The sequence below is a fragment of the Carex rostrata genome, chromosome 4 (assembly GCF_964058835.1).
Source record: "Carex rostrata chromosome 4, lpCarRost1.2, whole genome shotgun sequence".
Lineage (NCBI taxonomy): Eukaryota > Viridiplantae > Streptophyta > Magnoliopsida > Poales > Cyperaceae > Carex > Carex rostrata.
In genome coordinates this window covers 7,662,703-7,787,260 of record NC_135921.1, presented here as the reverse complement: position 1 = coordinate 7,787,260, position 124,558 = coordinate 7,662,703, and the positions used below count along the sequence as shown (strand labels likewise).

The following is a 124,558-nucleotide window of genomic DNA, read 5'->3' as shown; positions in this document are numbered from 1 at the left end:
TAACTGCGGCAATAATGAGGCTACCTCAAGTAGCACTGTAGCACCTTTAGTTCTTCAACTGAGTTCAATAGCAATGCTAGCACAATTTTGGTTCAAGAGGCATTGAAGAATGTAATGGCATGACTGATTTGTCTAAGGAGCTCGAAGCTTTGCACGACTATTCATAACGGAGCTTGTGAAGAGTAGCATGGTGGGTGGTGAAGATACAAATACAGACAATTTGGATTTTGTGTTGTATTCAAATGGATTAGATTGGTAACCAGATCTACTTTGAGCGAAATCATGCAAGGCAGCCCCTAACTTCAATAGTCCTCCATCGTTTATTCCCATGACAGAATTCGGCCAACCTCAAATCATACTAAGCAATTTGTCAATCTTTGCAAATGGTAGAGCAGGTTCGAGACAATTAACAATTGATCAAAAAGTTGAGCAGTACTTTTTGAAGCTCGTGCCTTCAATTTGCCTTTCTGTTACATATTTATGCTGTAGCTTTCAGCCGTATGCACTATTATTTAATTTTGAATTTGAAAGATTAAGAAATGAATTATTGATCCTTTATTGTTAAAAATTAAAATAGACACGATCGGCAGAGTAGCTAAAGAGTCTGTGGCACAGGAAAGAAGGAAGACAAGCATTTCCTGTTTTAGTTCTTATTTAATCATGGTGAGAAATTTAATGGACGACTCCATTATAATAAAAGGATATATTGGTCAATACAATTTTTAAATTAATTAAATAAAAGATAAAATGGTTGAAAGGGGATAGAAGAAAGAAAGTCAATTTTGTATGGTAGTATTGGATATTACGATGTATTCATATTTTCAAATTTTGAATGGACACACAGGAAATTTTCCCTAAAAAAAAAGGGAGAATATTACTAGATTTGCTTAGCCGCGTACGCGTTGACGACACTGTATCAGTAATTCAATATCCGTAAGTTTTCGTTTTTCTTCGTTTTTGGTCACGGTGACGAAACGGAACAAAGTTATTATAAAGTAAAATTTTAACGGAGGTCAATTCGCCATTCAATTTGTTAATGGGAAAAAAACACGATTATTGTTTAATCGATGATGTTTGGATCGAATAAAGTGTTCACCAACCGTTTAAAAGCTAAATTCGGATGAAAGGATGATGCTTAAAATATTATCAGACCAAAAAACAGGTTGGAATTTACAATGCATTAACTTGATAATATTTTTTAGATATTTTTTAAATAATTAGTTACTAGATTAAAGATTGTTTCCCAACTTCAAAACTTTGATTATGATAAAATATAAGTTGTACTAAATTTTTTTAACATTTTGAATATGATCAATACTATATTTATAGTATGTATTTGAAAATAATAATAATGAAATTTGATGCAAGTATTATCGTTTATTAAATGACTTTTGAAATGGTCTATGTTGAACACTTTGATGGAGTATCAAATAACACTTAAATTATATAAAAATTGATACACTACTGATTCATAAGGCCAACAACATGGCTATGAAATTTATTATTTTTTAGAAACAAATATATATTGGCAAAAGAATCAATGAATTAAAATATTCATTATATAAACAAATCCCAACCCAGAAATGTCCCCTCTTCCCTTGTGTTGTTACTTGTTAATCCACATGTTTAAACCACAAATTAATTGACGTTCGCTTGCTTACTTTTCTATTTAGTTTGGTGGCGATTTTATATGGAAACACAATGGTCAGAACTTGTCAAGAGAGAGAAGAAGTGCTGTTTGTGTTTACAATTGCTACTGTTTCATTTCTTGCCTGGACAAATACTGAAATAATATTGATCTGGCTACTGGCTTGACAACAATCACAGTATAAGTTTAAAAACGTGAATCAATGTGTACCACCTATCATACTAAATGCTTTTAAAAGCAAGAAAGTAACAAAACAGTTTTAATTTTGGAGGCGGTCCTGAACTAAATAAAAGTATAGCAAGACAGAAAAATAAATAGATATGCAATTGGGTTAAAGTATAGCAGGTCTACTTGATCCCTCCCGAAAAAAATTGTTGATGAGACATGGCAATCATACGGCCCGTCCCTTTCGAATATTTTTTGCACATCTCACTGAAATCTTTGGGACGGTTTCAAAAATCACATTTTTGTAACAGCAGGCATGCAAAACTAATAAATGATAACTCCAACGCCATCATATATTTAAACACTTCTTCAAATAATTTTTTCGATTCTTTGTTTGTCTAGTTTGCAATTTTCTCAATGCAGCTTCAGAATAATTGGGACCACACCAAGCAAAACCAAATCTTATAATTTTTCTTTTTTGTTTGTAGATGTAACAACAGAGCTCGGGGTACTTTCGCACAGGGTAGAATGCACTGCTCCAGCCTCCAGTGTTTCCGATAAGGCGATATTGAAGAAAACAAAACAAAACAAAACACTTGCAACCCTCATTATATCAACTATTACATATTTTCTAGTTCCAAAACAAAACAAAACAAAATAAAATATTGAAGAAAAAGAGACTGCCAGCCACCAGTTGACTTACCTCCCCAAATTACATCTATCAAATCCTGAACAGTATCTCCTAGTTACAACAATCAGATGTTAGATTTACTGCCTCAGTCTCACACCTTCAACTGCAATGATGTCACGCCAACGCTCAAGAAGTTGAACAGCACATTCTATTCTTATCAGGAATCACTTGTGCTGGTCCTGGCACAAGAATTTTCTTCCCTGCCAAGGTGGGCCCTGCTGTACCATTTCCATTCCCATTCGCCTGACCCTCAGATGCCAGGCTCCTCTTGCTAACAATGCTGAAGATCTCCGTCAGAACCGTTTGAAATGCACTCTCCACATTGGTTGCCTGAAGGGCGGAAGTTTCTAGAAAGAAGAGACCCTCCTTTTGTGCAAATTCCTTCGCTTCCTCGGTGGTGACGCTCCTCTGATCCTGCAGATCAATCTTATTGCCAACTAGCATGATGACGATGTTGCGATCTGCGTGGGCTCGAAGTTCATCCAGCCATCGTGGGATGTGCTCAAATGTCGGGCGTTTTGTCACGTCGTACACAAGCAGTGCACCAACAGCTCCCCTGTAGTATGCACTAGTGACAGCTCGGTACCTGCATTTGTGGGCCACATTGTCAGACAAGTTGCTAGTGTGCAGCTGGAGATATTAACCTAGACACTGCTATATTTCAACTCAACCTGACCTAGTTCATACCATGCATAGGTACATGATCAGGTCCAGACTCTAATGTCATAAATACTTTAACATGATTGCAATTGGGTTCAGCTTAGCTTTCCTTATTATAACCTGACCCAGCCATGTAAAAGACCCAAACAACAGGTTAGAAACATCAAATATTTTATTTCATCAGTAAGTTGGAGGTTGACAAAAATTTTTTTAGTAAAATAATACTAGCACCAGACAAGTAAGATCCATTGCCATGCATATCTAATTGTCATCAAGTGTGCCAGTACTAATTTCTTTTGGCACTTTTATCACATTCCAATTGATCTGGGGTCCCCCCCCCCCCCCCACTCCAAACTTGACACGCCCTCAAGCAGCTGTTCTTTACATAACTGAGGTTACTTGAGTTCCAATTGATACTTCTTTAGATCAAAGTCCCAATAATAGATTCTTATAGGCAAGGAACATGGGGAATTAACCTAAAAGGTACCCAAATGTAACCACATTCTTGTGATAATTATATTTTAAACATGAAATGTTCTGGCCAAAACTACCCTTTCAAAACAAAAATAGTTGACACATTCACAGAAAACATAGAAGATCAACAAGATTGCTAGACGAGTGAAATGGAAGCACACTTTATTTAGAACAATTTGAATGTCGAAAACTAGAAATTACTAGAATCAAAAGTTTGATATAGCACCAAGAGATTAGCACAATCATGGAAGTTCACTGACTTGTTATCTGCATATCAGACTAGTTAATGGGATCAAATTCTTAATGGACCAAATTTTATAATTACCAAGGAGAGGTTCATGTAGTTTGGTTTAAGAAATGGTTGCTGTATATTGCAACTAAAAAAAAACAAAGCCATCTTCAAGTAAAATTAAAAGCTGCTGACTTCTACTTTCCTTGCAATCCAAACACACTTTTGAATTGGAATTTCCAAGTTGCCCTTACAGAGATTATCATTTTCACAGTTAAATTGCTCCACATTTTGTATGAACCAAGTATAGACTTTCAATAAACAGCAGTTCAACAAATGATGATAGAAATGGTATTACAGGAATAACTTTTTTAACCAGAATTTAAGTGACAGCTAAAGTTATTGGCTCTATCAAGAAAGAATGAACCTATACTGACCATCACAGGATCTAACAAGTAACAACACACCCCTTCCCTCGCTATCAACTTTATTGAATTACAAGTGTGAGCTCCAACCTCTAATTCAGAATGCAAAGTGTCACTACTCATCACTAGAGAGAGCAACCCCAGCAACAGATTCCGAGTAAAAAATAAATAAAGTAAAAACAGAATAAATAAAACCTCTCCTGGCCGGCGGTGTCCCAGATCTGAGCCTTGACGCTCTTGTGCTGGATCACGAGCGTTCGCGTCTGAAACTCGACTCCAATCGTCGCTTTCGAGTCGAGCAAGAACTCGTTTCGCGCAAATCGGTTCAAAATCTGCGACTTACCCACCGCAGAGTCGCCGATCAGCACCACCTTGAACACGTAGTCTATCTTCTCTCCTGTCGTCGGTGCCATTTGATTTTTCTCTCACTAATGCATACACAGTTACACACACTGTGTCTCTCTCAGTCGCTCTCTCTTCTCTTCTTGCCTTTTCAATTGGCGGGTCATCCGGCTCCTCTACAATGCTACTGAATCATTGGATCGTCCTGCATGTTTTAGATTATTGACAGGTAGCAATAATCTCTTTCAGTGGTTCGTATAAAAACGAAAAATACAAGGCACAGTAAATTTTGTTTCCATATATATTATTAATGAAAATGCATTATAAAAGATAAATATTTACCTCTCAATGTCTCATTAATTGTAGACTGGTGTTTTTTTTTCTTAATGACAAATAAATTTTGATTAAAGTCATTAATTTACTTAATTTGTAAGGAGTTTCTATGAACAAAAGGTTTTATTTTGTAGAAAATTAGATAGAATCCACTGAGAAATTTAATACCTTTATAATCAAACTATTATGTATAATTTTTTCAATTCTTTTTTAACTGCACATGAGTGGATGAAGATTTGAAGATTTGAAGATTTGAAGATTTGAAGATGGGAAGGATGGATTGTCCAAAGATTGAGTGCGATTGGAGAGGAGCCGGATCATATTATAGGTGGTATGTACTGTAGAGTAGAGTAGAGAGTTGTGGGTGGGTGAGTAGGGACTGGGCGGTAGGCGGGCGGGTGGATGGCAGCAACTATTAACTTTTTAACGTCTTTTTCTGAATAAGGTATCATTATCAAATTTTTTTTTTTATTTTTTATCATCATCATATCCCGCTAGTATAATATTAGTATCATTTAAATTTATATAACATTAATTCTAAAATTTATCGAATCGACTTCAAACGGTAAATTTAAATCACTCAAACCGATCTACTTCATTAGTTATGTGTTTACATGCACATTTATAAAATTTTGAATTTATTTAGTATAAGTCAAGCGGTCAAATGAGTGACCTTTTAAGTTAATTTTTATACATTCATTTTTCAACATTTTTACCACTTAATTTGATACTAAAATAACTCAAAAATATAAAAAATTTGCATGTAAACGCATCACTCATAAAGTAAATCGGTTTGAACGGTTTAGATTAATTGTTTGAAGTCTATTCAATCAATTTTGAAGTTAGTGTCATATGACACCAATGTCATACTAGCCGGACTCTTCAAAAGGTTGTATCATTGCATGACTGTAAGCCTACGGGCCTTTTGAAACAAAAAAAAAATCATAACACTATATAGTATACCAATAATATCGACCGTCTGATGTTCAATGAAAGACGGAGCGAGACTTTCAAAATATGAAAATCAAATATAAATAAAATCAGTTATATAAAATTTTCATATTGAAAATTGAATCAATTTTACGATACCATAACATTTTACTATAAATTATATAAAAAATTATACATAAATACAAAATAAATAAAGATCAATTGACTTCATTCAGTGACGAAGCCACTATTGTTTAGAATTGGACATCTACCCTATCCTGGATTTTGAATTCTTTTATAAACTCATATTGTATTGGGTTGTAGCTCTACTTTGAATTTTCTTTTGCTCTTCTATGTGATGTTCAAATTTCCCAACGCATGGTGCAAATTGTACTTTTTGAATTTGTAGTTTAATATTTTGATAAATTTGAATCGTTAATATTTTTGTCATTCCTGACTCAAATTTTGACTACACATTGATCTCATTCTACCTCCGCATTTGTGTCCAATGCAGATCATAAGGAGACAAATTAGTATTTATGGTAATTAATAAGTATCAAATTAAACTCTTACATGCTATAAATATTTTCATATAACAACTGAATTTGTTTAAAAAAGGAAAAGGGAATCAGATTTGCTAATGTGTATTGGAGATATGGCTCAAGTCACATGAGATTAACGCGTAATTATTCGGATATTGTTTGTAAGGAGAAAATATTGGTTTTTTAGCTATTGATTAGTTGGTCGTTGTCCATAGGATTTGTATAAATCTTTAGAAAAAAATATAGTTCAGATTGTAAATCAAACGAGCATTAATGAAATTGAAAATAATCTTTTGAGCAATGTTCAATATGTCAAACTTTATGACAAATAAATTTGGTAATTAATTTTGATCATTACATCCAACAAGGATGAGCGGAGAAGTTTGCTATATTTTAAGTTATTTCCAAATTTTGTGAGAAAATATTCAGTAACATTTTTATAATCTAGAAAAATAAAACTTTAAACTTGACATTAAAAATTTGACTTATCAAAATAATTTTCACATTTTTTACATTCCTTTTGTAAACTTGACAATTATATTAAGTGTGCATAGTGTTCTGAGACCTCTCACTTTGTAAAAATATTGTTTGTTATAATAACTATCGCTGTCAAATATTTGCTTGTAGTGGAAAACATGACTTCCACCAAGACTCTCTCCGGTGACCAGAAATTCAGAACAGATGATGCATAATTAATGTCGTGAATGTTTCTTTGATTATGATATGCATGTTATAATGTTATATTAGGTTACTTTCTATCGAAAGAGGAATAAACAGGTGAATGATTTAGCTTAGTGGGATTCGGTAGCAGAAGAAGACAATAGAGCGACCCCAACGCACAACGCATTCAACACGTTGTGGGAAGTTGTGTAACTAATTAAAACAAGCGGGGAAAAAGAGGAGCAACTGATGAAATGAACCCCAATTCCGTTGTCCGAGTTGCAAGGACGAAGGGTGGAGGTTTTCGGGAAATTTGATTGGTCGGTCGGTCACTGTTTTTTTGTTTTTGTTTTTAGTTGCAACTTGCAAGGAGAATCCGCATCCAGAAACTTTTTGAGTTTAGATGTGGTCTGTCCGATCAGAATCCATATCAATCTGATCCGAGGTAAAATATATGTGTCTCTTCAATATTCGTGTCAAAGCAGATCGGACGGTGCGGATCTAAACTCAAAATTTCTGTTACCTCAGGTGATATTAATGCAGGGACGATGAGTCGGTGAGACGGTGACTGTTTGTTGTCTGCACAAAGATTCCAATTCTCATCCTCCGAGATATTTCATATTTTGCGTGACTTTTTGAAAAATCTCAACCGTTCAAATACGTTCTGCACGATCTCAAAACTCAGTCCCCGAATAGCCACCGGACACGTCGTTCACGCAAAATATGAGATATTTCAGAGGACACGCACTCCAAAGATTCATAGCCACACCTTTGATTTTCTATGGCCAATCTTCTCTATCCATGTATGTTACTGTCCTGCATTTGGATTGCTTGAAACAGGAGAGATTTGGCCCCATGTTCTCTTTTGTTTGTTGGTAAGGCTTCAGTGCTATGAGTTGCATAGAGACAATGCTATGACTCAATATTTGAGTTTTTAAAATTCTAACGGTTGATCCGAATCGTTTATCTTGTTCTCCATATTAATATGTGTTTGGAGATCAAATTTTATATTTTTTGGAAATTTTTTATTATTTTTTTAGATAGGTAGAAAATTAAATATCTGAATGGTGCAGAATTTTTTAGATCAAATGATTTTCTACCTATCTAAAAAAATAGTGAAAAATTTCCAAAAAATGTAAAATTTGGTCTACAGACACATTAATACGGAGAACAAGATGAACGGTTTGAATCGACCGTTAGGATTTTGAAAACTCAAATATTGAGTCGTAGCACTGTAGTCCTCTATGCAACCCATAGCACCGTAGCCTTACCCTTGTTTGTTTACTTTTTACTGGGATTCAGAGATGATATAGGTTGTTATCAGTTGCTTGCTAGACCGATTATGGGATATTGGTTGATGTTTTTGGCGGTTTAATTTGATGACGTTTTGTTGTTATTTGAGGAATGGAACATAGATGTAGCTACGGGCAAGAGCCAAGAGTTATTGTTTGAGAAATATTATTTTTATTATTTATAAACTAAGAAATCACTGCCAAAATAATAAAAGATATATTTATTATTGATATCTGGGAAGTGCACATATTTGGTGGTGGGCCTTAACTCAGAATTAGTTTGAATGGACTTTTATCTTTCTTGTTAGATTGGGCCTGGCTTGCTATCTTTTAAACATAACAATTTAATGAAGGTAACGATTGATAAAAATCACCACCGCATTAAAATCAATTCAAACTAGTTTGATTGTTCATTGGTGGTAAGTGGTAACTAAATAGATAATTAAAAAAAACGAAGTTCTATAAATTTTCAAATAACTAATAAATTTGTAAAATTCTCGTACTACGTTTGGACGTCACTTTATTTAGGTGTGTTTGGATCGTTAGCACTGTTTTTCTCCACTATTACGTTTGAATCATTCTAAGAATAAAGTTATTTCTAGGGTTAGCGTTGTTCTTGCTAATCCATCCAAACAGTAGAATAGCGCTAACCCTAAATTAGTACTATTCTTGCTATTTCTGAGATTGCATCCAAATGCACCCAGATTAGTGCTAACCCAAGATTACGTGTCCAATTTTGATTAGGTAGGCGATATGCAAAAAAAAGAAGAAAAACAGTGAAATTAATCTTTTATAACATAATCAGCACAATCAGTCTAATTTGAGAAGTTATGTATCAGTTGAACTATTGAAGTCTGATATTTGTGTTATCTACAACACAGTGACATGTTATGTTATTTCTTTAAAAAAAAATATTGAATAGACTTTGAATGATGAATTTAAAATGTTGAAACCAATTTACTTCACCAATGATGTATTTACATATAAAATTTATAAATTTTTATATTTATTTAGTATAAAGTTAAGCAGTAAAAAAATAATGAAAAATGAATATATTAAAATTAACTTATAAATTTTTATTTTTTGACAGCTCAACTTTATATCAAATAAATTCATAAATCTATAATCTTTGTATATAAATACATCACTCATAAAGTAGATCGGTTTTATCAGTTATAATTTGTCCTTAAAACATATTTTGAAGAGGTATACATCGTGATCTTTAATCTTACGGAACGCATGATCAGGGGCGGAACTTGACTTTGAGTATAGGGGTAGCTGACTGACGAAACATTATATATTTAGAAAACATCATAATAAAAACCAAAATTTATATAACATGAGATAATATGATTTTTCACTATTTGATTATATAAAAGTTACAGTACTGGCATTATCAGATTGAACCAAACATATTCATACAAAAAAATGACATGTCTATAAAAAAAAACGGTGACATATTCATATACCTTATTTTAAATTTTTCTATATTTCTCTATTTCCGCTTTTTAATTCGTGGCTTCTCTTTTCTTTTCTCTGTTTCTAAATTTCTAAATTTAAAAAGTTAGTAGAAAAAAAGTTTTTTCAAATTTAGAATGCACGGTTATTAGAAAGCAAAGAAAATAAGTTTTCTTTTATATGTATAATTTAGAATGCAAGGTTAGAGAATTTGTAACTTCCTTATTAAATTTCTAAATTTTCAATAGCGAAAGAAAAAAGAGTTTTTCTGCTTTTTTATTTATTTTAAATTTAGAAGTTTCCTCTTTAAAAAAGTAGGCCTAAGGGTATGAAAAAAAACTTATTTTCTCTAACCGTGCATTCTAAATTTCAATAACTTTTACTTCTATTCGGTAAGCGCACTGTCATTATTTTCCTAATTTATTTTGTACATTTATATATTTAACATATTTTTAAGTCAGTTGTTCACGTGATTTGATAAGTTGGTAAACCAAAGCAAAAGAAGAGATATGTTACTTTTATACATATGTTCTTTAAAATTTTTTGTATTATTATAGGGGTAGCTACTATATATAAAATAACAATATTAGTCAAATCTCTTTATACATGTTAGCAAAAATTAAAAACTTTAGAGTTTACTTAGCTACCTTTATCTTATACTATGTTCCGCCCCTGCGCATGATGTCATACCCTATCAAGTATCAACATGATGATATGAAATGATTACTGTCGTGCAAAATTAACTCCCTACTATGATTTCAAACTTTATTCAGGGTCTTTTATTTTTTCACTTGCATTTTTATTCATACTCAATCTAAAATACGAACGATGATCATTTGTACAAATAAAGAAGCCTACCAAGCTGAAAACATGTGTAATGAGGTGGCGAGTATGGAGAGTGGAGACAGAGAAAAAAAATGATCATTTTCCTTGACCTTAATTAAAATGAATCATTAAATGTACGCGTAGGCTTAATCATTATTGAAATGATAATGCAAAATGAATTGTGCCAACCCCGAGTGTCCGCCGGGGCAGAACATAGTAGTGGGAAAGAGTGCTAAGCACCCTATAGTTTGAAATTTGTAGCTTAGTCTATTAAATTTTGTAAATTTCATATGCATTAATATATTTTAGCTCTCTTTATAAAATGGAATTACACTATATTTGATTTTTCAGCACTCTCAATCTCTATTTTCTAGTTCCGCTCCTGAGTCCTGAGTGTCCGGATCTCCTAAAGTGAATCTCTTATTAATATTCCTGTAGAATCCGATTAGACGGTCTGGATTCAAATTCAAAATTTGAGTTATATTTGGAGATTCGAACCACCCTCCTCGATGATGTGCATGTTTTTACCATTGTTGTAAATAACGGTATGCGGTCGTCGGATGGACAAGATATCGCCAAGCGATTAATCGGTATGCGGTCAATTAATCGGAATTATGCGGACAATTTAATATTTTTATCAAATTTATGTATATAACTATATATCATAATTTATTTAACTCATTAAACTTATCAAATAAACTTAATTTAACTTAGTTCTATTACAATAACACGACACTACGCTTATTTTTTTCTTAATGCGTAAGCACTTTATATGTATAAGTAACACATTTATTTAATGAAAAAATAAATTGAAGAATAAGCTTTTTCAAAAATAACATATTATTTGAAAGAAATGAAACTTTTCAACATAAAACCACTAAATTTAATTTATGATAACAACTTAGTTTCATAAATGAACATGTCATACTAATTGAAAAAAATTACATCAGTAAGTAAGAAAAATATATGGTATATAAATAATAGAAGAATTAATCAATTTCAAAGTAAATAACAAGAAAAAACTTATACTAAAAATATTGGATATATGTTCAAACGCAAAAAAAAAAAAACTAAATTACATGATTTATATAACTTATTATCACACAAAAAAATCAATGTGAAAATAAATATTCACTAGAATAAATTGGAATAAACAAAAATAAACTGAAATAAACGGATATTAAAACGGCCAATTAATCGGAAAAACAACTAATTAATTATTTTCATCCGTAAACAGGCATCCGTTAAGTGTATTCGTAACAGTTTGACCGTCATTAATAATTAAACAGCCATTTAATTGTCCGTTAATACCGTTTTTTACAACACAATTTTTTACTAATGAAAAAAAAAAGCATTTTATTTGGAGAATAAACAGACTTGAGCACAACATCCGCAGTAGGCCGATAGCTTGTTATTTGTTAAGCCAGGAAAGCCGAAATGAAATGATGTATGGGCTTAAATTAGAGCCTCGTATGAAAACGATCGGTTTCTCCTTAGACACTGTCGATTTGGTGTTGTTGAATTTTTTTTTAGTTAGTGACTTTAAATACTTATTAATAATTTTATTAAATTTTTTTAAACAAATATAATATTTTAAAATTTTCGTAATAACTCTAATAATTTAATTATCATCTCACTCTACAACCAGATTTGTTTTTTTTATCGTTACTGCGCTTTGATCACTCTAGTACTTTAATCATCATTTTTCTCTATGACTTCTTCAATCACCACTGTGCTCTAACAATAATCAAATCTAATACCATCGTGCTCTAATCGAAGGGAGAGGGGGGCGTCCAACACCCATCGGGTCACTTTTGTGTTCGATGGGTTTTCTTCACCGTTGGATCTGCTTTAAAATTCGCGTTCACAATTTTACGTCTGCTTTAAAATTCGTACACACGAATCCTAAAGCAAATATAACGGTGAGAGATCACAAAAAAAAGTTGTCCGATGGCTATCGGACAGCCCCTCTTCCCTAATCGAAATAGAAACTTTACGCTCCGAATTAGACACCGCACTCTCAGTCCGATTCCTCCTCTCGGTTGTTGAAAACCCTAGGTTTTCATGAATCGACCAAGACAGCTTTCTTTCGCTCTCAAAATCCTCCGTTTAGTCCCACGAATTGAATTGAATTTAATTATAATTGGGACAATTATATGTGTATTCTTGGAGCGACTAAACGTCTCTCCGGAGACCTCCGATAAAATTTGAACGACAGAGAGAAAATTAGCATGGCCTTTTGTACAAGGATAACACGCACAAATCAAGAAATGATTTTTTTCTTGTTTTATTATTAGTTTTTCTTTCAGTTCGATTCTGTTCTCTTTGTTTCGTGCGCGTGATCAATTGTCCAAGATTTTTTTTATTAAACCTCTGATTCTTCAGTTACGGTACGTGCCATTACTTCTCCGTTCTTTCTAAATGGAAATATATGCAATTCATGAAATGCATTTCCGGTTATGCATTTATTGTGGTAATTAATACCTACTGCAATTGTGTAAACCAGTCCTTACTGTGAAGCACAAATTAGCAATCAAAATTAGAAGTACTAGCAGAGATTTACATAAAATAAAATAAGGGATCCTGTTGTAAAAATAGAATTCGGTATTGCACAACTAATGCAACAATTATTTCCTTGTTTGGATCTTTCAAGCAACTTAATGCTTTTTAGTTTTTATATATGAAGCTTGTCATAATTCAGAAGGCATGAGTGATTTATCTTATTTGAAAAACCTAATGTTTTTAGCTTCAAAACCAGTCATTTACAAATACTTGGCATGGTAATTAATTTAGAATTTCTCAGAATGTACTAATGCTTGCACCCAAACGTTCAAGCTACCTCTACCACTTTGATTTGAGGAGTGAACTATCTTCTCAGGCGTCTTGGGCGTGTAGACAGCAAAAAGCTAATGCCATCAGTTTTGAATGAATCCAAAAGTCTTTATACAACGCTCGTAAAGCGAAGTAGCTATCAACGGCTTTAGCATGACAACCAGAACATAAAGCCATGGTAAACTGCTCATAGAAATTTCTTCATTCATAAATGAAGGTTCATGCGAACAATTAATAGAACTTCCGGGACTAACATGTGGTCCCAAAGTACACACTTTTTGTGAGCCTCTACTCTGGTTGTGAAAAATGAGGATTCTAGACGTGAATTAGTAACCTCTTCATAGTGATTTCTTGCAGTTGGTTTCGTGACTTTCGTCTCATCTTGGGTTTAGTATTTCTTGCATCAATGGTAACACCGGATGCTGTACCAGTATCAAGCAGCAAGAGAAGTTCAAGTCATCTAGACTAGGGGTGTTCATCGGATCCAGTTTATTTGGTTTTCAACCATTGAATTAAATGGTTCGGTTGTTCTGTTTAAACGGTTCAGTTGAATTTTTTAATTAATTCAGGTTTTTTATATTTATTTCAGATTAATCTCTCTTATTTTGATTCAACCAAACAAATCGAAATTTACTTGATATTTACCTGAATTATTTCGGTCCTTTTATATTTAGTTCGGTTTAATCTCTCTTATTTCAATACAACTGATATATATCTTGATAATTATTTCTACGATTATTAAATGTTTTGTGTATCTATTGAGGTTTGTCCTTTTGACATTTAATCTCTCTTATTTTTGTTCAACCAAACAATCACAAATTTACTTTGGTTTTTTTGGTTAAGTTGTTATTCGGTTGACAAGTTTAATTCAGTTTGTTCAGTTAGATTTTTAAAAATCAAATAAATTTTGATTTGACTATTTTAATTCGGTTTTGACAATTTGAACACCCCTAGTCTAGACAAAGATATCCCATATTGTTTTCTCCCAACTTTAGGAAAAAAAAATTGCAGCCTCATGAGAAAATTGCGCTTGTAAGTTGTAACTTACAACATGCCAACTCACTGGGCAGTAATTAATGTGTATACCAACATGAAGCAGAGGCCAGGGTTTGAAGACAAATACATGTGCAGGTTTGGATTGCAAGGTGAAGGTAATGGTGGGTCCACAAGAGATGCCGTGGACCCCACTGTAACTTTATGAAGAAAAAATCTAGAGCGGCAACTCAGGGGAGAGTAGAGAGGCTCTTATACTAAGCCTCCTGCTCCCACATCCCAATTAAGTATTTTTTTTTTTCTGATCTATTTTACATAACTATATCATATCACGGATACATTAATTTTAGTACTAATTCATTTTACCAACTGCAATTGACCATTGAAAAAGGAATCTTATGTTAGCAAGTATTGTTGCCAAGAAATTGCAATGTTATAGTAAAACAAGCTTGGTTTTTTTTGTTCCTTTCTTTTTTATGCCTAGTTATTTTCACTTCTTATCTTGAATATCTATTTATTTATCTACTACAAATTTATTAGCCAAGCACCTGAATGAAACAGTAAAGAAAAAGAAAAATAGAACACAATGACAGTAAAAAATACGTTAACCAGCATCCATAACAATTGCTACAAGCACCACAATGAAATGTTTTTTCTTGAAGTTATATTAATTCACTATTCTCTACCTATTTCTCTCATGTTACATTTTGAGGTGGCCTCCAAGGTGCATTCAGATACTGGTAAATGTCATACCCCCTTCTCAAGACAACTCTGAAGACATTCTAATTTTCAATCAAAAAAAAAAATGACGCCTTTTCTGTCAGCAAAACCTATAAAATCCCTTCTGACAAATGATGCACTGATAGAACAGAACCCAGTGGGCCAGTAAGGATTCCAAAAGAGGTGTGGAGGCTAATTTGGAGAAAAGGGAATGTAGTATCACGTGTCAGAATTTTTATCTGGAAACTGGTAAACAGAGCTTTACCTTTGGGGAGTATCTTACTGTCAAGAACTTCTAAAGGGGATCCATCCTGTGCACCGCAGGAGGACACAATACACATGGCATTCCTATGCCCGTTTGCTAGAAGCTGCTGGTTCTTCGGGCCAATTTCTCTTATATCAGATGAACTGTCAGGGGAGTAGCATACTATTCTGTAAGTAATAGCTTCTAGGATGACAGATCAGCAGTGGGAGGTGGTGGCAAATTTGCTACGGGCAATTGGCGGTGCAGAAATGACAAGGCCTACAATGGTAAGATCCCTATGTCTAAACATTTTAACAGATATCTATCATGCATCAGCAAAGAAACAGGACTGCCTACTGGTAGGGGTAAAAGCATCCTATTGTTGACACCAGTTAGGGAGATGGTGATCAACCGCATGAAATTACATGTATGTCAGAAAGTTCCTGGAAGGAAAGGTGGCAAGGCGGTATGGATTTTCTGACAGCATTCAGCATATAAGGCAGCAGGGGTGGTGGCATGCAATCCCTTCCATGCAGAAGCAAGGGCAATGAGAGAGGCAAGCCGGTATGTTGCAGAAATGAACTATTATCCATGCACCATTTACACTGACAGTCAGAAGAGAACACTGGGTATGCAACATCAACCACCGCTAATGGCAGATTGGAAAGTTTTTAAAGAGACGAAAATTTGGGATATCATGAAGAGAAATACATGCTTTCACTGTGTATACCTGCCTCGAGAACAAAATGAACTAGCGGATAAGCGGATAATTGATAAACTGGCTAAGAAGGGAAGGATGGAAGGTCCAACTTGGAGTAACACTGGTTCTACTTTCCCCGTGTTTTCAGGTTAATTGGTACTCTGTTTTACATTAGCATTACATTAGCACAACTGGTATTCTGGTAAAACTTGATGATGTTAATTTCCCTTGTATGTAATAGCCTATGGGTGTGATGTAATGCAAAAAAAAAAAAAAATGTGTTTCATACAAACAATTATGAATGCATCACCAATATTTATACTGTCATGAAATTTATAAACATACCACAGTCTAAAGAGGGTGAAAGAAAATGCAGTACTTGCTCATTTGTAAAGGCGCTGTGCTGTCGAGAAACAGCATCTTTTGTGAACTTCAACTTTTTCTGACGAGGGCCTGAAGGCCTGGTACTCAGACCAGTCCGACAGGTTTTAAACTGCCGACTTTTTTTTATGGTATTCATAAATAAATAATTAATAATTAAATGCATAATAATATAATATAATAGACTGTAAATTTATAAAAGCAAAATATGGAAGCTAGTGTCAGTGCCACTATTTCTAGTATAGCAGTTCAGTTGTGATTCTAAGTGGTCAATACTCGCTGGCACTACGAGCGTTTCATACAAAGTTACCATTTTGAGTTTATTTCATTTATTATCTTTTAATGTTATAGTAAAAAATCGGTTTAAACAGGGTATGCCAAAGCACGGGAAAAGTGTGGTGCGCTCGATTCATACAAAAATCCAAGTCAAATTTGGTACACACGGTGGAAATATCTCTGATATGTGAAATGTATTGGTGTGTGTGTCACAAATAAGACATGTTCTGGCCATCCTGACAGTGATGCTTGCTGTATTTTATTTTTGTTTTCCCATGGATCCAATACTGGAGATCTCTATCTATATACCATCCTCAATTAAACACATTGCAATATAAATAACTTCAAACCAACCTTATTCTTTCTATTATTCATTCAATCTTCCATAACCAAAACCCAAATTCTAAGATAGGTGTTCATACATACATTCATAAATATACCCATTAAAGCAAACACAAGCACCCTAGCAAAGGAGCTCATATTATCTCTTCTTGTACAAAAGACCCACCCATCATCCCACCAATGAAAAGAAACAATAAATATACTCGCATCTCTCTACTTCTCTTCCCATTTAGCGCACCCCTCCCTCTCTATCCTACCATCAACTCCTTAGAAAGCAAGAGGTGGTAAAGGCAAGGAGGTGGCAGCAGCAAGGCCAGAGGACTTGATCCTTCTCTTTCTCAGCCTCTCAGCAATGATGAATGCCAGTTCAAGGGATTGGGAGGCGTTGAGTCTTGGGTCACAGTGGGTATGGTAGCGATCACTCAGGTCATCAAAGGTCACTGTGCGTGACCCACCAATGCACTCTGTCACATTCTGCCCAGTCATCTCCAGGTGGACCCCACCAGGTTGGCTTCCTTCTTGCTCATGCACATCAAAGAAGGCCCGCACCTCAGCCTATTTAAAAAAGGAAAAAGAAAGGCATCAAATACTGTGAACTAACAGCCTCAAATTGGCCTGATGTGGAGGAAGACTAATGACATTAAAAGGCAAGAAAAACAAAACAAAAAATCATTGTAACACTAAAATGAACTGATAAGGATGGCTGGAATATTTTTAGCAAAGGACAGGAAAGCTGTCGTATCACTACTACCTAATAAGTGATAACCTATCAAATAAGTTTTCTAACACCACTACAGTTATCATAATTTGAGAGCCACATCCAACAGAAATCAGAAATGGCTCTTCACAACCCACAGAGACAAATGAGCCACCCGGTCTATTCTCACCATTCATTGCCCACTCTTTTATTTCCATCTGTTATTCTCTGTGGCCTCATATTTTAAAGTTTGATGGGGCTGCCAATGAACATCCTAGTTCATTGCTAAGTGGTCCAAAAAAACCCACCAGGGAATCCTGATTGAAATCTTACAACCACCTGGTAGGGCTGACACACATTGTGGGAGAGCAAGTACTGTCTAGCACAGTATACCACGTGGCATTGCATTCAACTATCATAAAAAAGCTCGATTTAAAGAGCAACATTAATGTACTGACATGTTTCTTTTCCTGGCAGTATTTTTTTGTTGCACAATGGGAAGTATATGAACTAAAATGGCAAGATAATTTGAGCAAACACATAGATAGATATATAGTAAGGAAGTGAGAAGAGAAGGAAAACAAAATACCAGGATGGAGTCGAAGGGGCGGGTCTTGAGGCCGCATGGAGCCTTGATGGTGTTGCCATGCATGGGGTCGCTAACCCAGGTAACAATCTGGCCAGCCCCACGGACTGCACGGATGAGGTGTGGCAACTTGACCCTCATGTTCTCTGCTCCCATTCTTGTTATGATGGTGATCCTCCCGGGTTTGTTCTGGGGGTTCAGTATTTCTATCAGCTTCACCAGCTCCTTCGGATCCATCTTGTCACTCACCTGTATTGTATTTCACACATCCATCAAATACACAATATATATTAATTAACAAGCTGGACTATCATTAACTTATTTAATTATGACCAATAAATACCACAAGGCCACTATTTTACCTTGATGCCCAGGGGGTTGGCAACACCACGAAGGAACTCTATATGGGCGCCATCGAGCTGGCGAGTGCGCTCACCAACCCAAAGGAAGTGAGCAGAGCAGTCGTAGAAGAGTCCAGAGGTGGAGTCCTCACGAGTCAGAGACTGCTCATAGGGGAGGAGAAGGCACTCGTGTGAGGTCCAGAATTCAGTTGTTGTCATTATTGGGTGGTCGACTGTAAGGCCAGCAGCAGCCATGAAACCGAGTGCCTCATCAACCCGATGGGCAAGCTCACGGTACCTGTGTTACACATGCGCAAGAAACACGGGTTATTCTATGTCAATTAATTGTGATATAAACATGCAAGCAAGAACATTGTGATGCTTTGCTTGGAAGGCATGTGCTATTCCATTTACTTTTAAGTAACAAGTTACAGAGGGATAAATGTCTTTTAAGGTTCTTTTCATTTATGTAAATAGCATGCTAATTCAAATTTACATTATCTTTCACAAACATCTGTAATATCTCTGTTAAATTACAGAGCCACCAAGCAATGCATTGAATAATCATAGACTTTATTCATGTTGTTCCACTAATTTATAGAGTTCAAGAAAACTGTTTCATTAATATAATATTAATGAAGTATTTCTATAATATTTCTCCTGAAATTAGCTTTCATTTCTACTTTGTTGAAAGAAAGATTAGTGAAATAATTTCCAATAATAAACAAAGATATGCTCTCATTGAATCCACTATATCAAAGATAAATTTGCCAAATAGAAATATAAAAATGATGACTATAGAGTGCAGACCTGTCACCCTGCTCAGAGTGGTCAGTGAAGTCGAGGTTCCACTGAGTAATGCGCTGCATGGCAGCATAACCACCAGTAGCAAAGGCACGGAGCAAGTTAAGAGTTGCTGCTGATTGGCAGTAGGCACGGATCATGCGCTGGGGATCTGGGGTCCTCGACTTCTCATCGAAGGCATCACCATTTACATTGTCACCCCTGTAGCTTGGCAGTTTCACTCCATTCTTTTCCTCAAATTGCTCCGACCGCGGTTTGGCGAACTGCCCTGCCATCCTACCGACCTGGGGAACATAGAAATTTTTATTTCAATAGCCCTTTAAAAGGTAACAGTTGATAAAACGATCGCATTCTTAATTTGCAGGGCATGCCAGTAATCCTGAGATGCATTTATTCAGCATCTTCCTAGGCAGACTGCTATATTGCATATGCCATGAGAAATTGTATTTCTGTTGGAAAGTAGATGGTAAATTAAAAATTGCATCTTGACTTGATTCTCGACATTGATAGGTCTCACTTTTTTAGTGCCAAGACGCCGAGCTGGTTCATATGTAACAAAATAAACAGCAGCAATATCCTCACGTGCTTTTCTAGTCAAATCTCATGGATAACCAAAGATAGTGTGGTTATATAGGATTTTATAACATTACAAGATTTGAATTCCGCAGATAATAAAAAGATACAAGCATGATTTATATAATAATAATGGGGACAATTAATTCAGACTTAGATAAATGCATGTTGAACAAAGCATCCAGATTTATATTTGCTCCATGATCTACTTATCACTAACAACTTTTTTTAGGAGTTTATTTTATTATTTTTCAGCCAGCGGCACTAGGCCCACGCCCATCATTGTCGTCTTTCAATCAGGGTCAAAATATTGTCTAAGCTGACACCACATTTCCACAGTTTATAAAATTTGGAAAGAAAATATAACTTGCAATATATAAAATGTTCGTTCTTGGAAATTTCTCTCCCTCCCATGTTTTTTAGGTGGTCCCGGATACCAGTCAACTTGGGCTTCTTCTTTTCATTTTTCTTTTCTTTTTTTAAGAAAAAAATATTAAAACATCATGGAAATTCCTGTGCCTGAACAATATCTTCACCTTACTACAAGCGGTCCCACTTTTCAGAGACCGCCAAACTTTCTTAACGATATGAAAAAAAAAATCCTTAGCTGGCGCCACCAACCCTTATTTTTGTGTGTGTTTTTGAGTTAAACCCTCGTAAGAATGAATACCACTAAAAGCACAAGTCAAAGGAACGACCTGGATTATAGATCTAAAAGGAACGACCTGAGATCATGCGCTCTCCAGCTAATTAAGCCAAAATAAGAAATAAAATTGAGAAAGAAGTGAGATTAGATACCTTGACGATGGGCATCTGTCCACCGAACATAAGGACGGCGCTCATCTGGAGCAATACTCTGAATGTGTCTCTGATATTATTCGCATTGAACTCCTTGAAGCTCTCTGCGCAGTCTCCTCCTTGCAACAGGAAAGCTCTCCCCATCGCCGCATCCGCCAGTTTCTCCTCTAGGTGTCTCGCCTCTCCTGCAAAAACTATCGGAGGGAAGCTCTCGATCGTCTTCAGCACCGCTTCCAGGTCCTTCTTGTCGGGGTATTCTGGCAATTGCAGTGCCTTCTTTGACCTCCAGCTGTCGATGCTCCATTTCGAGCTTTGAGCTGGGAGGGGAGGGGAGGCGGCCTTGGGCTTATCAGCAACGGTCGGGTTTCTGGAGGGATCGGCTGCGTGCACAGCTGATATGGAGGCGGCGCGGCGGCGGCGTGAGACTGGGAGTACGGAAGGGGAGGAGGTATTGCGAGAGGAAGAGAGGGAGTGAGCTGTGTGGGGTTGGGCCTGGAGAGAGGTGGCGGCGTGACTCGCAAGCGCCATTGTTATTTGCTGGTGAGGTGAGTGTTTCTCCCCTTGCTGCCTTGCTTCTCTTCTTTTGTTTCTGAGTGCTCTTGTACGAGAAGAGAAGGGTGTTTGGTAGGAGAGATGTAGGTCCTGAGAGAATGGGAGAGGGAAGGAGATCGACATTTATAGCGGAAGGCGCGGTTGGTGTGGTTGTGGGTGTGGTAGTTGGCTCGGAAGAAAAAATAAACGGTGTTTTATGTATTACTCCCTCAACTATATATATATTTAAATAAAGAGGAGGGTTCAAATACACCCAAATTTTTGTGCACTCAAATGCACCTTATTTTTCAAATTCTTTTTCTCCGTTTTCAAAGTCTGAATAGTCAATCCGAACCGTTAGATGCGATCTATATATTAAGATGTGCTTGGAGACCAAATTTTACATTTTTTGAAATTTTTTTACTATTTATTAAGTCACTTTGAAAATCGCTGTTTTTATATTTTCTGGACCATTGGATCAGCGATTTTTCAAAGTTGGCTTAATAAATAGTAAAAAAATTCCAAAAAATGTAAATTTTTGGTCTCCAAGCACATCTTAATATATAGATCGCATCTAACGGTTCGGATTGACTATTCGACCTTTGAAAACGGAGAAAAAGGATATGATGTATTTGGATGCACAAAAATTTGAGTGCATTTGAACCCTCCTCTTAAATAAAAGGTATGGTCGCCCGGATTTATGACTTTCAATATCCAACGACGGGGATCAGTTTTCAAAAAAAAAAAAAAAAAAATAGTTTCGAAATTATTCGAACGATACGCGAACGATAAAAAATTTCGAAATTATTTTTTTTTTTTTTTTTTTTTTTTAAGGATGTGTCTTATAAAAATAAAAAATAAATAAGGATGTGTCCTTTCATCAATAGATCCAGCAATTTATTAATCTGATATAGTAAAAATTATATAAGAGGGGGACCAATGACCAAATCAAAGCGGTCCAATCAAAGTTTAGTTGTTAGATATAAGAACTTTTAAATTAAAATTTTACGTCTCTATCAAATCCATTAATCTATAATGTTACTGGTTAACCATAACTGGGGCATCCATCACACATTCACACCAATTTCTAGTTAAAATTTTAAATTAATTTTTGGTTCAATAGGCACCAACCTCCATACTTTTTATTTTTATTTTTATTAATATCTACTTGTCTGTGATTTTGGAGCACAATACAAATTAATTTTCAAACCTTCAATTTGATGTATAGCGAGAGCTTACTAATACAATTCAAAAATCTACTCTTTACAATAACATATCTAAAATGTGAAGACATCTATCCAGTTTCATAAAAATAAAAATAAACGACAGGAAGCACATTTTAGATTATTGTACAGAGATGCAAAAATTTCTCAAATTTACAAATTAGCTTGCTCTAGAATATGTTCACATCTCACTGTCAATAATGAATTTTTTTATGTGCTTATCTCAACAGCCCAAATACCAAATATATAAAAAAAATATATTTAATAGGGGAGTCTCCGAAGAACTTGGCGGTCAGAACAGAACATACAGCAAGTAATTGTGTTGTAAATGCCAGTGAATAAGCACTAATTACTTGCCTAACTAGGATGAAACGGCTCAAAATGAAGCCGGTCGGGACCTACCACTGGCTAAGAGCCGAGCCGAGCCGAAAAGGGAAGATGTGGGGTTGGTGGTGAAAGCACGTGGGAAGCATGTGAGTTTTAGAATACTTAGAACAGAAGTGAGTCGCTCTCCGTCTCCGTCTCCGGTGCCAATCTGCCATAGACCATATATATTTGGTGATTTGGTGTATCGTGTGCCACTGATCAGATGACACGTGTAGGTCGTAGGTCGCCTGTTGTGAATTTTTAAGAGAATTTTTTAGAGCCCATCCGTTCAGGAACAATTTCTAAAAATGATTTTCCTCTCGTACAATTGAGCATACATGACTTTCTTTTGAAATTATTTTGTTATTGGAGTTTAGATTTTTTTTGTTTTTAGGATTATAATTAGATACTGATATACTGTGGCTTTTGACCTAATTTTATATTATTAGTAACAGTGAATCTCACACAAAATTGAGTGCCAAATTAATACTAAATAACATATATTACATGAGTAGAGTTAAATTTATGCTCTAATCATGTTCTACATGTTTATATTTATTTTCAAAGTCCGAATATTCGATCCGAATCGCTTAACACGATCTTCACATTAAAATGTTCTTGGAGATCTAATTTTATATTTTTTTGATATTTTTTCCTATCTTTTTAGATAAGTACGAAGTTACTGTTTTGGATGATGCATAATCGTCTGAAAACAGTGATTTTGTATCTAGCTAGAGAATAGTAAAAATTATTCAAAAAATATATAAAAGTTGATCTCCAAATATATTTAATATGAAAACCATGATAAGCAATGCAGATCAATTATTCTAACTTTAAAAATAAAAATAAATACATGGATCATGATTAAATTACAAAACTAACAATAGAGTAGAACTAGGGTGGTCTTAAGTTCACCAAGTCTCTTGGTGAACTCAAATATAAAATCTATCGAACCGGCTTCAAATGATGAATTCGAACCATTCAAGCCCGTTTACCTTATGAGCAATGTATCTACATGTGAAAATTTTAAACACTCGAATTAATTTAGTATAAAGTAAAGCGCTCAAAATTAGAAGGTTAATAAATTAATTTTAATGCATTCATTTTTGTGAATCTTTTTTTACCACTTGGCTCAATGCAAAATTAATTTCAAAATTTTTTTTTTTAATGTAGATGCATAATGAAGGCTTAAAAAATAAAGGCATTCAAACTCTCCTCATGTTTATTATTGATCTAATTATATCAGTTTAATGAGAACATTTTTTTTTTCAAAAGAAATGGATCAGCCCCACCAACCATGAAATATGAAATGACAACCCTCAATCCATCGTTTCTTAATTAACTTAATTTACATAAACAAAATATCCGCCAGCTATGCTCAAATTCATACCAATTTTTCAGAAGACGGTCAATTATAAATAAATACTAGTTAGTTACCTTACATCAGCACAAGCTGTCAGTAAGCAAGCATATTTCGTTAGATACGATTTTCTTGTTCTTTATTAGACGTAATGTGGGAATTATTGTTAATCTGATGATAATGTACATGTGAGTTTCAATGGTTCATATTCGTTATTTGAAGCCGATTCAATAGATTTTAAATTTGAGTTCACTAAGAGACTTTATGAACTTTAAGAGCATCCTAGTTCTACTCTACATTTTAACCCTACTTGTTTGTTTAGAGAAACATTTAATTTTCTGTCATTGGAAGGGCCCGTATTAGAAAATTGCAACGCACGCACCGCCACGTGTTTCCTCAAATCTTCTTCGTCCGCACCATCAACTAAAGCATTCAGATTAATTTATCTTAAATGTCGATCCTTATCAAATCTTTTGGAATTTGGATTATAAAATATATCCTGGAACTGTAACGCTTACACGAGAAATTACTTTGACCGTTACAGCATTTTCGATGCAAGGTTGCTTGCACTCAAACCTGAACTACCTAACAATTAAGCACAGAGGAGACCGAATCCTCCGCCACTCCTGGACAGAAAATTTCTACTCTCAGAATTACTGTTGATAGGCCGGGCAGTTTAAAAATTAACAGTGATCGGTCTTCTTTAACAATAACTGGCCCACCCAACAGTGACTAAGAGGGTTAGTGATCTCCTTCCCATTTCTGGGCGTAGCCAGAAGGGTTTGATCGATACATAATCACGTGAGATGTAATTTTATGAATACGGAATTAAATTTATATATTAATTTACAAAACTCGTACTTTTATGATAAATACTGGGAGAATTATAAGAATGTCCTGTGATATTGGTCGTGAAAAAATATATTTTTTTTTCTAGAATAATTAATAATTATTAATATAATTAAATAAAATAGTTAAACAATAACCTGGAAATACTTATTAATTATTACTCCATTAAAGGTTTTTGCTTGCAATGTCGTTATTTAATCACCGAAAAAATTAACAAATTGATTGATACTCTGAATTATTATTGTTTATCAAATAATTCATAACTTGTTATCCAGCCATAACGAGTTTTTTTTAATTTTGTTATAATAAAGATTATTGTTATATATAAAATATTCTGAATTTATCTTTATATAACAACAAATATTATATATTAAACTGTAATTAAAAATAAATAAATTTAGATGTAACAAAATTAAATTGAGAGGAGTGTAGCTAGGAGAAAAGATTCTAAAACTGTATTTACTCAAAAATTGTAACGCCATGAAATTTACGTAATAAAATTATATAGACAAATTAAAATTTCAAAAGCACAATAGAATAAAACTCCGAAGACTTCTAAATTTCAGACAGACAGCTGTTAGTAATTTAATCATTTATTATTCATATTAATTCGGATTTAAATGAAATTTAATACTTGAAAATCTAACCTCGAGATCTACAATATTCATTTAGAAGTTTATCCCAAATTCTGAACATAAAATTGTCTATAGATTTCCAAAGTCAGTAAACAATGCTGTTATGAAACTGCAGACCCTTGTCGACTATTTTATTAATTTCTTATTCACTGAGAATTCCTATTAAGGTGAAACCAGTTGGGTTAGAACTGTAACAGAAAAACCTACGACTCTTATGTTTTAACTTTTTCCAAATTCCAAACTTATAATTCCAGTTATTTCAATATTTGAAAACAAACATTAAAACAAAATTCTGTCATGACCCCAAATCCGAATTTATAATATGTTGGCCCACTAAACTCAAGTCCAAAAATCACAAATCTTCTTCTAAACCTAACCCTACCATATATAAAGCCCCCCTCTTCACAGCCACCCCCCCTCCTCTCTTTTCCCTTGCCCTAGCCGCCACTCCCTCTTTCTCTCTTTCGGCCGCCGCAATTCCCCGCGCCTTCCTCAACCTCTAGGCCGCCACCCACTCGGCCGCCACCACAGCCCCCTTTCCCAAACCGAGACCCCTTCTTCTCTACTCCCAAGCCGTCACAGCAGCCTCCACCTCAGATCCGAGCCCCACCCTCTCCTAGACCTAAAAACTCAAAGGTCTGAATCCCCTGCTGAATCCAAACCGACCAGTCGGCTTCCGCATAAAACTGGCACCTGTACGTTTCGAATATGAATGAGACTTCCACATGAGAATTGTAGTGCTCGAATATACGGACGATTGAGCGCTGGATTCACCTCGATCCGAGTTTCCACCACCAAGATCTGGCCAAAACAGTGACTGCTGTCCGTACTCAAACCAGAAAACAGAGCTGAACCAGTCAGCCGAGTTCCACGGCGAACTGCACTCTGTACGTCCGGAATCTCAAGGAGCTTTCCAGATGAAAGTTGTAGTGCTCGCAGATACGGATCTGTGAGCACCAGATTCACCCCGATCGGAGTCTCCATCCCTGAGAACGGTCCAAAAAAGTGACTGTTGCGCATACCGCTAGCTGCTGATCCGAAAATCCTCATTTTTCTTTCGTTTCGCATTATAGAGAATCTGTAAACTCATTTAGAACAAATAAATTACATTCGGATTTATTACATTCTATTCAAATAAAATAAGTACTTTAGAAAATTAGAACACATGAACTTGAGCATTATTAAATAGAAGTATATTTAAAACTTAGATTCGACTTTTGAAAAATTAAGAGACGTGAGAAACAATCAAGGAATCGCTAAGCTAACAGGTGCGGGTTTCCCGGAACTTTTACAAAATTTTGAATTGCTTGTGTAACACCGTGAAAAAAAAAAATAATAATAACATAAAATTTTAAATGCAAATTGAATTAAAAGCCTAAGTGTTAAATTAAATTGTATATATATATGTATATTCTTCTTTTAGTAATATCAAACAAGTGGAGGGTCTATTTTGAAAAATGTCCAAAATGCATATAAACAATTCAACCCTCTCTTTCTCCCTTCGTTGCTCCCTTGTGTGTTTGCTGCCAAAAGAAAGAGAAGGAGAGATCATCTCTTCTCTCTTAAAAATCCACCAAGAAACCTTGAGAAATTGAAGAAAAGAATGGAAATTGTTGAGAATCTCTCTCTAGTGGCCATCTAGCTTCCCCATTGGTACTGTTTTTCTCTCCTCTCTCATCAAAAATCTGAATTTTATCTCCATTGCTAGGGTTTTGCTCAAATCTGAAATGTTTGTATAAATGATGAGTAATCTATCTCCATTATGCTTCTAGGTTGTTAATTTAGTGATTCTCTTCTCAATTCTATCTTAATCTTGATTTTCTATCTAGGGTTGGTTCAAATTCGAAAATTAGAGAAATATTTTGATTTGTCTAGTCTAATCCAACAAACAAATGTGTTGATTGGTAAGTTCTTCTCTCACTCTCTTAAAATCTGAAATCAATTTGGTGTTGATCTCTTTTCTTTGTTCCCTCTTTTGTGTATTGTGATAATTAAACAAAGTCATAATATTTTTGATGAAGTGCTAATATTGTCTCCGAAAGACCTAGTATTTATTGTGTATGGTGATAATTAAACAAAGTCATAATATTTTTGAGGAAGTGTTAATATTGTCTCCGAAAGGCCTAGTATTTATTGTGTATGGTGATAATTAAACAAAGTCATAATATTTTTGAGGAAGTGTTAATATTGTCTCCGAAAGGCTTAATATTTATTGAGAAAGGCTTGATTATTTATTCCAAAATAGATGATACTGATTGAGAAAGTCTCTATATTGATTAGAAAAGTCCTCATATTAAATCGAAAGGGATTTTAAATCGGAAGGCTATTAAATAGGTCTCTTTTATTTGTTCCCTCTTTGGTGTATGTTGTTGTTCAAGTGGAATCCTAAAAGGTGAACTTTGCATATTCTATGATGTCCAACGTATTGAATCAAAATAGCAAGTGTTGATGAACAAACTTGATTTACCATTAAATTTGTGACTGCACAGTGGGCAGATTTTAGGCTGATTAAGAAGCTAATTTGAATGGGCAATTCTAAATCATTCTGGACAAATGAAGAGTCTATTTGATGCGTCTCGGAGTCTAGTTTCTAGTGGTTCAAGTTTCAAGTTGTTTGGAGTTTCCTATAAAAAGTTATTGCAGTTTTAGTAACCAAGGGTCAGAATTTAGGGCTGCTGTCTATAATTCCGTTTTTCATTTATTTTGTGTTCTTGTTTACTCTTTCTCCAATAGCGCTCTCTATTTTTAACACCAAGAAGGTGGATACAAAGTTATATGGATTATGTTAAGGAAAGTATATAGAAAATAATATCACTCAAGTAAGCATATCAATCGTCGAACAAATATTGAATTAAGTATATATGTTAATATAGGTGTAGGCTTGGTTGAGCAAGATTTTGCGGAATCTTTCGAGACGTTCGAACCCTAAGTGCGAGATACGCTCTTCATAATCAGGTGCGGGGGTTCACGGGATCTGTTTTGGATTCTATTACTTAGAATTAAATAACGGTACATGTATATATATATATATATATATGTGCTTATATGTATATACCGATTGAATTGTTAATTGACTTATTGTGCATGACCTCATGTTGGATCTCTATTGTTAGCATTATTTGCAGCATTGCATGAAAATAAGTAATGATATAATTGAATTGATATGATATTGTTGATCTAGCATGTTGGTATTGTTATTCGATTGATTGTTCTATCGTTTTGATAATTGAATGGAACCACAGTACTGAAATGTGAAGAGGGCAGATGATAAGTTAATTGTGAATGAAATGAGTGAATTGTAGGGACAATGTCTAGCTAGCTACTAGACTTTGTCTCAGGGCCCATATGCGCATACGGTGAATAACCCTAATTGTGGAGGGTATCGGTAACCAAGGAGAAAGGCAGAGCTAGGTTAACTGATACCAAAAAGGTAGAGTATAGCAGGAGGATTGAAACTGTGGATAATTGATTGTTATTGGTATCTCTTTGGAAGAGTGACAACCCGTTGCATGATCGGGAGATATGCAATCCTAAATTGGAAATTGACGAATTGATATGGATGTTTGACCATAAACCAGACCAGAGAAATGTTAAGCCAAATGAGATGGATAGTCGGTATCTATCAATTGTAACCGGACTTAGCAATTGTATCTGTTATACCAAACCATTCTATGAATTCTTCGATTTCATTTTATTCTATTCTTGGTGCATGTGCATTCATTATTATTGCATAATTGAATTGATACTCAAATGCGGTGTGTGTTTAGTTCTGGTAATGGATTTCTTACAAATCCAGTAGCCCTGACTAAATTCCGCACTGAGAAAACGGTTGACAAGTTTTCTCACCCCCTATCCCCTCGGGGAACTTTATTCTTTTGTATGTGTTTGCAGGTAAACGCGAATAGAAGGGATTTGAGTGCTCGACCAGTGAGGTTTAAGCCGCATAGCGATAGGGTATGCCTCACATTGAGTCCATTTTGATGTCGATAGGGTTTTGGTATGGTATTTGTTGTATAGCCTCTTATCGGACCATGTCATGTTGATTGTAACCCTAAATACGACCTAAATATACATACTTTATGTTAATATAGATTATTATGTTTTAAATGTGCTTGAAATGGTATTGGAAATGAGTATTATATGATTGAGAGTATATGTCGAAAATATATAAATCATATTTGTATAAATATGATTTTTGACTACTTAAATGATAAGTGGTGATGTTGTAAACCGATATTATGTTAGGTTTACACCGTAATTGCCTTGTGAATGTATAGTCATCTATATATTCACAGCGTAACTGCACGACCCCTTGTTCCGGGGTGTGACAGCTTGGATCAAGGTTGGTATCATGTTATTTTTGTTAGTAGTTGACTTGTGCATGTTGAAATCAAACCGCCTTTTGAAATTGTTTAGTATTGCACTATAGGATTTTGATGCATAAAAGAATTGACAGGTTGTATGATTTTGAGATGTGCTTTGGAAAATGCATAAAAGAATTGACAGGTTGTATGATTTTGAGATGTGCTTTGGAAAATGCATAAAATAATTGACAGGTTGCATGAATCGAAAAATGATTTGAATTCGGGTCGTCCGTGTGTGGCGACTCACCGGATTGTCCTTGTGTGACAGATCCAGAGTGTGAATAATTCGGGTCGTCTTTGTGTGGCGACTCGCCGGATTGTCCTTGTGTGACAGATCCAGAGTGTGAATAATTCGGGTCGTCCTTGTGTGACGACTCGTCGGACTGTCATTGTGACAGATCCAGAGTGTGAAATTTCAAAAATTGATTTGAAGTTGTTTTGAATTCAGGTCGTCCTTGTGTGGTGACTCGCCGGACTGTCCTAGTGGCAGATCTAGAGCGTGGAATTTCTAAAAACTGAAATCAAATTTTGAATATGATTTACTGTTAAACTCTTATGTGTTGCAAACCAAGTTATGTATGTTTTTCATTAAAAGCAAAGGTTTTGTAAAACTCCGGACTGGAACTAAATCTCGCATTGAGAGAAAGTTCAATTTCTCACCCGTTCCACTTTTATGTGGGTTCTAAGTAATGAAGAAGAAAGGCTTGAGCAAGATCGCGAGTGAGGTCAAGCGGAAGAATACAAATAACCACTATTTATTTTTACTTTTGTATTTCAGAAATTGATACATTGAACAAGCATGACAGTAGTTGGTTTACTAGTTATGTCTGTTCTGATCATTTCTATGTTATAAACTTATTTTGATATTTAATTAAGTGGCCTGTTTGATTTTGTTATTGATAATGTATGTGATGCAAATACGTCTTAAGTAGAAGTTCAAACTCAATCCAATATCTTTTTAATATTTAAATGTAAGAGTTCTTATCAGGTTAAAATAACGGTTCGAATCCAGTAATTCTACATAACAGTTCCCGTCAGGTACCTGAGAGGATCCAAATTCAAATTTGGGTAGGTGTTTAAAACGCAGACCCCAATTGCTTCCTTCTTTCTGTCCCGCCTATTGACTTCCAATTTTCTTCAATTCTTCTGAGGTCACCGAGGTCAAACTGTCAAAGTGAAGATATTTTATGTATTTTTGTTTTTCTTATCAGATAACTTTGTCCCAAAAGTTGTTCAATCTAAAGTAAAAAATAAAAAATGTTCGGACCGGTATTTTAAATGCCTATTCAAACTTCGGGTCGGATAAAGAAACAATAGTTTTGTAATTTTTTTTTTTAATTTCAAAATAATGACTTGAGTCTAAAAAAGTGTACAAGGACCGGAACTTTAAATCTCAGCTGTTCTAAATTTAGAATTCCGTCTATTATATTTTTAGAGATTTAACTTTGTTTTTTTTCCTTTTGAAATTATAATATTCGGAGTAGACTGAATTTTTTTTTCTTTGTTACTTGGCAATTAATTCCTATATTTTGTTGGTTGCATGTCACATTCTATAGCCACCTTCCATCATCCGAGAAACCACGTTTTAATTTCCAATAAAAACAAAATTCTTGTGGTGAAAAGCGACTAGCTAATAACTTGACCATTACGTCGAGGAATTATTTCGGTACCATTTTTTAATTAATCCATACTTTTATCTAATTGATATTTTTTAGAGTAAGGCTGCGGTAATATGCATATTACAGGTCGACTCATGCTATGTATTAATGTAGATAGTTATTATGAACCGTTAAATATGATCTCCATATGAAAAAGATACTTATACATCAAATTTTATATTTTTTTAGAATTCTTTTACTGGCTTTTTAGATAGATTAAAAATCACTGATTTTGAATAATTTACAATTTTCAAATAAAGTGATTTTGCACTTATTTAAGAAAATACTAAAATTTTCAAAAAAATATAAAATTAAATCTGCAAGTACATTTTAATTTTAAAAAATAAGAACTTTAAAAATATAAAAAAATTCATATCAGTAGCATATGATGTACCATAGTCGCGTTCATCTTTTTATATTATAGTATGCCACACATAGTACATACGGTCAAATAATTGGCGTTGAATGGACCCAGTCCATGGACCACAGTAGGCTGTTGCTTTCTTTATATAGGATATTTTACGAATATTCTCAACCTAGCTAGCCCATAAGCCCAATCTTACAACTTAATTAATTAGCAGTATAATTTTGCACGTGACGGCCCCGAGTGAGTCAATTTTAGCGACAGAAACACGACCAAACAAAACAAGATGCAATCAACATGCTTTGATATGATATCAGATATTATGATATGATTCCTTTCGTTATTATATTCAGTAGCTAGCTTAGGTTAATCAATCACAGGATTTAATTTGTGCTAGCTAGGCCTAGTCATTTGTCGTTTGTCATATTTTTTTTAAACTTGGAAGCGTCTCCCTAGTTTGTCATATTATTTCCCAATTTTAACTATTGCCCTCTTTTCTATGTTGTAATGAATAATATTTTGATTATTTTAAAAATAATAACGCAGTAAGCATTCGGCAAATACTTTAGTAATAATTTAAAGTGCTTTAAAATGTTACATGAGTTTTTTTAAAATGTGTTAAGTTCAAACACTCAATATGTTAAAGCACATATTGAGTTGTTTTTAACTTAACACGTTTATGTTTAGAGATCTCTAACCTCTGATGTATTTTATTCATATTAATTTACTTAGAATATTTTTATATTATTTCTACTTATTTTTCAACTATCATAAATCAGAGGTGAATCTCCATGGAATGAATGAGCTAGTGTTAAGTGACTCTCATTTATTTTCAAAATTTATGTACTTATACATTATTTTTCTATATAGATTAGAGTAAAATACTATGGCTACTATAAATTAATCTCCATACTCAACTTGAAAATTTATATAATTAATTTCAGTGTGTGCTTGATCAGTTGACCAATATAACTTAAAAGTCTGACTTCGCTCCTGTAGTAAATAATTTAAGCTTTACTTTGATTTAATATTTATTCACTTGACAAACATAATGGTGATTTATCAAGCAACATGCATAATTGTGGGGTAATTTCGAGCTTGAAAACCGTTCCCGGTTTCTATATATTGCTTTTGTCAAATTTTTGCTGCTGTGTGCCAAATAAGCTGGGGAACATGTGATGGCCAATTAAGGTCCTCGGTTGAATTATTGATCCATCATTTAATTTTCTTAAGTTTTTCTCCTACTAACTATTCGTATTAATTACTTATCATTTAATCAGATACGTACCGACGTATATACTGTGCACATGAAAAACGTTCGTTTCATACGGAAGTGTTTTATTTATTTAAAAAAAAAAGAAGAAGAAGAAGATAAAACTATCACTATTCCCAATTATTCATGTATTTATGTCATGTAGTAGTACCATGTGCGCATTTTAATCAGATTGTGCACGAATTTATGTTGTAAAATCTGCTGTAATCTCGTGTGACAAGGGACTGTTCCTAGACCTTACTTTGTCTAGGAAAAATATTGACACTTGCCAGGTCTAGTTTACGGGAATAATTTGGATTTGATGTATGTCTGACTCAAATTTGAGTTCAATGAATGATGCGTCAGTTCGATCCTGATTATTAAATGGATGCATACTGATATTGAATCGATACATACATATTTTACCGATTTTTTTATTAATCGAAGATAAATAAATAAAATATTGAGAATGGGTAGCGTTTCGATTAAAAATTGAAATGTAGATAAAACGGGACTATTTATCCCGTTCCACAAAAATTCCCGTTTAGATTAATCACTGCTAATTTGAACTGTATCTCCGCTACGTACAAAAAAAGAAAAAAAAATTCTGACCGGGATAATCCGTCTCGTCCAGACACATAATTTTTTTCTTTTTTTCTGAAATCCATCCCTTCGTAGAGTGACAAATACCCATTATCTCCTCGCAAAAATGAGGCTATGGGTGCAACAAATTACAATTCTAGCCTTGCATTGAAATACGATATAAAGAACCTACTGGGTGAAGCGAGCCTCTTGCTTAGATATGGTCTTGCAGTTGCAAATCAAAGAGAAAAGGCTGAAACTTTTAGAACTTCAATTCTAGAACAGGACGGATTACAATGTTCGAAAAAAATTTTCCCTACATCTGGGACGGAATAGATAATCTCGGCCAGATTTTTTTCTGCTTAGATATTAGTGGTGATTAATCCGGACGAGACATTTTGTACAGTCTGTGAAACAGAATGTCCTGTCCGTAAAATGAGATAAACAGTCTCGTTTTACTTATATTTTGAATTTTCAACCGAAACGCCACTCTTTTTCGTTATTTTTTTTTATTATTTTCGATTAATAAAAAAAATCGGTATATTTTAAAGCGAATTAGATGGATGCGGAATTTAACAAATATAAAGCAGATGCGGACTGCTATTAATTAAATGTATCAGACAAATGCAGAGTCCAGTCGAGCGTTAGGACGCAAATTATTTGTCATTAATTTCCCTTCATTTATGATGAATTTGTCATTAATTTCCATTCATGTAGCAGCATTTTTATCGTAAAATGACCTAAACTCGGCACTCTCACCTCATATGGTTTTTGCCAACATTTTAAAAATACTCAATTAGTAAAATATTTTAATAATAACAACTACGTTTTAGATAAAATTTTAAAAGTACCTAAACTGTGAATTTTTTCTAATTCGGAACTGTGGAAAAAATTCACGGTTCCAACTTCTTCTTTTTTTGCAAAACAAAAAAATTAAATTTTTTTTTTTAGTTTTTGTATTGAAATATTAGAAATATTGAGATGAAATACAATATAATTTGATTTATTAGAAAGACTGTAACAAATAACCCGGATCAACATTTTTCAGGCCGGATTTTTCGCGGCTGTAAAAAAATTTAATATATTTCTTTATGTGTTATTGTAAAAAAATAAAAATGCTTGAATTCTGAGTTATTAATTCTGATTTAAAAGTCAATTCTAAGTAATATAGAAAATATTATCATCCTTCCAGTACATTTAATTTCTAAAAAAATGTATCTATTTTGAGAATTCTTTTTGAATAACAATCATTAAATAACTTAAAGTTTTTGTTTTTTTTTTTCAAAAATAGATACAACTTTTTAGAAATTAAATGTACTAGAAGGATGATAATATTTTCTGTATTACCTAGAATTGACTTTTAAATCAGAATTAATAACTCAGAATTCAAGCATTTTTATTTATTTTTACAATAACACATAAATAAATATATTAATTTTTCTTACAGCCATGAAAAATTCGGTCTGAAAAATGTTGATCCGGGTTATTTGTTGCAGTCTTTCTAATAAATCAAATTATATTTATTCCATCTATTTTCAAAGAAATATATTCAACATTTCTAATATTTCAATACAAAAATATAAAAATTTCTGTTTTGCCAAAAAAAAAAAGCCAAAACTAGTTTTGGTTACTAAATAACTGGTTTCGCTTTTTTGTTGGTTTTTTTATTTTTTTTATTGAAATATTAGAAATATTGAATATATTTATTTGAAAATAGATGGAATACAGTATAATTTGATTTATTAGAAAGACTGTAATAAATAACCCGGATCAACATTTTTCAGGCCGGATTTTTTGCGGCTGTAAGAAAAATTAATATATTTCTTTATGTGTTATTGAAAAAAAATAAAAATGGTTGGATTCTGAGTTATTGATCCCGGTTCAAAAGTCACTTCTAGCTAATACAGAAAATATTGTCATCCTTTTAGTACATTTAATTTCTAAAAAGTTGTATCTATTTTTGAAAAAAAATAAAAGATTTAAGTTATTTAATGATTGTTATTCAAAAAGAATTCTCAAAATAGATACAACTTATTAGAAATTAAATGTATTAGAATGATGTCAATATTTTCTGTATTACCTAGAAGTGACTTTTGAATCGGGATTAATAACTCAGAATCCAAGCATTTTTATTTTTTTACAATAACACATAAAGAAATATATTAATTTTTCTTACCGCTAGGAAAAATCCGACCTGAAAAATATTGATCCGGGTTATTTGTTGCAGTCTTTCTAATAAATCAAATAATATTATTTTCCATCTATTTTCAAAGAAATATATTTAACATTTCTAATATTTCAATACAAAAAAAAAAATTTTAATTTCTGATTTGCAAAAAAAAAAAAAAAGTTGGAACCATGAATTTTTTTAACAGTTTCGAATTAAACGGTTTGGGTACTTTTAAAATTCTAATTTTCTATATAAAACCTAGTTATTATTATTAAAATAGAAAATAACTATTAAAATATTTTGCTAATTGGATATTTTTTAAAATGTCGGTGGTTTTTGCAGCTAGAGATGTACGGCTTGAAGCTTATGAATTTATTGAGTTTACCGATTTTTTTTAAAATACACATTAAAAAAATTAATTTAATAAAAATAATCAGATCTAAAGTGAAATTTTAAAACTACCCAAATCGCGGATTTTTTGTGCGACCCAGAATTTTTATTCTGGGCCGCGGAAAAAATTCGCGCCCCGAAAAAAAAAAATATATATATTTTTTTAATTTTTTATTCCGAGCACGGATATTTTCCGCGGCCCGGATGTTAAAATAAATTTTTTTTTTTGGAGAAAAAAAATATTGTTTTTCTGGTCCAACTTTGCACCTCTGGTTAACATATCAAAACACCTTCCAAAATCATGAAAATTTACCGACATGCATTCTTGACTGCATAGAATAAGACTGTAAAGTTTCATACAAAATCTCACAACAGATCGTGAGATATCGGCTCTCAAAAATTGCCCGAACTGCTGAAGGAGTGCTTCTGAGCCCAACTTTCCACCTCTGATTAACATACCAAAACACCTTAAAAAATCATGAAAATTTACCTACATACATTATTAACTTTATAGAACAAGACTGTGAAGTTTCATACAAAATCTCAAAACAGATTGTGAGATATCGGCTCTCAAAAATTGCCCGAACTGCTGAAGGAGTGCTTCTGAGCCCAACTTTGCACCTCTGATTAACATACCAAAGCACCTTCAAAAATCATGAAAATTTACCTACATGCATTCTTGATTTCATAGAATAAGACTGTGAATTTTCATACAAAATCTCAAAACAGATCATGAGATATCGGCTCTCCAAAATTGCCCGAACTGCTGAAGGAGTGCCACTGAGCCCAAATTTGCACCTCTGGTTAACATATCAAAAAACCTTCAAAAATCATGACAATTTACCTACATGCATTCTTGACTTCATAGAATAATACTGTGAAGTTTCATACAAAATCTCAAAACAGATCGTGAGATATCGGCTCTCAAAAATTGTCCGAACTGCTGAAGGAGTTCTTCTAAGCCCAAATTTGCACTTCTGATTAACATACCAAAACACCTTCAAAAATCATAGAAATTTACCGACATGCATTCTTGACTTCATAAAATAAGACTGTGAAGTTTCATACAAAAGCTCAAAACAGATCGTGAGATATCGGCTCTCAAAAATTGCCGGAACTGCTGAACGAGTGCTTCTGAGCCCAACTTTGCACCTCTGGTTAACATATCAAAAAACCTTCAAAAATCATGACAATTTACCGACATGCATTCTTGACTTCATCAAATAAGACTGTGAAGTTTCATACAAAAGCTCAAAACAGATCGTGAGATATCGGCTCTCAAAAATTGCCAGAACTGCTGAACGAGTGCTTTTGAGCCCAACTTTGCACCTCTGGTTAACATATCAAAAAACCTTCAAAAATCATGAAAATTTACCGACATGCATTATTGACTGCATAGAATAAGACTGTAAAGTTTCATACAAAAGCTCAAAACAGATCGTGAGATATCTGCTCTCAAAAATTGCTCGAATTGCTAAAGGAGTGCTTCTGAGCCCAACTTTGCACCTCTGATTAACATACCAAAACACCTTCAAAAATCATGAATTAATTTAATATACAAGAAAAAAACTATTGATCTAAGAAATATTTCATAACAAACTTTTATAGTATCAGTAAAATATGTATGATAATCCATAAACTATGATGCCTAATGCAAGGCATGACTTTTCACATGAAATGAATGATCAATAAATTTTAATTTTTATAAATTTCATACATATATTTATAAAACATTTAAATTTCATTTTCCCTCTCTAAAACAAAAATATCTCACAGTAATCCTTCTAACTTTTAAAATTATAAATTCCATTTAATGTTACATATGATATATTTATCCTTCTAAAATTCAAAAAACTCTAATATTTATCCTTCTAAACCATTAATATTACATACTTCTCACCAAATTTGAAGTATCATATTTATCCTTCTAAAATATAGAAACTCTCCAATTTAGTTACATTTCTATCGTCATTCAGTCATTCAAACTCAAACTCAAACTAGGTACATGTAGTTTGTTCGAAATTGATTCGTGAACTTTTTAGATTCGAATCTCAAATAATGCAAGTAATGGCTTTAACCATTAATGAAGCACTCGTTCAGCAGTTCGGGCAATTTTTGAGAGCCGATATCTCACGATCTGTTTCGAGATTTTGTATGAAACTTCACAGTCTTATTCTATGAAGTCAAGAATGCATGTCGGTAAATTGTCATGATTTTTGAAGGTTTTTTGATATGTTAACCAGAGGTGCAAAGTTGGGCTCAGAAGCACTCGTTCAGCAGTTCGGGCAATTTTTGAGAGCCGATATCTCACGATCTGTTTTGAGCTTTTGTATGAAACTACACAGTATTATTTTATGAAGTCAAGAATGCATGTCAGTAAATTTTCATAATTTTTGAAGATGTTTTGGTATGTTAATCAGAGGTGCAAAGTTGGGCTCAGAAGCACTCCTTCAGCAGTTCGAGCAATTTTTGAGAGCCGATATCTCACGATCTGTTTTGAGATTTTGTATGAAACTTCACAGTATTGTTATATGAAGTCAAGAATGTATGTCGGTAAATTTTCATGATTTTTGAAGGTTTTTTTATATGTTAACCAGAGGTGCAAAGTTGGGCTCAGAAGCACTCGTTCAGCAGTTCGGACAATTTTTGAGAGCCGATATCTCACGATCTGTTTCGAGATTTTGTATGAAACTTCACAGTCTTGTTATATGAAGTCAAGAATGCATGTCGGTAAATTTTCATGATTTTTGAAGGTGTTTTGGTATGTTAATCAGAGGTGCAAAGTTGGGCTCAGAAGCACTCCTTCAGCAGTTCGGGCAATTTTTGAGAGCCGATATCTCACGATCTGTTGTGAGATTTTGTATGAAACTTTACAGTCTTATTCTATGAAGTCAAGAATGCATGTCGGTAAATTTTCATGATTTTTGAAAGTGTTTTGTTATGTTAACCAGAGGTGCAAAATTGGGCCAGAAAAACAATATTTTTTTTCTCCAAACTCTTAAAAAAAAAAATTTATTTTAAAATCCGGGCCGCGGAAAATATCCGCGCTCGGAATAAAAAATAAAAAAAATAAAAAATTTTGGGGCGCGAATTTTTTCCGCGGCCCGGAATAAAAATTCTGGGTCGCGAAAAAAATCTGCGATCTGGATAGTTTTAAAATTTCAGTTCATATCTGGTTATTTTTATTAAATTAATTTTTTTAATGGATATTTTTTAAAAAATCGGGAGTTTATGGGTTAAAAGTTAAAACAAAAAAATAATGCTGTTTGCTGTATAAATCTTGGATTCCAAATAGTACCCAGTAGGCCCGACGAAGAAGTGGTTAGTTCTTTTGTTTCGGGACCCATACAACCTTCCGTGCGTGCAGCTATACTTTACATTTATATATTTAATCTCTGCACCACGTACGAGAATTGTTTGATACTTTTTTTTTTTGGTTCTTATTTGATACATTCTAGGTAGACTTAGTGAACATATATATAGTTGTTTGACACATTCTTTTCCTTATTTTTCAAAAAAAGACACGTTCTTTTTGTAAAATATTCTGTTCTTTCTGAGATCTTTCATGATTAATTATGAACAATTCAATTAACAGCCCAAAGATCACCAATACCGAATATTTCACATTACAAAACTTAATATGATCTATTGTTTAAGATGACATACCTTGATTAACAGCGGAAGATGTAATGGCTGCCATCTTCTTTCTTCTGACTCCTAACGGTTACTCTTCTTCTCAGAATTCGGTTTCTCTCTCTAACCCTATTTCTTTATGCGTTTCTTGATGGAGAAGAATGCGACTCTTGGCAGGGAGAGGGGGGACCCAATCCTTTATATAACATTTAACTCTAAATCTGGTACGTCCATCATATACCAATTCAACGCTTAAGATTAATCACAGATCTAATGCTCTAATTATAGAACGATCTATTTATGGCTTAATTAATCGGGTCACATTAAGATTAGAAACTGCATAACGTTAAAAGTAAATGAGCCATTTGCAGTTTCTAATAGCAGATTTCTAACACTTTTTCTTAATTTGTTCCGAGCAACTCAGAAGCGGAGCCGGTGAATGACGGTCAATTGATCTCCATTAATTTTCATTTTTTTTTTTATATGATTTTCTATATAATTTAGAATAAAATGCTATCGATAATGTCAAATTGACACCCATTAATGTATGAAAAAATTTATATAATTGACCTCCAATCTGTATTTAATCCTCATAATTTGAAAGTCTGGATCCGCTCTTAAAACAACTAAAATAACAAGTCAAGAAGAATAATTTATTGTTTGTTTAGTATTGAAAACATGATATTAAAATTAAAATTCTCTCTTATAAGTGATATATAAGGTGCTTGGGAGAAAAGTCTGTACCTCAACATTAGTTAAAAGAAGAGAATTATATTGAACAATTAGCAGTAGGCATGACGTATCATAGCTAATTAAGAAGCTTTTAAACCAGGTCACATCTACGGAATATAATTATTTAACAAACAGTAAAATATGCAGCTAGTTTTTTTAATTTAAGACCTAATATAAATCGTATGGATCAAATATAATTTCTTCAGTTTTCATTTTAATTTTTATTACGAGAAGGGTTCGAATTTCTTTAATTTTTCTGCCTCCATCTTCTATCATGCTTTCATGTTTTAAACAAAATTTAATATCAAAATAAAATAGTTAGATTTGATCGATATCAAGAGCTTGTAAAAATACATTGATATGGATAAACTTTGGAGTTGTAATATTTTTTTTGTATATGTAAAAATTGATATAGATCACATCTAACGATTTTATTTTGACATATTAGTTTTAAAAAAATTATTATTAAAAAAATAAAAAATATAGGCATAATAAAAGCATATGAACCCTCCTCTCTTACTCTGGTTAAAATTTGTCGGTTGAAATATAATCAATAAATTCTTACTCTGAACAATAAAAACAAATAATAATAACAGATAAGCATGCACAAAGACGAATTCTTTCTATCATTATCGTAAAAAATAGATCTAAAAAACTGAAAGCAGTAATTACAAGAAACAGACATCGAAATTGAATGTATAATATGAATACGACTGTCCATTATTTTATTTACACGATATTAAGGTAAAATAACACGTGAATTTTGAAATGAAGAATCTATAGAGGATACGACAAAATGCACGCGGTTCGGTTTTAATTAGCTTCCAGATAACATAATTAAATCAGGTGACGAAAGCAGCACTCGTACATTTATTTGTTCTTTTGTCTGCAAAAATAAGTTGACAACAACTTTATATGTGCGCTGTACAGTGTTTTTATAGCACTGTCCAGTGTTCAATTATTTGGTGAAATTATTGTACTTAAATTTAGTCCCCACTTCCACCCATCAATTTAATAATTGGCGGTGGGGACAAATAAGCACCAAATGAGGGATCTGAATCTGCTGAAATTCGAGGTCGGTACTGTTTATCCTGAAATTCTTGCAATCCGAATTCAGCCATCAAATTGTTCTGAGATGCGTTAAAAAAAAACCAGCTGTTTCGAGATGCGTTCTCGAAAAAATTCGATAGCTGGATTTCGAATTGCAATAATTTCAGAGTGAATAGTACTCGATCTCGGAATTTCAGCTAATTTATTTCCCCAAAGGAGAGCATTGAACTCCGCTGCTCTCCAAATAGGAAAGCATCCATTGAAATAACAGGGTCCTGATATTCCGATCTCAACCATTCAAAGTTCCTCATGCGTGAATCTCAATGAAGAATTTTTTTTTATACACGAATCTCAAAGAAGTTGAATGATTGGGATCGGAATAACAGGATCCTGTTATTCCATTGGAATCACAACAGATTTATTTCCGTTGTTGGATATCAATATTCAAATTTAAGACAATAAAAGGGTGAACATGTTTAATGTCTCGTTTATATATATTGCCTACATCAGAAATATAATATTTCCCAAAAAATAAAAGGACGAACATGTTTAAGATCTAATTTATATATAGTCTATACCAGAAGAGCATCTATTTGAAATCAAGAAAGCTATGATCTAGTTTCAACTGGTATATATTAAAGAAAGCTGGGACAACAACCAGAGAAATAACAAGATTTTAAATGAATAATTTAACACAAGTTGTAGGCCTTGTGCTGATTGTGTGTTAAATTTAAATGAGAGTAAGTTTGCTTATTGAAGTTAATGGCTCAAGTTATTCTTGTTTGGATGTGGTTTCAAGTTAATTCATGACTTAAATTATTTTTATTTAGTTAAAGGGTATTTATGACCAGTAAAAATTTGTTGTTATATTATTTAGTCCTACTGAACTAGAGAAATTAAAATTGACTTCTGGGTCGGGAGCCATAAGTCTATGAAAAGCATTGAAAGTACCTCTATATTTCCCTCACATTTTTGTTTAATTACAAACTAATTTACAATTTTAAAAATTATAGACCTTACAATTTTGCCCTAACGTATTGTTGGAAGTTGGAACTGGTTGAATGGACAAAAACTAAGTTCATACTTATAGGTAAAAATTCAAATGTAAATAGCATATTAATGCATAGACAAAAAATTACAATTGAAGTTTTTAAAAATAATATTAAATTATTATAATAATTAAAATAACAATGCCATATCTAATTTCGAAATTGAAATTACTGAAGGGTTTTACAATTAAAAAAGTAAGTTGCATAGTTTAGAACATAACATATTAAACTAGAGATGAAAATATAAATCAAGCGGATTTTTTTATTTTTATCCAAAAATATAACTAAATTTCAAAAACTATCCGGCTTGTGTACGGTTCTCGAATTTTACCCAAACCGGTTAATGGTTAACCGGACCAAATTTCCGGTTAACCATTAATCGGACCCTAGGTTCGGTTAACCAATTAGCGAACCAATGGTTCGGTTAACCATTAACCGGACCAAGGGTGTTGGTTCGGTTAACAGTGTACCGGACCAATGGGTTCGGTTAGTGGTGCAGCGGAAAGTTTTGTTCGGTTAGTGGTGCAGCGGACATCTAATTTGGTTCGGTTTGTGGTATACCGGAAATATTTTATCACAGACTCTATAAGTATCAATCCGACGGAAAAATTTTTGCATCGGCCATTTTGAGAGACGAACGGAAGAAAAGAAGAGGAAAAAAGGTAAATTTTTTTTATAGTTAATTTGTAAATTATATAAGTTATTTTGTTAACTATCGATTTTTGAAATTTTTTTGTTGGAGAAGAAGAAATTAAAATATGATTTCTAACCAAAATACAACATATTATAACCGTAATATTTGTATATATTGCTGTTTTTCAATATGTACCATAATTTTTTTTTTACCAACTTGTTATAAATAAAATAAATTGACAAAGTGTTCATTATTGTTATAAAAAATATAAATCAAAAGTAATGGAGAAAGAATGTTACTTATTATTTAGTTTATTAGAAAAGAGTAGTTTAGAGTATTTTTTATTTTTATTTATTTTAATTGATAATATAATTAATTAGTTCATTTTAAACGGTTCAGAATATTGTCGAAATAATTTAGAATTTTTTAGAACATTCCAAAATGGTGTAGAATAATTTAGGAATATCCAAAATGGTCTAGAATAATTTAGAAAAATATAAAATGATATAGAATAATTTTTAGAGGTCCAGACAAGTTTTAATTACTTACATGTTGTTATTGTTTAAATTGCCAGACCAATCGAAACTAAAAATGACAACCATTTGTGCGAAAATTTTTATTGGAGGGGAAATCAAATACAATGATGACGGGGTCTTTTACAGTACCCGAGCTAAATACTCAATACTGCTAACCGTGAACCACAATTTTGATTATCTTCAGAATGAGATTTATAAATTTGTTGGGTACAATGCTAGTCAAGCAAATCTGGAAATTCAAGCCAGGTTTAATATGTCCACCGATGGACAACGTGACTATCAATTAGTTCCGGTAATGGACCAACCATCGTTCGAATTCATGTTAGGAGTTGTGTCGTCTTTTTCACAAAGGTTACCGATTCTTGAGTTATATGTAGAATTGGAACCGAACTGTACCAGTCAGATTCCTGAACCTCGATCCCGACCCAGTACAAGTCGAAATCCTGTGGATCCCGACCCAATACCAGTTAGATCCCGACCCAGTACCAGTCGGCACTCTGTGGATGTACCAATGAGACACCGACCCAGTATCGGTAGCAACTATGTGGATCAACCAGTTATACCCCGACTCAGTACCAGTCGAAACTCTGTGGATTTACCGGTTAGACCCCGACCCAGTACCAGTCGGGTCCGTAGACAGGTACGTGATTATTCGCATGTACCTGTGGATGCAATTGATTCTGACAGTTTGGAAAGTGGAGATGAGATGCTCTCAGATGAGTCATTGGGTTCCGACGATGATATTGAACCGCTTAGCCAGTCGCAATCAAAGTCTCGTCAAACACAATCCCGTCAATCACAGTACCCGATAACCGGTCGAGAAAATATGACACACCCGGTTGATAGTTTCAATGACATATCCGGTTTTCGGCCTGCGGATGTTGATTTTTTCGGCAGCTCAAAAAAAACATTCGATAATCCGTTGGCTAAGGGTGTTGTTTATGAGTCAAAAACGGCTCTAAGGATAGCAATCAATGAGTTCCATCTCGATAAGAACTGTGAGTGCAAGATTCTTAGAAGCGAACCCAAACGTTACGAGGTGGCGTGCAGAGATGTTTTTTGTAAATTTAAGTTATGCGCCAAGCAAAACGGTCTTTCAGAATCTTGGATTATTACCAAACAAGTGTATCCTCATACGTGCAGAGTATCAGCAACGCGTACTGATCATTGTCAGCTAACAGCAGAGATGGTTGCCCTTGCAATTGATAAGACTATTAGAAGGGATGTGTGCTCTCCTATAAATCATATCCGAGATATCGTCATGCAGAAATATAATAAGGTAACCCCCAAGTACAATAAATTATGGAGAGGCCGTGAGCTTGCTATTGCAAATCTGTTTGGGAGTTGGGAGAACTCGTACAACTTGCTTATTCCACTATTAGAAGCCATCAAAAGAAACAATCCCGGAACCAAGTATTGTGTGATCTCGACCCCGATTGATGAAAAAACTGACAGGCTTTTCCACAGAGCGGCATGGGCATTTGGAGCTTGTATTGCAGCGATACCGTTCCTCAGACCAGTGATTAGTATCGATGCATGTTTCATGTCGGGACGGTACCAAGGAAGGCTGCTGATGGCATGTATGTACGATGCCGAAAACCAATTACTTCCAATAGCTTTTGCAATTGTGGAGAAAGAAAGTGCTGACAACTGGGGTTTTTTTATGAGATGGTTGAGGCTGGAAGTAATTGGAGATAATCGATTCTTTTGTGTCATATCGGATAGACATTTGGGAATTAAAGCCGTGTTCCAGGATCCAAATCTCGGGTGGGACGAGACTACCGATCAATGTGTGCACCGGTATTGCTCTCAACATGTTGCCGAAAATCTCTACAAGCACGTGGGGCGTAAGAGAGAGGTTAGCGATAGGTTCATAGCTGGAGTGAACAAATGCAAACCTAGGAGGTTGCAGGAGATGTTACAAGACTTTGAAATTGGTTGTCCGAAGGCTATTGACTACCTTAACAAGGTGGGTAAGAGGAACCCTAATGATGAAGACGAGCTTCCATGTTCGGAGAAGTTGTATCAAGCAGAGGACGGAGGTCACCGATGGGGGATAATGACAACAAATGGGTCAGAGTCACTGAACGCCGTGTTCAAAATTAGTCGGCGATTACCGGTTGCAGCGGTCGTGGAGGACACGTTTTATAAGTTGAATAAATGGTTTTTTGACCGATGGAGCAAAGCTCAAATGAGATTTCAGCATGGTCAGGTGTGGTCCGATAGGGTAACCCAGTTATTGCAAAAGCGTATCGAAAAAGGAAGGGACATGACTGTGATTCCTTACCGCGGAAGACATGGTCTTTTTGAGGTCTTGGTTAAGGGTGAAAAAATACCAGCAAGGCGTAATCAACCGAGACTTGAGTATACTCGTAGGGATTTCGGTTATAGGGTTGTTGTTATGGACAACAACAAGGTTGAATGTGAATGTCAGAAGCCTCAACTGACCGGCATACCATGTTCTCATTTCATGGCAGTTGTCCGCGAAATGAGATATGATGAAAATTTATACGTCAACCCCTTGTACCGTATGTCAATAGTGTTACAAACATGGAGCGGACATTGGGAACCGAAAGGCAACCAATGTGAATGGCCTGCATATAATGGCCCAAAAATTATACCTGATTCGGATCTGATCAAGAAAGGACGGAGACGACACGACCGCATACCGATGGAAATGGACAGAATGCGTGGTCGGAGACTCGGACACCAGCCTCATCGTGAGACAATTGATCGGAATGCTGCAGGTATAGCTGATCAATCAACTATAAATACATGTTTTAACTAAATTCATAATTTAATACATGCTCTACACTACATGTAGAGGAGGCAACAAGACAGGCACAAGCAGCGGCAGAGCAACCGGCAAGAACAAGTACAACTGTTTGGCGCACCATCGGACAACATTTCAATCTACGCCGTAGAAATTAACTTGTGTGTGTTATTTTTATTTGTATATGTTGAGAGCTATTTTTTTATTTGTATATGTTGAGAAATTAACTATTTTATTATGTAATTTTTAGTTTGCGGCTCAGGCCGGAGAACTGGAAAGCGGGTCCATGACCAGTGCTGCAGAAGCATCACCGGACCATACATAGATCCTCTCCCGGGCTCGGTAGCGAGACATAGATGCCGATACAGATATGCAAGAACTGCTCCACCCCAATTGTACTGTACCGGCGTGTCCAAATCCACAATTAGATCGAGATACCACAATGGTATCCCATCCCCGCCACTGTCTGGGTACAAATTGGACGACATCAGGTCTAAGATATATGCACGGACATACCTAGCAAAATTCAAGACAAGGTGAGTACATTATTGATAGGCTAAAGAACGAATAAATTGATATATATATATATATATATATATACTTACCACTTCAGGATCTGCTCGTCGCGATCTTCCGGTAGCTTCCCAAATCGTTCACGAAACTTAGATTTCAGGAATGTCAACTCCATGCTTCTTTCATTTCTCTCAGACCCCCGTTTTTTGAAAAGTTCACTCTGCTCATGCTCTTTGATTCCTAACAATTCGAAGAGCCTGCCTTTTGCATTCCTCCCGTCTGTACTCCCCGTCACTGGGACTCCCGTAATGGGCAAACCCCATAAACAGCTCACATCCTCCAAAGTAACTGTAATTTATCAAATAAAAAAAATATAAATTTCTTCATTTGAATTGTCAGTAAATTAACACAAAGAACAGATTTATTTGAAATAGTTTCGAAGTTAATACCGGTCATCTCTCCGAAGGGAAGATGAAAGGTGTGTGTCTCAGGACGCCACCGCTCCACAAGTCCATGTATCAGCCCCGCATCGATTTTTCCTCCCGGCATGACTGCGATCTGGTATAAACCCAATCGAATCAAGAATGGCGCGTATGCAGCGTGGTACGCGGTCATGCAACGGTAGTTCTTCACGTTTATAACCTCCTTTTTCTACATTACCGAAAATAAAAATGAGAAATTAAAACAAGATGATATTTCTGAAAAAGTCAGAAAAAAAGAAATAAGTAATTGCTTACCTCCTCAGAAGCCTGACACACCCTGTGACTGCTATGCGGTATCCACAACAGATCACTAAAAGTATCCCGCGCCATAGGTACTTCATCATTGATTTCGTCTGCCATGCTACAAAATTAATTCAAAGTTAATCCATTGTTTTTGAAATTTATAAACTAATCTAAACCGTTTTGAATGTTTCAAATTATTTCCAAACCAATTTAGATTACCTAAATTTTGTAAACTATTTTATACTATTTTAAAATTTTCTGAATTATTCTAGATCATTTTTGAACTTTTCTAAATTATTATCGACTATTTTCGAACAAAAATAATTATTCGGGCACCATTTTAAAATTTTCTAAATTATTCTACACTATTTTAGAACTTCCTAATTTATTTTTCACTATTTTGGTATTTTACAAATTACTCTAAACTATTTTGGAACTTTTTTAAATTATTCTACACTATTTTGAAAGTTTCTAAATTATTTTTCACCATTTTGAAATTTTACAAATTACTCTAAACCATTTTGGAACTTTACTAAATTACACTATTTTGGAAGTTTCTAAATTATTTTTCACCATTTTGGAATTTTACAAATTACTCAAAACCATTTTGGAACTTTTCTAAATTATTCTAAACTATTTTGAACTTTCTAAATTATTTTTCACCATTTTGGAATTTTGCAAATTACTCTATTTTGGAACTTTCTCAAATATTTTTCACCATTTTGGTATTTTACATACTCTAAACTATTTTGGAACTTTTCTAAATTATTCTATACTATTTTCGAAGTTTCTAAATTATTTGGGCACCACTTTAAAATTTTCTAAATTAACCTCAACAATTTCAAAATAATCAAAACAATATTCCAAACAAATTGTAAACAATCTTTCAATATTCCAAATAATATTTCAAATAAATATTTGAAATATATTTCCAAATAATTTTCCAAACAATCTTAAACAATATCCGAAATAATTTTATGAATCTAAACAATCTAAACAATCCAAACAATATTCCATAATTCTAAACAATTTAATCAATATTCCATGATTCTAAACAATCTAATCAATATTCTAAACTATTCTAATTAATAGCAGAAACTATTTTAATATTTAAAAAAAAAAAAAACCTGATTAATCTCTGATGCAAATCTTCTTCCCTGATGCAAATTCTTCTTCCCGCACTGATGCAAGTGAGAATGGCACACTCAATTTCGGATTAAATGCAGCAGCTCCACGGGTGTACAGTAACCGGTTAGCCACGTGTTGTCACCTCAGTATGCATGACCCCCACGTTTAAAAAAAAAAAAAAAAAAAAAAGTGGGTTCGGTTAACCAATAACCGGACCAAGGCCACGTGTCAGAACCCCTGCATGACCCCCAGCCCCACGTGTCTAAAAAAAAAAAAAAAAAAAAAGGGCTGGGTTCGGTTAACCACTAACCGGACCATTCTTTCCGGTTGATAGCTCACCGAACCAAGCCGGTCCGCTTCACAGTTAACCGAACCTGTCTCCATCTTTCCGCTAAACAGATAACTGGGTTTTTTGCATTGATCCGGTTAACCGTTAACCGGAAATTTGGTCCGGTTAACGGTTAACCGGTTTGGGTAGAATTTGAAAATCACAGCCAAACCGGTTAATATTTGAAATTTAATTAAATTTTTGGATAAAAATAAAAAAATCGGTAAATCAAGCGATAACATAGATAACATTGCATATTTGCATGTAAATTTAATTTATCTCAACTCTGTTTTCACTTTTCACAATACATTCTTATTAATATTTCAAATAATATATCTTATACCAATATCAATAGGACTCAACAACTCTAAATAAAAATAATAAACAATAATGAAGTTAACAGCAATAATAATATAATTTCGGTTGACACTCACCTCTTTAATTAGATGGATAAATTGCTCCTTTTTAAGCTATCTCTTATTCCAGCTGCTGCCAAGTTTTCAAAAAAAAAAAAATCCATGTTTTAACTCCTTAGCTAAAGAATAAACTCCTTATTTCTCATTAGAGCCACGACCAAACGAGCACTAGTGGAAAAACAGGAATCAGGATCGGTTATATACACATATCAGTATCGGAATCCAACCGATCCTGATGAAGGCGATACTGATACTATCAGGATCGGTTTTATATTTTTCAAGAACCGATCCAAATAGAAACTATTAGGATCGGTTTTTAATAAAACCGATCTTAATAGTTGTTATCAAGATCGGTTTTTGACTAAGAACCGATCCCGATACGTACTATCAAGATCGGTTTTTATATAAGAACCGATCTTGATAGTATTTTCGAATTTTTTTTTTAAATTACATAACAACCGATCCTGATACGTACTATCAAGATCGGTTTTATATTAAAACCGATCTTGATTGTATTTCAGATCATAATTCCAAAAAAAAAAAAAAAAAACTTTTAGGATCGGTTTTTATTTAAAAACCGATCCTAAATTTTTTTTTTTATTTATTTATTTATTTTTAAATTATGATCTGATAAAAAAAAAACTTTTAGGATCGGTTTTTATTTAAAAACCGATCCTAAAAGTTTTTTTTTCTTTTTTTTAGAATTAGGATCGGTTATTTTAAACAACCGATCCTAATAGTAGTAATCTGGATCGGTTGTTTAAAATAACCGATCCTGATGTTTTATTGAAGCTAAAAAAATATTTTTATTTATTTGACCAGCTTCCATATATATTTTGCTGGCCAGCATCCTAAATTTTTTTTTTGTTGCACAGTAAGAAGCAATAATCAATTAAATATCATATACACATTCTAAATTAATTATCATACACATCTTAAACTAATACAAAAAATTCATGTACTTCATAAAAAGTTTTGTGAAGCATTACATGTTATAACAAGAAATCTAAATCCAAAAAAAAAATAATTAACAAACATACAATTGACTAATTGGGCTATTTCTTCAATTAACACACATTTATACAATATACACATTTATGCAATTAATGTAAAGCACAACAATAAAAAAAATCAATAATTACCTCTTTTGCAATCACATCACTTGAGATTAAAAAAGACCCTAAAAACAAAAACAAAGGTAACAATTAGATGGAAAAACATTTTCCAATAAAAAATACAAAAAAATGTGTTTTAAAAGTATAATAATAAGAAAATTAGATAAAGCTAATACCATGATAGTTGATCGGCCGGATGATTAAGTAACTTGAGAGAGATGTCCTCAAAACTGTAAAACAATATACAAACACCATTAATTAATTTTTGAAACAATAAAACAAATTAAAAACTGGCACAATTGAGTCGGAGGTGCGAGAGGCTCGGATTTGAGAGGAAGAGACGGAGAGAAAGAGAGAGAGAGACACGGAGGAGAGGGAGAGACGGAGACAGAGAGAGAGAGACAGAGTACTGAGGATAGGGGTGTTCAAACGGTCGGTTCGGTTTAAACCGAACTAAAATAATCAAACCAAACTTAAAACCGAAGTTTGAAAATCCAACAGAACCGACCGAACTAAAATAGCAAACCGAATTAAAACCGAACCATTTAAACCGATTTAAACTTCGGTTTGTTCGGTTGAACCGAACTTTCTCAAAAATCAAAACTCAATACATCTATAATACTCAATTTAAACTTTGGTTTTGATTAATGAACCAATTTAAACTTCGGTTTTGATTAATGAACCAAAATAATACTAGAAGTCTTGACCCTATCAATAAAATCGGTCGGTTCGGTTTAATCGGTTTTGAGAAATCAAAACCGAACCGAACCATTTAAACCGAACTAAGTCACAAAATCAACCGAACCGAACCAATTCAACCGAACAACCGAACCATTTAAACCGAATCTTACTGGTTCGGTTCAAAACCAAATAAACCGAACCATTTGAACACCCCTGACTGAGGATTTGAGAGGAAGATACGGAGACAGAGACAGAGATGCTAAATTGAAAATGAGAGGCGCGAAATGAAAATAAGAAGAACCCTAGCTAAGCTGGTTATATAGGAATTATCATTAGGATCGGTTGTTTATAAAGAACCGATCCTAATAGTATCAGGATCGGTTTTATAATAAAAAAATCGATCCTGATACTAATTTTTTTGTATAAAAATAGTATCAGGATCGGTTTTTTATTATAAAAAACCGATCCTGATACAATTTTTTTTTTCAAAATTGATTCTGTAAAAAAAAAAAAAAAAAAAAAAAAAAAAAAAATCAGGGTCGGTTTTTTATAAAAAACCGATCCTGATTTTTTTTTTTTTTTTTTTAAAGAATCAATTTTGAAAAAAAAAATTGTATCAGGATCGGTTTTATTGCTAAAAACCGATCCTGATAGTATCTGGATCGGTTTTTAGCAATAAAACCGATCCAGATAGTTTTTTTCTTTTATTTGGAAACTCTTTTCATATGGTTATGTTTAAATAAATATAAAAAATTACATATTAGAAATATAAGTTAATTATTTAATAGAAATTTTATTTAATTTTCAAATTCTACTTAAATAATATTAAACAGGAGATAGGTACTATTTGACATTGACATTTCATTAATGTAATTTTGATGAAAATTAATGTAATTTATATTATTAAAATTTATGTGATAATATAATTAATTATTTGACATTGATATTTCATTTTGAAGTCATTTTGACTATTGAATTTTTTTATTTTTTTTTTTTGAAAAAGAAATTTGAGAGTCATGCTCCCAGATTCCATTCATCGACACCAGAGGTGTCATAAAGTTACAACTACAGTTTAAATGGAAAATAAAGAAGTGGAAAATAAATTACAAAACGTGAATTTAAAATTGAGCATTGATTTGCACTATTAGCCAATATCCTAAAAACCTCAGCGAATCAATGCACCGCCTCCCTTTCCCTGTTTCTTCTTTATGTTGTGCTATGCCTGTTCACCCAGCTGGCTACTGTGAAACCAGTTTTGGAATTCATCCTTAACTGTTCTTGCCAATATCATTGGCGACTTTCTTTCTTCTGCAAAAATCTGTTTGCATCTCTCTCTCCAAATTACAAAGCACAATGTTACTTGAAATTCCCTTTGTTTGTTGTTTCCTTCCTTAATTATGACATTTTTGTAATCCCCTCTGATGAACTTATCATCCCATTGCACTTGTTGGACCAATTGCATTGCTTGTTGCCTCACTCTATGAGTATACTGACAGTTTGTGAAGAGATGCATCACTGTTTCCGCCTGACTTTTGCACAATATGCATCTATTGACCATGGTCCATCCTCTTTTCACTAAATTATCTACGGTAAGAATCTTGTTATTTAACATTAACCAGATAAATACCATTACCCTTGTAGGTCCTTTAATCTTCCAGATTCTTGATTGTTCTGTCAAAATCGTGGGTGTTGACTGTATGGCATAGTAGAACGACCTGACCGTGTATTGCCCCTCCCTTGTCCATTTCCATTCTGGCACATCTCGGTTCTCTTGCCATTGAAATTTCCGGCTCTCTAGTTGCACTATTAAATTCTGTTGCTCCTCTTGCACTATCTCTGACAGGCCGTGCACATTCAAATTCCATACTTGTTGCTGCATCGCCTGCCTCACCGATATATCCTTTTGTGTGATGCACTCGTATAAGTTGGGGTAGCTGTTTCTGAGTGCTGTATCCATCCAGATGTCATTCCAGAAATTTATCGAGTGCCCTTGGCCCAGATTATACATAACTGAGATTCTGAAAAAATCTCCCATTTTCTTGAGGCTTCTCCAAAATTGAGTTGACGCTGTGTTATCCCATGGCTTCATTGCCCTATTTGTCAGATTTATTATCTGCATCCATGCCGGCTGCTGAGTAGAGATCCATCCCCACATAACTTTAGCCAGGAGTGCCTGATTAAAAGTACATAAGTTTCTTACCCCTAAGCCTCCCATTTCTTTTGTGGTTATGACCTTTTCCCAAGAGACAGGGCTCATGTATTTTGCTTCTGGTTCTTTATGGCCATGCCATAGAAATTTCCTCCGTATCCTATCTATCTTTTGGATTACCCATTTTGGCAATAAGAAAGTTTGCATCATGTAAACTGGCATGGCTGTTAATGTGGCATTTAGCAGCGTGACTCTTCCTCCAACTGATAACATAGATGCCTTCCATATCGTCAGTTTGCTTGCAATTTTCTATATCAGTGGCGTGTACTGAGCTCTTGTCAGTTTCTTATTAGAGAGTGGCATCCCCAGATATTGCATGGGGAACTTTGCTTTGCCACATCCCATGATCAGGGCTAACTGCGCTATTCGCTCTTCATCCATACATGTGACCAAGAATTCCGACTTGTGCAAATTGACGTTTAATCCTGATAGCCCTGCAAAGATTTTGAGCACTATTTTGAGAAATTCCATTTGCTGCTGTGTTGGTTGTACCATGAATAGGGTATCATCCGCAAATAATAGGCATGATTGACAATTTGGGAATGGTTGCTCTAACAGTTCCATTTGAGCTAGTTTAGTAGTCCATCTTGCTAGGAAATCCATGGCCAATATGAACAGATGCGGTGAGATTGGGTCACCTTGTCTCAGCCCCCTTTTTAGTATTATCTTTTTCCCGGCTACTGAGTTTAGCAACACTTGGAATGCCCGTTTAGTATCGCCCCTTCCACCCAACCAATCCATCTTGCTGAAAATCCCCGCACTTGCATAATTTGCACTAGAAATTGCCATGAAAGGGTATCGAAAGCTTTGTAAATGTCTGCTTTGAATAACCCTATTTGCGTTTTTTGCCTTGTGGCCATTGTGACCACCTCCTGAGCATACAGGAAACCTTCATTAATGTGCCTTCCCTGCATGAATCCTGTCTGGTTTGGCAAAATCAGGTCCTGCATAATGCCTTTCAGTCTATTTGCCATTAACTTAGAGAAATTTTTTTGCACTGAGTTAATAAGGCTTATAGGCCTGAAGTCATTTGCTGTACAGGATCCTGTTTTCTTTGGAATGAGCGCTATGAATGAGTCGTTCAACGGATGCAAACTTGGCTCCTGCTGCAGCATGACTGCTTTATACGTTGCCAACAAATCTGGTAGTATGAGGTCTCCAAATTTTTTGAAAAATTTGCCTGTATATCCATCTGGGCCCGGGGATTTATTGCATGGTAGGTGTTGTATTACTGCTTCTATCTCTGCGGCTGTGATTTCTATCTCCAATTGGCCCATGAGCTGATGCTGATTCTCGTATAATGTCGGGTAATCGAAAGACATACTCTGCTCTTGGTGTGATCCTATGAGTTTTACAAAGTGTTGGAAAAGAACTTTTGCCTTTTGGTTGTGATCCAGTACCTGTATATCCCCTTGCATTATGACATCTATGCTATTCGATCTTTTCCTCATTGATGCCATTTGGTGAAAAAATCTAGTGTTCTTGTCCCCTGCCTTTATCCATGTTTGTTTGGATCTCTGTCGCCATTTTTCCTCTTGGTCTAACACTATCTCTGCAAATCTTTTTTTCATCTCTTCTTGCAACAGTTGTTCCACCTGTGTAATCTCTCTTCTCTCTGCCTGTTCTTGTAGCCAATTTATGCATTCCAAGCATAATTTTTTTTGATAATTTGTCATTTCTATGAACTGCTTTTTCCATACGATGATTTGCTTTGTCAGCTTTTTGAACTTCTCACTCAGCTGATATGGATCCTTTGCTGTCTCTTGTGCGTGCCAACTATTACGTACAACTTCTTGAAATTGTGCTTTCTTTATCCATGTGTTCTCCACTCTAAAAACATTTGGTGTTGGGAACTTGGTTTGACTAATACAGACAATTGGGCAATGATCTGATACGGTAGCTGCAACCGCTCTCTGTATGGTATTTGGGAATACTTGTATCCATTCAGGCGTGACAAGAAATCTGTCCAACCTGACATGTGTTTGGTGACTGTCTCGTGTACCTAACCATGTGTACTGCCTCCCTTGCAATTCCATGTCTATAAGCTGCAGCCTATTAACCAATTCTCGAAACTGATTCATCTGCTGCACTGGGTATTGTGCGTTGGATCTATCAGTACTGTTCAAAGTAACATTGAAGTCCCCAGCTACGATCCAGGGTATCGGCAGTGCATGCTTTGATTGAGAGAGCTCCCCAAAAAAAACCCTCTTTTGTGTGTATGTGGATGGTCCATATACCCCTGTAAATCTAAAGATCGAATTATCCAGATTAACTACCAGATCCACTGTTACACAGTATGTACCAATTACATGGTCAATTCTTGTGAAAGTTCGACTATCCCATGCCACTAAAATTCCTCCCGCCGTGTGGTTCGCTGGCAGAAGTAGATACTCATCCAATCTGCCTCCTGTTGTTTCTTTGATGTAAGCCCTGTTTTCTACATCCCATTTTGTTTCTTGTAAGCATACTACCTGCGGCAATTCTGCCTTTATTTGTTGTTTCACTAAGGATCTTTTATTTTTCTCATTTAACCCTCTAACATTCCAAGACAAAAACTTATAAGCTCTTAATGCATTCATTAATAACCTGGGATTACATCTTTCCAAAACAAGAGTTCCTTTTTCTGAAGGTAACTCTTTCCCAGTTGGCTAAGCAAGCCTGCTGTGCCATACCCACGTACACAAGCAGGCTGCTGAAAGTAAAAAACATCAAACACATCCAAAAGAAAGAAAAGGAAAAATATAGAGTGGTTCCCTATGTGCTTCCACGCACAGCGTACTACAAAAAAAACCCCCTTCCTTGCTATAAAATTCAACTTAGAAGACCTTACACAATCCCTACTTCTGCATACAACCATTGTTGAAGATACACCCTCCCTCCTTGGTACACCCGTACCTTGCCTCCTCTGCCTTTTAGACATCAGTAGTGTTGCCCGTCTGCGTGGAAGTGCTGGCCAGTATGACCACACCTCCTGCCTCCGCATTTAATTCAGTATTTTTGCCTGATGCCTGCTTGAGCGTGACTGATTCCTTCTCCTCAGCCTCTTTGAACATCCTTACCACCTCTTCAGTTAGCTTGACACCCGAGTTTTTGATAATCTCCATTGCCAGCTCTGCTCCTATCTTCTCTTTCCTGCCCTTGAATTCAATTTTCATCTTCTCTTCCCTTGGCTTCCTCTGCGCCGCATAAGTCTTTCGTGTTGTAAGCCTTGGACTTTTCCTAATGGGCCCTTGGCTTCTCTTTTGCCTTGCATGGTTGAACACTAGCGGTATGTTCTTCTTCTTATACTTTGGTATTGGAAAGCCCGGTGGATGATCTAACACTTTATCATTCTGATTATTTTCGCCCTGGCCCACTTCATTCAAGCTTTCTTCAGTGGCCTGATTTTCTTGGCTCAATAATTCATCTGACGAGCCCTTATTTGGGCCTTCCTGGCTCAATAATTCTTCTGTCGAGCACTTATTTGGGCTTTCCTCTGTTTCCATGTCCTTTGTGAGATCCATATGCACTTCCCTATTACGTGCCCTCATGTCCTTGTCATCCATGTCGCTGTCATCATAAATACCCATCTGCATCTGCACTTCCTTTTCGTTCTGACTTTCCTCTTTGGAAAACACACCTTGTAGTACAGCACATTTAAGAGCGCCGAACAACTGAGACGACATCTGAGCTTCTGTCAACTCTATTGTTACCGTTCCTACTGCACGCCCTGCAGAGAGAATTTGTAAATTCTTTTTGCACTCTTGAAATATGAATTGTGGCCTTTCCTGTGGCCCCTCCTGTGCACCCTGAATAGATCCCTGCGGCCTTTCCTGTGTAACCTTTCGTGCTCGTTCTTCCTTCCTCCTTTCCTTCCAAGACTGCCTGAGTTTTTGTTTGATATAGCACACCCTCTGCCTTCCCCCTCGTGGTGAGGCATGGACGTTATTTGAACCTCCAGTACTACTATTTCCTGGATGGGTATTGTTGGTTTGGGTTGTCTCAGATTCTGAACTTTGTTGCAATGGTTGTTGCTCAGGTTGAACTGGTGGTTGCTCAGGTTGCACTGGTGGTTGATCCTCTCCCCCTCCCGGCTGTGGGACCGGGTATGGTCCCTGCTGCCACTGCCTCCAACCCAACAATTGAACCCTAACCCTGGTTGCTCTGACTCCATCGTGATACTGCACATTCTTTGCCAACTGCTCTGGATCCTGACATGCTAATCTTACCGTAATGTGTTTGAAGTGCTGTGCTTGCCTACCATAAGGTGCAATGCCGGTTACCCTGCCCAGTGGTATGGCTACCTTCTTGATATCTGGATCATTCCACGCATGTTGTGGTAGGTTGTACAGTCTTACCCATGCCTGGAACGGCGGTGGATCATAGTGCGTGCCATAGTCTAAATCCCAGGCATCAATGCCTACCTGGACACCCGGTATAATGTCGTATGGACTGTTCCACACCGTGTTTCTGAGACAAGTCTCACCTGGGCATATGAGCTGAAAGTGAGCTCCATGTGTTGGGTCTATCTCTAGTACTTGGTAGTCTTCAGGTCGCCATCCCACTACCCTTGCCAGTTCCCTTGCCAACCTAGCCGGCGTATCTGCCGTTGGTTGTCCTTCCACCATATACACCATCCCTGTCCTGTAGAGATACTCATTTTGTGGTGGGATGCCTTGTCTATAAGGCATGTACACATGAACCTCTTCTGGCCTAACATCCATAAAAGGCTCCATTGGATTTCTATTATCAGACTGTGGTTGTCTGATCTCAACCTCTTTTTCTTCCCCTTTTGTGTGTATTTTCTGAGATGTTACAGCTCCAGCGTAAGTTCTTTCTTTCTCAACTGCTTTAGTCAATTCTTTGGGTTCCCCTTCTTTTATAACCCCCACATTTTCTTTGTTCCCTTCCTCTAGAAAGCACCTACCAGAGTTATGCCCCAATTTCTTGCATTTAAAGCACCTGATCGGCTCCCTGCACTGAGATCTTTTGTGATCTTTTGCCAAACATCTAAGGCACCTTCTTTCATTAAATGCTTTTGCATACGCCTGTTCAGTTTCCTTTGATGAGAACATTCTCTTAACCAGATTTTTGCCTTCCTCTCTGTAGTTATTGCTGCGAGTTTTGTAGTCTCGATGCTCCCTTTGGCCCCTTCTGGGTCCCACTGTCTGCCATTCCCCTTCTCCATTAGCACCCTCTTGAATGCTTCCCTTGATTTCGCCAAACTGTTGGTTTCTAGCTAATGAAGGATGCAAACGTGGTTGTTGCTTTCTGGGAATACGCCTTCTTTTCCACTTGTCGTTGAAAATCGCCTCTCTATTCACCTGCGTCGCCTCTCTATTCGCCTCTTTATTCGCCTGCGTCGCCTCTCTATTCGCCTGCGTCGCCATTTTTTTTTCTATTAATTATTGAATTTTTTTATACAATCATGCATGATGCATCAATGACTTGTGCCATATAATAATATACATAGGACTTGAACCCTTGTTGTGTGGGGTTGTGAAGGAACGAATACGAACATTAGCATTTGGTCGATCGGAACCGTTAAAATGAAAGAATGTCATATTAATTTCACCATTATAAAATTTGATACAATTCGGGATTCATTTACTAGTTCATCAAAGCAAAACAATATAGCAACATCGCACGGCCGTAAATAGTTTACGTTGGATCTTAATATTATTTAAGTAGAATTTGAAAATTAAATAAAATTTCTATTAAATAATTAACTTATATTTCTAATATGTAATTTTTTATATTTATTTAAACATAACCATATGAAAAGATTTTTCAAATAAAAGAAAAAAAACTATCAGGATCGGTTTTATTGCTAAAAGCCGATCCAGATACTATCAGGATCGGTTTTTAGCAATAAAACCGATCCTGATACAATTTTTTTTTTCAAAATTGGTTCTGTAAAAATAAATAAAAAATAAAAAAAAATAAAAAAAAATAAAAATCAGGGTCGGTTTTTTATAAAAAACCGATCCTAATAGTATCAGGATCGGTTCTTTATAAAAAACCGACCCTGATTTTTTTTTTTTTTTTTTTTTTTTTTTTTTTTTGCAGAACCAATTTTGAAAAAAAAAATTGTATCAGGATCAGTTGTTCTAAACAACCGATCCTAATAGTTTAACTATTAGGATCGGTTTTTTAGAACAACGGATCCTGATACTATCAGGATCGGTTTTTTAGAACAACCGATCCTAATAGTTAAACTATTAGGATCGGTTTTTTAGAACAACCGATCCTGATAGTATCAGGATTGATTTTATAAAAAATCGATCCGGATAGTTCACAAATTAGGATCGGTTGACTAAAAAACCCGATCTAACTAGTTTTTAGGATCGGTTTTGTTCAGAAAACCAATCCAGATAGGTATTAGTATCGGTTGTTTCATATAACCGATCCAGATAGGCCGATCCTGATTCATGTTTTTCCACTAGTGGAGGCCATAAACAACAACCACGAGTGTTGCTTGTATATAAATTACAATTAAAGTTGCTGCGCCGGGTAACATGCATGACTTCCGCCTGATGAGCCATGCATGCATGGGATTTGATCGTGTTTCACAATGATATATGTTAGTCCACATTAATTGGCTGCTTCTGACACGTGAATCATACATTCGTTCATTCTTTCTCATGCGTCCCATCTCCAAATTCATAAATATTCATAAAAACTACACTATGTATATTATTTGTATTTTACTTTTGTCATTGAGTTGGGCGTGCGTTACAATGTGTAGTTAATTTTGTATATTAGACTATAAAGTGTTGAATTTAAAGTTTAAATAGTTAATCTAAATAATTCAACATGTTCTCCGTATTAAAATGTGCTTGGAGACCAAATTTTTTGGAAATTTTTAATTTTTTTTAAAATTTTTTGAAAATCATTGTTTTTCAGAAATTTCTGGACCATAGAAAAACAGTGATTTTCAAAAATTCTAAAAAAATAGCAAATAATTTAAAAAAACATAAAATTTGGTCTCCGAACACATTTTAATATGGATATCAAACTTAACAGTTTGAATCGGTTGTTTGAAAATCAAAACCAACGATTTATAATCCAATGTACAAAAGAGACTATACATTGCAATGCACCATAACCCAACTCTTTGTCATTTCGAAGAGAGAATGCATTTTTTGGTGACTAATATTATATATAAAAAAAATAGAGTAGAACTAGTGTGTTTTTAAGTTCACTAGGTCTCTTTGTGAATTCAACTCTAAAATTTATCAGATTGATTTCAAACGACAAATAAAATCCATCTCCTTTACAAGTGGCATGTCTACAATCTACATACAAAAATTTAAAATTTTAGAATTAATTTTGTACAGTGTCAAGTGGTCAAAAGACGTTCAAAAATGAATTTATAAACCTTCTAATTTTGACAGTTTGACTTTATACTAAATTAATCCGAAAGTTTAATTTTGCATGTAGAATTTGTATGGTAGATGAGTTTCAATATTTCAAATTCGTCATTTGAAACCAATCCGATAAATATTAGAATTGAATTCACAAAGAGAAATTTTATGTACATATAAATAAAATAATATAATATCACATCTAACAATTTTATTTTAATATTTAAATTATTAACGTTTAAAAAAATAAAAACACGATGAAAATATAAAATATAAAGACATTTGCACACTCCTCGTTATTATATTTGTTTATCAAATTCGAGAGCTACGAAACTGACCTACGAATATACCGAATTTTATTTAAAAATAAACAAATTGAATAAACTAAATTAAAAATTATATGTCATTTTCTAATTAAGACATATCAATTTTTGATTTTTTTCTAAATACTTTCTTTAGATATTAAAAACCAGAGTTCATTATTCTCTTCGACATACATTTCTTAGTGCTAACTAAGCTTAATAGCCGTATGCGTTTGTTGGATAGACGAGGTAACGTCAAATAATTAATCGGTATTTAGTAGATTAATCGAAATTTTGCAGATAATTTTGTGTTTTCATAAAAAATATGTATTATATATTCATAATTTATTAAAATAATTAATTTAATAAATCAAACTTATCAAATTAACTTATTTTAACTTAATTTCCTTGTTAATTAATATTTTTAAGAAATTATCATTTAGAAAAGATCCAGACAAAAAAAAACAAAGTATAGTGCATATAACGAATAAATATATAAAAAATAATAAAAATAACTGACTAATCGCCATATAAACAAAAAATGAATTATTAATCAGACTGTTTAAATAGAAAACAGGTGATTAATTGGACAAATCAGTCAATTAGTCGGTCTTTATCTGCAAACAACCTTTCAACAAGTCTGTCAATGACGATTTAGTCACCGCCAATCGCCAATAACTAATCGGTTAATTTGTTGAGCTAAAGGACTGTTTTTACAACACTGGTTCGTAGATTGATACGTGTATTCTAACTTCTTCTTTTTTTTATTTCATTGGTAATTACATAGCAAGTTTTTTTAGCGATAAAGATTGTCAATTCTAGATTATGTAATAGATTAGAATATGACATCTTAAATAATTATTTGATTATTTATATTGAAAAAGAAATATCGGAAAAGATCAAGGTAGACGTAATAGTCTAATAGATGATTCTGTTAAGATGAAAAATATATAGATCTCATTTCTTCTCAATTAATAACAACTTTTCTAATATTAACTAATGTGAATTTAATTTTGGATCATTTAATATTAAGCTTTATATTTTATACAATATATCATAATTTTTTGTTATTTTTTTTAACCGGGACATGTCTTTATTTAAACAACTTTGATTTAAATTAAAATTATACAGAAATACTTGCATGTTCCCGTATCAATGTAAAATTGGAGCATGGCTTCTCGGCGCCGCGCCGCGCCGAGCCGCCGTAGGACCGTGTTCGAAAATATTACGTACGCTTGATCCTTAAATTAAGTAAATATAAAATGTTTTACGAGAGATTGTTTGGCTTTTGATTAGGTGCAACGAACGAAGAGGTCAGTGGCGATCGGTGTTCAATACCACGCCTAATCAAAAATTTCAATTTTTGTACGGCACCTACCCCAAGGCGTCAGGGAGAGGGAAATGCCAAAGAATGTACCGAGAATTGATCTGGCTTTTTGGATCAAATCTTTCAAACACATTGTCACATTGACCCCATTGATTTCTTAACATCATTTGAAAGTCTTAAGAGGAGCGATGAAAAATAAAAGCAACAAAAATTGGCATCTGTCCATCTATTTTAAATCAAACGATCAGAATTGAAAAATAGCATTCTTCTATATTTTTTTATTGGGAAGGAGGAAAACAACAAAATTGGCCCGAAATTTTTATTAATAGGAAAAATATTAATTAAATATCGAGATTAGAGGAAGCTTTTGAATTTTTTTCAGAAATAGAGAAAACAGGATGGGAAATCACGGCCACTGGCCGTTATGCTTTATCCCGGCCATAGTGAGCTGCTTAATTATCTAACTAAACCGTTAATTAATAACTGAACCGGACGGACAAAAAACTGAAAAAACCCTGTTCGTTATGGGGTAAAACGGCATATGTCCGTGATGCGCCATAGGCCGTGATGGGTCTTCGTAGTTGTAGTCCCTTGTCCGTGATGGCCCATCATGGCCCCCCCCCCCCCCTTTTTTTTTTCTCTCCGTCCGGTACTACGCATCACGGACAAGGTTTGGTTTTTATTTTTTTTCGCTGTTTATTTCCTGGCCGTAGCGTCCCATCACGGACACTGTCCGTTTCAAGCCATAACGGACTGTTTTTTTTTTTGTTTTTTTCCCGGTTCACCAGTTAGAGCTTAGTGGAGGATAATTAAGCACTAACTATGGTTGGAATAAAGCATAACGGCCAGTGGCTGTGATTTCCCATTTCGTTTTTCCTATTTCTGAAAAAAATTCAAAAGCTTCATCTAATATCGATATTTAATTAATATTTTTCCTATTAATAAAAATTTCGGCAAAATTGGCATCAGTCTTGATTGGCTGCTAGCTCAATTGGGGCACTGTATATAGCCGTTGATCTGAATGTCAAATGTGATTGATGGTTTATATTGACTGGATTATTTGTGTAACTGATCAGCTACAAAAAGTCCATCCTCATGACCTCATCCTCTCTTTTAAAGGCTCTTCATCCACCCCATTCTATTCTGAATAAAGAATGCCAAGACGGTATTATCTAATAATTTTCACAAAAACTGATATCATAAAACAATACAAGCAGTTATACGATTCATTCGATGTGGAAAAATTTTAGTTAACATGTGCAGATGCTGAAAACATTCAATTACTATTGGGCTTGGCCGCTTGGCCCATTTCTATATTTAGGTCTGTTTCAAAATCATAGGTTAACCTAACCATCTAAATTGTCCGTGTCGAAATATCCACTAAAAACCCAAATTTTTGTATGAATCTAAAATTACGGACTCATTATTCATTTTTTTTTTTCTGACATAGTTTGTATGCATGCGAGTGCCTACTAAAATTTTATTCAAAATTAAGAAATAATTTCAAAAAGTGTTATATATTAATTTACCACGGGTTGAGCAGGGAAGGAAAGGAGAGAACAAAACCAAGAGAATAGAGATGGATGCGAGTAATAGAGGAATTCCCCTAGGCACCACACAATTACAAAAAAGGAAGAAAGAAAGACTAGCAAAAGTTTTCCCAGTAAGTGTCATTAATTAGGGGTTTCAAAATGGGTTCCCTTTCCAAGAATATGTAAGCAGATGCATGGCTGTTAATGGCACTTAACATGCTTGCGATTGACTCACAAACCTAAATTTCTTAAGAATACAATAAAAATACTGAAATAAACAAGACTTGCTCGATCAAGGACAGAGAATTTAACAGGATAATTGAGGCATAATCATGTAATAATTTGGGTTTTCACATTAGTAAGTAAAACGAGGAAATGATCCAGCCTAATTAATAATGCAGCTACTGTAGCCTATTTTCTTGAACAATATTTATGTTATTACTATTTTTTTTTTTATAGGAGGGTATAGTACATCTCAACATCATCTAGATATTTTTTTTCGATGTTATTCTCAAGAATTAAATATGCCCACGGAGAGACAGGGCTCGCACCACTGCGCTAAACCCGCAATTCACCATTATGGCATTCTTGAATAAAGCACAAGCAGTAGTTTAAAAAAAATAGTAATATGAGGATCAACTAAAACAACCAAGAACAAAGATTTTCTGTGGCAGGATAGTAAAAAAAAGAATATGTATCAGACTACTGATGCTGGTCGCCAACCAGATATTGAATCAGTTTTTATATGGCAGGATCTTATCTATCCTCTGTATCATGTTCGTTCTGCAACATCTGAAAATAACAAGCACAGCTGCAATATGAGATCAGAGAGAGTGTTTCTCTCTTTCTCAATCTCAGGCTCTCTATAAATAATTAAGATAAGAGTGTTGAATAGATAGATGGGTTTCAATCAAGAAACGATATCAGAGAGCAGAGACGGGCCTGATAGTGATACACATATACTTGTGTTCTTATATAACAAGCACAGCCGCAAGACTAACATCATATAAGTGTAACATTGTTTCTAACAATCATTTTTCTTTTTTTTTTCAAAAGTAACTATTAATTAGCATAACAAAAAACAAATTTGGTAAATACCAGATGGCCTGAAAGAACTAAAAGGTCTCTAGTGCAGACACACGGACCATAATTATATTTCTTGCTTACATATGCTCCTTCCCCTCAAAGATCCCAAAAGACAAGATTGACACTGAAAATATATGTTTCTAAGGATGAAATCAGCACCTCCTCAGGTCAACAAGTCGTGTATGCCACATATGCACTGTTAGTGTAACTGTAACTGAGCCTTTGTACAGCTGCAGTATGCAATGAAGGTACCAAAACAGTATCCGGTATGCCAAATGTATTGTCTTTAGTCCCCGACGAGGCAGTTGTGTCTGAATTCAATTTGTCGGAAATCAACTTCAGAGCAGTATTCAATCCCATGGAGGAATGGTCAATTGTGAAACTACATGGAAACCCAACAATTGGAAATACATTTTGTATGCTTGAGTTAATAAAATACAAAAAAAATACTGAAAATAATAGATAATAGGCACAAGGGCCTCATTTGAGCTCTATTAACTTCAGTAACGATATAAATTAAAAATTATGTAAAGCAGAAACAGTTTGATCTTAGAACAGAATAAATATGATTGCCAACAGTATATGCTGGTACTGTATCAAAATAAAAAGGGTATACTCTGAATCAAGATTTCAACTTCACCCAACCAACCCAGAAGGTACGGTGTTCCTGCCAGTAGAGTGTTTAATTGTTTTTTTCTCCCCCCTTCATGGGTGCTTGTCTTTTCGGTGTGTATTGGGCCAAACATAGATTTTAATGCATAAAGTGAAAGAGAAAAAAGGAAATATAAACAGCATCACCAGAACTGGAAGAAAATTAAAGACAGAGTTGGGCATACATTGAGTCAAAGCTCGTCTCATCTGCATTCATTGCAGCACAAATGCCAGAAATAACCCAGGGAGGAATAATTGAATTACTTATTTCAATGCTGTAACAGCTTTTACTGTTAGAAAGCTCTTCAGTGGTGGTGGTATTTTCATTTGACCCAGACAATACCACCATGTCAGCCTTTCTCATCTCCTTGCAACATACCTAAACCAAAGAACATTCAAATTGGAGATCAAGCTGGTAAGATATCCACTAAAATAACAGTGGAAATCCATTGACAATGAATTAATTTGACATTCTTGACAATCATCACGAAATAACTCTAATTTTCAAATCCAACGTTTAGAATATGATGAAATTTGATGCATGTTTTAATGGAAGAATTTAGAAAAATATTGACCAGTTTATCAAGTGAACTCATTATCAATGGATCCGGTCCTTAAAATTAACCAAATGAGAGTAAAAGTAACTTATACAGGTGTTACCTCTAGAAAATTAAGGGAAGAATTTTGGAACGGCACTGGAGAATAAATTAAAGGAACATCACCACCATTAAGTGAAGTAAAAAAGTGTCTACAAACAAAAAGGTAAACAAACTTTGTTCAATATTAAATAAAAGATAGAGCAAATAAAAGAATAAACAAACATAGACATATAACTCGACTTCATACACCTTAGAAATGAAATTTTGCATTTTAAATACCATATACACACAGGAAGGACTAATGATTTCAGATTGACCAGAATTTCCAAGTTCCGAAAGGGCAGGTCATGGGCCTCACCATCAGAGTTTCCATATGATATGGTGGTATACCAATGTGTATATTTTGTTATGGTATTATTCACAGCTTGATACTTTTGCTTAATTATGCTTGGAATGTACAAAGACCTCAGCTGAACTACAGAAAGAAAAATAGAAAAATAAAACAGGTACATACAAGCAAAAGACTAACAGCAGACATCAACTTTTTACACATTACTTTATTTTGCAAGGAATGAAAGCAAAAAAGGTAGCCATGGATTGTGAGATTCAGAAGATAGTTTATTTACACATTACTTTATATATACCTAGAGTGAGAAAAATGGCACGGCAGAGCCGGCTCCGTCATGAAACGGCACGAAACACATGTCTCGTGCCGCAACTATCTTTTGAAATTTTGGCACGGCACACGAAAGATCTAGTCATAGCACGTGGTCACGTGTAATTAGGACCGTTAGATCTTGACCAAATGGTGAATCTTGAATAAACTAACCTAAATTAAGATCAAATGGTATGCGAGTTACATTTGGTCATAGCGTGACTCACATGGCGTGACCATTCGCGTGCCGTGGCCACCCCTTGACATTTTTGTCACGGCACAGCACGTTTTTTCCACTCTATATATACCTGTGGTTCAGTAGAAAATCATATAGACCATGAACACTCTCGTTCCCGTTAAATGACAAGAGAGATTCTGAGGTTCCATCCACATCTGCAAAATGGTCTGTATAAACTGCCTGCAAAAAAATTGAAGTTAGAAAATTATCTTCTTTTTAACAACAGAGAGTTCCAATTTCATAGCAGAAATAATGCAGAAAATCAGCTTCTTTTTAACTCATTTCATTTTGTAAGGCACTGATCTAAGATCATGAGCACAAATTGGCTTACTATAACTAGTATACTTCACTTAGCCCTAAGTGTTAAGTAGAGAAAGTCAAAGACCTGGCCAAGATTTCTTTTTTCTATCTCTGACAGCTCAGCCAAGTCATCTGCTGTAGCCTGCACCCCTTCAGCGTGATAAAGAGGCATGGTAAAGCGAACATCCTATGCAATAAGTCACAAACAACATCACATTACAGAAATATATCAGCAAAGAGAAACGAAGAACTACTAACAATAACAACAATTAAGAAATAAATAAAAATCCACATGTTTTCTAAGCACGGATCTCAAGCTGTTTGTAGATTTTGATAAATAAGCATTGCAGGACCGTTTCTGCCCAGAAAAGTTGCCTCCAACAAAAAGAGCCACAAATTCAGAAGTATATACTGCATTGAAAAAATGGGATTTAGATAGAGCACCAAAACAAATATGTGAAAGAAATGCACAACACCCATAGATTTACCATAAAAGATGCTACATAAGTTCTTTCGAAACTTGCAGTAGATACTGCAAAATGAATTCTCCCAATCCTGCCTTCTATTTTCTAAAAAATCCACATCTACATAAACAGAAGCACAAAGAAAGATGCTCAGAATTTTATGTATAGGAAGGATACATATTTCAAAAGTTGCACTGAACATCTCAGCATAAAACTAAAATGATGTAGCAGCTTAGGTCAATAAGCTGGAATTTCAAACTGATACTGACAAAACCATGGGGTTACCATACTGTGCATAATTAACTGTAATCTGGGGTTACCATATTATACCAAATTGACTATCCAAAAGAAACTGATGGATAATATCATACAGAAAAGGAGAAGGTAGCAGAGTACAACTAAAGCAAAAATCAGGGGTAGAAACTGTACTTAATAATAAAGAAAAAATAAAAACAGGGATAATTACCTCCTTTTACCTTAGATGAGGCCATGGCAGAAATGATGGAAGTTGACAAGGTATCTTGAGGATATCTCCATGAAGATAAAGCCTTCGAAAATAATTCCTCCTTTGTTTGAAACTCTTCCACATGGCAATCGTAGCTCTGAGAAGCAGCAGCATATGTTGCATCTATCCTATGACACCTATAAAATAAAATACAAAATAATGCAGGTTGATCACTTTTTAATGTTTGACAAAAGCATTGTAATATGTAGAGTTCAGACTTAAGGTCATGTTTGATTATGGAGTGAAGTTAATGAGGATTAAATTGCTTACTCCACCTTATTCTTCATATTTTACATTTCGTTTCTTAGTTTAAGTCATGAATTAAATTAATCCACATGAAGGAGTAAGATGTTGGGAAAGAAACCCGTGTCTATGATAGTGGGCCCTACAGGTGGAGAAGTGTGGAGTAAGTTAATCTACCTGGAGAGGTGGAGTAACTTACTCATGATTTACTCACCTCTTACTCCTATTTTACTCCTCATTTGGCTCCTTAAGCACGGAGTAAGGGGTTTACTCCACCTCTTACTCCACAACCAAACATGGCCTAATAGAATAATGTTGCCATACCAGTACCAGTACGCTCTTAAGAGAAAAGGCAAACAAAAAGTCACAAAATGCTCCAAATATAAAGCAAGACAAATAAAGGAAACAAAACAAAATGTCCATTTCTACAAAACAAAATGGCCATTTCTCAGTAACTTCTTACCAGTATGAGATGAAGTGTATTATGTATGGTATCATAATACTGAAAGAGTAAACAAAATGGAAACACAAAGTCACATTAGTGTTTTTCCCCAAGACATAAATCAAGAAAGAAAAGGAAACAAAAGACATGCTGTTGTTGGGATGGTAAAGACCAATATGTGCCAGGCATCTATCCTGGTACAGAGATCATTTATTTACTTACCACTTGACAGAAGACGAGGAAACCAGTCGTAGTGAAGTCTTTAGTGTTAAGTCCAAAGGGGTTTTTTTCCCTGGTATGGAAATCTCAGAAGGACAGATATCAGCAGAGATGGGGCCCACATCATCAAAGCTTCCAGGAGGAATCGAGGGGAAACTGGCAATCATGGGGTCACGTGGCACTCTGAACCCTTTAAGTGCCTTCTCCTGTCAGTGGTAGTAAAAGTCGGCAATATTTTATTTCAAATGGATACTCAGTGAGATGCTTGTTATGTTACCAAGTGGTATGTAATACCAGTTATACAATTAACGACTAGGTTTGTAAATGCATATATGGTATTTTTTATATTATATATGTATCTTTCTTAAGAAAATTTATATTTGAATCCCATGTATGTATAATAATTGTTCCATTATGATCCCCATAGTTGCAAGTTTGTTTATAATATGATTTTGTATCGATGTTAATATTTGACCCCCGCCCCTCCCCCCATTCAAAAAATTTCTGGCTCTGCCCTGGATCAAGTGCGTACATAGCAGAGACCAGACCAAATCTGGGTCAGCTATTGTTGTGTTTGCACAAGCTTTTTGATAGGGCCATGCTCTATCCCAGTGCTGGCGGTGCATCACAAATAAATAGAACAGTTCATAAAATGTGTGCACTAGAACCTTACCATATCAATATGAGCAGGTGACACCGTTTTTTCATCTCTTAGATGGAGTTGGACAACATCGAGCAAAGCACTTTCAATACATTTCTCCGTCGTTTTAAATGCTTTGTTCGCACTTCCCTTGGAAGTTTGTTCAAGGGACTCCAAATTGCTGCATACAAAATAATTTAATGATCCTTTAATACAGGTGAATATATACAAGTAAAAAAGGGATCTTAAAAGAAGAAAAAAAATAAGTTTTTACCTCAAGCTGCTGGCATTATCTACCTCCATTGTCATAGGGGAATCCTAATTTAGAAAGACAAAGGACAAATTTAAGATCAGCAGTGAATTAGACCCCTCTACAAAAAAAACAATCACCTTAATGATTTTGCTCCAAAACATCGTTCCTTCCCAAAGAATGAGCATTTTTGAAAAGTAAACATTAACTTCAGAAAACAGATTGAAAAGTTAACATAGCAGCACACGCATAAATAGAAAAGAGTGGAAGTTTACTATTCTTTCAAAGTGCTTACCAAAGACGCAAGAATTTTGGTATTGACTGATGACTGTAATTTGTATGTTCAAATTTGGATCTCACGAATTTGGTAAATAGAAATACAAGGGCAAAATGGTCATTCTTTGCTCTTTTGCTTAAACATTCTTTCTGGTGTTTTTTGCAATTACATAATTCATGTACCTTGTCTGGAAAAGAGGGAAAATATAATGTGTTTTGTACCAAAAAAAAAAACACAAAAAAACAAAATATGAAACTATAAACAATAGCCAAGAGAAGAAAAGAATAGTTAGTACCTTAACCCCTTCCTTCAAGTAGAATTGTTTACATCTGTCAACAGGCTTTATAATAGGATACGCCTGGGTGACACGGGTATTTACTAACACTGGAACCTTGAAGGGCTGAGTTCCCTTTTCAGCAGGCTTTTCATATGCCCTTCTCTTTGACCATTCTTCCTAAGAAACACAAATGGTGTACAAGAGCATTTAAAATTGCACCACAAGTGGATTCATAAACCAATTGGATTTTCCATGGAGTTCCTAGTTCTTACATAATGCACCATACCAGTTGTATTACAATATATCTATGACACATCTACTGTATCCATCTTATTTCCCCCAAATTAAAGAAATAAAATAAAACCAAAACTGATGAATTTAAATAGGGACTCCCAAGTTTGCATGTGAAACCCCTATTAGGCAATTTGGAAATGTCAAGATAGCTTGTTTTGTTTCTTAACTCAACTTCAGTTTGTACAGTTATATATGCAACATTGGAAACAAGCAAAAGATGTCAATTTTGAAGAAGACTAGAAACAAAGTACACTCAATTAACGAGAAAATGAGCAACCATAGCGCCGATTTCGGAGCGACAGCTTTCGCCCTCAGGGAGGGGACGGCTCTGGGAAGCGAGCAAGGGGCGCCGCTCCTTAGGCTTGCGCTTACTGTTGAGCATCGACTGCGCTTTCTCTTCGTTTCTCGACATATCTTTGTCGCTTGCTCCTTCCTCTTCTATCCCTTCTTTCTCTTTGCTATATATATAGGTTGGAGAGAACGGAAGGGAGCAAAAGGAAATAGGTGAGTAGCGATTGATTAGCCGGGTTTACGAGTTACAAACGAGAGTCGAAAAGAGCGCGACGGCGGAGGAGGGAGGAGGTGGAGATGCCCGGTGGGGGAATCTTGAGATTCCGGTCTTTTGAAGTTTGAACTGAAACTCAAGTGAAGTAAAGTGAAGTGAACTTTCACTTGAGATAACTCTGAATTTTGAAGAGAGCGGAAGAGAGAAGAATTCAAAGTTGATAATTGAAATGCCTTGATATATAAATATATGAATGACTAATCAATTTTTTTTTTAATTTTTTATTTCAAGAATGAGTAATCAAATTGAGGTCTTGAAGATATACGTCAAACTCAACTGAGAGTCTGAGATACTGGAAGCCTTGTTCTGTTGGAAGATGGAATTAATTGATTATGCTCAGCTCAGATACAGCATATATGCAGCATGCAGGATAATTATATGCATCAAGTCATTTTAGTTACTAACAAGGGCCACTGGAAGCCCGAATTAAAAGATGAAGCCCTTCTTCATTTCTTTGCAGTGGTCCTCGAGCCCAAATCAAAAGATGCCCTGTTATTAGAGTTGCTATTGGGTCAAGTCAGGTCCGGATACTATTATATTTGGATCCGTACTTTAAAAGTGTTTGGGTCCGGATCCGGATACCTATCTATCCAAAGATATTTCGAATCCAGTCTTTCGGTTCCGGGTAGATAGATACCCATAACTTGTTTGTAGATTATCGGGTCCGGTTCGGATACGGGGCGGTTCCGAATTCGAAGCGGGTATATGTCATAACTCCAAAGCATTTGAAAAATCATTTACATTTAAATATAATAATTTCTTAAACATCTCATATCATAAATCATTATATATAAATTAAAAACTACTTCAAAATAAAAATTATACTATTGATCTTGTTCATAAATAATAAAATATATCATGCTACATAACACAATAAAAATAATAACTCTATGGTTGAAGAAGAGATATAATTTTAAAAAAGTAAAATATTAGAAATGACGATTTCATTTTTTATGATTCAAAAAATATATAAATAAAATACTAATAATTTGTAGAAATGACATATCAAAATGGATATTAAGGCAAATATTGAAAGATGTATTCATAGCAATAAATTTTACTTAAAAAATTAATGCAGCTGTTACGGAAGAAATAAATTTGGCATCCATCTGTGTATATAAACATAGCGAATATGTGACTGCATTATATTTTCTCACATTCAAGTTGTGAAAAAGTACTGGGTTCACCACGGCTTATGCAAAAATTAATATACAAAGTTGTATTTTTATATATTAATAGTTATTAATATATGCATTATCGGGTATTTATACGGGTTTAGGGTTGGGTTCGGTTATGGGTCGAATAATTAAATAAAACCATATCCTACCCATTAGAGTATCGGTTTCGGATCGGATATTAAATTATTAATTTTGTAACTGTATCCATAATTTAACCGGTTATATTTTTTAAATCATACCATATCCAAATTAATCGGATCCGGTTCGATTCCGAATCGGATCTAGTTCGGTTCTGGGTAATCGGATAAAAGTAGCACCTCTATCTGTTATGTTGAAGAATCTTCAAGAATTTGTAACAATTACCAAGATATGCATGCATGACTCAACAGAGAAATCGTTCAAAAATCAAAACACATGTTGAGGAGTTGAATCCGATAAAGACAATTTAATGAATGATTTGGTTCAAATATACAAACATACAGGGCAGCAGGGGTGTAGGGGTGTAGTCAAGAATTAGTTCAGGATAGGTAAACAACTAAACATTAAAAACTGGACTGCGTAAAAAAAAAGATTGTACTGCACAGAATTAAATTCTGAGATGAAACATCTAATTTTTATACTACTCTTTTTTGTCCTTCAAGGATTGCAATAAAGCAATAGAGAGTTAGCTACATACATTGAAGTTGAATCTATGCTCTTTGCAAGGAAAAAAGCTATCCAAGATAGTACTCGGCCGTATACTCCTTACGCCTTATGAAAGTGGGTAGGAAAATCAAAGTTATTAAATAGGCGACTTCTCTCTGCCCATATCCACTGGTACTGCTAGAAGAGGGAATGCAGCATGGGCCTATAACCTGCTTTTCTTTTACTTGAAATCACCCAGAGGGGTACAAACCGTGATTTGGTACAGCGCATTTGCAGATCACCGACGATACAGTGAAACTGGCAATCAGGCAAAGAAGACCGAAATTTTTATTAATATAAAAAAAATTAATTAATTTCAAAAACTACCTCCAATTTGCTCGATTTTGAAAAGTGATCAAACTAGAAATATTTTTACCGGTTTCAAGTCAACTTTTCGATAGTAAAAATCCCAGTTTCAAGCCATTCAAAACCAGTGACAATTTTACCGGTTTCTAAAATCAGCAATAAAACATCGGATTCTCCTCTCAAAACTGGTAATAAAAACACCAGTAATAAAATATGAAGGAAAAAAGAGTGGGGCGGGGCGCCGAAGAGGGGGGGGCGGGGGGGTTGCAGTACCCATACAATTGTGATGCTTTGGAAAAAGAATAAGAATATAAAGGAAAAAAAAAATTGGTTTGCAGTACGCGTGTCTATCAATCAGTACACGTGGTTGTTGGAGAAAGAACTGAGTTGTAGCGAAATTCGATGCTTTTATTACCGGTTCTTGAAACCGGTAAAATTATCACCGGTGTTGGATGGCTTGAAACCGGTAATTAAATTACCAAAAAGTTGGCTTGAAACCGGTAAAAATATATTCGGTTTGGTCACTTTTCGAAATCTAGCGAATTAGGAGGTAGTTTTTAAAATTAATTATTTTTTTTGGATATTAATAACAATTTCGGTAAAGAAGAGATATTTCAAAAATTTTGAGCTCACGTCCATAATTTTTACTTGTTGAGATTGAGAGCAAGGAAATCATTATTACCGCTTGATTTGAGATTTTACTTGGGTAAAGATTTTAACAGAGCGGTTTTGGCTTCATGCAGTGCACAGATTATAGAATCAATACAGGGCTTCATATGGCTTGAATGGCTTGAATGGCTTGAAAGGCTTGAAACCGGTAAAATTATCACTGGTTTTAGAAACCGGTTTAGGCTTTATGAGAAGAAATGTGTAGCTGCGCATGGTTTCGATCAATGTCATATTGAAAATTATGAAAAAAAAAAATCTCAAACCGTGGAAAATTTTCACGGTTTGAGTATTTTTAAAAATTCGGCTCAACACTGATTATTTTTATTAAAATATTTTATAAAATGAGTATTTTTAAAAATGTCGACTTTATATATCCAGCCAGAATAAATTTACAAATCCAAGTAATTAAACACTTCCAAAATCCCAAATTACCTAACCAAACTATCTCAATCCCAATTCCCAAATGATTATGATACCCTCATAAATATATATTGAGGGGATCAAATTACAACAATTTTTGAGTTACAATAAGTTACAACAAGCATTTTCTACATTTTCAAAGTTCAAATCGTCGATCCAAACCGTTAGATGTGATCTCTACAATAAAATGTGCTTGGAGACCAAATTTTACATTTTTAGGCAAATGAACACAATAAATAGTCAATGCATTTTAAAATAATTATATGAATAATTCTTGAATAATCTTAGGCTTTTGACTAAACAAAATACCGATCGTTGTATGCTTACCGTCGAACAAAAACTTAAACTGAATTTTGGAGGCATTAAACAACGTTCTTTTGAAATTATAATGCTTCGAATGTGACGATTCTTGGGATCCCCCAGGCAAAATCAGATCCTTCTCGTCCCCCCCTTTCCGAAAAGTGACCATACGCGCAAATCCGACTTTCCTAGCCAAAGTTATGGCTGTTTAAAGTTTTTTCAAAAGCCGAAATTTGGAAATTCATAACTAATTGTAGAAAATTCCAAATAAATTAAAATTTGTATCAATTCTATGTATTTTTGAATGCTGTACATGCTGGTATAATTACTTTTGCAGTTTGGTTCCTGTATCAGTCCAGACTTGCTGATTTACCAAAAGAGGTCAAATTTGATGTTTTTAGTGCATTGCACTATACACTACACCAGTGGCTTTTGTTTAGTGCTTGGCTGTTGAGTTTGAACTTGGTACCATACTAGATGTCAGTCTAGGGTGTATTGTGCATGGACAGAAATCTAATTTGAGGGTTGTTCATATTTTAGTAGCTCTAAACTACTGTTTTAGTACAAAAAATAAAGAGAAGAAGATCAACAAGCTATCAGAGCTTGAAATTTTTTGAATCAAGGCCAAATCCTTAATTAGTCTTATCTTTGAACTTGTGATAGTCAATTGATAAACCAAATCAAAGTTATAAAGAGTTACGACATTACTACATAAATATACCAAATGTCTTATTTTTTGGCATACACTCTAAACAAGGAAATTTTTTCTTCATAAAATTATTTAAGTCAAAATATTAAGATCTCTCTAAAAAATAAAAAAAATAAAAAAAGAGGACCGCCCGGACCACAGGCGGTCTGGTCCCTAGTGGACTGCCCCTGGCCCGGGCGGTCTGCTTGGCGTTTTGGGCCGCCCGTGGGCCCAGCGGTAGGGGCAGTTTTGAAAAAAAACCAAATACGAGGGCAATTTTAAAATTTCCTTTTTTTTGGGTATTAATAAAAATGGCCGCAAATTGTTAGTTAATTAAAGATTTAAAATTGTTAGTTAATTAATTTTTTTTTTTAGAATCTGATATATAAAATTATATTGATCATAATCAGTGATTAGTATTAATACACTTAATATAGTTTAATTGTAGTATTACATCTTCTATAAAAATAAAAATAACAACCAACATCCTAACAAATTTCTCATGCATTTGCCGAACACCTATATTCTAAAATTTTTCATGGGTTAAATAACTTTGATTTTGACAAATTGAAATCCCCATTCGCATATTAAAAATTTTCATTTCCACGAAATTCCTATGTTGCTGAACATGCTCTTATTTCCGAACTTTTTATTCATAGCAAAATAAAATAAAATAAATAATACTATTAATTTCATTTTATACCAGTGTTTAATTATTTGAACCGCTGAATAATTTACCAGTAGAAATATAAAATTTTCATTTCCACGAAATTCCTATGTTGCTGAACATGCTCTTATTTCCGAACTTTTTATTCATAGCAAAATAAAATAAAATAAATAATACTATTAATTTCATTTTATACCAGTGTTTAATTATTTGAACCGCTGAATAATTTACCAGTAGAAATATGTGTCATGGGACAATGGTGTTTCATAAGAAAAATAACGCAGATTTCAACCGCTGAATAATTCAATAGTTGTGGTATGAAACAAAAATATTCAAAATTGATGGATGGGTGAAATTTCGATATTATTTTATGCTACCAATAAAAAATCGGGAATTATTTGGTTGTCTAAAGGAAATTCGTATCCCCTCAGGTTACCTGACCAAAAATGAAAATTTTAACTTGACACGCATCTCAAAGCACAAATAATACTGTCTCCTACTGCCATTTCGATCCCTCATTGGCTGAAATTAAATCTGAGCCGTCCATTTCAATTGTGTTGAGTCAGGTACCTGGGAGCATACGGATCCGTCTAAAGGAGCAGGCGTACGGGAACAAAAGTGTGCAGTGTCTGATTGATTGTCATCTAGAGAGCTGTTCAGAAATAATAAGGATTAAAAAAATTTAAGCCATGCTAAGATTGTATCCAATTTGTCTTAGAGGCTAAATGAGATTTAATCTAGAAATAGAGGCACCTTAAAGATCAAGTAGTAATTAAGATTTCAAACAAAAGGAAGTAAAAATACGTGACCTTAATTCTTGCTAAGAAACTGACGTTAGAAAGAATTTAACCTACATGTTTGGATGAAATGAGAATAGCTAGAATAGATGACTATTTTAGAATGAAAGCTATTCGGAATAACAATGTGCATCAAAATAACATTTTTGCTATTCGAAATAGTTAGAATAACTGCTATTATTTATTCCTTCTAAATGATGGAATAATTACTTTTAGAAAGTGTGAAGAGAGAAAACAAATGCTTCCTTTTTGGATTTTCGCTAACACAGTCCTGAAATTATAAAATCGACATCACTTCTGTTATTTCCACGCTATGACAATTTATTTGAGATTCCACTTGCCTATCTTTCCTCTTAATTAGCACCTTATTAACACTATACCTTATCGGTTACAGCTGTTTATTATTACAAATGTACAATCCAAATAACATTTTTACTAATCTGAATAGCATCATTTTTATACTAATATGAAAATTACTATTTTTTTCTATTCTCATTTGCTATTCTTAAATTTTACTATTGTAGCTATTCTAACTTCCATCCAAACGTATCTAAAAAATAAGCTAAAGAAAGACTATAGGAACAAATAATAAATTTTCATATAAATTTCTTGGACTGATTGATCATTGGTTGCCGACCATTAATTTAATTTGTACAGTAGACGGTCGTTGTTTGTTGAGATCGACGTACATGGACTGATCGATCATCACATTTAGGGGATCACGACTTATCATATAAAACAACAATTTATATACGTACATATATTTTAATTACAAAGTTGAAGAGTTTTGCACAATTAATAGAACTTTATTTATTTATCAAAATAATGATTCAAAGTAGAACTTTTGAACACTATTTGACAAATTGAAAAATAACACAAGGAATATATGAATAGTTGTAAGAAAATTAAAAGGTTTAGCGAGTCATATATAGTTTGTGTACAATTAATCGTTAAAATTCTATAGTATGTTTGTTCATGATCACGGGTCTCGCAGTCTGCTGGTTCGACGGGTCTATGGGTTCGGCCGGATCGGGTCTACGGGTTCTAATATGAAGTTATTGTCGACAATAACTTCTAAATAAATAAGTAAAGTTATTGTCGATATTAAAAGTTCATTCTAATTAATTTTTTTTTTTTTTTGAAAACTTGGTAGTGAATTTTCTTTGTATAATTATATGACGATCTTTTCTTATAAAAGAGAACAATCTTGGTACCAATCTGTTATAAATGAAGCCCTAAATATTAAGCCACACAAGATCAATTTATATTTTATCTTTTGAGAATCTATATTATTATATAATAAATGAGGTTTAAATACTCCCTGTTAACTATTGAGAATCTACATTAATTAATATTGAAGCTCAAGAAATGTGTGGCCTGCAATCTTCTAAATGAGAGTGAGAATAAATATATTATTTTATAATGAGCTCCACATATCGATATGTGGCTGCGTATGGTTTCAATCAATATCATATTGAAAATCACATATTGGAAATCATGAAAAAAACCAAGAGAATGTACAAATTGTTTTTCATTTTCAAACCAACAAACAAAATACTTCTCTTCAAAAATTATTAACAAAATGTTCTTGTGGGCTCCACTTTCTCCTCCCTTTCCTCTCCCTCTCACTTTTCCCCATTTACTCTCCATTATTTTTATTTAAAATAAAGGATTATGAAACATACCAACAAATATAAAATACATTTCCTTGTTGCATAATTTGTTGTGTTTTATTTAAAAAACCAATCTCCTTATGCAATTTTTTTAATTTCAAATGAAGGATTATACAATAGACCATAAAATATAAAACACATCAAGATTGATCTCTTATTTGATATTGGTGATTAAATTGCTTTCAATGTAAAGATTGTAGTAAAATTATTTATTATTATGTTATTAATATTTTCTACTAGATCCATAAAATCTGCAGCGAATATTGTTTTCTTAATATTTTGTACTTTATTCATAAAGCTTGTAGGTTGTAGTAGATATTTATTAATTTTTTTTGTTGCTCATTAAATTGCATTGAGATTGTTTCATGATGTGTTAAATTAGCTCCATAATATGAATTAAAATGAATAATGACCCCATAAATTCTTTGTACCAGTTTGAAATGTGGAGTAGGAAAAAATATTATTGTACTGGAAATAACAATTGAAATTTAAATAGTTGAATTTAACATAACAATAGTAGTAAAAATGGATGATTAAAAACATGATATTCACGGTCTGTATAGAGTAGGAACAAAGTTTGCATTTATTGTTGTTATAATGTTTTATTTTTATTTTTTGTTATATCATTTTTTCAAGCTTGCGTACAGGAACAAATTTTTCATATCATTATTTATATGCATCCTTGTATATCATGTTTTTAATCATTCCTTTTTATTACTGTTGTTATGTTAAATTCAACCATTTAAATTTCAATTGTCATTTCCAGTACAATATTTTTTTCCCTACTGCACATTTCAAACTGGTACAAAGAATGTATGGAGTTGTTATTCATTTTAATTCATGTCATGGAGCTAATTTAACACATTATAAAACAATCTCAATGCAATTTAATCAGTAACAAAAAAATTTAATAAATATCTGCTACATCCTACAAGCTTTATGGATAAAGTACAAAATATTAAGAAAATAATATTCGCTGCAGACTTTATGGATCTAATAGAAAATATTAATAACATAATAATAAATAATTTTACTACAATCTTTACATTGAAAGCAAGTTAATCACCAACATCAAATAAAAAACCAATCTTCATGCGTTTTATATTTTATGGTCTGTTGTATAATCCTCCATTTGAAATAAAAAAAAAATTGCACAAGGAGATTGGTTTTTTAAATAAAACACAACAGATTATGCAATAAGAAAATGTGTTTTATATTTGTTGGTACGTTGCATACGGCCATTTTTATTAATAACCCAAAAAAAAAAAATATTTACCAAAATAACCTCAAATTTTTAGTTTTTTCAAATCTGACCAGACCGCCAGGATCACTGGCGGTCCAGTTCCATACCAGACCGCCAGTGATCCTGGCGGTCCAGTATACATTAATGCAGAGGGTCCGAAAGTATTATTGGAAGCTCGATCCAATTACTCACCTACTATTATTGGAAGCTCTCACAGACGACCACCAGTCCACGTGCACCTAATTTTTTTTTTTGAAGACCACGCCTCAAGCGTGGCCAGTTTCATTCAAATGATTATCGATTCTTTTTTTTTTTTCCTGTGATTATCAATCATTAAAGGAAAATGTTAAGTAATAATTTTATTTATTGAAGAAAATAATGTAAACCAACGGAAAATATTTTAACCTATAGCATATTTTTCCCTTTTTCTGTTTTTCTTACAAGATGCTAAGTAATGAAATTTCTTATCAAACTTAAACAGCCCTTTTAATTGAAATTTTTGTTTTTGTTGCATATCCGATGTTTCAACCATTTTGAACGATTAACAACAAATAATAGTCCGTAATTTTCTTCTCTCGTTTTACCTATAATGAGAAAAACGCCTCCGCACGAAATGTTTGTGCACAATTTGAGATTTCACTGGAATGGTGCAATGTTTTTTAATATTTTAATTAATAAAAATGCTAAATAAGATAATCAGAAATATGAGAGGTGCAGTGGGCATCAGGAAAAAAAAAAAAAATTCTTAGATTCAGAGACCTGTGCTTCAAATGAAATTTTTATGTATAAATTACATCTGTAATTCTGCTTTATTAAAATTTTTAACATTGTTTAAAGGTGTTATATATCCAGCCTAATTAGTTCTGCTTTCCAAACAACGACACTCTGGTTCCAAATTCTGATTCTAAGATCAATCGTAAATATACAGTCAGTGTTCCCACTCATTGGATTTTGAATTTTATAATTCCCATTTGGCGCGGAAACTGCAACTATGAGAGCAGCTGCACCATCGCCAAAAAGTGCCTGTCCAACCATGGAATCAAGGTGCAACTCTGTGGGTCCACGGAAGGTAACAGCAGTGAGCTCTGAGCAAATCACCAACACTCTGACCCCACGGTTGTTCTCAGCAAGGTCTTTGGCCATACGAAGAACGGTGCCTCCTGCAAAGCAGCCTTGTTGATACATCATGAAGCGATTGACGGATGGACGGAGGCCAAGGAGTTTGGTGACTTGATAGTTGCTATAATAATTAAATTTTACGTACCGATAGGAGTGAATGCCTCAACAAGACTCTTCTCGATGTTCTTGGAGATGAGCCCTGGCACATCCTTGAGGAGGTGGAAGGTCAGACCTACTTCACGAAGGTGGCCGTCTATGGCTCCCTCCGAGTCGGGCAGGATTGTTTGTGAAGCCGAAACTAGCTGGAACAATGGTCGTTCAATTTTTGGCTCGGGATCGGCTCCAACTATGAGAGCAGCTGCACTAGCCGAAACTAGCTTGATGGCTTTGACTGCCGCCTCCTTCCCCAGCCTTGGAACCTCCCTGACAACTATATCCTGACGTGCATCCAGAGATGGCGCCATATAAGCACAGATGTTAGGATTTTCGTTCAGTATCTCCTCTGTTAAGTGCATGTATCTTTTTTTTATCATGGACTTGTCGCCTGCAAGACAACAAAAAACAACCATGTCTTGTTAGTGTTAGTAAGGGAAGAGATATAAATTATGATAGATGATGATCTAAATTTAAATGTTTCATTATATAAACTAGCAAAATGACTTACACATGCGCTTGAACTTCTCCTTCAGCTCAGTCATATGTTCGCTCTTTGTGATACGGAAGTAGTAATCAGGATAATCAGCCTGGTTAATGCAGTTGGCCGGTGTGGCAGTACCTATTGCCAGTATGGTGGCTGGACCCAAAGCACGCTGTGCCTGTCTGATTTCTTCGACTCTTGCCATGTCTATATTATCTTGGAAAGAAAGTAAGGCTTTGCAAAGGTTATAGGTTTTTTTGTTCTTGGCTAAATAATCAGGAGGCTTTGTTGGTAAATTAAATAAAGGAAGATAAGTCTTGTGGAATTGGGAGTAGAGGATAAACGCAGGACATGATTTATAGTAAGTGAAAGGAGAGGAGTAGGTCTGAACAGAGAACGAAAAAAAAAAATTAGGTGCACGTGGACTGGTCGTCGTCTGTGAGAGCTTCCAATAATAGTAGGTGAGTAATTGGATGGAGCTTCCAATAATACTTTCGGACCCTCTGCATTAATGTATACTGGACCGCCAGGATCACTGGCGGTCTGGTATGGAACTGGACCGCCAGTAATCCTGGCGGTCTGGTCAGATTTGAAAAAACTCAAAATTTGAGATTATTTTGGTAAATACTTTTTTTTTTTGGGTTATTAATAAAAATGGCCGCGTTGCATAACCCTCCATTTTAAATAAAAATGATGGAGAGTAAATGGGGAAAAGTGGGAGGGAGAGAAAGTGGAGCCCACAATGACATTTTGCTAATAATATGTGAAGAGGGGTATTTTGTTTGTTAGTTTGAAAATGAAGGACAATTTGTACATTCTCTAAAAAAAATCCTCAAACCGTGGATATTTTCAACGGTTTGAGTATTTTTAAAAATTCAGCTCAACCCTTATTATTTTTATTAAAATATTTTACAAAATGAGTATTTTTAAAAATGTCGGTATATAAAGTCATGTGAAGGTTGTCATTGCCCAAATACCAATCAATCAACACAACATATTATACACCAATAAATAAACATATATATTAATCTATCCCAACTTGTGTCAAGTCTCAAATCTTCACCAATAATAATAAAAATTGAAGAAAAATAAATAAATATAGTGGGATCCAAATGATAATCAGATGATAGTTTATCAAGAGGACAAGAATGCAGAAGTACCTATAGCAACATTTGAGGGTGGGAAACAAATCTGCTGCGATCCTACAGGATTGTAGGGTTTGCGATTCCAATTTCAACCCTTCATATATTTATTATATTGTACAAATCTTAAAAAGAGAGACTTTTTGTACACAGATCTCAAAATATATGAACAGTTGAAATTATAATTGCAGGGACCCTGTGTCAGATTTATTTCCTTGAGGGTGGGTCTGGCTCTCCAGCAGAAGTCTAAAATGAAGACACAAAATTTTTCTTTTTGTGTATATAGATTCAGTTATAGGATCAGTAGCCCTCAGCCCTAGTAAAGGTGGCTTAGCAGTAGTTTCATTATCAATAACTGTGTTTTGGTTGGACTATTAAATGTAGAGCCTTTTGTTTTTGCTTTATCTCAAGGCTTATTTCTGCGTATATTCTGTGACAGTGCTATATAACTTGCCTGACTGTAATTTGCATCTTATGTTTCATATATGAAACGGAACTTATATATCTTTTATTAAAAAGAAAATAAATAAATATTAATGGTGTTTGTATATAACAACAGATCTGGAAGCTAGAGTATATTTATATATATATAGAGAGAGAGAGAGATTAACAAGAGAAGAAATCACATCATGAGCACCCCTGAAAGTAAAAGCCATGCTGTGTTTCTTCCATACCCGGCCCAAGGCCACATCAACCCCATGCTCAAGTTAGCCAAGCTCCTACACCATTCCAAAGCCTTCCACATCACTTTCATCAACACCGAATTTAACCACAACCGCTTGTTACGCTCCCGTGGGCCCAAGTCTGTCAGGGGCCTGCCCGATTTCCGCTTTGAGACGATCCCGGATGGGCTGCCTCAGTCTGATCAGGATGCAACACAAGACATACCTGCACTATGTGAGGCGACCAGGCGCACGTGCCCAGATAAACTCAAGGAACTGATTTTGCGAATTGAGAAAGAAGAAGGGGTGCCACCTGTCACGTGCATTGTGGCAGATGGGGCGATGGGCTTCCCGGTTTATCCAGCAAAAGAGCTTGGTTTGCCGGTGTTTTTGTTCTTCACTACCAGTGCTTGCGGGTTCCTGGGGTACTTGAACTATGCTCAGCTTGTCAAGAGAGGCTATACACCCTTCAAAGGTACTGCTACTGGGGTCCAGATCCCCTAAAGTAACCTAATCTTTAGGTTTTGGATCAAGATCGTTCGATTCGAATCCGTTGTTCGAGATTGTTTTGCGATTCGAATTCATCTCTCGAGATGTGTGCGCTCCACTTAGGATAGATTATCACGGATTCAAATCAGACGGTCCCGATTCAAAACCCAAAGATTGAGTTACTTTATGGATCTGAACTCCTGCTACTGAACATGCGCAAAAATAAATAAATACATAGGACTTGATTTTGTCTGCATTCCGTTTCTAGGTGTTGCACAAATAATGTCTGTGTGTTTCATTCCGTTCCTAGCTAGATGGTGCACAGATAATGTCTGTGTTCCAGCTAACATTGATTTTTTTTTTTTGAAGTGCTGCTAACTCTGAAATTTAATTATTTTAAAATGCTAACTAAACAAAATAGGTAAAAGAAATTGGATGATGACATTTGGTTTACTAGTATATGGAATTAAAGAAGTAATTTACACTCAATGTATACGTATAGATCCGAAGATGAAGCTACGCAATCCGATTGAAGTAATTTACATTCAATGTTTTTGGTGAATATGAAGAGGCCGAGTTAGGTGTTTGCCGCAATTGTTTTTTATATTTTGTTTGGATGGAGAGTAAAGGAAGGGGAATGGAAATAAAATATTTTTTTTTCGAATTGTGTTTGAGTGACAAAATTATCTCTAGATGAAAAGTACATAAGAACAAAAGTTTAACATTGCATGATTGCAATTAATAGAATTGATTTTCTTTCCGATTTGAGGTGAATGAATGAAAAAAAAATTGTTGAAAACATTTTCAAATAAAATGATACAAATCCAACCCTATATCTTACGTATATAATTCTCATTCAATTTTTTTTTTAATCAAAAACCTATAATTAGATGTGGATCTCAATGTATTGGAAAGATAGCTAAACTATCCCTATGATTTTAAAATTTTAGTTATATATATTGAAATTTAATTAAAATTTATTTTTTTAGAACTTTTTATATAATATAGCTCCCATCAATAATAATCAAATGTTTACTTGTAGTCTAATTGTTAGAGTTTTATCTTGTAGTTGAGAGGTTTTGAGTTTAAATTTCACTTATTACATTATGCATTTTAATTTTCAGTCCCCTTTATTAATAATTTCTAGTTCTGTCCCTGTCTATAACGGTAACTGAATTTTTCATTAACTTTCTGAATTTTAATTAACTAATCCTGTACTCTCTATCCAAATAAGATATTAAGAAAATCTGACTCGAGGTGCACATGAATGATTTCATGTTATTTAATTTTAAATCAAAGAGGTGCTCGTCGCACATGGATTATGGGTTGGTTTCACAGATGGTCGGAGTATGCGGCTCATCTCGTATCTAGGATTTAAATTTGATTTAATTCGTTTAATTAGATTTATTTATTATTAGTATGTGGTTCACAGATGGTCATAGCATGTGTGGCTCATCTCGTATCCATATTTCAAAGGCCGTCTCTTTACGTAGTTCTGACTTTTGAAGGAAGCATCCAAAATCTCCTTTTCAAGAAAATAAATCTTCCAATTTGCCTTGATACAAGGACGGAATTAGAAATTTTAGATTAAAATTAGTTAGAAATGTAAAATGTATAATTCGTAACAGTCTTGACTGACTAATAAGTGGGTTCTAACCACCAAGTGATAATAATAAATCTCCTGTCGTGTGGCATGTCTTTAAAAAATAAAATAGTAAATTGTACACAGATCTGGCATAGAGTCAAGGCTGGTAAAGGTTTAAGACCACCTTAGTTTTTTTTCTTCTTTGCTTTCGAAAATCAGGAGCTTGCACCTTATCACTTTATCTTACATATACGTGAATATATATATTTTTACTTATAGGGTCTGTTTGGCTGACGGATAGAATTGTGAAAAAAAAATTTAAAAAATATATAGGCTTCTATTATGTGTTATTGCAGTTTTCATGCAAAAATGAAAAATACTACAAACATAGAATTTGATCTACTTTGACGCATGGTCAGGGCCGGCCCTGGTGTTGGGCAGCTAGGGCGACCGCCCCGGACCCCAAGATTTATGGAGTCCCAAAAGAAACAAAAATATTTTGCATATATTAAAAAAAATTAATCTGTATATATTAAAAATAAATAAAATATTAGAGCCCAAACTTTGAATATTCAAAGGGTTCAAACTTTTTTATAAATAGATAGATTTATTTACATATCAATAAAAAAATTGTGTATATCATTATTGTAAATAACGGTATGCGCTTGTCGAACGAACGAGATTCTGTCAAGCAATTAATCAGTATGCGGCCGATTAATCAGAATTATGCGGACAATTTTGTATTTTCATTAAAATTATGTGTATATATTCATAATTTATTAAAAAAATAATTTATTTAACTCATCAAACTCATCAAATAATCTTAATTTAATTTAGTTCTATTATTATAACATGAAACTACGCTTAACAATACACACACACTTTACATGTGTAAGTAACACATTTATTTAATTAAAAAATAAATTCGAGAATTAAGCATTTTCAAACACTAACAATATATTATTTGAAAGACATGAAATATTCCAACATAAAATCACTAAAGTTAGTTTGTAATAACAACTTAATTTAATATATGAACATGATGTACTAATTGAAAAAATTACATCAGTAAGTAAGAAAAATATATGGTATATATATAATAGAGGAATTAATCAATTAATTCAAACTAAGTAAGAAGAAAAAACATATATAAAAAAATTGAATGTATAGTCAAGCACAAATAAAATTGCAATACATGTTTATGAAACTTATTATCACACAGTTACAGAAAAAAAAACAATGTAAAAATAAATAATCACCGGAATAAACAAAAATAAATGGGAATAAACGGAAAAAAACGGACGATCAAACGAGAATAAACAAAATAATTGGGAATAATCACGAATAATCGGCCAATTAATCGGAAAAATTCACTAATAGACTTTCGATAAGTGTATTCATAACTGTTTGACAGCCATTAACAATTAAACAGGCATATAATAGGCCGTTAAGCCTGTTTTTTACAACACGGGTATATATAAAGGGTCCAAAAATTTCTTCCGCCCCGGGCCCCAAAATCTTCAGGACCGGCCCTGCGCATGGTAAATGATACTCTTATATAAGTACCTTATAATTCCACTCAAAAGGAACCAGAATGCAGGGGCGGATCTACTGTAGCACAGGGGGGGTCAGCTGCCCCCCGCTGGATTTTCAAAAATAGTGCTAAAAATATGCTTTTCGGACCTCTGCCTCTCCCTGGAATTCAAATTGCCCCCTCTGTAGCCCATTTTGGAATTCTAATAGATGGAACGGAGCCCATATAAACTCTGAGCGAAACAAATTAGCGGAGCCCAAATAGGCGCTGATCCTAAATAACGAAAATTAGTTGAACCAAAATGTTTTTTTTTTTTTTTTGAATTCAAAGGCAGAGGCTGCCAAGTTGAACCAAAATGTTGATTTCAAATTCCCTATAAATGTTGAATTGTTGATTTTTTCAAGTAATTTAGGATTTTTATTATATTGATTGGTATTTTTTTATGTTGAATTGTACCCGATAAGCTATTGGGTTTGAACCCGATAAGCTATTTGCCTCCGATTATTGCCCCGCCCTGACAAAAATCCTGCGTCCGCCCCTGCCATAATGGATATTATTAGTTGTTGCAATAGAACAGTTTATTTGTTTTCTTATTTCCTTTCTTTAGTTTGTTGATTATTTTAAGTATAGAATTTTATGCTTGTTTTTATACTCTTTTAACTTTTAAATTTATAAATCTAAATACTCAATGAATAATCGATTGCAAGCGCACAATCTATCATTGTAATACTTTGGGTATCGATTCACAGGGAAATCAGAAAATACTAATCTTTAACTCTATCAATTAATTTCAGATTTGTGCAAGAAAGTAAAATTAAATGGGGGGTTTTGTTCTAACAATTCTAAGTTTGGGGTTCAATACCCGAGAAGAGGAGGTTTAAAACAATAAAAGTAAAAAAAAAGAAGTAAAATAAAATCTTGGTTGCTTTCAAGAATTGGGAAGATCTAGGGGCATTTAGTCTACAATCCCTTGCTAATTCTATCTATTCGGTTTGTTTAAATTCATGTATGATTTGATGATGTTTCTAACCTAATATATCATTAAGGGTCACTTTCGTGAATTAATAACATGCCTAAGTAATTCGGACTTCACGGTTAGGTCATTCACCCTAGCTACCTAGACCATAAGCTCTTGTTAACCTATTTCAACTAATTATTGATACAAGTATTTTGGTGCGGTGGGTTAATGTTCCTCTGTTTTTAGGATTGTCACCATCATAAAGGGATATTTAACAATCTCGTGCACACAAAATACATATCAATACTTAATCAATCTAGGTGTCCTAATTAGGGGTTGATTTCACAGTTACGTCCTTCACTAAATCCCTAACCTTAATTTATGTAGTTCCGGCTTAGATTACAAATTGGTTAGATCCTAATTTAAACCTAGGGTATTTGTGTTCATAATTTGGTACTCTCCTCTCATCCTAACTACTTTGGTTCTTTCGAATCCAAAGCGGGACTACATCGATTTCAAGTACTAACTATGTAATCAACACAAATGATAAATATAAGAAATTAACAATCAAATCATATAAAACAATCATAATAAAAACAAATAACCGAATAAGATAAAATTAAACAAGTTAATGCATTGACCTAAACCCCTAGAGAGAAAACTAGCCTCTCATGGAGATGCAAGTATTCAACAAAGAATTCATTACAAAAATTGGCTAAAATAAAGAGAAATTAAATAGAGAAATAGATTACACCCTTCTTTAGATGAAGAACCCTAAATCTTGCATTCTTCTTGAATTCTTCTTCTTCTTCCTACTTGAATTGCTTCCTTGATTGTAGAATTTTACGCTAAGTATTGGTGGAGAAAGGATTTTGAGAAATGAGATTGATCTTTGCGAAGAGATGCCTTGAATGGGAATGAACCCCCTTTTTTATAGTTGAAAATCATGCCCAATTTAGAGGCTAGATAGCGGGGTTAGTGGATGCTATCTTTACATGTTTCCCAGACTGGCATGTTTAATTTTAGGCCCTTGAAACGCGTCCTGGATGTGCTAAAAATAGAAAACTGTCAAAAATGGGTATTTTTGGCTGTCTGCGGGTCCAGTGCGGATGCTCTGGGCCGCACTGGAGGTGAGTACGTCTGCATTAGGCTCGGACTTTTTCTGTGAAGTGTTGAGATGCTGAAAATTCGTCTAAGTACTGAGTGCGTCCGTACTGGCTCCCAAATTTCTTTTTTTAGTTTCTTAGATTGTAGATCTTCTCGCTAGCTTTCCGAAAAGTGGTCATACGCCCAAAACGGAGTTACGAGTCAAAATCTATGACTGTTTTAAGATCAGGTGTCAGTTCTGTGTGCTGCTACAGTGTGCGTCCGCACGAATTTTGATGCATAACTCATTATACATTTTTAAAATAGGCGCGCGTCCAGAAATCCATCTAAGTACTTAGTGCATCCGTATCGCAATCTGTGAGTCCGTACTGGGCATTTTTCTTTGTTTTTCTTCATTTCCTACAAATTAAAACCGAGCAAACGCAGTAACTTGATTCTAGGTGTATTCTATTCTTTTTATATTCGAAATACAATATATTTAATGTTGTTTCGTAATAAAAATTAGATTGAATATGTATATAATATAGGTCTATCATAGTTCTATTCAGTAGAGGACTGTAATATTTTAATTTTATGACACTATTTACTGATTGGTAGGAGTAGGTAGCATAGTGCAACAATCGGTAACTGGTAGAGCACACTGTAGCCTGTAGGAGTAATTGTAATTGCTACTTTTGTTTTTAATTAATCAATGCAACGCCCAAGGGTTTCACATAAAAAAAAAGTAAAAAAATAAAGAGAGATTAAATACAAACATATATAATATAAGAGGTGTAACTATACAAATTTGCCATAATTTAGTAAATTTAACTATTTTAAGATTGCTAAATACACTTAAAAAAAATGCTACGATTATCTATCTGGGTACCATTTCCTTATTGTTACATACGCTAACATGAAGATATATATTAACGCACAAAAAAAAGTTTCTCAAAACTATTGGTTGTTCTCTGTTTCAGATGAGAGTTTCTTCACCAACGGATACCTCGACACTCCGCTCGATTGGGTCGACGGAATGAATAATATCCGTCTACGTGACCTTCCTTCCTTCATTCAAACAACCGACCCTGACGACATCATGGTTAATATCAACATCAACCAGTGTGAGGACGATGCTCCTCGCGCCACCGGCATCATCCTCAACACATTTGAGGACCTTGAGCATGATGTACTGCATGCAATCCGGTCAAGGTATGTTAATTAATTAGATGCTAAAATTTTAAAAAATAATAATTGGATGCTTTACTGAAAATCACATCCCTTGTAATTAGGCTTCCAAACACATATACAGTGGGTCCGATCTCACCGCTAGTCCGTTGCATTCCAAAGAGTGATCCGATAGCATCAATCGGTTCAAATCTGTGGAAGGAAGACAGTACTGGGTGCATGGAATGGCTTGACAAGCAAGTTGCTGCATCGGTTGTGTATGTTAACTTTGGAAGCATCACTGTCATGACAGCGGAGCAGTTGTTGGAATTTGCATGGGGACTAGCCGGCAGCATGCACCCTTTTTTGTGGGTTGTGCGTGCTGACCTAGTACAAGGTAACGATGCGGTGTTACCTAAAGAATTTTTGGAGGAAATCGAAGGGCGAGGAGTGATGGTCGGGTGGTGCAACCAAGAAGAGGTGTTGGCTCGCCGGGCAATCGGTGGATTTTTGAACCATTGCGGGTGGAATTCAACGATTGAGAGTATATATGAGGGGGTGCCGATGATTTGTTGGCCGTTCTTTGCAGAGCAACCGACGAACTGCAAGTATTTGTGCAACGAATGGGGGATGGGGATGGAAATTGGTGGGAATGTGAAAAGAGGTGAAGTCGAGGCAATGGTGAGGGAATTGATGGATGGAGAGAAAGGGAAGGAGATGAGGAAGAGAGCTGGAGAATGGAAGGATAAGGCCAGAGCAGCAATCATGGCAGGCGGCTCTTCTTACAATAATTTTGACAAATTGGTTGAACAAATGAACAATTTAACTAAAACGAATTAGGCATTCATGCCACAAATCTTAAAAAAAAAAATTTAGAAGAATGAAATGATCATGTAATAATTTCGTCAACTGTTTTTAATTATTCAAAAATGGCAATTCCTCAACTGTTGAAACATGTCATAATAAGTGCACAATGTGTACTTGGAAAAACTTGTAGTATTGTTGGGATCTTATTGAAACTCAATATGATTGAATTTGATATATTTTTTGCATTTCGTTTATGTCAAAATGCGTATCATTTCCAATGATAACAATATTATAGATTTGTTTATTATAGTTTAAATATGTTGTATATTAAATTTAGTATTTGACAAGTATTTGGTTATCGAGCAATTACCAAAAAAAAAAGTTTTATTTTTGAAAATTGTTTGATAAATTATTCATTTGAATTTGAATAGCATCGATCAGATTTAATAAACAACCTATCTAAACTGTAATGAATATAGCTACTGTTATGTGTATTTATTTTTGTAACTGTTTAATTGATCATACGGTTGTCAATAACATTTCAAAACTTGCATCAAAATAAATTCCGGGCATAGTTCAAAATTAGATCATTAAGATAAGTAAATATAATCTAAAATTGTAGATATAACTGCATGGGGTGGTGGCGCAGTTGGCTAGCGCGTAGGTCTCATAGCTTCTGAGTAATCCTGAGGTCGAGAGTTCGAGCCTCTCTCACCCCAATTCTTTTTCTTCTCCATTTTCTAAGAAATATTTACTGTATAGCTTTATCACTTGTTCGAGTTTTGTACGAAGCTTCTGGAATGATACTTGGCCCCATATAAGAAAGAATAATTATAACAAATCTCCCACTCCCATCCCTCCATTTTCTCCGCACTCTCTCTCTTCCTTAACTGTCATATATACCCCCACTAATTTCCCTAAAAGTTTCCTTTTATCCCCCCACTAATTATAAGAACCCCCACTCCCATCCCCGCATTAATTATGCATTCCTCTAATAACAATTCCCGCGTTAATTATTGTTTTAAAAACAATCTGCGCATTAATTATACTGTTATCTAATAACAATCACTGTTAATAAATGCTTATATGTTAATTGATGTTCAAAAAAATATTTATCATTATTTCTGAGAAGTACCCTTGTAACATAGAGTATTTACCCTTGTAACATAGAGTATTTACCCTTGTAACATAGAGTATTTATCATTATGTCTGAAAGTATTTACTATTGATGTTTTACTGAAAGTTGCAATTATGTCTGAGAAGTATTTATCTATGCAATACAAAGTATTTATCTATGCAATACAAAGTATTTATCTATGCAATACAAAGTATTTATCTATGCAATACAAAGTATTTATCCATGTAACATAAAGTATTTATCATTATGCATGAGAGTATTTATCATTGATGTTTTGCTGAAAGTTGCAAGTATGCCTGAGAAATATTTATCCATGTAACATAAAGTATTTATCCATATAATGTCAAGTATTTACCCATGTAACATAAAATATTTATCATTATGTCTCAGAGTATTTATCATTGGGTGAGAGGATTGTTTATTTAATGGTCTCCAGTTGTGCAGGGACGATTCAAAAAAAAAAGAAATTTTGTGCGGGAACAATTAATGGATTGATTTATTCTTTCATAAATAGAGATCATTGCATAAGGTTTAATACCTGATAAATTCAAGTTAAATACTTTGATGCTTCAAGTTAAATACTAACAGTTTTTTAAACGTTCATTAATGATTGAGCGGTCCCCCCATGTTTAATGGTTCCTAGTTGTGCGGGGACGATTAAAAAAAAAGGAAATTTTGTGCGGGGACAATTAATGGATTGATTTATTCTTTCATAAATAGATATCATTGCATAGGGTTTAATACCTGACAAATTCAAGGTAAATACTTTAATGCTTCAAGTTAAATACCTGCAGTTTTTTAAACGCTCATTAATGATTGGGCGGTCCCCCCATGTTTTTTTTGGTAGTATCTGCGGGGATAAATGCGGGGATAAACCTGCGGGGATTGTTATCACTGTCCTATAAGAAAATTAACTAATCCAATTAAGAATCTCTTCGTGAAAGTATAATTCCATGCTAAAGATTTTTTTTTTTTTTAAAAAAAGAATCTAATTCCTTGCTCACTTTTTATTTTATTTTTGGAATAAAGCAATGTCAAAGAAAGCAAACCTTATCTCATTCCTGCATAAGAGTCTGCTTAGAATCAAAGCTATTTATAAATCGCTTTTCTCTCTGCATGCATAGGATTTAACAAACCCAAATAAATAAAAATAATAAGAAGTTTGAAGAAAAATGGGCAATACAAATCACAGTACAACCGTGAGATGCAGCAAGTGTGGTGTCACGCTTGTGGTTCCAGCATATGCACGCAACATCTGCTGTTCTTTATGCCATGGTACAACATATGTCGGACGAGACCCGGTTCGTCATGCCGTCGGCTTCGTCAGGTCTATAGTTTCTAATTTTGCTAAATCAGGCAATTCATTCAATAATTTGTCCACGCATTCTTATGGGTCGAATGCGGGGATGCAACAGTTTGGTTATTCAAATTTGAGGTTTTATCCCCCGACGAGTTATCCCCGCGTTTTTGGAAACAAAAGAGCGCTTTTAATTGGGATAGCTTATGCATCGAGCCGGTACGAGCTGAAAGGAACAATAAATGATGTGAATTGCGTTGCTTATCTTCTCGCTCAGAAATTTGGTTTCCCTAGGGAGAGTATTCTTATTCTCACTGGTACGTGACACTTTGATTCACTTTGCACAATTTATGTCTAATCATTTACCATTTATATCGTGTAATCTTGCTAATTGAAAAGGATCCAAATTTTGTACGTGAAACTCTTGACTTTACCAATTACTATTACATGAACATCCAACATAGATGAGAGAATTATGATAAACATTGAAGCTTCCTTTTTTGAACTGGATAAAAATTCAAGCTTAATTCTCGAACCTTTTAATCAAACTTTTAAGTTTTGATCAGTCATGTAAATAAATTAATTGCAAATGTTAATACTATTTTTATGTCTCATTGTCATGCAGAGGAGGATCGCGACCCAAATAAGATCCCAACCAAAGCAAACATGCGAGCTGCCATGCGCTGGCTTGTGTCAGGATGCACTGCCGGCGATTCGCTGGTATTTCATTTCTCGGGTCATGGGGTGCAAAAGCTTGACATGACAAATGATGAGCTGGATGGTTATGACGAGGCACTCTGCCCCCTCGACTTTGAGACCAATGGGACAATTCTCGATGACGAGATCAACGAAATCATTGTCCGACCACTCCCCTACAATGCTAAACTTCACGCACTTGTCGATGCATGCCATAGTGGGACTATTCTTGACCTGCCTTATTTGTGTCGTATCTCCAGGTATATTCTTGGTGGTTGAATGAATACAGTTATGAACCTTAATTTATATTCTCATGAACACAAATACATTCACACAAATGCTTGAGTCATATAGTTATGTTAGCAAGGACCTGATTGTCCTGATCCGACATGTCTAATTAAGATGAATAATATTTTAGACTAATTTCTTTCGTTTTACTCTAATGAGGGGTCGGTCAAAGGTTTTTTTTCTTCCTTATTTTTTTTTCCTTTTTCTGAAGTCGGAGACATGATTGTTCAGAATATATATGTGGTATAAGAATACCCATTAATTGTGAAGCACAACTTAGTTCTTTTGAGAGATCATAGGGCGGTAGCACAGTTGGCTAGGAGAAAGGTCCTAGGACTGTAGTTACCCAAAGACCGAGAGTTCGAGCCCCGCTCACAACTTCACAGCTTCTGCGAAGCTTTCAAAAAAAAAAAAATATATTTAGTTCTTTAATTATGTCTTCTTTCGGAATTTGTTAATCTTTTCTCTTGATTTGCAAACTTACTAATTGTGGAGCTTTCTCAGTTAGTTTTGAATTGGATTTTCTCTTGATATATGTGTTCATATATACACTTTTTAATTTTATTTAAGGAGTGGATCCTGGCAATGGGAGGATCACAGTGCACCATCACGGGAATATAAAGGAACTAATGGAGGGATTGCAATTTTGATCAGTGGTTGTGATGATAATCAAACTTCTGCTGATACTTCGGTTAGTCTATGATTTTTTCAAACTTCAAAAATTCAATCATTGAAGTGCTGCTAATATATATATTTATTAATCCAACCGGTAGCTCAAAATTAAGTTACTAAAATGACTTTTAAGACATTCTGATTCAAGTCTCAGTGGACACAATATGAGGGAGATGCTGTAGAGGTAGCATGTTCTGACTTTCAGGTCATGAATTAACAATTATTCCTATTACTTGCATAAGCAGGCGTTTACCCGCAGCACTTCAACAGGTGCCATGACTTTCAGCTTTATTCAGGCAGTAGAATCGGAGCCCGGGACAACATATGGTCGTTTGCTCACTGCTATGAGATGTGCAATTCGTGAAACTGGATCCAGTTGTCAGTTCAGTGGCCCCATAGCTTCTCTCATTCGTCGGGCTATTCCATTGGGCTCAACACAGGTCAATCTGATTCCATTGGGCTCAACACCTACTAATTTCATTTCACCCTTTGGTCATCTGTAAATGTTGGCTCTAATAAATCCTTTAGAAATTTTTTTCTTGTCATAAACAACAGAATGCGGTGATACACCTATATTTTACATCTGAACATAATAAAAAATGAATATGAAATTCTGCAAAAATGTTTATTAAATGTGCCTTATTATTGAGTAGGACCCTAAAATTGGCATGTGTACATCGAAAACCATTTTTGTGGGCTGGTCGGCATTAATGAGTTTTTGATGCTGTTTATCTGTTTTCCAGGAGCCCCAGCTATCTTCATCACAAAAGTTCGACATTTACCACAAGCCATTTCTGTTGTAATTTTTATTCCCATTTCTGACTAATGTGCAAGACATGTGTCCTAATGAAATTTCCTTCTCATTATGCTGTTATCGTAGCTCCAATATTATTGTAAGCTCTAGTGGAAAACTGGAAATACTTCTTCTCCTGCAATGAAACGAAGTTAGCTTCGTATATAATGAGTTAGATTATCATAAAATAGGACAGGTGTAATACAATTATTCAATTTATAACAAAAGGATATTGCCTGTACTAAAAGCAAAGAGTAAGTATCAGATTCAGCTAATATTTTTGCAATGCCATCACATCACCAGCACGTTCTGCTGTCACTAGTTAATGTGTTATGTTTTCTGCATTTGCTATCCAGTTTTCTGATCCAAGGTATTAAGGTAATTAAGAATTACAAAGGAACCAAGTAGTTGATAAGAGGCTTAGTAAAATAAAGAACTAAAGAGGTTTACTTCAAAAACAGTTCCAAGATTTCTACAGCGTCTTAGATAATTGAAACAGTTGCAGTGATCTATTAAAAAAGTAAACATTAGGCCTTGAATTGGTACAGTTATGTAAACAAAATTGTGAATCAAGGAGCACCATTCAGATGCCAACATAGAAGAAAAATAATAGCAACCGGATTTGTATGCGTACTATGGATAAAACTAAATGATTAAATGAGCGTATTCAAAATATGCGTTTATATTATTACTATTCAAAATATTACTCAAGTAAAATTACGCAACTACTTTGTGCAGCATTATTGGTTGTTCCATTGTTTCTCTACAAAAGCCACTCAACCGGTTTTTTATTGATATATCAACATCAATAGTTTTCTAACGAATAAAGAAGGATGGTGAAAATATCAATGATATTATTCGGCATCACTGTTGCTCTATTATCTGTTTTCACATCAATGCTATATTGCTTCTCATATTCCATTATTTTGAGAATTTCTGTTAATGATCTGGAGTAACTCAAAAGTCAAAATATGTGATTAATTATATGTGCAATTGTAATATGCATCCTTCCATGTACATAGCTAGTCGATGCACTAGACTACATCCTAAAACAACGAGGTCCAGTACAGAAATAGTGGTATAGAACAATTATAAATTGCCTGAGCGAATTAGTACATCTGATGGAACCGCGCCTGTATGCTAACATTGTGTTACTGAATTCATCAGTGCAGACTCAGTATGAATTTGTTGCACAAAACTGATTCCATAAACCTAGAAAATTGTCAGCGAGCGCGGCAACGGAGCGGCCTCTATATTGGACTGCTCTACCTCATTGCCTAGGTTTTATCGTTCTATTACTTTGTTTTATCTTTTAATTTAAAATAATGTTTTCTAGAAAATATGCATTAGGTAGTGAAAAAAGAAATAGAAAATGATGTTTTGGTTGCTTATAGAGTTTTACTAACTGTACCTATTACTGTGGCATCTGCAGAAAGGAGTTTTTCAAAATTAAAGTTGATAAAATCTTATTTACGAACAACTATGACTCAAGATAGGTTGAATGGATTAACAATATTAAGTGTCGAAAAAAATATCTTGAAAACTATTGATGTTGAACATATAATTGATGATTTTGCTTCTAAAAATGCAAGGAGGGGTCATTTCATATAAGATATGGTTTATACGTGCTTTTTGTGTAGGTACAAAATACAAGGAAGGTTTTAGAATTGGTTTATCAATAAGCAAGGAGTAAGGAGCAAAAAACAAGTAGCAAGAAGCATGATATGGGTATGTTAAACATTGACTCGTTGTATGTGTTTTATTTTGAAGGGTATTGGCTTTATGTCCCTTATATTTTGTATGATCTATTGATATATGTTGGATTTGGCAAGTTGATACGCAAGATCCAGAGAGATATTTCCAGAAGATTGGCATCTATTATTATCTTTTTTTTTATTTGTTATGTTTAGCTATGTATAGGTGGTCAATATTTATTTACTATATCTAGATGATTGTTGCTTTATTTTTCATTCTTAGAAGGATATAACTAGGGAGGTGCATCTCTGTTTCAATTAAGAAAAAAGACAGAAAAGAAAACTTGCTTGTAATATTAAGCTTGATTAATAAAATAAGGGAGGGAGGGAGTTCAAGGGAGTTTGGTGTTCTTTGTGATTTTAATTGTGACATGGTATCAGAGCAGGACGATTAACCTGGTGATATAGTTCAGAGAATTATAGTTCTTCTTTGTCTTTAACTACTATTCTCTTTACTATATTGCTCTAAGGAGTTTTGATTCCTGTTTTTTCCCGTTCTCATGATGAATCCTCCCGAGAACCTCTCTGAAACAGCCACCTCCGAAACAGCTACCTTGCTTGAGAAATTAACTCACCTAATTACCTTACAACAAAACCAAATGATAACAATGCAGAATACGCTTGTTTCATTACCACAAACACCACCACAGCCCGTAAACCAACCATTGGCTGTGACCGATGGAGCTATACATCCCAATCCTATTGACATAAAGATGGACGGCACAAATTATGCATTTTGGTGTCAAGCAGTTGAGATGTACGTAAAAGGACGCGAGAGAATGAAGCATCTCACGGGCATACCTCAACCACCGGACATAACCGAACCTCTGTATCAAAAATGGCTAGTCTATGATGTTATTGTCAAAGGGTGGTTAATCAACTCTCTCGAACCAAGGCTGAGGGGGAGCTACATCCGATATCCTACAGCAAGAGGTGTGTGGGAAGCAATAGCTACGACCTTCTATGATGGATGTGATGAAGCACAAATTTTTGCACTCAACCGGCAAGTATCTCACCTTAAACAGGGAGGCAGGGCCATAGAAGAGTACTACGATGACTTGCAAAAACTGTGGCAAGAAATCGATTTTCGGTGTCCCAATCCGATGGTGTGTGTTAATGACATAGAAGCATTCAACACATATATCAGGAAGAATAGAGTTTATGCATTTCTTGATGGCCTTGATGACCGGCTAGATCATGTAAGAGCCGAAGTTCTCAAACTCAACCCGTTCCCCACAATAGAACAGGCGTATGGGTACGTAAGGCGTGAGAACATTAGGCAGGAGGTTATGATCAAAGGAGATGGAGGCTATCAGAATTCAATGGCGATGGTCTCTAAAGGGTTTAAATCCGCAGAGGTAAGACTCACTCTCAATAAAAATAACCCAGTTGATAAATCTAAATTGAAATGTTCACACTGTGGAGGAACTAGACATGTGAAGGAGCAATGTTTTCAAATTGTGGGATACCCCGAGTGGTATGTAGAAAGGAGGAAAAATAAGCAACAAATGCCAAAGGGTAAGGCAGCACTTGCAACAGCTGAGCCTCATCTTGTGCCGAATCAAGCCCAAGGCACAGTCAACCCGATGCCTCATCTGGTGCCGAATCAACAACTCTAGCTAAAGCAAACGCCACCTAGAGGCAAGATGTCGGGTCAAGAGGAGAGCTACTGGGCCGGTTCAAGCCAAGAACAAGAGCTAAGAATGAGTCATGAAACAGGTCAAGGCACAAGATCAATTGCCTTACATGCAACAGGTACATCTGGTACATGTGAAGGCCCAGGTAAAACTTATTTCTCTAATTATCCCGAATATAAAAAATCAGGTGAATGGATAATAGACTCAGGGGCCACGGATCATATGACCTATTCAAAAAGAGATTTTGTGACCAATAGGAAAACAAAGAAAAATGGTATTTTTAATGCAAATGGGGTGACTTACCCGGTAGAAGGGGCAGGGGATGTGCCCGTGTCAGATAATATCACCCTTAAAAATACACTATTTGTCCCATCCTTATCAACCAAACTGATCTCAATCGGACAATTAACAGAAGAACAGAATTGTGTAGCGCTTATGTTTCCGAATTATGTTATCTTTCAGGATATCCTCACGAAGGAGGTCATTGGCCGTGGTACTAAACGAGACGGATTGTATTATCTTGATGAAGTGAAGATTGGAAAAACCTATCTGTCAAGCATGAAACCTAATAACTCGAGAGAAACAATTTTTTTATGGCATAAGAGGCTAGGACATCCCTCTTTTGGGTATTTAAAAAAACTTTCCCCTCATTTATTTGTTGGTTTAGAGAATGAACAATTTGTGTGTGAAACATGTATTAAGGCTAAAAGCCATAGAACATCTTATTTTGATAGTGATAAAAGAAGTTTGGTTCCATTTGATTTGGTTCATACTGATGTATGGGGACCATCCCCAGTTGTCTCTAAATCAGGATGTAGGTGGTTTACAACTTTCACTGATGATTGTACCCGAATGACATGGGTTTATTTATTAAAAACCAAAGATGAGGTAACAAATGTGTTTCAAAAAAATTTTAAGATGGTACAAAATCAGTTTGAGAAAAGGATTAAGATTTTGAGAAGTGATAATGGAACAGAATATGTAAATAAAAATTTACAAGTTTTTTTTAAGGAAAATGGCATTTTGCACGAAACCACGTGTGTTGGTACTCCTCAACAAAATGGGATTGCCGAAAGGAAAAATAGACATATCCTTGAAACTGTCCGATCGATCATGTTTGAGAGTCATATGCCTTCGATTTTTTGGGATAATGCAGTATCTTTTGCTGTGTATCTTAACAATAGAACTCCAACACGAGTCAATAATTTCAAAACACCACTCCAAATATTATCCAGTCATGTTAGGATTCCTTCTATTCTCAACTTACCTCCAAAAATATTTGGTTGTACTGCATATGTTCATCTTCAAAAACCTTCCCGATCAAAGTTTGAACCCCGTGCTGAGAAGTGTGTATTCTTAGGATTTAGGATGCATCAAAAAGGATACAAATGTTACAATCCAAATACAAGGAAATTTTTTACAACCATGGATATTGTTTTTTTGGAAAGTGAATATTTTTTCAAGGGAAATAATTCAATTCAGGAAGAAATTGAGTACGAATTCAATTATTCACAAAATTTGGATTTTTTAAGGCAACCATATCAAGCTACGGATTTAATTGCTCCCATCCAAAATTTAATTATTCCCGAACCATGTGAAGGCCCGAAATCAATTTTTGATGAGAAAAATTTGGAAAGCTCATTTCATGATAAACACACGCCACAAGATCCCAATCCAGAAGATATTGGCCCGGATAGGGTGGTACCTGAGGTAGCTGAGTCAAATGAAGAGTTACAATCCGAAGTACCACAAAGGCCAATGACTCCTGAGGATGATCATGAGGTAAGTCGTGCTAAGCCTGTTTTTAATTTACCATTTAGGACTAATCGAGGTAAACCACCAAAGCGCTATGTTCCAGAGGATGGAACAAGCGAAGAAGTCAAGTATCCAATTGCTAATTTTACCACCACTAAAAACTTGTGTGAACCACTCAAAACATTTGTGAACCAAATATCATCGGTCATAGTACCGGAAAAACTAGAAGAAGCATTAAAGGATCCAATGTGGATTGAGGCAATGCAATTCGAAATGGATGCATTAAAGAAAAATCGTACATGGACCTTAGTTGACTTACCAGAGGGTAAGAAAACAGTTGGGTGTAAGTGGGTCTATACTCTAAAATATAATGCAGAAGGGAAAATCGAAAGATATAAAGCAAGGTTAGTTGCGAAAGGGTACACTCAAACCTATGGAATTGACTTTCAAGAAACTTTCTCACCAGTTGCTAAACTAAATTCTGTTCGAGTTCTTTTATCCCTTGCAGCAAACTTAGACTGGCCTCTACATCAATTTGACGTGAAGAATGCTTTCTTGCACGGAAACTTAAAGGAGGAAATATATATGGATATTCCACCTGGCTATGAACAATTGGGAAGAGAAAAAAAGGTGTGCAAACTAGAGAAGGCTTTGTACGGATTAAAGCAGTCACCAAGGGCATGGTTTGGTCGGTTTTGTCAAGTAATGAAGGGATGTGGATACACTCAAAGTGAATCTGACCATACTATGTTCTACAAAAAGAATCAGGGAAGAATTGCTGTTTTAATTATTTATGTTGATGATATGATCATAACAGGTAATGATCGTAATGAAATTGAAGAATTAGAAAATAAATTGTCAAAAGAATTTGAGATGAAGAACCTAGGTGGACTGAAGTACTTTCTTGGAATCGAAGTATCTCGCAACAAAGAAGGTATATTTCTCTCTCAAAGAAAATATGTACTTGATTTTCTTGTCGAAGTCGGGATGCTAGAGTGTAAACCGGCTGATACACCCATGGTTCAAAATGTAAAACTAGATGTGAGCCCAAATCAAACACCAGTTAACAAAGAAAGATACAAAAAGTTGGTAGGAAAATTAATTTACCTATCACATACCAGACCTGACATCGCTCATGCAGTAAGTGTTGTGAGTCAATTCATGCACTCACCAAGTAATGAGCATATGGAAGCTGTTATGAGAATTATTAGGTACTTGAAGGGGGCTCCAGGAAGAGGAATTGTGTTCCGGAAAAACAAACATTTAGAAGTGAGTGGTTACAGTGATGCTGACTGGGCTGGCTGTGTGGTAGATCGAAAATCGACTGCAGGGTACTTTAGCTTTGTGGGAGGAAATCTAGTGACATGGCGAAGCAAAAAACAGAACGTGGTGGCACTTTCAAGTGCTGAAGCCGAATTCAGAGGAATGGTGAAGTGCATATGTGAGCTGCTATGGTTAAGAAGATTGCTCGAGGAATTAGGATAACAAGGCAGCCATAGATATTTCTCATAACCCGGTTCAACATGATAGGACAAAGCATATTGAAATTGATAGACACTTCATCAAAGAGAAGTTAGATGCGAAAGTCATCAAAATGCCTTTTGTGAGATCAAGTGAACAACTAGCTGATATGCTGACAAAAGCCGTGTCAACCAAGACATTTCAGGAATCGCTTGATAAATTAGGAATGATGGATATTTACGTATAAACTTGAGGGGGAATGTTGGATTTGGCAAGTTGATACGCAAGATCCTGAGAGATATTTCCAGAAGATTGGCATCTATTATTATCTTTTTTTTTATTTGTTATGTTTAGCTATGTATAGGTGGCCAATATTTATTTACTATATCTAGATGATTGTTGCTTTATTTTTCATTCTTAGAAGGATATAACTAGGGAGGTGCATCTCTGTTTCAATTAAGAAAAAAGACAGAAAAGAAAACTTGCTTGTAATATTAAGCTTGATTAATAAAATAAGGGAGGGAGGGAGTTCAAGGGAGTTTGGTGTTCTTTGTGATTTTAATTGTGACATGGTATCAGAGCAGGACGATTAACCTGGTGATATAGTTCAGAGAATTATAGTTCTTCTTTGTCTTTAACTACTATTCTCTTTACTATATTGCTCTAAGGAGTTTTGATTCCTGTTTTTTCCCGTTCTCATGATGAATCCTCCCGAGAACCTCTCTGAAACAGCCACCTCCGAAACAGCTACCTTGCTTGAGAAATTAACTCACCTAATTACCTTACAACAAAACCAAATGATAACAATGCAGAATACGCTTGTTTCATTACCACAAACACCACCACAGCCCGTAAACCAACCATTGGCTGTGACCAACGTATATCACATCGTTTCTGGATACGAGTAGAGATTCTTGCAAAAAAAATCCTCATTCCAATCATATATCACATGTTTCTCTAAGACAAAAGTTGGATGTAATATACGTGCATGATTTATTACACTGTCTCCATTTAAAGGAGACGGCCCCAAATAATTTTACCTCCATTTAATTTATAGTTGATTAAGCGAATTAAAAGAATGAGGTTGCAGTGTTGCACTTAATAGACTGATATTGCCGCAACTACACCTGCAGAAATATTCCCAATTTACGCAATAAAGAGGTCAGTCAGTTGTATATTAAATTGAGATTAAATATTCTTATGATCTCTTAATTTCTCAATCTGAAACATAAACAAGAAAGAAAAACCTGTTGCTCAGTCAAAAGAAAGTTTAACTAAACAAACAAAGAGGAGCTACACTTGAAACGTTTAATACATTTTATTCATGTAAAATCATAAGTATTTAGCAAATGATAGGACTCTCGAACCTTGAGCGACAAAAGTAGGATGGTTCAAGAAAAAAAGTTGATTATGTGCTTGCAAACTTCTTTGGGTTTCTCAAGGTTCACTGCATGCCCAGCTTCTTTGATAGTAACTAATTGAGAATTCTCCCCTAAATGCCTGAAATTATCATATTATCTCAGAATAACTATATCAGTTTAACTCTGATGGACTTAACCTTTTTTTCTTTAAGAAATAATGAAATCAAACATAAACCAGAATCAAGAGAACCGACTGATCCCGACACCATTTCATTAGGTGGGTGGGGTCTGGTCAATATTGCCACCCTGTTATATATGTATTTGAACAGCTAGTGAGGCATGTCAGGTTAACCCACCATTATCTGACTTGTCTGATTTTACATTTTTGCATGAAAAAAACAGAACGCACCTCTTCAATCTGTGAGCAAGCTCTAATGGGAATACTTTATCTTCCTCCCCCCAAACAATCAAAGTTGGCTGCATACAAAATGTGTTAAAACTTACCTTGATTGAAAGCACTACCTGTGAAGCTAAGATTCTTCGATACTTCAAATTCTTTTAACAAAAGGAATAAATTTCTGGATCTGATACTCTGCTGAAATCATTATGCCACTTTTACAATATGCTGCCAGCACTAGTTGAGTCAATTTTTTGTGCATTTTGCGTCTATCCTTTTGTTTACTGTTCCAAGGAAAAAATAATAGCAACTGGAAAGAGCTATAAAGCAATTGAGTAAAAGAAGTGTACCGGAGTTATTTTGGGAAGATTTGAGATTTTTCTATCTTTTATGAGAGACTGGAGTAGCTCAGTCTTTTCCTGAGAATACTCTGTGCACATGACCTGTCATTAAGGAAAAAATTTCTGAAATAATTGTTGAAAATTCTAAAATTGTGTCGAGGCCTAAATATTTGGTTGATGACTTTGAAAGTAACTTCTAATTTGTCGTTGTTCACTTCATTATCTAATAAGAACCTAGAATTCCTATAGCAGTCACTAAGGCCTTGTTCGGCAGCTCTATTGGGAATAGGAATCAAAAAATTTGAACTGAAAATTACTATTTATGTGAGAATAAAAATTTTCAGTTTGAGTGAATTTTTTTTTCCCATAACTTGCGTTTTGCTACCTAACAGAGCCTAAAAGTCTTAATCAACAAGCACAAAAATACGATTAATTAAAGAATTTTCGCATCCTTTTATAGCAGTATTAATATTTAGCTGTCCTTTGTTAAATTAACTAACAGAGGGCAGAGGCTAATGAATATTCCTTTTGTTCAATAAATAAAGCGAGGCTAATCAAGTGGAATAATCTTGTCAAACTTTCCACGTCTTTATTGCCCCCACATAATAAAGTCATAAAGAAGATAAGATACCTGGCCATTGTATGACATTAGGTGGGTCCAAGCACATTGGTTTTCACTTTTCAGTTTTCACAAAAAAAGGAGAAATGTTGTAGTTTGTAGTTTATACACTCAATGAAGCAGATCAATGCACTGGATGCGGAGTAGGTCTGATGGTACCAGACCTCCTTTAAGTTTGATGGGCTCCGGACCGTCCGATCCGCTTAAAGATTGAAGTGCTCTATTTTAATATCTGTACATATGCGCTTCAATTTTTGTTCACACTAATCTTAAAGCAGACAGTCTTGAAACCCATCATACTCATGATCGGACCTACTCCGATCTACACTGGACTGGCCTGCATTCTTCTCAATACATATACATGGTTGAATACATCAACAGTGGCACACTAGATCAAAAACTGTCTGCAAACAGGTTTCGCTTGGACCAACCAACCCCAATTCAAACAGAATTCAAACCCCAATTCCCACCGACTGCGTATCCTCTGTCATATCTCAACTTTTGCGTGTCTAACGTGTACGGTGCCTATTCGGAGATCGCGCAAGGGCAGTATTTTCTGTGCTTCGAGATTCGTGCAGAACGTATTTGAACGGTTGAGATTTTTCAGAAAAAACACTCAAAAGTTTGAGATATCTCAGAGGATGCGAATTCATTCCCTCCTCCCCCGACACAAACGACAAAACACGCACCCGTCAAACCAATCACATGCCTCCAAGTGTTTTTTTAGGGAAAAAGTGCGCCTACCTGGATGTAGTCCCGAATGAAGCACGTGGGCATGACACGTGGCGGCTTGACAAACGTCAACCTGACGAGCTCCCGCAGCTTATCCGGCCACCGCGGCACAAGCAGCTCGGCTGCGTCCGCTACGTTGGACACCACAAACAACCCCGCAGCCAGATCAGAATCCTCCAAACAGACTCCCGCACAAACCAACATCACCCGCTGCACCCGTTCTGGGTACAGCTCCGCTATCCGATAAGAAACGAACCCACCATAACTAACTCCGACCAGACCAAATCGGTTGACTCCGAGGCGATCCAGCACACTGACTACAGACCGAGCCTGAAAATAATCGGATCGGTCCGGAGAAGGGGAGAAGGATCCGCCAAAAAAGATCAAATCGGGTACATAGAGATCAAAGCCGGAGCGAATAAGGGGTCGGAGATATGACGCCCATTGCCAAGTGGCGGAGGCGCCAAAGCCATGAATTAGAACGATGGCTGGGCGGGACGATGGATTAGGGTATTGAGGCGACCAGAGATGGATGGAGGTGCCGTCAGAGAGGGACATGACTGAGGAGCGTAGGCCGGCGGCATTGAAGGTGGCATCGTAGTAGCGGTCGCAACAGGCGGTGATGCTGACACAGCACGCCATTTTGTGTGGTTCAAATGGCGGCTTATGCCATCACACAAGGGTAATGGATGGATTTCCGAGAATAATTAATTAGGTTTGTAATTGAATGGTGGAGATAGATGAGATAGATATGGTTTGTTGGTCGGAGAGAAGAGCGTCAAATGGAAGGTTGAAGAGGTTTGTAAATATAGAAAGGTTTTTGTTTATTGAATGGATTACAAATTTTGTTTTTGGAATCGGCGTCTGTTTGACTCTGGTTTTATGAAAAGTGACAAGGAGAAATGAAGCCGAATCTATTTATACTTTTATTTTGATTCTCATTTCCGTCCATGTTCCTTAACTGTCAATATATGGTCTCCACAACTTCTTCAATTGACAGTTATCTGTTATGTAACTGACTATCAACTGTTAATTTAAAACAAACTGACTATCATTCACCTCCTGTCCTAATTACATGTATTGTAAGCTAGTTAATTTAAATAATTAACTTATTGTACAATATCCGTTTGGGTTACAGTTCCAAAACAGCTTCCAAATAAATTTTATATTAAAATTGGACATTTCATCTTTTATCATTTAATAACCATTAATTAATTTTACTTATGGGAATGAATTATGCTGACTGGTCAAACATTTTGCAAATCAGTAGTTCAGTGTCCTTCCAATCTAACTATGATGATTTAGCATTGAGATGGGATCCCACAGAAAAGTATTCTACACAATCCATTTACAAATTGATAAATCATAGGGGGGGGGGGGGGGGGGGGGGGGGGGTGTTAGCTCCCCAACCATTGATCTGGTGGAATATATCAGTACCACACAAGATTATAATTTTTATGTGGTTAAATTTGCATAAGAAAATATTCACTAAAGACATACTGACAAAAAAAGGCTGGACATGCACCCAAACTTGTTACTTCTGTTATGAAAATGATACTAGAGACCACTTTTTTATTGCATGCTTTTTTGCCCAATAAATATGGTTCTGGTTAGAGAAAAGTCAAATGATTATGTATGAATGGGTCAGGAATGATATATATTTTTCATTATGCTCTTACACTACCCTTACATGAAACTCGAGGGTTACTGGTAGTTCTGAGTTCTGTGTGTTGGATGATTTAGAAACACATGAATGATGTATGCTTTAATGACTGTGTACCAAAATCTATAAGGAATATAATTTTACTCATTAAATCTACTGTAATTTATTGGACAAGGTCGATTAAGCAAAAGATCAAGATAGCAGTTGTGAATTGGATGCCGATTATAGAGGATATAGTGCCTCTGATTGTCATTCCGTCTAACATGGAGGTTGTGGTGTATCAGCCTCCTAGAGTCAACCTTAGTAATGAATGAGATGTCATACTCAACAATTTTTGTCCCTAGTTTTACCCTCAGCCCTCTATTGAGTGGCTTAGTTATAGCTTGTTTAGCCTACTTTTAGTCATTAGATATTTATTATGTTTGGCTATTCTGCTGCTTGGTTGCCTATATGGCTATGCTATTATTTTTGTGCTTCATCATGAATTGCCAGTGTATGGCTTGACTATGTAATTTTATGTTTCAATAATGAAATGGGCTTCTAGCCTCTCTTTTTTGTTTAAAAAAAAAACATTAATTAATTTAAATTTCATTGAGATATGTAAAAAATTCTAATATGCTATAAAATTAATGACAAATTTATTCAGTATTTATTAGTTCTATATTTTGGGTTTATTTGTATGAGACAATATTATAAACTTTTGTTGAAAATTGCACATAGCACACTATGCTATAATAATGTCACTCTGTATAAAAATAATATATTCAAAATTCAACAATACTTGTGTTCATAAAAAGAAAGTAGGTCTGAGCTCTTTATACCAATAAAACTATCACAAACTTTTTAAAAGGGAAAATTTTATGTATACCCGTCAAAAAAATTAAAATTATGTCTTTCCTCAAAATTCATGATTTCATATTTACCCTTCTAAATTTCTAAATTTCACAAATTTACTCAATTTATTGCTTTTTTTATTAAAACTCATTTTAAATTTATAAATTTCATATTTTACCCTCTATTAATAAAATATGTAGCATGTGTAGAACACCTAATTAGTTAGTTTGTGAAGACAAATTGTTTATTTCTTTACTTTGGATACATATATAATGACATCTAGGTATACACTTGTGATACAGTATGCATCACAAGTAAGGTAATGAATCATTTGTCCTCGCATATCGGCCAATTAGAAGACAAAACTTATTTTGCTCTGTATTAGAAAGAACCATGTAGTATGTATTTTAAATTAGGGAAAATTGTGAAAATGCCACTCCAAAACCGTGGAAATGTGAAAATGTCACTCCAAACTTTGAAATTGAAAAAATGTCACTCCAAACTTCCATAATTGTGAAAATGTCATTATTGCTGTATTCTAATACTATTTTTATTAAGAATTAATTGAAAAATACTGTTTTAGTATATGTATTTATGTATTTCCAATTTTGCCCTCCATACAATTGTGAAGATGCCATTATTTGCCACCGTACCCTCTAGTTCATGCCGTTCCTCACGCTCCTCACGCGAACCTAAGAACATGCGAACCTCTCCAGGCGATTCCTCCTCCCTAATCGCCGCCGCCTCCTCCTAATCGCCACCTCCTTCCAGTTGCCGCCTCGTCCTCCTCCTCCTCTTACCCAGCAGTAACCCTAATCACCTCCCGAGATTTGAATCCGAGGCAACCTGAAAACCCAAGGCAACCTGAAAATCAGTCTCGCAGCTCACCATAAAAGGTATCAAGCAATCTGCTATTAATATATTTTTGTGATTTTGTGTATGAAATTTTCCCCAAAATTAAACAGTCATCTATTCTCTTGTCCTTATACTGTGTCAATTTTGTTCGGGGCTGTGTCAATTTTGCCAAGTTAATATATAGAATAAGAATCACACTCTATACAAATTTGGGGAAAAATGTACCTTTTGGGAAATGACCTGGCAGTGGCAGGTCAAAGAGGAGATGAGGATTACCGTCCAGAAGACATGTTATATATTTATTTCAATCAAGATAGAGATTATCACTGTTAAATTAATACAAGTTCTAGAACAAGGAGCAAAGAACAATTAAATATTGATTAAAAAGATGATTGCTAAAGGAATATCGAATCACAGAAAGTTTTATAAATTATATATATTCTTTTTGATCATGAAAAGAATGCAAGGACTTGTGTTGACTCGAGAATCCTGAGCCAAACATAAGGTTTGAAAATAACTCATGATCCCTATAAAATATATATAAATTGATCTAGATTAACCTAGAAAGTCAGGACCTTGAGCTAAAAGTCACTAATTCTTGAGTTATCCAGTATAAGGTTGGCCTTTATACACCTTCAACACTCTCATAGATGGATTGTGTAAAAAAAGTGAAATTGATAAGGCAATGGATTTCCTACAGGATATGATTTCTAAAGGGCATGAACCGGATGTTGTTACCTATACCACTTTTATTGACGGGCTGTGCAAGAAAGGTGAAATTGATAGGGCAGTGGATTTTCTAAATGACATGATTTTTAAAGGGCATGAGCATAATGTTGTGACCTATAGCACTCTTATAGATGGGATGTGCAAGAATGGCTAAATCGAGAAGGCAATGAATTTTGTATTTAAATTAACTAATTATTGAGTACAATGTCAAATACCCTCAAATTAATAGGCTTTGGGTATTACTAGTATTATTTTAGAATAATGACTAAAAATAGTAACATGCCTTGGTACCAGGGTATTACTGGCACTGTTTTACTGGTACAGCTACTGTACCAGCTATTGGTACAGTACCAACTTTTACTAGCAAAGGACTGAAGTTCAGAATTGAAAAACCAAAAATTATTACCAAAACTTGTATAGTGGATTCTGTATTATTCAAATTGAAGTACCTTTGTTGAAACTCATAAGCAGTTTTCTTGTGTTCATTCATTCCCAGCTCTTGAAGAAGCTCCTCATCTTCCTTTTTCTCTGTTGTGACATCAAAAATGTAAGAATTTACAAAAGTAAGCTTTTCTAAGCAAAACTATTTCTTAAAACTTAAAAATCTACTGATTTCTCCAGTCAGTGAAGAAATTACCGAAGGAGGAAGGGAGCGGAAGGGAGTAAGATTGTCTCCAGTCGGGGAGGTGGAAGGGAGAAGGGGAGAGCGGAAGGGAGCGTCTCCAGGCGGAGGAGTTTGCTCTCTTAATCTCTCTTACATACAGTCGGGGAAGAAATGCGAAGGAGCGTTTCTAGGCGGAGGGGTTTGTCTCCAGGCGAAAGGGAGCCAGGGGAAGAAAGAACGGAGCCAAGGGAAGAAAAGAGGAGGCTAGGTTCGTGTATTTTAATTAAGGGTGTTTTAGGTATTAAATTTAAAAAAAAAAAAAAAGGATTAATAGAGTATAAATGACATTTTCACAATTAATGAAGTTTTATAGTGGTATTTTCACCATTTTGAAGTTTGTAGTGGCATTTTCACATTTTGAAAGTTTTGTAGTGGCCATCTCACAATTTTTCCTTTAAATTAATGATAGTTTTCAAGTTCATAGCTGAATTTGTGAGTTTCGCATTAGTTTACATACTTTTGAGAGAGAGAAGGGAGAGATTTTACTTTATTATCAACATCTAACTTTTGCATCCAAATTCCATGTTAACCTATAAGTTTCATATTTCCAATTCTAAACTCTCAACTATATACCGGTTAGTATCCCTATAATGGCAAGATCTGCTGCTGATGACTGCACCATTTGTTTATTTTGTACATCACTTTTATAAACAGGCCAGTTAGTAGACGCTCAAGTGATAAAGATTTATGTAGATAGTCAAGCCTAATAAGGCCCAAATAATAATAAGCTCCATTCCTCCCGTATCGTATGGCCACACGGCTACAATTCATTTCGTCTCAACATTATTTCCCCTCTTTCTTCAAACTTCTTCATATCATAATTCCCTAATTCATAGATACCATTTTCTTCAACTTCTTTCTATTCGGAAGGAATTAATCAAAACCTAAGCCGCTCAGTAGGTTTGCATTTTTTTTTTATCACAATGAGATTCCAACCCTAACAACACTTCTAACTATTTTGTTAGAAAGTGAAAACACAAGGCACGATAAATAAAGAAATGAATATTACATTTAAGCAAAAAAAAAACTTTAAAGTAACAATAGCAAACTATGTTCAATAAGAACTCCAGTAAAGATAAAAGACACAAACAATCATAAGAAATTAGATTTTGTATGGCACAACCAATTCTAGAAATTTTGACAAAAAAAACAGAAGAGAGAACTTTAATTGATAGGCTAGGTACCTAACTGGATATGTACATCCACCACTTGTAAAACCCAAAGCCATATATTGTTGTAAGCACGGCAACCCTTAGAGGATGAAACTTGAATCTGTTAAATACATCACAAGATAATAAGTATATCTTCCCAAATCAAATAGAAAATAATCATCCTGTTTATGTGTATGGAAAGCAGGAAATTCATAACACATACATCCTATTTACACTTTTCCTTTTCCGGAATAAATTTGTAATTCCAGAAACTAATACAGAGTCAAAATAAGTATTAATCAATTGTAGTTTTTCCAAGTATGAAATTTATACATAGTCATTTGTGCTCTTTCCATCTTTCTCTTTGCAAGTATAAAAATGATGGGAGGATTGTAAAGGGGAATTTTCACCATTAGAAACAAGATGAGAACATCTAATACTTTCAAAACCAACTATGTATTTCCTAGCATAAATTTTGAGTACTACATATCCAAATTCTATACATAGATTTTTTAAGCCATTGCTTAGATAAGCCTAATTAAGACCTATAAAGAAACCTTAAGTTGAGGATATCAAAATAAGTATCCAAAACCGAATCAGTAAACAATGGCAGTTTTTTCATCACACCAAAATCTGAATGTTATAAAGCAACACATTTAGCCAGGAACACCCTACATTTCCCTTCATGAAAGAAAAAGGACTCCCTTAGACTCCTAATGTGGCTCGTATAGAAAACATTGGATAACTTTTAGTTAGAAGTTTTAAGCATTTTCTTTAGCACAAAGTGTAAATTATAGATAACTTCATGGTTGAATTACGGTTCTCAAAATGCAACATTTTGGTTAGATTTACGCCTTTTGTATAATTAACTAATTTTCTTGACAAATCGATAACTTAGGTTATGTTGCATAGTTAAGAGTTAGTCGAGCCAAAACTTGGAACAGGTGGCTTAATCTTTAATTATACAATGGGTAATTGAGTGAAAATATATATCCAAGTGGAGCTGATTTGTACTGCTAAATATAGGTTTGTATTGCAAAGTTGGGAGAACAGGTACACATAAGATTGGGTCCTGTACCACTATGGCTAGTACTAGCATATAGTGGCCAAACCTATGATGCAAATATGAATTGTTATTATAAACTAAAGCATGCAATAATAAGATGAATTATCTGTCAAGACTCAAGAGTGACAACCCAACTGCCTATGCTATTATATAACAGTTGAGCTGAACATTAATTTGAGGTAACAAAAGAAGTTTTGTAGGTGACCCACAATTGGACAATTGGAATTAAATTATTCATGAAAAGAAGTGTTGCACAACCTAGTCAAACATCTAAGTCTAGTACTTTAGATTGATTATTTCTTGCACATCAATGGTTAGTAATTATTTACACCCAAAATTTCTTTCTCAATATTGGATGATTATCACCTAACCCCCCCAATCCTGACACGTCCCTGTAAGACTGAAAAAAGACAAGGTCAAAAGGTGTGTGCGTGTGTGTGTTTTTATAATACTCATGCATCCTTTCTATACATATTACAAGACACAGCATTCAATCCTTAAATCAAATAAATCAACCCAGACTCTCCAACACTCCTAACCCACCTTGATTCTAGCTAATTCTGTTTGGGAATGAAAAAACGCTGATTTTTTTTAAATAAATCCATTTAAGTATGTGCATACAAATAAATTAAGGATGAATACAAGAAAAATCAAACTTAATTTCTGGAATCTTCAAAAAGAAAGTCATCCAGATCCAATTATGATTTGGAAATTATATTGCTTCCATTGGATCGTAAAAATGAATTTATTACTATCGAAAACTGCAAACATAAATTCCAAGCCTAAAATTGACTATAAATTGACAATAGATTTAACAAGTATTAACCTTAGTATATTAAGCAGAAAAGGTTGTAATCTTTTGAATAGGAATCTCTAGGGGGGCATACTATATTTGCAATTTACTAAATAAAGGAAGGAAGCAGCGAAGGTTGCAAGTCCCAGATAATATTTGCATTACAGAAAAAGTAACTACTCGAAAAAAAAAAATAGCAATGCCAGGGTTTTCTAAAAATTAACGCATAATGAGGCATGGCGCAGAACTGGCTCTCCTTTACCATCCCAGTGCCAGAAAATTGGTCCCATTAAATTTGAAAGAGAGAAACACTAACAATTAAACGAGAAAAATAAAAGAGAGAAGAAAACCTACTTCCAAGTATCATCAGCCCGGTCAGCGGCGGCGCTCCGAGTGGCGGGCATGGGGGTGAACCACTCAGAGAAATCGCGATCGAAGAACTCCCAATCGGGCAACAAGATCCCAGCAACAGCGAAGAGGCCAAAAGCATAGGTGGCGAGCACTTTTTTGAGCGACATGGTGAGGAGACCGACGACGACCATGAGCAGCGCCAGGCCCACAAGGCTTCTCTGGAGGGCCTCATCGCGGCCCATGGGAACTGGAGAGGTGGAGCGAGCGGGTGAAATGGAGGAAAGGTAGTGAAGCGGCGCGAGGGGAAGTGATGAGGAGGGGGGCATGAGACTGAGAAGGGAGAGGGGTGGTTAGCAGCTGAGGCCTGAATTTCAGAAAATGAATTATAACTAATAGTATGGGTACGGGTGGTGGTTTCGTTTCGCGTTTTCTTGCTTTTCGCGGGAGGCTTCTATATTATTTGCGTGGTTGATTTTGCGTGAGTTGGGAGGTGGGGCACTGGGGTGAGTAGTTGGGAACTTGCAATTGGTAAATAAATGGTAATAAAGGCGATTTCTGTTGCCTTCGGACAACGTTAGACTGGCACGGCACGATGAGTGAGATATTAGATAAGATGATATGATGGAGATAGTATAGGAGACTCCGCTGCGCCTGCGCCTGGATGCATTTGCATTCCAATATATAAATAGTAGTGAGTGGGGTATCGTATATGGATTGGTGTTATTAGTAAATTGTAGGTCGAGTCGATTACCCACTCCAACCCTCGTTTTCGCTTTTGCGTACCCACGCAGGGCAGGCGGCTGCTGAGTCCACCGCTGACGAATAATATTAGGAGATGATACAACAACTAGGCTGCTAACGAGCCGAGTTAGCTCGAGTCCCAGATAACTCGAATTCAACTCGAAACATAGTGAGCTGAGTTGTGAAATCTGAACCGAGCTGACTCGCTGATTCGAACTCAACTCACGAATAACTTGAAGTGACTCGTCATCAATGATTCTAACTATCTACTAGCAGTCTATCACTTTAAATTTTAAGGTGTTGACTATTGTTACGTAATGACCTATTTCCAAGAAGATTCATTTATTCAAAAATCAACAACTTTAGCATAATTTTTTAGAACTTAGAACTTAAAAAGAGAAGTGGCGAAGTGGGGTACTGGGTAGTGTATTGAAACCGTCCGCGGGAGTCGGATCCGAACCGGATCGCCCGCCGCCCGTACCCGACCGGATCGCATCCATGTCTGGGTTTGGAACGGGTACATGGGTAACCCGAGTAGGGGTTAAAACGGGCCGGGACCAGTTTTTTGAAAAAAAAAAAAAAAAAAAAAAAACCCGTGATAACTAGGACCGTGCCAAACCCGTACCCGCCTGGACCGAACCCCCGCCCGTACCCGCATACCCACCTACCCGTACCCTCCTACCCGTACCTGCCTACCCCGCCCGAAAATTCAAATTTAAAAAAAAAAAAAACGTTTTTATTTTAAAATTCAAATTTTATTTTCCCCCAAACCAACCTCCTTAAATACACCCTCATCCTTCACAAATTTTCACATCTCATCTTATTATTTTCCATCTCTCGTTCTCTCAATCTCAATCTCAATATTTTCATTATTCTCAAATTTTAAATTTATTATTAAAAAATATATATATATATCTATTGTTAAAATATATTTATTCTCAATATTTGCACATTTTAAATTTATTGTTAAAAGAATATATTTATTGTTCTACACAAAGGTCGCTTTGTTTACTAGCGGCCATTTTTTTTAATACCCCAAAAAAAAAGAAAAATATAAAAATAACCTCTGTTTTGGGTTTTTTCCATATATGCCCTGACGGGGCGGGCCAAAACTTTAGCAAACCGCCCATTCAATGGGCGCTTCATGCCATTACCAAACCGCCCATATACTGGGCGGTTACCTTTTTTTTTTTTTTTAAGTTTTGTTTTTTTTAAACAGAAATTTTTTTTATTTTTTGTATTGAAATATTAGAAATGTTGAATATATTTCTTTAAAAATAGATGGAATACAATATAATTTGATTTATTAGAAAGACTACAACAAATAACCCGGATCAATATTTTTCAGGCCGGATTTTTCGCGGCTGTAAGAAAAATTAATATATTTCTTTATGTGTTATTGGATAAAAATAAAAATGCTTAGATTCCGAGTTATTGATCCCGGTTCAAAAGTCACTTCTATGTAATCTAGAAAATATTATAATCCTTCTAGGACATTTAATTTATAAAAAGTTGTATCTATTTTGATAATTCTTTTTGAATAACAATTATTAAATAACTTAAAGTTTTTATTTTTTTTTCAAAAATAGATACAACTTTTTATAAATTAAATGTCCTAGAAGGATCATAATATTTTCTATATTACATAGAAGTGACTTTTGAACCGGAATCAATAACTCGGAATCTAAGCATTTTTATTTTTGTCCAATAACACATAAAGAAATATATTAATTTTTCTTACAGCTGCGAAAAATCCGGCCTGAAAAATATTGATCCGGGTTATTTGTTGTAGTTTTTCTAATAAATCAAATTATATTGTATTCCATCTATTTTTAAAGAAATATATTCAACATTTCTAATATTTCAATACAAAAAATAAAAAAATTTCTGTTTAAAAAAAAACTTTCAAAAAAAAAAATAATAATAAATGAAGCGCCCCTGGCTTGGGCGGTCTGGGGTTCCATTTTTTTTTTTTTTTTTTTTTAAGTTTTGTTTTTTTTAAACAGAAATTTTTTTATTTTTTGTATTGAAATATTAGAAATGTTGAATATATTTCTTTAAAAATAGATGGAATACAATATAATTTGATTTATTAGAAAGACTACAACAAATAACCCGGATCAATATTTTTCAGGCCGGATTTTTCGCGGCTGTAAGAAAAATTAATATATTTCTTTATGTGTTATTGGACAAAAATAAAAATGCTTAGATTCCGAGTTATTGATCCCGGTTCAAAAGTCACTTCTATGTAATCTAGAAAATATTATGATCCTTCTAGGACATTTAATTTATAAAAAGTTGTATCTATTTTTGAAAAAAAAATAAAAACTTTAAGCTATTTAATAATTGTTATTCAAAAAGAATTCTCAAAATAGATACAACTTTTTATAAATTAAATGTCCTAGAAGGATCATAATATTTTCTAGATTACATAGAAGTGACTTTTGAACCGGGATCAATAACTCGGAATCTAAGCATTTTTATTTTTATCCAATAACACATAAAGAAATATATTAATTTTTCTTACAGCCGCGAAAAATCCGGCCTGAAAAATATTGATCCGGGTTATTTGTTGTAGTCTTTCTAATAAATCAAATTATATTGTATTCCATCTATTTTTAAAGAAATATATTCAATATTTCTAATATTTCAATACAAAAAATAAAAAAAAATTTGTTTAAAAAAAAACAAAACTTAAAAAAGAAAAGAAAAAGTGGACCGCCCAGTATATGGGCGGTTTGGTAATGGCATGAAGCGCCCATGCACCATTGCATGGGCGGTTTGCTAAAGTTTTGGCCCGCCCCGTTTCCAAGCGGTCAGGGCATATATGAAAAAAACCCAAAACATAGGTTATTTTTATATTTTTCTTTTTTTTTGGGGTATTAAAAAAAATGGCCGGTTTACTAGTGTCCAGCATCTATATATCTCTCTCAACAGTAATTAAATAAAGCAACAGTATCCTTAATGTATAAACAGTAAAATGTAAATACAAGTTGCATTTTACTCGAATTGAAACGCAATTAAGTTCATATTATGTTTTGAGATTTTTCTAATTTGATGTTATACATTTTTTTAAAATGCTAAACATAAATAAAAAAAATAGGATGGATTTTGGATCTCGGCGAGATAAATGAATCTAGTCAACGAGATTCGGTTGGTTTTGCTGGATACATGAAAAAGGATACCAGTACTGCATATAATGACTGAATTAATTAATGTATGGGGCCTTTACTTTGCCCAGCAAATTATAGAGTGACCCTAATATATAAGCTACATTAATTTGCTACTTTATCCATCAGCTGGGGAATTTTTTTATAAACCATAAATACAAAAACAATTTTTAGGGAACCAGCATGATTTTTTTTTTTTTTTTTGAAAAACCACAAAGACCGAGTGGAGCATTCGGTCTCCACTTTTTTTTTTCTCCAGACCGAATGCTCCACTCGGTCTCACTCTTTTTTCAACTTTTCCGTGCGGCAAACGGTGTGGCATATGTTTTATGTATATGTATAGAGAGTGACTTGAAATTTCAAAATTCAAAAAGTCGATCCGAACCGTTCATCTTGTTTTCCATATTAATATGTGCTTGGAGACCAAATTTTACATTTTTCTGAAATTTTTTACTATTTATTAAGTCACTTTGAAAATTGTTGATCCAACGGTGGCTTAACAAAACAGTAAAATTAGCAGCCACCGTTGGATCAACAATTTTCAAAGTGGCTTAATAAATAGTAAAAAAATTCAGAAAAATGTAAAATTTGGTCTCCAAGCACATATTAATATGGAAAACAAGATGAACGGTTCGGATCGACTTTTTGGATTTTAAAATTTCAAGTCACTCTCTATACATATACATAAAAGGATTATTCGGATCTTATGTGGCCGAATCTGTGAAAAATTGAAAAAAATGGTGAGACCGAGTGGAGCATTCGGTCTGGAGAAAAAAAAAAAGTGGAGACCGAATGCTCCACTCGGTCTTTGTGGTTTTTCAAAAAAAAAAAACAATCATGCTGGTTCCCTAAAAATTGTTTCTCTATTTATGGTTTATAAAATTGATGCTAATATTGCTTCAATTGTTGCACATTTTTTTTTTTTGAAACCTTGACAGTGGCTTTCAATTGTTGCACATTATTGCATTAAATTAGCTCTTATTCCTATAACTAATTCCTTAAATTACTTCTTATTCATATACAATCAAATGTTTCATCAGCATATTTGACTCTCTTTATATTGTTTCCTTTTTAATTTAGGAAATCCTTTTTATTTTATTTTTTTTAAAGTTGGAGGTCAAATTTTCATCTCTGAGATAAATATTTATACAAATCTGATAGCCTCTATCAGTGTTTAAAAAAAAGAGATAACATTTATTCATATTATCTAACTAATTTTTAAAATAAAAATGCATAATTATCTACCTATAAATATCTATAAAGGACTCTCATTTTGATTTCAAATCTACAACAACCTTTCACAACAAATGATATTGCTTTTAGTCACTACATTGAACACTGATGCTTTTTTTTTATTGGTACGGTTGAAAGGAATAACCGATCAAGCAAAGTAAAAAAAAAAAAAAAACTCTCAAATGAAATGCATTTTGTGTAGTGGTTTATAAAATTAAGCAGTTGAACAAAATTAATTGTAAACCCAACCCACTAATTAGATCTTCGTTGCTTATGTTTGGTTTTATCTTAGAATGGTCTGTTTTAGGCAATTAATCAATTTGACCTAACAAAATGATTCATTTAACCTTTTCATTTATTCAGTTTTAGGCACATGCTTACTTTGTGCTAATTTTTCATAGCATATCTAAAGCTACCAATTGAAGACGGCTCAAATACTTTATTGTTTTTGTGTCCCACATTTTCATCTCTATTTTCAAAGTTCAAATAGTTGATCCGAATCACTCAACATGATCTCCATAGTAAAATATATTTGGATACCAAATTTTATACTAATTACTATTTTTTAGATATGTACAAAATCGTTGTTTTTGAATGGTTTAAAATCTTATGAAAAATAATAATTCTGTATCTATTTAAAATAATAATAAAATGTTTCTTAAAAAGTATAAAATTTGGTTGCAAGCTCATTTTAATATGAAAATTATGTTGAGCAATACAAATTGATTATTTAGACTTTATAACAACATTAATTTGAAATGATTGGTGCACAAAAACAACGAGGCATTTGAACCCTCGAAAGATTCATTTACAATGCTGAATTTATACCTGTTTTTGCTAAGGACAAAAAAACACGTACCGCTTCATATATTAAAATGGGGCATATGTGCCCCGGTTGGAGTAATTTATTTCTTAAATTTGCCATCTTAAATGTAGAATCATGTAATTAATTTAGTTGTCATGAAGTTAGGTTGAATTTCGCTCTCCAGTTATAATGTTATATAATACATTCCAGGGTAAATTTCTGGTCACTAAACTTTGTCACGAATTAATTAATTACTTAACTTTGATTTGTTTTAATTAAGTCACTCAACTTTCTATTTGTTCCAAATTATCACTCCATAACTTTTCCATCCAAAATGCTAACGGAATATTCTCATTCCGTTAGTATTTTGAACGGAATATACTTATTCTATCCAAAATTCTAACGGAATGAGCATATTCCGTCCAAAAATATTAACGGAATGAGAATATTCTGTTAGCATTTTGAATGAAAAAGTTATGGAGTGATCAATTTGGAACAAATAGAAAGTTGAATAACTTGATTGGAACAAATCAAAGTTAAGTGATCAATTCGTAACAAAGTACAAAGTTTAGTGACCTCTGGTGAAATTTATCCTACATTCTATATATGCAGGGATGCTTAGAGAAGCAGATATTTTTGAAGTTGCACTCTTTTTTTCTCACAGAAAAGCAATATTTCAGGTACTTGCTCACAAATTTAATGGTTCACTACAATTTTGGTTTTCTAAGTTAATTGAGTTGGTTTATACTTATGCAAACTGAATTAAAATTTGATAATACGGTTTTAACTGAGCTGACCGATAAAAACACTATAGTGGAGCATAAATTAATCGTAATCTCTATACAATTTTCTAAGTGAATCAAAAAATAATATAAAGATATTTTGGAAAGACCTTAATTATATTTGCAGAAATATAATTGCTCTTGAATGTGTTGAAAGTTGAAAATATGAGCGGTTGTATGTGCTGGTCAGGTGTTTATGCCTTTACAGGTAGATGTTTAATTATGTCTTCAATAAGATGCTTAAATGCTATGTTCGGCATTTAATGATATTAATTTGTACTTGAAAAGTCCTTAATTATGTTTGCAAAAAAAAAAAAAAAATCTTGAATGCGTTGAATAAAAATATGAGTGTATGTAGTCACAAATGCTATGAATTTTGATTTATATTTTATTGGTTTAAAAAAAAAAAACAGAAGAAAAAACAGCAAAAAAAAAAAAAAATCGGTCTGGACCGGACCGTACCCGTCCGAACCAACCCCTGGACCCGGACCGAGCAACCTGCGAACCCGTGCTACCCAGGGAGTTGAGCCGGGCTGGGTAAGGATTTTTGAAAATAAACCCGTACTACCCTACTCGACCTACCTGCCTACCCGAAAAACCCGTGCTCGTGCCAACCCCCCGCCCGCCCGGTCCGGCCCGTTTTCAATACAGTAGTACTGGGGTACTAGGGTGGGAAATGAAATGGATTGGATTAAGTTGGGGCATGAGATGCAAGTACTGAACTCAACTGAGTTCGAGTTGAAATGAGCAAGCTGAGTCCAACTCGAACTCAACTCGCATGTTAAATAATTAAGTTAGTCAACTCGAATCAAACTAACTCGAGTTTTTAACAAATGAGTTGTTAACGAATTCGTTACCAAACTAAGTTTGAGTAGCTGATGAGCCACAAGCTTTTTGTACAGCCCTAAACACAACTCACGCCCCATAGAATGCATATCTTCTCAAGCTTTCAGGTATGTGTGAGATAGGGTCCACTATTTTACGGTTTCAGATTAATTCAAAAACGGTGTCTATTTAGGATAATGTAGAATTAATATTAATTGTGCTTTGAAATTCGTGCAAAATTAAAAGAATAAACTACTAATTTTAAAAAAAAATCTCTTTTACGATACTAGAGAGGATCCGAATCTCACCTGATGACCTTAGTTTCAAAATTAAGATTGAACTCAAGATCCTTTTCCATTCTCATCATTTAAATTATAATTATAGAAGAACTAGGATGTCCTTCGGTTCATCAATGTGTTTCTGAGCTTAACTCTAAAATCTATTAAATTAGTTTTAAATGATAAATCTAAACTATTGAGACCGATGTACTTCATCAGTAATGAATTTACATGTAATGTTTTTAGATTTTAGAATTTATTTAGTATAAAATCAAGTGGTAAAATAATGTTAAAAAAAATAAATACACTAAAATTAAATTGTAAACCTTCTAATTTTGACCGGTTGAATTTATACTAAAATAATTCGAAGATTTAAAAACTTTGCATATATATTCATCATCACTTATAAAGTATATGAGTTTCAACTGTTTGGATTCGTTTTATGAAACCAATCTAATATATTTCCCTAGTTCTATATTAATTTTCCATAACTTTAATTATATATTTATTCATAAGTTTATAGAATAATTATATGAATCCCCCCACTCCCATCTCCCATTATCCCCCCCATCTCTTAAACCCTCCATACACGCTTTTAGAGGGTTTTTTTTTTCTTTTTTCAATGTCGTTTACATTTCTCACGATCTATGAGGAATTTTGCGAATCTAAAATCATGAACGTATTCTACGCAATTTTATCTTTCAAATGAGATCGATGATGACATACTTTCAGGCTCATCGTCACACACGTATTTTATACCTCATTGTGCAAGTATTTATACCTATACTTGTAAGTATTTATCTCCAATCGTGTTTAACTTCCATAAACTAACTTAACTAACTAGTTTAATTAAATTTATTCAAAACACTGTTGTCTTCCAAGTTTAATTAAATTAATATGTATAAATACTTTGAAGATAATAAATTAATACTTGCAAATTAAGATATTAATACTTCCTTATCTAACTTGATATGACTATATGGGGGAATTACTCAAACTATATGGGGAGAAGAATCATACACGTTTTTAGAGGTGAGTTTTTTTTTTCTTTTTTCAATGTCGTCCACATTTCTCACGATCTATGAGAAATTTTGCGAATCTAAAACCACGAATGTATTCAACACAATTTTATCTTTCAAATGAGATCCATGATGACATACTTTCGGGTTTATCGTCACACAAGTATTTATACCTCATCGTGCAAGTATTTATACCTGTACTTGTAAGTATTTATCCCCAATCATGGACCCCGCATCTCCGCATCAACTTTTCCCAATCGTTCCTGCGTCAACCTTTCTCTAACAAAAATAGTTGACCACATAGGTATAAATACTTGTAATACTTGATATTAATACTTTTAAATATCAGCAGTGTCATATGTGTAAAATACTAGGTATAAATACTTAAATGACGAGGTATAAATACTT

General features: G+C 34.5%; 9 protein-coding genes, 2 long non-coding RNA genes and 2 other non-coding genes across 22 annotated transcripts; 5 read left to right on the top strand and 8 right to left on the bottom strand.

Annotated features, from left to right (window-relative positions):
- Positions 1–2,409: 2,409 nt before the first annotated feature.
- On the bottom strand, positions 2,410–4,794 carry LOC144552999 (ras-related protein Rab11D-like). The gene is made up of 2 exons (XM_078301064.1): positions 4,488–4,794; positions 2,410–3,090 (listed from the first exon to the last, which is right to left on the bottom strand). The coding sequence occupies exons 1-2, from the start codon at positions 4,703–4,705 to the stop codon at positions 2,631–2,633; spliced, it is 678 nt and encodes a 225-aa protein (XP_078157190.1). The 5' UTR covers positions 4,706–4,794; the 3' UTR covers positions 2,410–2,630.
- An 8,061-nt stretch (positions 4,795–12,855) lies between these two features.
- LOC144553651 (U6 spliceosomal RNA) lies at positions 12,856–12,959 on the top strand. The gene has a single exon (XR_013511422.1). It is a non-coding gene; the product is annotated as a U6 spliceosomal RNA (small nuclear RNA).
- Positions 12,960–17,159: 4,200 nt separating this feature from the next.
- LOC144552998 (phospho-2-dehydro-3-deoxyheptonate aldolase 1, chloroplastic-like) lies at positions 17,160–21,666 on the bottom strand. The gene is made up of 5 exons (XM_078301063.1): positions 20,962–21,666; positions 19,597–19,874; positions 18,808–19,084; positions 18,449–18,694; positions 17,160–17,717 (listed from the first exon to the last, which is right to left on the bottom strand). Exons 1-5 carry the CDS (start codon positions 21,634–21,636, stop codon positions 17,430–17,432), a joined length of 1,764 nt encoding a protein of 587 aa, XP_078157189.1. The 5' UTR covers positions 21,637–21,666; the 3' UTR covers positions 17,160–17,429.
- A 25,673-nt stretch (positions 21,667–47,339) lies between these two features.
- Positions 47,340–48,467, bottom strand: LOC144553225 (serine/threonine-protein phosphatase 7 long form homolog). The gene is made up of 4 exons (XM_078301324.1): positions 48,363–48,467; positions 48,075–48,276; positions 47,718–47,973; positions 47,340–47,628 (listed from the first exon to the last, which is right to left on the bottom strand). Exons 1-4 carry the CDS (start codon positions 48,465–48,467, stop codon positions 47,340–47,342), a joined length of 852 nt encoding a protein of 283 aa, XP_078157450.1.
- A 17,264-nt stretch (positions 48,468–65,731) lies between these two features.
- LOC144553023 (uncharacterized) lies at positions 65,732–72,703 on the bottom strand. 2 transcript variants are annotated; one of them, XM_078301091.1, is made up of 13 exons: positions 72,152–72,703; positions 71,599–71,757; positions 71,051–71,094; positions 70,810–70,957; positions 70,140–70,342; positions 69,194–69,369; positions 68,752–68,847; positions 68,556–68,674; positions 68,349–68,450; positions 68,034–68,143; positions 67,132–67,219; positions 66,657–66,850; positions 65,732–66,202 (listed from the first exon to the last, which is right to left on the bottom strand). In XM_078301091.1, the coding sequence occupies exons 1-13, from the start codon at positions 72,284–72,286 to the stop codon at positions 65,989–65,991; spliced, it is 1,788 nt and encodes a 595-aa protein (XP_078157217.1). In that variant the 5' UTR covers positions 72,287–72,703; the 3' UTR covers positions 65,732–65,988. The 2 variants fall into 2 exon arrangements, with proteins under 2 accessions (XP_078157217.1, XP_078157219.1); XM_078301093.1 differs by having other exon boundaries at positions 66,029–66,202; positions 66,736–66,850; positions 72,152–72,420.
- A 5,074-nt stretch (positions 72,704–77,777) lies between these two features.
- On the bottom strand, positions 77,778–83,233 carry LOC144553404 (chalcone synthase-like). 2 transcript variants are annotated; one of them, XM_078301550.1, is made up of 3 exons: positions 82,848–83,226; positions 82,329–82,727; positions 77,778–78,003 (listed from the first exon to the last, which is right to left on the bottom strand). In XM_078301550.1, exons 1-3 carry the CDS (start codon positions 83,023–83,025, stop codon positions 77,996–77,998), a joined length of 585 nt encoding a protein of 194 aa, XP_078157676.1. In that variant the 5' UTR covers positions 83,026–83,226; the 3' UTR covers positions 77,778–77,995. The 2 variants fall into 2 exon arrangements, with proteins under 2 accessions (XP_078157676.1, XP_078157675.1); XM_078301549.1 differs by lacking the exon at positions 77,778–78,003 and adding an exon at positions 81,619–82,224 and having other exon boundaries at positions 82,848–83,233.
- Positions 83,234–84,538: 1,305 nt separating this feature from the next.
- Positions 84,539–92,387, top strand: LOC144553403 (7-deoxyloganetin glucosyltransferase-like). The gene is made up of 3 exons (XM_078301548.1): positions 84,539–85,099; positions 91,257–91,488; positions 91,569–92,387. The coding sequence occupies exons 1-3, from the start codon at positions 84,592–84,594 to the stop codon at positions 92,281–92,283; spliced, it is 1,455 nt and encodes a 484-aa protein (XP_078157674.1). The 5' UTR covers positions 84,539–84,591; the 3' UTR covers positions 92,284–92,387.
- A 497-nt stretch (positions 92,388–92,884) lies between these two features.
- On the top strand, positions 92,885–92,969 carry TRNAM-CAU (transfer RNA methionine (anticodon CAU)). The gene is given in 2 exon segments: positions 92,885–92,922; positions 92,934–92,969. It is a non-coding gene; the product is annotated as a tRNA-Met (tRNA).
- Positions 92,970–94,503: 1,534 nt separating this feature from the next.
- LOC144553026 (metacaspase-1-like) lies at positions 94,504–97,407 on the top strand. Its single transcript, XM_078301095.1, has 5 exons — positions 94,504–95,002; positions 95,311–95,641; positions 96,240–96,360; positions 96,587–96,781; positions 97,085–97,407. The coding sequence occupies exons 1-5, from the start codon at positions 94,561–94,563 to the stop codon at positions 97,142–97,144; spliced, it is 1,149 nt and encodes a 382-aa protein (XP_078157221.1). The 5' UTR covers positions 94,504–94,560; the 3' UTR covers positions 97,145–97,407.
- Positions 97,408–104,652: 7,245 nt separating this feature from the next.
- Positions 104,653–108,090, bottom strand: LOC144552983 (uncharacterized). 7 transcript variants are annotated; one of them, XM_078301042.1, is made up of 5 exons: positions 107,204–108,089; positions 105,850–105,942; positions 105,512–105,657; positions 105,109–105,241; positions 104,653–104,868 (listed from the first exon to the last, which is right to left on the bottom strand). In XM_078301042.1, the coding sequence occupies exons 1-4, from the start codon at positions 107,831–107,833 to the stop codon at positions 105,133–105,135; spliced, it is 978 nt and encodes a 325-aa protein (XP_078157168.1). In that variant the 5' UTR covers positions 107,834–108,089; the 3' UTR covers positions 104,653–104,868; positions 105,109–105,132. The 7 variants fall into 7 exon arrangements, with proteins under 7 accessions (XP_078157168.1, XP_078157169.1, XP_078157171.1 ...); XM_078301043.1 differs by having other exon boundaries at positions 104,653–104,862; XM_078301045.1 differs by having other exon boundaries at positions 105,512–105,579; positions 107,204–108,086.
- Positions 105,949–106,518, top strand: LOC144552984 (uncharacterized). Its single transcript, XR_013511291.1, has 2 exons — positions 105,949–106,091; positions 106,233–106,518. It is a non-coding gene; the product is annotated as an uncharacterized LOC144552984 (long non-coding RNA).
- Positions 108,091–110,149: 2,059 nt separating the features above from the next.
- On the bottom strand, positions 110,150–112,120 carry LOC144552991 (uncharacterized). Of its 2 annotated transcripts, none has more exons than XR_013511293.1 (3): positions 111,910–112,120; positions 111,679–111,800; positions 110,150–110,534 (listed from the first exon to the last, which is right to left on the bottom strand). It is a non-coding gene; the product is annotated as an uncharacterized LOC144552991 (long non-coding RNA). The 2 variants fall into 2 exon arrangements; XR_013511292.1 differs by having other exon boundaries at positions 111,722–111,800.
- Positions 112,121–112,925: 805 nt separating this feature from the next.
- LOC144552990 (peptidase) lies at positions 112,926–115,914 on the bottom strand. Its single transcript, XM_078301056.1, has 2 exons — positions 115,301–115,914; positions 112,926–113,208 (listed from the first exon to the last, which is right to left on the bottom strand). Exons 1-2 carry the CDS (start codon positions 115,621–115,623, stop codon positions 113,121–113,123), a joined length of 411 nt encoding a protein of 136 aa, XP_078157182.1. The 5' UTR covers positions 115,624–115,914; the 3' UTR covers positions 112,926–113,120.
- Between the last annotated feature and the right edge of the window lie 8,644 nt (positions 115,915–124,558).

What these genes read in the sequence shown, in the direction of transcription:
- LOC144552999 (XM_078301064.1), bottom strand. Translation starts at nt 4,705, where the DNA reads ATGGCACCGACGACAGGAGAGAAGATAGACTACGTGTTCAAGGTGGTG. An exon ending in GACACCGCCGGCCAGGAGAG is followed by an intron (nt 3,091 to 4,487) that starts GTTTTATTTATT and finishes CCACAAATGCAG; the next exon opens with GTACCGAGCTGTCACTAGTG.
- LOC144552998 (XM_078301063.1), bottom strand. Translation starts at nt 21,636, where the DNA reads ATGTCGATCTCCTTCCCTCTCCCATTCTCTCAGGACCTACATCTCTCC. An exon ending in CCAACCCCCTGGGCATCAAG is followed by an intron (nt 18,695 to 18,807) that starts GTAAAATAGTGG and finishes AATACAATACAG; the next exon opens with GTGAGTGACAAGATGGATCC. An exon ending in GCCCCTTCGACTCCATCCTG is followed by an intron (nt 17,718 to 18,448) that starts GTATTTTGTTTT and finishes TTTTTTAAATAG; the next exon opens with GCTGAGGTGCGGGCCTTCTT.
- LOC144553225 (XM_078301324.1), bottom strand. Translation starts at nt 48,467, where the DNA reads ATGGCAGACGAAATCAATGATGAAGTACCTATGGCGCGGGATACTTTT. An exon ending in TCCCTTCGGAGAGATGACCG is followed by an intron (nt 47,974 to 48,074) that starts GTATTAACTTCG and finishes GATAAATTACAG; the next exon opens with TTACTTTGGAGGATGTGAGC. An exon ending in GACGAGCAGATCCTGAAGTG is followed by an intron (nt 47,629 to 47,717) that starts GTAAGTATATAT and finishes GAATTTTGCTAG; the next exon opens with GTATGTCCGTGCATATATCT.
- LOC144553023 (XM_078301091.1), bottom strand. Translation starts at nt 72,286, where the DNA reads ATGTCGAGAAACGAAGAGAAAGCGCAGTCGATGCTCAACAGTAAGCGC. An exon ending in TCCTCGTCTTCTGTCAAGTG is followed by an intron (nt 69,370 to 70,139) that starts GTAAGTAAATAA and finishes TTTATTTTATAG; the next exon opens with GTGTCATAGGATAGATGCAA. An exon ending in GATTTTCTACTGAACCACAG is followed by an intron (nt 67,220 to 68,033) that starts GTATATATAGAG and finishes TTTTGTTTGTAG; the next exon opens with ACACTTTTTTACTTCACTTA.
- LOC144553404 (XM_078301549.1), bottom strand. Translation starts at nt 83,025, where the DNA reads ATGGCAAGAGTCGAAGAAATCAGACAGGCACAGCGTGCTTTGGGTCCA. An exon ending in GGAGAAGTTCAAGCGCATGT is followed by an intron (nt 82,728 to 82,847) that starts GTAAGTCATTTT and finishes GTTGTCTTGCAG; the next exon opens with GCGACAAGTCCATGATAAAA. An exon ending in TGAGGCATTCACTCCTATCG is followed by an intron (nt 82,225 to 82,328) that starts GTACGTAAAATT and finishes GCTGCTTTGCAG; the next exon opens with GAGGCACCGTTCTTCGTATG.
- LOC144553403 (XM_078301548.1), top strand. Translation starts at nt 84,592, where the DNA reads ATGAGCACCCCTGAAAGTAAAAGCCATGCTGTGTTTCTTCCATACCCG. An exon ending in AGGCTATACACCCTTCAAAG is followed by an intron (nt 85,100 to 91,256) that starts GTACTGCTACTG and finishes TCTCTGTTTCAG; the next exon opens with ATGAGAGTTTCTTCACCAAC. An exon ending in CTGCATGCAATCCGGTCAAG is followed by an intron (nt 91,489 to 91,568) that starts GTATGTTAATTA and finishes CCTTGTAATTAG; the next exon opens with GCTTCCAAACACATATACAG.
- LOC144553026 (XM_078301095.1), top strand. Translation starts at nt 94,561, where the DNA reads ATGGGCAATACAAATCACAGTACAACCGTGAGATGCAGCAAGTGTGGT. An exon ending in GAGTATTCTTATTCTCACTG is followed by an intron (nt 95,003 to 95,310) that starts GTACGTGACACT and finishes ATTGTCATGCAG; the next exon opens with AGGAGGATCGCGACCCAAAT. An exon ending in TTCCATTGGGCTCAACACAG is followed by an intron (nt 96,782 to 97,084) that starts GTCAATCTGATT and finishes TCTGTTTTCCAG; the next exon opens with GAGCCCCAGCTATCTTCATC.
- LOC144552983 (XM_078301042.1), bottom strand. Translation starts at nt 107,833, where the DNA reads ATGGCGTGCTGTGTCAGCATCACCGCCTGTTGCGACCGCTACTACGAT. An exon ending in TCATTCGGGACTACATCCAG is followed by an intron (nt 105,943 to 107,203) that starts GTAGGCGCACTT and finishes CCTTAATGACAG; the next exon opens with GTCATGTGCACAGAGTATTC. An exon ending in CTTGCTCACAGATTGAAGAG is followed by an intron (nt 105,242 to 105,511) that starts GTGCGTTCTGTT and finishes TGATAATTTCAG; the next exon opens with GCATTTAGGGGAGAATTCTC.
- LOC144552990 (XM_078301056.1), bottom strand. Translation starts at nt 115,623, where the DNA reads ATGCCCCCCTCCTCATCACTTCCCCTCGCGCCGCTTCACTACCTTTCC. An exon ending in CGGGCTGATGATACTTGGAA is followed by an intron (nt 113,209 to 115,300) that starts GTAGGTTTTCTT and finishes TGTATTTAACAG; the next exon opens with ATTCAAGTTTCATCCTCTAA.